We start from the raw sequence: 144,179 nt of genomic DNA, 5'->3' as shown, positions 1-144,179 counted from the left end.
CCTGCTGACGCTTGCCCACCGCTGTGCTGCCACGCCGCGTGACACCGACTGCTGGCGACGTGCTACTGACACATCTTGATTGCGAGACAGAGGTTGCGTTGGAGGAGGAGGAGGAGGAAGGTGCTTTAGTGGAGGAAGCATACACCGCCGCAGATACCATCACCGAGCTGTGGCCCGCAATTCTGGGGGTGGGTAGGACGTGAGCGGTCCCAGGCTCCGACTCTGTCCCAGCCTCCACTAAATTCACCCAATGTGCCGTCAGGGAGATATAGTGGCCCTGCCCGCCTGTGCTTGTCCACGTGTCCGTTGTTAAGTGGACCTTGGCAGTAACCGCATTGGTGAGGGCGCGTACAATGTTGCGGGAGACGTGGTCGTGCAGGCCTGGGACGGCACATCGGGAAAAGTAGTGGCGACTGGGAACCGAGTAGCGCAGAGCAGCCGCCGCCATCATGCTTTTGAAAGCCTCCGTTTCCACAAGCCTATACGGCAGCATCTCTAGGCTGATCAATTTTGCAATGTGCACGTTTAACGCTTGAGCGTGCGGGTGCGTGGCGTCGTACTTGCGCTTGCGCTCAAACTGTGGCACTAGCGACGTCTGGACGCTACGCTGAGAGACATTGCTGGATGGGGCCGAGGACAGCAGAGGTGAGGGTGTGGGTGCAGGCCAGGAGACGGTAGTGCCTGTGTCCTCAGAGGGGGGTTGGATCTCAGTGGCAGGTTGGGGCACAGGGGGAGAGGCAGTGGTGCAAACCGGAGGCGGTGAACGGGCATCGTCCCACCTTGTGGGGTGCTTGGCCATCATATGCCTGCGCATGCTGTTGGTGATGCCTCCCCAGCTGATCTTGGCGCGACAAAGGTTGCACACCACTGTTCGTCGGTCGTCAGGCGTCTCTGTGAAAAACTGCCACACCGTAGAGCACCTTGACCTGTGCAGGGTGGCATGGCGCGAGGGGGCGCTTTGGGAAACAGTTGGTGGATTATTCAGTCTGGCCCTGCCTCTACCCCTGGCCACCGCACTGGCTCGGCCTGTGCCCACACCCTCACTTGGCCCTCCGCGTCCTCGGCCGCGTCCACGTCCTCTAGGCCTACTTCTACCCCTCAGCATGCTGTATTACCAGTGATTTGATTTCACAGGCAGGAAAGAAATTGGCGCAAGCCTGCAGGCCAAATATAATTTTTTAACTTTTTTTAAAAAGGGAAAGGCCCACTGCCTCTAGTGAATGAATAATAAGTTTAATAACTGTGTTGCGGCCCTGCAAAAGTGTCACAGAACTTTACTGTTGCAGAGTTATTAACTGTGGCAGAGCAGGTATTTCCCAGCCAGGAAAGAAATTGGCGCAAGGCTGCACTCAACCGTAGCTGGTTGCGTCTGATTTTTTTACATTCTCCACGCAGCACACATGTACCCAGAGCCCTTAGGACTGACAGAGGCAGGGCAAATATGCTTTTTTCCCTTTTGTTAAAAAAGAAAAGGCCCACTGCGTCTATTCAATGACTAATATAACTGTGTTGCGGCCCTGCAAAAGTGTCACAGAACTTTACTGTTGCAGAGTTATTAACTGTGGCAGAGCAGGTATTTCCCAGGCAGGAAAGAAATTGGCGCAAGGCTGCACTCAACCGTAGCTGGTTGCGTCTGATTTTTTTAGGTTCTCCACGCAGCACACACGTACCCAGAGCCCTTAGGACTGACAGAGGCAGGGCAAATATACTTTTTTCCCTTTTGTTAAAAAAGAAAAGGCCCACTGCGTCTATTCAATGACTAATAACTGTGTTGTGGCCCTGCCTACACAATTCTGTGCCTGTAGTATCAATGCAGGGTGCAATGCTCTGCACCGCCGATTTTGAGAAAAAAAAAAAAAAGCAACACAGCTAACAGCAGCCTGCACAGTACTCCACACAGTTAAATGTGGCCCTAGAAAGGACCGTTGAGGTTCTTGAAGGCTACACTCACTCCTAACACTCTCCCTGCCTAAGCACCACTTCTGTCCCTAATACCGGGTGCAATGCTCTGCACTGCCGATTTTGAGAGAAAAAAAAAATTTCTCCACTGCTAACAGCAGCCTGCACACACGTAGATGTGGCCCTAAGAAGGACCGTTGGGGTTCTTGAAGCCTACACTCACTACAAACACTCTCCCTACAGCAACTCCAATAGAACAGCACTTTCCCTCAGCTAACTCACAAGACATCTGAGCCGAGCCGCGGGAGGGGCCGACTTTTATACTCGGGTGACATCTGATCGCCCCAGCCACTCACAGCAGGGGGGTGGTATAGGGCTTGAACGTCACAGGGGGAAGTTGTAATGCCTTCCCTGTCTTTCAATTGGCCAGAAAAGCGCGCTAACGTCTCAGAGAGGAAACTGAAAGTAACCGGAACACCGCGTGGTGCTCGTTACGAGTAACGAGCATCCCGAACACCCTGATATTCGCACGAATATCAAGCTCGGACGAGTACGTTCGCTCATCTCTATTCTTTACTGTAAAAGCAGTGAGACTGTGGAACTCTCTGCCTGAGGAGGTGGTGATGGCAAAATCCACAGAGGAGTTTAAGAGGGGACTTGGTGTCTTTCTAGAATGGAAGGATATTACAGGATATAAATTTTAGGTGATCAGTGGGTTGTTGATCCAGGTATACAGACAGGTAGGAACTATTAAGAGGTTGATCCAGGGATTAGTCTGACTGCCATTAGGGAGTTGGGAAGGAATTTTCCCCCCCAAAAGGGCTAATTGGCTTCTGCATCTTGAAGTTTTTTGCCTTCCTCTGGATCAACAGGGAGGTTAAACAGGCTGAACTAGACGGACATTGTCTTCATTCGGCCTTACATACTATGTTATGTTATTTCAGTCCTATTTCTTCAGAATGTAAGCTCTTGTGATCAGGTCTCTTATTTGAATTGATTAGTTTACTACTAAATGTATTATCGGATTTTGTCTGTACCCGCACCCTCTGATTTGTAAATTGCTATGAAATGGCATATTAAATATTCTGTAAATATTACACGTGAGAAATGTCTTGTATCGCTCTACCTGTGCTAGGATATTTGTAAACTCTTTATCTTTTTTTTCATATTTCTGATAAGGTCTGTCTTATTTTGTGTTCTCACCAGGAGATGGGAGATTACATTGTATTCTGCCGGCAGCCTGTGTGATAACAATGCAGCTGTGTAGAGAGCCCAGGCCACGTGCTGGGCTCTGCAAACAGCTCCCAGAGGCCCTTTAACATGAAGATAATAGACACTAATGCCCATTAACACTTTATCAACACTATGCAAAATGATCGCTAAAACTGTCAATCTTTAAACCATTTGAAAGTTTATCTTTGCGTGTAGATGGACCTTAAGAAGTGTCAGGAAGAACAAAAGGGGTGGTGGGTAGACAAAACCCTTTATTGGCCTACGCGTTTCTGAGCCAGACCAGCTCTTCCATCAGGCCACTAGTTGGCTGTAATACAACTACAAATTTAAACATATCCCACCTGTTGTTGATCCAGGAATTATTCTGATTAGCAGTATTGGAGTCAGGAAGAAGTTTTTTCCTTAACCCCTTCCTTACCACTCATACAGGTTTTTACTGGGTAGATGGGCTTTATTCTATAGGGCTGTTAAAACACACCAACCCTGTAGAGTAAAGCCCCGGGGTCTGTGCATGTCACAACTCCCTGCTAATGGCTGCAGCAGGTAGCTGATAGCCTGGAGATGTGATCGGGGGCTGCGATGAGTGACCCTCAGTCATGCAATCGATGTTATCCAATGCATAACAACGAACGCATAAGGGTAAATAAAAAGTGAAATAAAGTTAAAGTTTCAGCTCTCCTCCTGAATCGGATCCATGAGGGTAGCTGAAACTATTCACCTCCATCTTCTGTGATTTCCCACAGCGTTCTGGTCCTTCTAGGACCTGACACCGCCTTCTGTGCATGCACAGAAGGTCAGGGAGCCCAGGAAATTTAAAATCTCCCAGCTAGCATTAGTAGCCGAGAGCAGGGAGAAGTCACTGGGGGCTGTAAAAAGTTATAAAAGTCAACGTTTTGTCTCCCCTCACGAATCGTATCCATACCTACGGCCCCTGCAGACCTTACCCCTGCAAAACGGCAGACACATTTGCAAAAGCAGAGTATTGCCATGGAAAATTAAAATCTCCCTTCACCTGGCTACCAAACGTAGCAGAGACAAATTATTTTTATGGAGTCAATTTTTTTTTCTGCACAAGTATGCAATGGAACTTGGAATTTATTCAGTTGTGCCCTGAAATCCAATGCATGTGTCTCCTTGGGTCATATAAGTAGATTGGGGCTACAATGAGGGCTCACAGAAGTTCGAACTAGTGCTATCAAATTTGGAGTATGTCTCCAGAATTTTTTGTGCTTGAAATAAAGGAGACTGTCATAAAAGTGACATTTATGAGAAAAACTTAATTTTATTTAATTTTACACATGATAGATAGATAGATAGATAGATAGATAGATAGATAGATAGATAGATAGATAGATAGATAGATAGATAGATGTGTATATATATCATTTTATTTATTGATTTTTTTTTGCAAAACACTGGGGTCTGAATTCTCAGTACACACCTAGATAAATGGGCTAAGGGGTCCAGATTTCCAAATGGGGTCAATTGTGGGGGGTGTCCTATTGGTTTGGTACCTTGATGGCTCTACAAGTGAGCAATGGGGCCTGAATTTTTTTTAGTTGTGCACTGAAATTCAATTGGTGTTCCTTCCATTACATACCTAGCCATGTGTCCAGTAAGTAAATTGGGGATACAATGGACGTGTTTCTGAGCACAGGACAAACAGGTATCCAGTTTGGGGTTCAAATCCTTATTTTCATGTGCACTATAGAAAAAAACAAAAAAAAACTTGTCTTTAAAATGATGATTGCAAAAATAATGCAATTAAGAGGATTAAAAAAATCATAACTCCTGAAAAAAAACCTGTGGGCTCAAAATACTCAGCTGTCATTCAATGCTGAGCGCTGTCATTCAATGCTGAGCGCTTTGACCAATCAATCAGAGGCGGGGATTTTTCAATTCTCGGCCTAGAAGACAAGCAGAAGAGTGCTGAGGAGCTGCTAGAAGACGTGCCGGAGGTGACAGCGCTACTAAGGTGAAGTATTTTTTTTTCCCTACAGTTATGGATTATTTTTGGGGTAGGGCTTAAACTTCAAGCCTGCCCCCAAATTCTATCGGTTTATTTTTACGACCTAAATGAAGTACAATATATGGTGAAAAAACTCAGAATTACTTGAATATGCAAAACCTTTACTGAGTTAGTCAATGTTAGGGCTTATACACACCGGCGTATTTTTCCTCAGTCTTTTGTGAGCCAAAACCAGGAGTGGAATATACAAAGAGAAAGTATAATGGAGAGATTTGCATTTCTTCCATATTTTGGACCCGCTCCTGCTTTTGGCTCACAAAATACTGAGGAAAAATACACCCATGTGAATAAGCCCTTAAAGTGACACATGTTAGATTTCCAAAATTTGGCCTGGTCATTAAAGGGGTGGTCTCGCGAAACCAAGTGGGGTTATACACTTCCGTATGGCCATATTAATGCACTTTGTAATGTACATTGTGCATTAAATATGAGCCATACAGAAGTTATTCCACTTACCTGCTCCGTTGCTAGCGTCCTCGTCTCCATGGTTCCGTCTAAATTCGCTGGCAGCTTGCTTTTTTAGACGCGCTTGAGCAGTCCGGTCTTCTCCATTCAGCACGAACCGCTTCAGTGTGCTCCCCGCTACAGCTCTTCTGCGCATGCGCAGACGAGCTGTCACTGCTCGGGAGCGCGCTGCAGCGGCCATTCTGTACCATCCTCTGTTAGAGGAAGGTGCAGAAAGTGGAGCTGCCCAGCGGAGAAGCCCAGCCCAGCCCAGCCGCCCCGAGAAGCGTCTCAGGTAAGTGATGGGTTTGGGGGGGGGCTGCCGCTGCGCCGGGGGGGCTGTCGCTGCGCCGGGCTGCGCCTGCCGCTGTGATGGGGGAACTAGCGCTAGGCCGGGGGGGGGGCTGTCGCTGCGATGGGGGGGGCTGCCGCTGCGATGGGGGGGCTGTCGCTAGGCCGGGGGGGGGCTGCCGCTGCGATGGGGGGGCTGTCGCTGCGATGGGGGGGCTGTCGCTAGGCCGGGGGGGGCTGCCGCTGCGATGGGGGGGCTGTCGCTAGGCCGGGGGGGGGGGCTGCCGCTGCGATGGGGGGGCTGTCGCTAGGCCGGGGGGGGCTGTCGCTGCGATGGGGGGGCTGTCGCTAGGCCGGGGGGGGCTGCCGCTAGGCTCCGGAACCTAGCGCTGGGCTCCGGGGCCTTTACCTGGGCTGAGGGTCTAGCGCTGGGGAGCCGGGGGCTAGCGCCGGTTACCTGCTGCCTGGCGGTGGGCGTCTGGTCGGCGGCTGCGGGGCGTCTGGTCGGCGGCTGCGATGCGTCCGGTTGCCATGGAGACACAGCTGGCGGCGTCTCGGGAGCGCGCACGTCGGGCTGCAGCGAGCGACGGGGAAAGAGCCGGCGGCCATCTTGAGGAAACTTTTATAAGTTGCTGAAACGCTGGAACGGTAAGTACGAACCAGCTAGAAATGTCATTTACAGGGGGGCTTAGTTATGTATGCTTAATGGGGGGGACTGGGCAAAAAAAAAATTTAACTGCTTCCTCGAGACATCTCCTTTAAGGTGCAAACAGGCTTGGTCACTAAGGGGTTAAATGGGGGAAAATTGGCTTCTACCACGAATGGAGGAGTCTTGTTACTAAACTAAACTCAACTTAGTGGCATGAGATATCTAAAGAAAATGACACTGCTCGGTGGAGAAGCAGAATTTTTCATTTCTTCGCTAATGAACTGGGTATGCCTAAATATGGGAAACCGTATCGCTTTTGAGTCTCCATCTACTTCAAGCTCGCAGATCACACTGTTTGTTTAGGCTTTGGGAGAACAGGCGTCGGAGTGCACTGCACAACTCCCAAAAACAATTAATGTCGATGCAAGATCCTTGTGATCCTTAGGGGAACTTTGTTTGACATAGTTGATATAATTTATTTGCACATCTAATTCAAGGCCCATTTAGTCAGGACGAATGTCGGGCAAACTATGCCCCGCACTCGTCCCCACACATACTCGCCCCTATGCTGCTGCACAGGAGCTAGTATGGCTGGCTCATAGCAGGGAGGCTGGAGATTTATCTCCTTGCGCTCCCCCGCCCCTCTCCATTGACTTAACATAGCTGTTCAATACTGAACGGCTGCTATTTAACCCCTTAGTGACGGCCCCATCGGGATTTTACGTCCTGCCTAAGTGGGCTTTAATCCTAGAGGACCTAGAAATATGCATCCTCTTAGGATTAAAGCCCCTCAGGCTCTGGACGTGACAGCTGCATGCTGTCGGTGCCCGCAGGTAGCCGACAGCATGGAGCTGTCATCCCGGGCAGCGGGCAGTCTCCTCTATCCAATGGATAGCGCCGATCGCAATAAAGTAAAAAAAAAGTGAAAAAAGTTAGATATTCAGCTGCCCTGATGGATCGGATCCATCAGGGCAGCTGAAAGTATTCACCTGCCTTCCATGAAGCCTGCCGCGGTGAATGGGTCCTCCGGGACCTGGCGCCGCTCTTCTGCGCATGCGCGCCAGACGTATGACGTCATGCACATGCGCAGAAGGCCGGGAGCCCTGGCAAATTCAAAATCTCCTGGCTCCCGGCTCCTGAAGGTGTCCGGGAACCAGGAGATGTACCCGGGGACTGTGGCGAGCGAAAAAGTTAAAAAAAAGTTTAAAAAGTGTCAGTTTCACCTCCCCTCATGGATCGGATCCATGAGGGGAGGTGAAAATACTCACCTCAGGTCCTCCGCCGATGTCCCTGGTGTTCCGGGACCCGAAGTCCCCCTCTGTGCATGCGCGCCCGATGTCAATCATCGGGGGCGTGCACAGAGGGGCAGGAGCCCCGGGAAATTCAAAATCCCTCAGCTAATGGCTGTCATGCGTAGCCAGGAGCAGAGGGATGTCACTGGAGAGGTGATAAGTGTTATCCAATGGATAACAGTGATCATGTAAATAAAAAAAAGTGTAAAAAGTAAAAAAAAAAAAGTTTTAAAAAGTAAAAAAAGTTTAAAAAGCTTACGTTTTCATCTCCCCTCACGGATCATATCCGTGAGGGAGGATGAAATGACATACCTAAGGCCCGCGGATTTATCCGCAGTCCTTATCCCAGCTTCTGCGCATGCGCCCGTCGCCAAAAGGGCAGACGCATGCGCAAAAGCCGTGGCTTGCCAGGGTAATTTAAAAATCTCCCTGCTCCTGACTACAAAACTTAGCTGAGAGCCTGGAGATTTCACGGAGAGCCGCAGTGAGCGGTTCCTGATCACGTGTTCGCCGTTATCCAATGGATAATGGCGATCACGTAAAAGTAAAAAAAAGGTGAAGCTTCATCTCCCCTCACCGATGCGATTGGTGAGAGATGAAACTTTTTACCGGAGGCCTCTGTATTTGAACCCCGACGCGATCTTCCTCCGTGAACTTTCCCGGATTCTGCACATGCGGCCGCCGGCAAAACACCGGAGACATGCGCAGGAGTCGCAGAGCCCAGGAAATTTTAAATCTCCTTACTCCCAGCGACCAATGATCGCCGAGAGCCTGGAGCAGTGACCTTGTTGAGTGGTCACCGGTCATGTGATAAAAAGGTAGCGATCTACCTTAGGCCGGTCTCTCATTACCGGATAGGAATTACGGATTCTGCATGCATTTGATCCGTGGTTATACGCAGATCAATCGCATTGGATTACAGAATTCCGCTTACATTAGCGGGTCGGAATTGCATAATCCACTCGCAGAAAAGAGAACGCAGCAGGTTCTATTTTACTGCGGATATCCGCAACATAGAACCCATTGTGCTCTATCGTCGCGGATATACTCGCAGCTAATACGCAACTACATTGTGTACGGGCTGCGGGTACCCGCGTCATCGCTAACCGACGGTGCGGGAAATACAAACAAAATAAAGGTGTAATGCGCATGACCGCCTGTGTGAGCTGGCAGTTATGCGTAGTACAATATGCGGCCGTACGCAGGGCTCACAGCTGGGATCCGCTGCGGGCCTCCGCAAGCGGATTCCACATCCGGCCGTGTGAGCCCGGCGTTATTCAGACCGCTACCTGTAATACGTAATTTACAAGAAGCCGAAAAGGGTGCGGGGGGGGGGGGGGGGGGGGATTTTTTGAACGTGCTAATTTTTATTCTGTACATGTGAGCAATGAGGCCAGGAATTTATTCAGTTGTGTCCTGCAATCCAACATGCGTTCCCTCCATTACAGGCCTGGCCATGTTTCCTGTAAGTAGATTAGGGCCACAATGGATATGTTTCTGAACACAGGACAAACAGGGGTATCCATTTTGGGGTGAAGGTCTTCATTCATGTGTGTGCTGTACAAAAAAAGCTGTTTTTAAATTGACAAAATTGACAAAAAAATGAAAATTGTAATTTTTTTCCTTCTGCTTTGCTTAGATTCATTCAAATACTGTGGAGTCAAAATATGCAGTACACCCCTAGATGAATTTGTTAAGGGGTCTAGTTTTCAAAATGGGGTCATTTGTGGGGGTTCTTTATCGTTTTGGACGCTCAATGGCTCTACAAGTGGGCAATGGGGCCTGGAATTTATTCCGTTGTACCCTGAAATCCAACGGGTGCTCCCTCCATTATAGGCCTAGCCATGTGTCCTTTAAGTAGGTTAGGGCCACAAGGGGTATGATTCTGAACACGGGACAAACAGGGGTATCCATTTTGGGGTGAAAGTCTTCATTCATCTGTATGCTGTACAAAAAAAACTGTTTTTAAATTGATACAACTGCCAAGAAAATGAAAATACTGCTTTGCTTAGATTTATTCAACAATTGTATGGTAAAAATATACAGTACACCCCTAGATAAATTCTTTAAGGGGTCTAGTTTTCAAAATGGGATCATTTGTTGGGGTTCTCTGTCGTTTTGGCCGCTCAAGGGCTCTACAAGTGGGCAATGGCACCTAAATCACCTTCATGCTAAATTTATATTCTGAAAGCATCCAGACATAAGATTAGGGCCACAATGGGTATGTCTCTAAACACGAGACAAACAGGGGTATCCATTTTGGGGTGCAAGCCTTCATTCATGTGTGTGCTGTACAAAAAAAGCTGTTTTTAAAATGACAGAATTGCCAAGAAAACGAAAATCACAATTTTTTCCTTTTGCTTTGTTTGAATTCATTCAAAAACTGTGGGGTCAAAATGGGCAGTACACCCCTAGATAAATTTGTTAAGGGGTCTAGTTTTCAAAATGGGGTCATTTGTGGGGGTTCTCTTTGGTTTTGGCCGCTCAAGAGCTCTACAAAAGTGCTATGGGGCCTAAAACGCCTTCAAGGAAAATTTATGTTCTGAAAGACACTGACTACTCCTTTCGTTTTAGGCCCCGTTGTGCATCCAGACATAAGATTAGGGCCACAATGGGTATGTCTCTGAACACGGGACAAACAGGTGTATCCATGTTGGGGTGTAAATCCTCATTTTTATGGGCACTATAGGAAAAAAATATGTTTTTAAAATGACATATTTGCAAAAATATGAAATTTTATTTTTTCTCCTCTAAATTAAATTAATTCCTGAAAAAAAACTGTGGGGTCAAAATACTCCTGATCCCCTCAGTGAATACAGTAAGGGGTGTAGTTTTTAAAATGGGGTAATTTGGGGGGGGGTATCTATTATGCTGACACTCATGAGCCTTTGCAAACTTGGCTTGGTGCAGGAAAGCAAAGTGTTCCTCAAAATGCTGAAAAGTAATGTTAAATTTGTACGTCATCTAAATGGTTAAAAAAAAAAAAGTTTTTCAAATGTGCATTCAGAATAAAGTAAACAGATGGAAATATATATCCTATCAAAAATTTGTACAGTATGTTTGGACATATTTGAGATATTACAGTTGAAAATGTGAAAAAATGACAATTTTTTTCAAAATGTTTCCAATATTGGCACTTTTAATAAATATTCACAAATTATATCGGTCTATTTTTACAACTAAAATGAAGTACAACATGTGGCGAAAAAGCAATGTCAGAATCACTTGGATATGCAAAACCTTTACGGAGTTATGCTATGTTGAACGACGCCAAAATTTGGCTCCGTCACTAAAGCGCAAACAGGCTTCGTCACTAAGGGGTTACACTGAGTGATGAGCAATCGGCTCATTGCCCATCGTTTATGCAGCATAAAGGATGAACTCAACGCTTAGTGTAAATAACAGCCTTTAGTACAGAACAGCCGCTGTGTTATATCAATGAAGAGGGTAGGGGAGTGTGAGGAGAGAAATCTCCTGCAGCCGCCCCGCACCCCTACTGGCCGCTCTGTGAGTGAGCCAGCTCTACTTGTTCCTATGCAACAGCATGGGAGTGAGAACACACAGGGACGAGTGTCGGGGTTGTTTGTCCTGTCTAAATGGACCTTTAGAATGTTCCTGTTCATGAGAGTGAATGCTGCAGCTCGCCCTTGATAGTCTTTCAAAGGCTGTGGGCTTGCTGCTCCACACATTTCCTTATTCTCAGGCCTAGAATATTTTGGTGTTCAGCTAGCTGAGTGTCTTATAATGATTTCTATACACGTTTAGTTCACTTCCGTCACTATGGACACCATGCTGTGCGGCTTTTAAATGCGAGCCAGGCTAGCCCCTCTTTGTGGCTACTCTCACATTCCTGTTATACTGTTTTACATTTTATTAAGAGAGTTTATTTACTTAGTGCTACTGATAGGAAGTATTGGCACAGGTTCCAACTATTAATTTCCCAAAGAACCTGAAGTTCTTCTTTACCTCTCATGGAGGGCCTGACTTCCCTGGGTCGTCTCGCGATTGATTAGCATAATTCTTTACAGTTGTTATGTGTAGAATCTTGAGCCATAATGCCTGGGGTTTTAATTCTCCCCATTAACCATTAAAAAAAAGCTTCTATGGGTTATGAAGGACATAAACCTGATATTCAGGAATCCCATTTTACGCCACCGTCTCACCCTGCATACTTTAGCTCATGCTATCGACCCTATTATCATTCTATGTTTGGTACTAAGAGTATGGGAGTATCAATCTTTATATGTATTATATGAATTTACTGTCAACAAATCCATTACTGTTGATTTGGGTCGTTAATTCTACAGCAAGGACTGTGCAATGAAAAATTACGTATAGTAAATACCTACACCCCTACTAATACAGCCATTGCATTCTTCCTCTCCATCTACGATCTTCTTCTGGACTACACTAGATTACTGTGGTGTGGGGACTTCAACTATTCCCTAAGCCCTGCTATAGACTCCATCTCCTGAACCCCCCTGGCTGGCACTTGGGAGCCTTCCAGATGCAGACACTTGGGGGGAATGTAATTCTAGAAAAAGAGGCTACTCCTATAATTCCCCAGCCCATAGGCATCACTCCAGACTAGATTGGATTCTCACTAAAACTCTCTTCCTCTTCTGTCTTTCTCCAACCATATAGTTTGCGCTTGGTCAGACCATGACACAGTTCTGTCTATTTATTTCCTATTTATGCCTCACACCCAAATTCCATTTTCATGAGGCCTTACTTACCATTACACAACAAAAACTGGAAGAATATGTCCAATGTAATAGTTTGGACTTCACTTTAATGTCGACGGGCGGATTTGAATTGTGGAATGTATGCAGGCCACCCGCACGGAAGATCTGCAATTCAAGTCGCCCATAGGGAAGCATGGGCATCCGTACCTCAATTAAAACATGCAGATGTGTTTCCCGGATTCAGCACGTGGAAAACAAATCGCAGCTTGCTCCATTTTAGTGCGGATTCTGTGCAGACGGCTTCCATTGAAGTCAATAAGCCATCCCATCTGTGCCAAGCTGCGGATTCCGCAGGAAAGCAGGAGTTTAAAAAGAAAAAACTGTACTGCACATGTGCGCTGGTACTTCTGCACACACCTGCAGTACAGAAAAAAGAAGACCCAGACAGGTATGTACTGTCTCGGGCAGGGTCTGATTCTGATGCGAGCGCCCACATGCGGAATCCGAGCCGCCCATGGACATGAGTCCTAACAGACATTCGTTGGTTTGCATATAAATATGATCTGGGGAAATTTTATTTCCTAGGCTTCATGACTTAAAGAGTGAATGATCATCGTTCAGGATTTTAAGAGGCATAAAATCTCCAACCGCCTCGGCCTCTGCTGAGCGAACCAGCGATACTCGCTCTTCAGTGATAGCAGCCCAACAGTCGGTTGCCTGACATTCGTCCAGTGTAAATGGGCCTTTAGAGAAAAACAGTCTATTAATGCGATTAATTAAATCCAGCTTAATACGGGTAACCTCTCCTCAAATCGTGACAAAATAGAACTCATTTCATCAGTACTATCAAAGATTATATTATAGCATATTAGCATTTTATAGGGCATACTCTATGCAGGCGCTGGCTGGCTGCATAATAGGAACACAATAACAAGTAGCCGTCCTTAATAAATCTGAAGTTACATTGCATATCAGAATTTGGTTCCTGAAGAATTGTAGTATACAAGAAAACTTGTTGAACCCTGAATAGAATCTATATATTTTGAAATATCGCTTATGGGATTAGAATAGTTGATTGATCTATTGATCCATTTTGAAGAATAAATATCTAGAACTGCTATAATCTAGGCAAAGGATGTCTACTATAAGGCTGGGTTCACACGGGACGGATTTCCAGCGGAATTCTTGCAGATTGGCCGCACCGAAAATCCACGAGAATGCCACTGGAAAACCACAGCTGTGGGGTTTGGAGCGGCTTCACCGCCTGTATTTCCACTGCGGCCATCTCTCCTCATAGAGAGGAGAAAGGTCGCTGTGGGAAAAAAATGGACATGCTGTGTCTTTAATTTCCACACCTCATGGCCGTTTCCACACGGATTGGCCACAGCGTGTGGATGAGATTTTTGTGAAATCTCATCCACTTTGCTGGCTAATCCTGGAATTAGGAGCCGCATACAGACAATCTGCACGGAAGTTCCGCTGCAAATGTGTCCCGTGTGAACCCAGTCTAAAGGCCCATTTACACTGGATGATTATCACTAAAACTTCGCTCATCGGAGATCATTTTAGTGATAATCGGTGGGTGTAAATGGGCGCGGGACACCCGTATTTTGGGCTCTTTTTGCTGATTGTTAAAATCAAGTGAGCTTAATTTTAGGGATCAGTGTTATCAGTCGTTCTCCACGAGGGGGGTGGGGGTGGGGAATGTGAGCACAGTTTATAGCCTTGGGCTATTAGCTGCATTCAGTGAAGGCTTCATTAACATACATAATTGGCATTTAAGTAGCTGAGAAGCTACTTGGATACCAATTATTTTTTATGCAAAATAATCGCTCAAAGCTGTCACTCAAAGGGCGATCTTTGAGCAATTATCTGCTCTTATCTGCTCGTGTAAATGGGCCTTTAGACTCCCAACTAACATTGAGTACCAGGGTAGATTGGTATCTCTCTAATTGCATTGGAGGAGGGGTTATCTAGTCTGTAATCCCACCTCACCTCCATGAGGGAGATTATGCACTAAGAGCAAGACCGCACACTACACATACCATCGGGATGTTTGAGGTAGATCCCAATGGGTTTTTCTTGTAATGTTTATCATATTGTATAGGTATCCTCCAAGGGCAAGACTATGCTAGCCAACTAATTACTTGGACCATTGGTGATACCAGCTTTATATGTGTGTGTGTCAGTCTAAGGGTGACTACTAAACATGAGCGAGTATACTCGCTAAAGCACTACTCGTTCGAGTAATGTGCCTTAGATGAGTATCTCCCTGCTCGTCCTTAAAGATTCGGGGGCCGCCGCGGGGCGGTGAGCTGCGGGGGAGAGCGGGGAGGAACGGAGGGGAGATCTCTCTCTCCCGCCCGCTCTCCCCTGCTCCCCGCCGCGACTCACCTGTCAGCCGCGGCGGTCCCCGAATCTTTAAGGACGAGCAGGGAGATACTCGTCTAAAGCACATTACTCAAACGAGTAGTGCTTTAGTGAGTATACTCGCTCATCCTTAGTAGTCACCCTTAGACTGACACACACCTCCTATCCTCTTCTGCAAACTATGCTCCTTTTTGGCTCTGCCTTTCTCTGCATGTTACGGGTGGTGGTATTGCACTACAGATGTGGGCTGCATTCCCACGAACGTATATCGGCTCGGTTTTCACGCCGAGCCGAAATACGTCGTCCTCATCTGCAGGGGGGGAAGGATGGAAGAGCCAGGAGCAGGAAGTGAGCTCCCGCCCCCTCTCTGCCTCCTCTCTGCCCCTCTGCACTATTTTCAATGGGGAGAGGCGGGACGGTGGGTGTGGCTAATTCGGGAACTTAGCCCCACCCACACCCCGTCCCCTTTCGTTGCAAATAGTGCTGAGGGGTGGAGAGGAGGCAGAGAGGGGGCAGGAGCTCAGTTCCTGCTCCTGGCTCTTCCATCCTCCCCCCCTGCACACGAGGACAACGTATATCGGCTCGGCGTGAAAACCGAGCCGATATACGTTCGTGGGAATGCAGCCTTAGGATATGATGTAGCAGACAGGGTTACAAAACGTGCAATATTTGTTTGAAAACATAGGAAAATCTACAGTAAACAGTTAAAGTGCTTGTTTGTTATTTAACATTTAACGCATTTCTGTTTCTAAGGCCTCATGTCCACAGCCGGGTCGGATTCCAACTGCGAAATCTCACGATAGTGGATACATGGGAATACGGACACATCAGATGATTTTTCTTTGCTTTATTCTTTCATTATGCTCGTACAATCAGGTACATGATACAAACAAGAACGCGTTTCGGCGCAATGCCTTGTTCACCTCAATCTATGTTGTATAACTTCCTGATTTATAGGTTAAAAACAATTATATCTAATTACAAACTACCTGATTCATTAACTCCTTCATCACATTTGGTTCGTTACTAGTTCTCTTCCCTCAGAACATGTTACTTAAAGGGGTTGTCCCGCGCCGAAACGGGTTTTTTTTTTTTTCAATGGCCCCCCCGTTCGGCGCGAGACAAACCCGATGCAGGGATAAAAAAAAACCAAACAGATAGTACTTACCCGAATCTCCGCGGTCCGGCGTCTTCATACTTACCTTGTGAAGATGGCCGCCGGGATCTTCACCCTCGGTGGACCGCAGGGCTTCTGTGCGGTCCATTGCCGATTCCAGCCTCCTGATTGGCTGGAATCAGCACGTGACGGGGCGGAGCTACGAGGAGCCGCTCTCAGGCACGAGCGGCCCCATTCAGAAAAGAAGAAGACCGGACTGCGCAAGCGCATCTAATCTGGCGATTAGACGCTGAAAATTAGACGGCACCATGGAGACGAGAACGCTAGCAATGGAACAGGTAAGTGAATAACTTCTGATAACTTCTGTATGGCTCATAATTAATGCACAATGTACATTACAAAGTGCATTAATATGGCCATACAGAAGTGTATAGACCCACTTTATTTCGCGGGACAACCCCTTTAACCCTTACTAGATAATTGATCTATATAGATCATTATATATTAATCATAAGACCCTTGCGGCACTTATAAATCTTTCATTAATATATTATTATTTTACACCAAAAATCCTATATGATATAGTATATATTCATCAATAGTTTATACCTAAAACCATCTCACAAGATTTCACTGTATTTTCCATATTAAAACTTTCATAATACATAAGTGTGGTTCTTACACTCACATTGTATGTTATGATTTCCTTACAACCAACTTTTATCTGAAAAATCCATTAATTATTAGATTTTTTTGGATTTCTGCTTATCGCATAAAATCAACAGAAAATAAGTGTCTACTTATGAACTAAGATATGGAGATGGTTTCAGAGAAGATTCTGAGAATTTTCACTTTCATGCGATTTCTATGCGATTGTAATGCGATTATATTGCGGCAAGCAGCAAATTAAATAAAAAACAAATGTCTATTGATAAATTGAGACATGCAGATTGTTGCAAGGAAAATTCTGAGGATTTCCATTACAGTTAACCCTTATGCGTTTTCTATGCGATTATAATGTGATTATATTGCGATAAGCAGAAATCCAAAAAATCAAATAATCAATGGATTTTTCAGATAAAACTTGGTTGTAAGAAAATCATAACATACAATGTGAGTGTAAGAACCACACTTATGTATTATGAAAGTTTTAATATGGAAAATACAGTGAAATCTTGTGAGATGGTTTTAGGTATAAACTATTGATGAATATATACTATATTATGTAGGATTTTTGGTGTAAAATAATAATATATTAATGGAAGATTTATAAGTGCCGCAAGGGTCTTATGATTAATATATAATGATCTATATAGATCAATTATCTAGTAAGGCTGCATTCCCACGAACGTATATCGGCTCGGTTTTCACGCCGAGCCGATATACATTGTCCTCATGTACAGGGGGGGCGGAGGATGGAAGAGCCAGGAGCAGGAACTGAGCTCCCGCCCCCTCTCTGCCTCCTCTCCGCCCCTCTGCACTATTTGCAATGAAAGGAGGCAGGATGGGGTGTGGCTAAGTTTGCTGAATCAGCCCCCCCCCCCCCCCGTTCCACCTCTCCTCATTGCAAATAATGCAGAGGGGCGGAGAGGAGGCAGAGAGAGGGCAGGAGCTCAGTTCCTGCTCCTGGCTCTTCCATCCTCCCCCCCCCCCCCTGCAGATGAGGACAATGTATATCGGCTCGGCGTGAAAACCGAGCTGATATATGTTCGTCTGAATGCAGCCTAAGGGTTAAGTAACATGTTCTGAGGGAAGAGAACTAGTAACGAACCAAATGTGATGAAGGAGTTAATGAATCAGGCAGTTTGTAATTAGAGATAATTGTTTTTAACCTATAAATCAGGAAGTTATACAACATAGATTGAGGTGAGCAAGGCATTGCGCCGAAACGCGTTCTTGTTTGTATCATGTACCTGATTGTACGAGCATAAGGAAAGAATAAAGCAAAGAAAAATCATCTGATGTGTCCGTATTCCCATGTATCCACTATCATTTGAACAAGCCATAGGACCGAATGGCAGAACGGATGTCAGTATGATTTTCTCTGCATGCACAGACTACAAGCACTGCAAGCAGCTAAGAAGGTGAGACAACTTCTTATTATGTGAAATCTCACAGCAGAATCAGACCTGGCGCCCCAGAGACACTTACTCACCTGCCCGGATCTGCTGCGAATGTCTCAACCAGCGACCTGGCGCGCATGCGCAGTGCAGAGCCGGATGCACGCTCGGGGGTGATGCAGATTCTCACAATACTTCCGCAGTGCTCACAGCGTAAGTATCGTGGAACGGATAGCTTCCATTGACTACAATAGAAGCCGTCTGTCCAATTTTCTGCAAAAAGAGAACATGCTGTGATTCTACTCGAGAGCAGAAAATCACAGTTGATTTCTGCTCATGGGCAGGGGAGAACCGTTTAACATGGCATATCTATGGACGGACATTGCTGCGAATGCCACAACGATAATCCGTCTGTGGGCATTCATCCCAAAACTGACTACACCTACATAAATCTTGAAATTATTAGTACTTTACACACTAAGAGATTACAGCAAAATCTTAGACACATAATGTTACAAGGCAGGACAGAAAACAATAGTAAAGTTCCTTCACAGATCACGCAGCCTGCTCCTTTTAGGGGTAACACTTTTTTTGCAAGGAATATTGTGCAGTTGAAACAAAGCATTCAATCCTCCAAAGATTTGTCACCATCATGACGTTTCATGTCGTTGCAGCCCTACCGTAGTTCAAATCCTGCACATCAATCCTTTTAGTTATTCATCTACATGCCTAACGATGCACACACCTACAGTGAAATTGAGACCAGCCTCACTTACGTATGTTGTGCAGCATTACTAAGTTTGACTGACTCAGGCTAATGCAGAGTCAGGAGCTTTTCTCTCCCACGGTGCCCCAGAGCTCTTGTTGCTGTTCCGACTCCTTCTCCCACTGGTCTCCTGATCGCTCAGCGGTTCGTTGCAGATCTTTTTCTGATTGCTCTCTCTCTGACAGCGCCCGTAGCAGGAAGATATGGATTCCTCTATGTGGCACACACACAATATGCTCCAAGCCATTCCTTGTCCCACAGTCTGCAATTAGGTCCCATGTTGCACTTTCACTGTGCAGAAAACAATTCTCTCCACAGACTGTTGCGCTTCTCAGAACCAGCAGCACTTACAGCTCACTCTATGCCTCTGCACTTCATATCTCAGCAGCATCTCAGTTCCTTACAAGTGTCTCCAAGGCTCTGTCGTTGTGGTGCAGCAGGAAATCTTTTTACAGGGCGGGAGCTGGCACCAAGAAAGTTTGGAGCTCGTCATCCTAGGACGGTGGGCTTCACCTCAGCACTGCAAGCGCTGTGCTCTCCAGTCACAGGCTGGAGCGGGAGGGGTCGTGGCCCCTTTAAGAGGAAGCCCGGCATGACGCGTGGGGCCAGATAGCCGTAGTCAGGAAGGGGTTAATATTGTGAGGAGGTGTGGGTAGAAATTGCTGGAAGATAGGTGGAAAGGGTCAGGATAAGTGGAAAGTTTAGTGGGAGGGGGGTTATATAAAGTGGGGGGGCTTCGTGGGTGGTCACCTTTGAGAGGAGATAGCAGAGAGTAGAGAGTAAAAAACTAACCTGATAAAATGAAGAATGTGGAGAAGATGCTGGAGGAGCTTAGGACAGCGGCAAGCCAGTATGGTCCAGACTGGTTGCAGGCTCAGGTGGCAGGAGTGCTGGGTAGCGGAGCAGCAGCGGCAGCAGCAGCGGAGGCAGCGGGACCAAGTGAGCCGGAGTGGAGGTCACGTCGGGCAAGACCGCCTGAGAGGCTTATTGAGGAGGACAGCGCTCCCAGGGCTCGCCGGCGGCTCCGGAGTCCCTCAGGGGACCCTCGCAGTTCTGTTTCCCTCCCCAAGCCTCCGGGCAGGGAGGCGCGGCTGCGGAGGAGTCTGTTACAGCGGCCGGTGAGCACGGCGCGCAGGACCACTCATTCCCGTCGGGGGGCGGGGCCTGTGGCGTCGGACATCATGCAGCATAGTTCCAGGACGGATGTCTCCCCTGGTGATGTACCGGCCGGGGGAGCATCCTGCAGCAGTTCGGAGAGAGCAGGGACGGCTGTGAGAGCCGGAGGCAGCGGCAGGGAGAGGAGGAGAGTCAACACGGTGGCCCCTGTTGGTGAAGTGCCGGCCAGGGGGCGGACTGGGTCCAGCAACAGCCGACGACAGATCCAGGAGGAATCCGCTGGGACTGGCGCAGGCAGGCTTCGGTCAGTCGTGTTCGTTCCGCAGCGGGATGAAAGAGACCAGGAGCAGGACGATTCGGATGGGACCAGTAGCGACGCGGATGTCCAGGACCTCGCAGGGCCGGCTGGTGGGGACACAGCCTCCACGCAGCCAGGTGAGCATGGCTCATTGTCTTGTTCGCCTAATGATGCATTTGTGGGTCGGTTAAGGAGAGCAAGTGTTAATGTGGGGGAGGATAGTGTTTTAAGGGGGGTATTTGGGGGTGAGTTAAGGGAACTAATCGGTAATGTTAGGGAATTGTTACAGAGGTGTGAAGGGGGCATGGGGGCGGGGGTTGGGGCCCCGTCCCCGGTTGCGTCGTGGGTGCCACAGGTCGTTAGAAATGAAGTGGGGGTCGAGGGTAGCTCTGTGGTTACAGAGGGCTCAGGTAGCGTGCGGAATACTGGGGTTACTGTAGCGGTTCAGACTGAAAAGGACGGCGAGGCTATTCGTCTCGACGATAAGGCTCGGGGGGAGGTGTATGTTTGTTTTGAAGGTCCTTTGGGGGCGCACCTGAAAAAAGAGGTTAGGGAAAAAATATGGAGGGACGAGTACGTTGAGATTTTTTCCTTGTTGCCTCTGGAAAGGTTTAATTTGGAGAAGGGGAAGCGGACTGAGACTAAAAAAGACGAAGAGGAGAAGAAGCGTTGGCGGCTTATTCCTCAGACATTTGCAAATTGGCTACAAGCCTTTGCAATATTAGCGGGGGTGATTGGGGAGAAGGCGCCAGAGAATTGTTCGGCGCTTTTTTGTTATTTGGACTCCATCGGGGAGGCGTATAGGACTTATGGTGGTCAGGCATGGTTGAGGTATGACGAGCAGTTTCGTCAGCGTAAAGCGGTGCATCCCAGTATCCGTTGGGATCATAAAGATATTGGGTTATGGCTGAAGGTTATGGTGCCAACGCCTTTCGGGCAGTCCTTTCCCGGGGCCGCCGGCTCATCCGGCTCAGCTAGTGGAGGAAGTTCGGCAGGAAGCGCAGGGACGCTGGGGCAAAGGAAGGCAGGGTTTTGCTGGCAATATAATGAAGGCCAGTGCAAGTTTGGGGCAAGTTGTCGCTTCAAACATAATTGCTCCATTTGCAGTGGGTCGTCCCATGGGGCATCCAAGTGTTTTTGACGAGGTAAGGGAAAGAGTGGGGGTACTGAAGGGAAAAGGGAGGACGCCGGTGAAAGTTCTCGAGATGGCCCCCTTTCTAAGTAGATATCCAGACACGGAAAAGGGGCGTTTGTTATTTCTGGGGTTTTCGGAAGGCTTTCGGATACCGGAGCCGGAGCATCGGGTCCCCCCTTCCGTTAGGAATCTGCGCTCAGCTAGGGAATTCCCATCGGTGGTAAGGGAGAAGTTGTTGAAAGAGGTTGCTTTGGGGCGCATGGCAGGGCCGTTTGCTACTCCGCCGGTCCCTAATTTAGTGGTTTCCCCGTTGGGAGTGGTCCCAAAAAGGGAACCGGGTAAGTTTCGGTTGATTCACCATCTTTCGTACCCGAGAGGTGAGTCGGTTAATGATGGAATAGCGCCAGAGTTGTGTTCAGTGGTTTACACGTCGTTTGACGCGTCTGTTAGGTGGGTTCAGAGATGTGGACAGGGGGCGTTGTTAGCCAAGACGGACGTGGAAAAAGCATTCCGATTGTTACCGGTTCACCCAGAGAGCATTCACCTGTTGGGATGCATTTGGGAAGGTGAATATTTTGTTGACCAATGTTTGCCAATGGGCTGTTCTATTTCATGCGCTTATTTTGAAGCATTTAGTTCCTTTTTGGAGTGGGTGGTTAGGGACGTGTCCGGAGTGCAATCTATTTTGCATTATCTGGACGATTTTTTGTGTGTGGGTCCGGCGGGTTCCAGAGTTTTTAAGTTACTGTTGTCCACGGTGCAATGGGTCGCCAATAAGTTTGGGGTACCATTGGCATCGGAGAAGACTGAAGGTCCGGTGACCTGTCTGAGTTTCTTAGGAATTGTTATAGATACGGTCAGAATGGAATGCCGGTTGCCCGAGGACAAGTTGATTGCGTTGCGGCATGATTTGGGGAAGGCGAGTCAGGCAAAGAAGATTACCCTGCGCGACTTACAGTCGTTATTGGGAAAGTTGAATTTTGTCTGCAGAATCATGCCAATGGGTCGGGTTTTTTGTCGAAAAATGGTGGGAGCAACTGCTGGGGTAAAAGCAGGTCATCACTTTATACGTGTTACCGCCGAGATACGGGCAGATTTAGCAGTTTGGGTATCCTTTTTGGACCGGTACAACGGTCGGTCTTTGTTCATTGACCAGGAGGTCGATAATTTCGATTGGGAACTGTTTACAGACGCAGCAGGGGTGACAGGTATGGGAGCTTATTTTAAGGGACAATGGTGCACTGCTCCTTGGCCCGAGGTATGGCAGCAGAGTGGAGCAGTAAAAAAATCTAGTTTTGTTAGAATTGTTCCCTATTGTGGTCGCAGTCTCCATATGGGGAGAAAGTTTCAGGAACAGGAAGGTGCGCTTCCATTGTGACAACATGGGAGTAGTACAAACGATTAATGGGGTAACAGCTCGATCTCCGCCTGTGGTGAATTTGCTGCGGTATCTGGTGTTGTCATGCTTGTCGTTGAACGCGTGGATTGTGGCTGTTCACATCCCCGGGACGGATAATGGTTTAGCTGATGCACTTTCTCGTTTCCAGTGGGAGCGGTTTCGGGCGTTGGCACCGGAGGCAGAGGAGGAGGGCCGGATTTGTCCTCCGGAATTATGGAACGTGCCAGACGTGCTGCGCAACGTCTGATTGAGAGGTCATTGGCACAGGGTACGTGGAAGGCGTATGAGTTGGCCTGGGGACAATGGTGGCAGTGGGTAACCGGTCTGGGGGGAATGGATTCAGAGAGTGTCAACGTGGAAGCTTTGTTGTCCTTTTTAGGGAACGCAATGGAAATGGGTTGGTCTGTGTCGAAGGTGGACCGTTTTATCGCTGGTTTGGTTTTTGGTTTGAAGCTTCGGGGGTTGAAAGACTTTACCAAGAGTTTTTTGGTGCGTCAAGCCCTACGGGGTTTTCGCAAGAGTCATTCGGTAAAAGATAGGAGGCGTCCAGTCACATTTTCAATTTTGGAGAGTATAGGGTTGGTTTGGAGGGAAGTTTGTGGAGATGGCTTTGAAGAGGCTTTGTTTCGTTGCGTTTTTACACTAGTTTTTTTATGGAGCTTTTAGGTTAGGGGAAATGGTGTCACCCAACAGGGCGGTAAGAGGGGGTTTGGAGTTTGGGGATGTGTCTTCGGGCGAGGGGGCTCTGGAAATTGTGCTCAGGAAGTCGAAGACGGATCAGTTTGGGAGAGGAAAAAGCGTCCTTTTGGGTCGAGTGCCGGGGGCCAGGTTATGTCCAGTACAGTGTTTTGAGGTGTATAGAAAGTTGAGTACGGATAAGCCTGGCCCGCTGTTTATTCATGCAGATGGGTCCTTTTTGTAAAGATTTCAGTTTAACGCCGTTTTTAAGAAAGTCATGTTGAAGTTGAGTTTAGAGGGCAGGTATTCTTCCCATTCGTTCAGGATTGCAGCTGCAACGGAGGCGGCAAGTAGGGGTTTGGGGTCTGACAGGGTAAAGAAGATAGGTAGATGGAACTCGAGACAGTTCAAGCTTTACGTTCGACCAGAGTTAGTTGAGTGATTAATTTATATATTTAAAAAAATAAAAATAAAAATGTTCTGTTATATAATTAAGTAAAGTGGGGGCGGGGGTTTAAAATGGGGAATGATACGTGATTTCTACCCTTTATAGGTCAGGAGCTACCGGCTCTGGTTTGGCTGCTTGGACACTCATGTGTACTGGGCAGCGGAGCGTGTCAAGGTCCGACCAAACGGAAGGCAGTTGGGCTTTAGGAGGGAGGTAGCAGTTCTCCGTTGGTTGGGAATTAGGGGCATGAAATGGTGCCAAGTGCTGAAGGAGGTGGAGAGGTTTGGGCGCGTTGACAGGAGTCCGGATATACTGGTATTACACGTGGGGGGCAATGATCTGGGAAGTCGCCCTGCTCGGGAATTAAGGCGGGATATTCAGTGTGATTTCCTGCGACTTAGAAAATTGTACCCAAACATGATTATCGTTTGGTCTGAAATTATCCCACGTAAGCAGTGGCGATTTGCCAGATCATTGTTAGTCATTAACAGGGCTAAGGTAAAAATAAATAGGCACATCTCTGCATTTATAGCACGGAACGGGGGGGTCTGCGTGAGACACACAGAGTTAGAAAAGGGGGTTGGAGAGTATTGGGCAGGCGACGGAGTACACTTGAATGATGTGGGCATTGATATTTGGGCAGTGGGGGTACAAGAGGGGATCGAAAGGGCTTTGAGTTTGTTGGGGGCGGCGCAGGCTGAGGTTTAAGCCGTTCTGGCTGTGGCGGGTGGGGGGGTCCTTGGAGTCGGTGGAAATTGTGTAGGGGGGGAGTTGGGTTTGCACGGTCCCATCTGTTAAGACTCCCTCCTGTGTAATCAGTATAGTATCTGGTGCAGGGACTTGGCTGGTGGTGGGGGGCAGTAGACCTTCCGCCGGCTGTAAGCCCCAAGTGTGGTAGCCACCTAAGGGCGGCTTGCGTTGCCCCTGAGCCTATCTCCGGCTGTGGGGCAGCGTTTATCAGTTTGATTGTGGTAGCACCAGATTGTGTGACTCCAAGGACTCCCCCCTCGTTATTTTTGGTAATCATTGTAGAGTTTTGTTAATAAAGGCTGCTGTGGCCAATATTATCCAAATAAAAGGTGTTTGTCCTTTTTGGGGAATTGGGGAAGGGTACAGAAAGAGGGCATTCTGGCCTCCAGGCGTCAAGTCACGGGCTGGAGCGGGAGGGGTCGTGGCCCCTTTAAGAGGAAGCCCGGCATGACGCGTGGGGCCAGATAGCCGTAGTCAGCAAGGGGTTAATATTGTGAGGAGGTGTAGGTAGAAATTGCTGGAAGATAGGTGGAAAGGGTCAGGATAGGTGGAAAGTTTAGTGGGAGGGGGGGTTATATAAAGTGGGGGGCTTCGTGGGTGGTCACCTTTGAGAGGAGATAGCAGAGAGTCCCGCCCGCCCATATGGTATTGGTGGGTAGGGGTTAGTAATAGGTTCATTTGTCATGGCAGTGTTGGGTGGGGGGTCCTTGGAGTCGGTGGAAATTGTGTAGGGGGGAGGGGGGGAGTTGGGTGGGCACTGTCCCATCCGTTAAGACTCCCTCCTGTGTAATCAGTATAGTATCTGGTGCGGGGACTTGGCTGGTGGTGGGGGGCAGTAGACCCTCCGCCGGCTGTAAGCCCCAAGTGTGGTAGCCACCTAAGGGCGGCTTGCGTTGCCCCTGAGCTTGTCTCCGGCTGTGGGGTAGCGTTTATCAGTTTGATTGTGGTAGCACCAGATTGTGTGACTCCAAGGACTCCCCCCTCATTATTTTTGGTAATCATTGTAGAGTTTTGTTAATAAAGGCTGCTGTGGCCAATATTATCCAAATAAAAGGTGTTTGTCCTTTTTGGGGAATTGGGGAAGGGTACAGAAAGAGGGCATTCTGGCCTCCAGGCGTCATGGTATTTCATGAGGCTGTCATGAACTTGATTATGGTGCATGGCTCTCTCTCCCTCACTCCACTTCCCTGTCCGACAGGGGGAAGAGACTAATGGGGCCAGAGCGGTCGCTACAGTATAGGCCCTCTTATGCATAATGATTATTGCTAAAACAGGCACACGACTGAACGAATTGACAATATTTTTGCATAAAATTACACATACAGATAATGGCTTTTAATCATCTCCATTTCCCTCATTAGCTAAAGTGGACTCGTATCGCTCACTGTCGGCCGTTTGAATGAATTATGAGTAGAGATGAGCGAACGTACTCGGATAGGCACTACTCGTCCGAGTAATGTGCCTTATCCGAGTACCGCTGTACTCGTGCAGAAAGATTCGGGACGCGCTGCGGAGCGGGGAGCTGCAGGGGAGAGCGGGGAGGAACGGAGGGGAGATCTTTCTCTCCTTCTCTCCCGGCCGCTCTGCCCCGCTCCCCGCTGCGACTCACCTGTCAGCAGCGGAGCGTCCCGAATCTTTCTGCACGAGTACAGCGGTACTCGGATAAGGCACATTACTCGGACGAGTAGTGCCTATCCGAGTACGTTTGCTCATATCTAATTATGAGCAATAATCATTGCATGTAAAAGGACTTTAAAGGGAGAGGGCGACACTTGTCTCCCCCTCTTACATGCACATGATTTTCTGACTCTGGACAGAGCCAAGACATTGTCATTAAACTAGCAATCTAATAGGTAATCAACAAATTAAAAAAATACAGCGCAAGATGTTATACAGCCGAGCGCTCCATGCCAGGTATGGAGAACAGAGCTGGACCGCTCTGTTCTTCCTACTCAGCTGACAATAGTATCAGCTTTATCCCGCTGTGAATCCCTGATAATGCTCATCGTTGTCAAGCTGAAAGACAACAATGAGCGACGGCTTAACAAAAACTGCATGATGTAAGTGTAGTTACACACAACGATTATCGCTCAAAAGGCGGCTTTTGAGCGAATTTTGAGCGATAATCATTGTGTCTAAACGGGCCTTTACAGTATGCACCTTACATAGTTCTGACAGTATATACACTCGACTGTATACAGACCCAAAGGTGTACTCTTTATTCAGCCATGACAGCATATAATCTATGTATTTCAGACAGTATACATCCTATACTATGTATACCCTTTGCCAAAAAAAGTCAAGCCCGTAGAAGCAGTTGTCTTTTTGCTGCCAACCTCGGCGTTACATCTCAGGCAGATATACAAATGATTAGAGTTGTGGTGTGATTAGATGAACGGTCTTGTCACCTGAGACCCTAAAAGTGGTTGGCCTATAAAAAGGCTCTCAGAGGCTACTTGTGTGTAGTGGACCTCTTTTTCCTCTTGTGTAGAGCTTGGTGACCACTAGACACCTTTATGACACAATGGAAGTGATTTTGCTCATGAGTTTGAGAGGAGCACATTATTGGAATGCGATTAGCTGAATGGTCATATCAATAAATTGCCCACGACCTGGCCCGATCTGACCAGACTGGTCGGAGGTGTTGGGGCCAGTGGATGCATGGGGTAATGCATACAAGGCAACAGGGCTCAGGATGCCATCAACAGACCACCAGGAGAGAGGTTTGTCTGATCATCCGACAAGCATGAGCCGCTCCAACTGTGTTGTCCTCCATCCAGAGACAGGTGGCACTATCGCTACAGGCCTATGTGTCTCTGAGAACCATTTCCAGACGCTTGGTTGAAGGACATTTGGTCTTATGACGCCCATTACGTGTTCTGCCTTTAACACCCACTCACGTCGCCTCTATTTGCAGTGATGTTATGGATGACAAAACTGGACTGCTACAGAGTGAAACCAGGTTGACTTCAGTGACAAATCCAGGTTTAGCTTGGGCACTGATGACAGCCTTGTTTGTGTCTGGAGACCTTGGGGTGAGCAACTCAATGCTGCCTTTGCTGTGAAGCGGCGCACTGCCCACACTACTGGTGTGATGGTCTGGGGGGGCCATAGCATACGACAGCCGGTCCCTCTAGTAGTGGTACGAGGGACAATGACAGCTCAGCGATATGTTCAGGACATCCTGCAGCCACATGTGTTCCTCTTCCAAGAGGCTTCTAGCAGGATAATGCTCGGCTGCACACACAAGGGGCTCACAGGAATGTCTCCAAAACATTGTCACACTTCTGTGGCTGCCCTATCGCCACATTTATCATCAATAGAACATGTATGGTACCATCTGGGATGCCAGCTTTGAAAGCCTATGAGTTTGCATGATGTAGAGGCTCCGTTACAGCAAATGTGGACCGATGTGCGGCAGGATACCACAGAGAACCTGCATGCCTCTATGCCTGCCTGTATCACATCTTGTATCTAAGCTAGAGGTGATATAACAGGGTACTAGAGCCTCCATGCCCACCCGTATCACATCTTGTATCCAAGCTAGAGGCAGTAGAATGGGATACTAGAGCCTCCATGCCTGCCTGTATCACATCTTGTATCCAAGTTAGAGGCAGCCCAACAGGGTCCTAGAGCCTCCACGCCCACCCGTATCACATCTTACATCCAAACTAGAGGTGGCCAACAGGGTTCTAGAGCCTCCATGCCCAACCGTATCACATCTTGCATCCAAGCTAGAGGCAGTACAACAGGGTCCTAGAGCCCCCCTTCAAAGGTTTAGTTTTCTGCAATAAATTATCCTTTTTGCTCTGATATTATAATCACTTACTTACACATAGAAAGTTTCATTAGATTCCAATAACTCCTGCTCGGTGCTTGATTTTTTTTTACAATGAGTATATGTTCTTAGCAGTAAGCAACTGACGGTGTATACTCTACACATATATTATGCATTTCTGACAATATTTATTTTATATAGCCCTGACAGTGCACAATCTATATACAGTAGCCCTGACAATATACACTCTATCCAGCCCTGACTGTATACAATCTATACCATATACTTCTGACAAGCACTCTTATATAGATCTGACCTTATATCCTCTCAATAGTCCAGACGGTTTTAACCCTACATACTCCTGATAATATACACTCTACATACTATAGTCCTCACTGTATACACTCTAAACTATACACTCCTGACTGTAAGCAGTATAGACTGTATACTAAAGGCAATGACTATATTTTTCTACTTTACAGTAGTTACATCAGGCAGGTACAGAACTTACACCATTTACATCGGCCTTTCCCCCAAACACTACTAACTTAATGCTTTCACAAACAGTGTATATGATTTCTTCATCACACCCCAAAATGAGGACAGATCCCAGCTGCAGTCCCTAAAGTGCATAAATACACACTGCGAACCCAAAAATAATGCAGTCTCCAAAATATATACAGACCCCATAAAAATATAAACCTCAAATCCTAAAATAAGTACAGTCTCTAAAATATATACAGACATCAAAACAAAACAACAGTCTCCAACATAGTTTCAGTATATTGGTAAAAATGGTAAAAGGTTGATGATTGGTCTCTTATCCAGCCCCTAATTGTATTGTTCATTTTCCTTCTTCTTTTCTGTCTGGCCCAGACCTCCATGACAACTTCTTTCAGCCATGATTTCTTTTAATAGAGTTTGCTGTCCAGATATCTTTGGCTGCTTAGGTTTTATGTAAATACAGATTCAGATCAGACCCCAAAATAAATACAGAGCCAAGACCTTGAAATAAATAGATAACAAACCAGACCCCTGAAAAAATACCAGACCCCCAAATAAATACAAACCCCAGACCAAATACCATGAACAAATAAAGACTCAGTTTCCATCACGTTTACAGTATTCCTCTTTTCCTTTGCTCCATGGAGTTGTTATAACTCTCACCTCTCTTTTCAGGGTCTCTTCTCTCAGAACAGAGTCCAATTTCTGGCAAAAGATCCTCAAGCATTTGGAAAGTCTGGAGGCTTCAGATAATGCAGAGCAAAGCAGCTGAGTATCCATCTGTATGATATTATAGTCACAAGCTGTGCAGAATGATGAGGGTGATGATACTGGAAGCAGCTGAACGCAATGTTCTAATGAGATGCTTACCCAAGCAAAGCAAAAAAAGCCACGCAAGAGAGGGGTCAAGGAAGCTGAAACCATCTCTTGTAAAGTGTATCTGAGTTTTCAACAAGTTTTCTAAAATATACCAAGTTTTCTGTACGCTCTCATTTGCTGCTGTTTGCATCCTGTTTCATGTTTTTAAGTTCTGATTTTCAGGCTGTCTTCCCCATTTTTGTGTTGTCCTGCTACTTATGATGCACTTGCAGGCAGGGGGCATGTCATAAGCCTACCATTCTGCCAGTAGTCCACTGTCCTATACTTCATTTCCCTCACTTCCCATGATGCATTGTGCTATTTCGGGACCAATCAGAAAGGAGGCAGTTTCTTAATGCCCTCTCCTTTTCTTTCTCAGGATTATTGTATGAGTCAGGAATTCCAAGACATTTTAGCAAAATGGTTGGTAAACCCAAAATTATGTGCAAACACACCTGCTGTAATAGCTGGAGAGGCACGGAATGTGGAGATTGCAGACACTATGTAAACAGATGTTATCCTGTGAGTGCACGGGATCAGTCTGTGAAGATAGCCCCTTGTCCACAGCTAGGAAAACATCACAGCATACCAGTAATTACAGAAGCTCAATACCTAACAACAGGTAGTGGATTGCAGAGGAGTTGGAAGGGAGGCTCCTAGTGGCAGAGACTTTAAACCTGATTTACTGTGGTAATTTTTTTTTTAACAAACGTATATTACACAATTGATGAGATACTCAGGCTATTGGATAAGCATACATTAGCTGAAAAGTTAGTGCCCCTTTAAGACAATATGGGTACAGTGGGTACAATATGTAATGGTTACACTTGTAGGGGGATTCTGGTTATTATGTTATATAGTTATCTATAGGTGACTCTTGTAAATCTTCTCTATTGTCTTCTCCACCCAGAATGTATCCTGTTGGTTGTGGCTCCTGGTTCTTCACTTGTTCTGTTAAGCCAGACTATATCAGGGATTCCAGTCCAGGAGAGAAAGGGTGCAGTTGATGGTCCAGTGCATGTAAGTACCCCAAACCCGCTGTCTGCAGTCACAGGTTTGTATGCATGGGGACATTGCATGTGGACATTGTGGCTGGTCCAGCATCAGGTCAAATTGGATGAGGGTTCCCCAAAAATCATGGGTAACTTCACCACTGTTTTCTGTGAACTGACAGAAGGCCACCGCATGCCCTGCTGTGTGGTTAGAGCTCCCTAAACTAATGGGCTATAGTGTGACAGTTACTGTGGTAGATGGGTTGCACTCTGATATCCAGCATCTTCCTTACCAGACCTATTGACAATAATACTACAATACATTAGAACAAATCATTTGAGGAATAAGTGAGACCTTGGTGGTAGCGGATGAGTCACAGGGAAGCAGGTACGGAGCAGCATGATGAAGAATATGTCCGTCGCCCCATCACGTCTTCATCAGCCTCATCAGTTATCTCTCATGGTGAAGGAGCTGATAGGTTTCTGGTGTCTGTTCAGGATTCAGTGATAGAACCCTAACCCTTATATCACCTCACACATGTTCTGTAAACCTCCTCTATAAGAGAACCTCTAATACAGTGTTTCCCAACCTTTTCAGCCTTGGGGCACCCCTGGGAAAATAAAAATTACCACTGGGCACCCTTAGCAAAAAAGGAGTGTGGTCAGGTGGCATAGCTAGGTTTGTAGCTTATCACAATGTATGATTTTACCTTCGTTCTTCCAGTAGCCCCTATAGTAATAGCTCCCCCTCTCAGTAGCCCCAGTAGTAATAATGCCCCTTCTTATGCCCACATCAGGAATAATGCTCCATCTTATTACCCAATCATTAAAAATGCTCTGTCGTATTGTTTTCATAATTAAAAATGCTCCCTTTGTTCCCCCTGTCAGTTATAATGATTCCCCTTATTGTCCTGTTAATAATAATGCTGCCTATTGCAGCACACCATCAGTAAACCCCTCTCCCCTTGTTACTTCCATCAGTAATAATGGTCCCCCTTGTTGCCCGTGTCAGTTATAATGATGCCCCCTTCTTGTCCCCATCAGAAATAGTTCTCCCTCGATCCCTCATATGCTGTATAATTAATATATATTCACCTCCTTTACTGTCTAAGCTGCTCTGCTTCGGCGGTCCTTCCTTACACTTCAGTCATTTCCGACTTCCAGGTTGTATGGTCACACGGGACTGCTGTGTCCAGTTGGTGACAGTAGTCACATACCACAAAGCACATGACAATGCAGCCGGTAGTCAGGCAGGACTGGATCGGGAAAAAGCAAAGGAGGTAAGTATTCTGTTTTCTTTTACTTTATAGCCTCACCCGGCCACTTCCCGGTGGACTGAGTGGCCAATCTGCCCATGGTGTCACCGCACCCCTGGCAGGTTCTTACACGGCACACCAGGTTGGGAATCACTGCTCCAATGTCTAGACACCACTTTTGTTTTCTCAGTAGTGAAGGCTGTTGGCCCCTGTGAGAAGAGCTCCTGAACTTGTGCCCTTATGAGTTCTCTTCATGCCTTGGGTTCCGACAGTATGTACCACACAAGTGGTTGATGTGCACAAGGGCTCTTTTTCCATGGGTTTTTATACGAGGCTCCAACAAGCTTTTGACTGTGCTGAACAGGCATCAAGAAGTGTCATCTCCACTTACAAAATACAAGGGACTATATCTGGAGCTTGTAGGGTTTTCCACACATTGTCCACCAGATAATGGATGACAGTGGGCTGTATCTGTAGGAAATAATTATGGCCTCTCAGTATCTCTGAATCCCGACTGTCCATCTTTTCCCTCAGGTTCCAGCTCTGGCTTCATGTCTATGCGAGGAGGTAACTGCAGGAAGATGGGCCCTCAAGGATCCTCCAGTGAAGGGCCCCACTTATTCTTCTAATATCTTTGTCCGTTTGAACAATTTAAGCAACAGAGAAAATATCCACACCAAATCTGGGTGTAACCAAGTTAGTAGTCGTACCTCAGTTATGGAGAGTCCATCTACTGTGTCTACTCTCTGGAGTTCATTTTATATCTGCCCATTCAAGCAGCTACAGTGATCGATCGAGGCTCAGCTGTGAAAAGTGGTAATAGTGGCAAGCCGTTCGGCATAGTCGATCTGTGACAAATCGGTGATAAAGGCGGGATCTGTCGGGCTGATCTCTCATGTAACGACCTTTTTGTATATCCTATGTGTAGGGTGCTAGTCTTTTTAAAAATAAATCTGCAATTTATTAGTCGAGCCTTGTGTGTCTTAAAATGAACCATAAACTCCAAAGATTGTGTTCATAACTTATAGTCTGGGTTCCAGCTTACCTGTGATATAAAAGTTGGTGGTGGCACCGAGTGTATGTGTTCGGCATTATAGAGCGCTGGAGTGCGTTAGGCCGGATCAGGGTGTGATTTGTGCATTTGGTCGTCATATGGCAGGACCCCGTGAAAGCTGTTTACAAATCCACCTGTAGTCTGGTGACTCCACACTCACAATCTTTCTACAGTGATCGATCGAGGCTCAGCCGTGACACGTAGTCATAGCGACAAATTGGTGATAGAGGTGAGATCTGTCACTGCAGTTCATCTGTGTGAGGAACTGTAGACAAGTCCCAGTCAGAGTCTACCTGAGGGCCTCCATCCCGACCCATAGTCTGCTCTTCTATGGGGTCATCTACCTCTGGCTCGGAGTCCACAATGAGCTGGTGCTGGGCATCGTCCTCCCCAGCAACTCATTCATCTGCCCCTTTAGCTTAGCGGTCGCCTGGCTCCTAGTTGCCATCTACATGGTTGCTTGCCAAATAAAAAAGAGGATAGAAAAAAAAAGGAAGGGGGGATTGTCTGAGGGTACACACAGTATAGCCTTACTCCCAAACAAAAAATAATTATATATTAAGTCAAAGCCTTGTAAAAGTTTTGAGGCGATCTTCGCAAAGAGTCCGCTAACTTTTTTGTTGTAGAGGATTAATTGCATGAACGTTTTAAATATCCCACTGCTGCCACCAATTTGTCATGGAATGGAGAGGGGGAACCCCCAACAGATCCTGCCAGCTCTATCACCGATTTGTCAGAGATTGACTATTCCAAGCGCCTCCCCGTTATGACCACGTGTCACGGCTGAGCCTCGATCGATCACTCTAGCGAATTGTGAGTGTGGAGTCACCAGACTACAGTTGGATTTGTAAACAGCTTTCACAGGGCCTTGCCATATGAAGACCAAAAGCACAAATAACCCCCTGATTCAGCCTAATGCACTCCAGGGCTCTACAATGCCACGCACATACACACGGCGCCACCACCAACTTTTATATCACAGGTAAGCTGGGGAATTGTGAACACAATCTTTGGAGTTTATGGTTCCTAGACCCCCTACAGTCTGGCTTCCGACCTCAACACTCGACAGAAACTGCCCTTACTAGGGTATTCAATGACCTACTGACAGCCAAATCGAGGGGCGATTACTCCCTACTGATCCTCCTCGACCTTTCTGCAGCGTTTGACACTGTTGACCACAAATTCCTTCTCAGTATGCTTCGCTCCATCGGCCTAAAGGACACTGCTCTCTCCTGGTTCTCCTCCTACCGATCTGACCACTCTTTCAGCATCTCCTTTGCTGGCCCTACCTCCCCTACTCTTCCCCTTGCTGTTGGGGTCCCCCAGGGCTCTGTCCTCGGCCCCCTTCTTTTCTCTATCTACACAGCCCTTATTGGACAAACCATCAGGAGATTTGGCCTCCAATACCACCTCTATGCTGATGACAACCAGCTATACACCTCTGCCCGTGACATCTCTGCACCTTTACTCCAAAACATCACCAACTGTCTGTCCGCTGTCTCTAACACTATGTCCTCTCTCTACCTAAAACTAAACCTCTCTAAAACTGACCTGCTGGTATTTCCACCCTCCACTAACCGACCTCATTCTGACATCTCCATCTCAGTGTGTGGCGCCACCATAACTCCTAGACAACATGCCTGCTGCCTTGGGGTCATATTTGACTCTGATCTCTCTTTTACCCCCTACATCCAATCTCTGGCCCGAACATGTCAGCTGCACCTCAAGAACATCGCAAGAATCCGCTCTTTTCTCACTGTGGAGACGTTAAAAACGCTTATTGTCGCCCTCATCCACTCCCGGCTCGATTATTGCACCTCGTTGCTGATCGGCCTCCCCTGCACCACTCTACCCTCTCCCATCCATCCTGAATGCAGCAGCCAGGCTCATCTTCCTGTCCGGCCGCTACTCGGACGCCTCTGCCCTGTGCCAGTTACTGCACTGGCTGCCCGTTAAATACAGAATTCAATTTAAACTCATTACCTTCATCCACAAAGCGCTCCATAGCACCGCCCCCCTATATCGCCTCCCTCATCTCAATCCATCAACCAGCCCGGACTCTCCGCTCTGCTAACGAAACCAGACTGAGCGCCCCTTTAATTCGAACTTCTCATTCCCGCCTCCAAGACTTCTGCAGAGCAGCACCGGTCCTCTGGAACGCACTACCAAAGGCTACCCGAGCAATCCAGGACTCGCAGAACTTCAGGCGTGCTCTAAAAACGCACCTCTTCAGGGAGGCATACCGAATTCCCTAAACAAATCCCTCTGTACGCCACCTGATAACATGCTCCCTGACCTACTGACTGCAATGCTTGCTAGCCACCATTAACCGCCCCTGCAGTCATACTGTTTCTGCCGTCACACGGCTAAATGTCTGACCATTGTCTATATGTATAGAATCCCTCACTGTCCACCTCGCCATACTGTGCACATCTCCAGCCCCCCATACCGTGCACATCTCCAGTCCACCATACCGTGCACATCTCCAGCCCCTTTACCTTCTGTATCACCCCATTACTTGTAGTATGTAAGCTCGTTGGAGCAGGACCCCCACCCCTATTGTTTCCATCAGCTGATTACTATGTAACCGCGGTTCTGTAATGTTTGTATTTTGTCTTTCTGTATTCCCCCTGTCTATGTAAGCGCTGCGGAATATGTTGGTGCTATACAAATAAAGTTTATTATTATTATTATGGTTCGTTTTAAAATGCACAAAGCTGGGGGCGTGGTCTGGATGGCAGTGCAGTGGGATGCACGAGGCTGGGGGCGTGGTCTGGAGGGCAGTGCAGCGGGAGGCACGAGGCTGGGGGCGTGGTCTGGATGGCAGTGCAGCGGGAGGCACGAGGCTGGGGGCGTGGTCTGGATGGCAGTGCAGCGGGAGGCACGAGGCTGGGGGCGTGGTCTGGATGGCAATGCAGCGGGACACACGAGGCTGCAGCTTTATGCAAAAAGGAGAATAAGGGGCATTTCCCCCATAAGTGGCACCCCTACACCCTCACAGTGCACACCAGGGTGCTCGCTGGTGTCAATATTGCAGGTATAACCACTTTCTGGGGCTTCAGTGATGCCAGGAAAATCGCAGCCTAATTACAGTCCTGAAGCCGCGGCCTCAATTTATAAGCTGCCACCGACTACACTCCCACATCAGCGTGGGTCCAGCTGGAAGGCGGCAGCAGATGTCCCCGGAGGTTGGCAGGAGTCAGCAGCAAACTGCAGAGAGGGTCTCTGGACTCCCATCACGGAGTTCAGAGCGCTGGAGCCCACCCGCAGCCAGAGCTCTCTCCTCCACCCCCACCCCTCCCCCGCTGAATGCCAGACTACACTGAGGAACCTCTGCTCAGGAGGCTGATCGGTTCTTACTGATCCACGGGAGGGGACATCCAGGTGTCCTTAAGGTGGTGAGTAGAGCATCCGGGAGTGAGCAGGGAAACCGAAACTCTGAACGGGCGCTGTAACATCAGTGCAGAACTTTTAGCTGCCGGCTATATGTCAAGCACTCTGCCCCCATCTAGTGGCCATATCTGGTATTGCAAACACTATATATTTACCTTAAAGGGGTTGTCCGGCCATAAACATTAGGTCTCATTACTTCTGTTTGCCCAATACAATGCACTTTGTAATATACATTGTGCATTGTAAATTAGGCAAACAGAAGTTATTCACTTACCTTTTGGACTGCCCCCCCCTGTGTTGCTCCTCGGTTGCCATGGGTTCCGACAAGTCTCTTCTCCTCTTCTTGTCGGAACGACGGAGACACGCTTCTCCAGCACAGCTCTGCGCATGTGCAGAAGAACTTCAGCCGCTGGGAAGCTCAGTTCTGCCTGCAGGGGAGGCGTGGCTGCTGGCTCTTCATCTCCAAGGTAAGAATGAGTGGAGGGGCGGGCTCTCGCGGGGGGGGGGGGGGGAGAGGGAGAGATGGATGGATGGATGGATGTGTGCAAGGGAAGGGTTGCAGTGATGTGTGTGTGTGTGTGCAGGGACCCGGCTGACAGAAGTCGGGGGGGGTCATTGTGAGAGGGGTCGCTGTGGGAGGGGCACTATGAGGGCATGTGTGTGTGGGGAAATGTTTTGTTTTACTTTAGCAGGGTGGGGGGGCAGTAGGTAGCTTTGCAGTGGGGGGCTGCAGGAGAGTTCTCTCGGCTCTCCCCCGCCCCTTTCCATTCACTATACACTGTGCTGCTGTTTACACTCATGGTAGGATTTTATCGTGAACCATGAGAGTATAACAGTCTCCCCTGGCCACACCCCCTCTGATTATAGTATGCAGCAGGGGATGGGGCCTGGGCGGGGAGAGACTGTAGATCAGTTCAATAGAGGTGGGCGTGTCGTGGGCGGGGCTAGGACATGAGCTGAGGGAAATCCTGCCTTTTCATGTCTCTTACTACCATCGAGAGCGCGCACACAGAAGAGGGAGAGCGCAGAGCATTGTGGGAAGGCAGCACAGAGGCGCCATCTTTGAAAGCTGCAGTGAAGATCAGATTCTAAGGTAAGAAACTGACATTGCAGCTGATCTGCCTGCGGTCTGACCCCTGTATGCTGTGTGTTACTATCCTTACTGAAAGGAAAGCAGCAGCATTATAAAAAATTTTACCCTGTGTGGCCGGACAACCCCTTTAATGCTATTGAAAGTAATTGAAATACATTTAAAGCTATATAACCTGCTATTCTTCTCTTATATTAAAGAACCGTATGCATATAAAAATTACCCAACCAATAAAAAAGCCAACAAGTTCACCACTGACCTAGTTCCTTGCACCTTTGTGGCTAGGTGCGGACAACCTAGCAGCCTACCTGAGAACATGGAACCTAAGTGAGGTTGCACCCACACCAAGCGCCTTGATGAGGATACTTTTATAAAGAGACCCTCTCTTCATTTAAACATTTTTTTTCCTTCACCCTTTTAGTCTGAACAACACAACGTATTAATTATGAGTCCACCTCAGCTTAAAACAGGAAAACAGAGGCAAAGCGCTGACGCAACAGCTAAATGGTCCACTAAAACACAACCTGCTTTAGCCCATCAGGACAATTCTTCATGTTCATCTGTTGGGGATGCTTCCCCTACCCTCGACTCAACTCCAGCGAGCCCTAACTGCTGGAAGCAACAAATGCTCCCCAATCAGAATCCCTTCTTTCTCAAATACAAACCTTGTTACAGAGAGAGTTGTCCAAAACATCTGCAGACATCACCACTAAACTGACTAAAGAAATCTGTGATCTAGGGCAACACACATCGGACTTGGAAGAATGTATGGACAATGCTACCACAGTGTTAGAGTCCCACGAGAACGAAGTGGAACAACTTCATAAAGAAGTACAATTCCTTCATGACAAGCTGGAGGGTGCGGGAAAAAAGGGCTGCAGAGACAATATACGAATACAGGGCCTCCCAGAATATATTAGGACCTGCAGGGAACCGTGACTGCCCTTTTTCAAGAGCTATGTCCTGAAATTCCAACCAAAAGGCTGGAAATGGATAGAGTCCATAGGGCCCTATACGCCCGTAAACCAGGGGACCCTCTAGAGACATAATACTTAAGTTACATTTTCACCGCAACTGCTCCAGGTGGCGCGATCCTCTCCTAACATCAGGTTCCAGGGTCATGTGTACCAGCTGTTTCCTGACCTGGCTCTGTCAACCCTGGTCAAGAGAAGAGCTCTAAACCCGTAAGTGGAGGTTCTGCAACAAAAGCACATTCAATACCGTTGGGGCTTCCCCTTTAAGCTTGCCTTTAAATATCGGGACAAGGTGCACACAGTATTTTCTCTTAAAGGGGCTCGTAGCGGTTTTGAGAGCCTCCAACTATAGCAGAAGACTCTTCAGCAACATACCCCAACCCCATTGCTGACTTCCAGTCCTGCAACTGGATCTGCCACCGATAAAAGCCCTTAAATTCTAAAGACTGCTCCTATACTACAGCTTGACTGTCTAAATGAAATATTCTGAAATGTTCAGATTGTATTCCAATGTTTGTGCCTTCCCTCCCTCCCCGCCCCCCTTTTCTTCTTTCTTCCTCCCTCCCTCTCCTCTCTTTCTTCCTTCTGGGATTTTTCATTCATTGAGATCTTCCCAAGGTAACCAAACTACAGGACTCCTTGTTCTCCCAACATAGTTGTAGGTTGTATATTTTCTGTCGTTGCCTAATGGATGTAATATCTTAATTCAAGTTTTACAATTACTGTTGTGGCTTAATTGCTAACATTCCATTGGATAACCTGTGGTACTCAGTCCTATTACTGCCCCCGGATATCTTCCACCTATTAGCTAATCTTTTTTGTTTTTGCATTTATTTTACCTCACTTTCCCTTTCTCCTTGGGTCTCTCTCTGCTCTAACATAAATCTTGCAGAGCGATCCTCACTGGCGCTGTTGTGGTTTGTTGCCCACTAAATATATGGCTGTCATGACAACCAGAATGGCTTCAGACACTAGTGGATCCGTCTGATCACCAGCTGCCTCTCTAGTGAAACTTGTTTCACACACATTCACACTTTTTCTCTTCAGCTCTTTGAGACCCTTGACTACACTGGGTTTTCTCCACCCCTTTTCTACCAAATTGCAAATAAGGGAATAGTTTTTTGCAGCGATCCGGAGGGAACCTGCGACACACATAGAAGGAAGGAGGAGGATGAAGAAGGCGGAACTGACAGCTCAACCTGCAAGAAATGAAGGAGAAGCCGCTCCCGGAATATACAATGTACTGAAAAACTGTTAAACAATTCTAAGTGGAGTAAAATGAAAATAAAAACGCCATTTCGCCATCTTTCGGTGCGTCTTGTTTCTACGGCGCACAAAGTGCAACAAAAATGACCTGATAACTTTATTCTAGGGGTCAGTACGATTACTACCATACCAAACTTGTATAGTTTTTTTTCTTGCTGTACTAATATTTTTTTTTTCAAAGACATTTAATTTTTTAAAATTATTTTCTGCCACCATCTTCTGCGTGCAATAACTTTTTTATTTTTCCATCGACGTAGTTGTGCGAAGGCTCATTGTTTACGTTGGTACCATTTTGGAATACATACAACTTTTTGATCGCTTTTTATTACATTTTTTCTGGGAGACAGGGTAACTAAAAAAGTGCATTTCTGGCTTTTTTTTTTTTTCCGGACGATTTTCACCCTGCGGGGTAAATAAGGCATTACTTTGATAGATCAGACTTTCATGGATGCAGCGATACCAAATATGTATTTTTGTTTTATGATTTACATTTTTTTTATTATAGATATGGCAAAAAGGGGGTCATTTAAACTTTTATTACTTTTTTGCTAATTGTAAAATAAAAAAAAATTAAAAAAAAAAACTTTATTGATCTGACTTTTACTTTTTTCTTTAGACCCCCTAGGGGACCACAACTAGCGATGCTTTGATCGGTCCAGTAATCTGACAGGCAGCCTATCAAGCCACCCCATGGGGATGGCTTAATAGGCAGTCTGCTAAGTCAGCCCTGAGGCCTTACGGGACCCCTAAACAACGTTTCGGGGATTTAAATGCCACTGTCAGAATTGACAGCGGCATTTAAAGGGTTAATAGCTACAATCACTAATAAACAGCTGGCGCCCGCGCTGTATGAAGAGAGAGGTCACCCCACGATCTCTCTTCATACGTACCCAGAGACTCCATGATGTAAATGTATATCATATAGCAGGAAGGGGTTAAACTAGACGATTATCATTCAGTTTCGCTCGTTAGAAGGGTAACGGTTCGGTGTAAACGCAGCATAAGGCGGTCCTGACACGCTGCAGCGCAGTAAAGACTGCAAGCTCTGCGGGAGACAAACTCTACAGCTAGCGAGGCGGACAGCGGTGCTAGTCCATCCACTCTGCAGCTGTTGACACTCACGGACAGGGTACCTACCTCCTAGGTGCACCCTCCTCCTAACGTGCTGATTCTGAGCTGCCAGCAGGGAGAGCGAGGGAATATCCGTTTACAAACTCGCCCTCTCTGTCCTCCACCTTCCTTGTCTGCAGGGAGATGTCTTGTTTGCACTGCACATGGGGGAATGGAACAATGCCTCTACAGCGCCACCTAGTGGAAGGCAGAATTCATTGTCTCACATTTTAACAAGCCTTGTAACAATAACTGGGAATATGAGCCAAAGCCGGAGTCTCCAGCAGGTGAAGACCACCATGTACAGACAGCTGTGTCTGGGGGCTTGCCCCTTATCAGTATTCGGCAGGGTTCTGGCTGGACTAGTGAGGGGCCTATAGATGGGGGTCGGGAAGGGTATCGTTACTCCTCAGGGAGAGCATCTAGAAGCGGTGAGGAGACTTATAAGGCCGTCCATGCTCCTCTGACTCCTTGGAGGCACACATGTCAAACACAAGGCCCGCGGGGCGAACCCAGCCCACCACCTCATTTACTGCCGGCCGTGCAGCAGACCTGAAAGGCATTCCCCTCCCCCAGCCTGCAGCAGCGGTTCGCCATAGTCTGTGACCACTGATTTTTCCACCTGAGGTGTGAGGAGACTTATAAGGCCGCCCATGCTCCTCTGACTCCTTGGGGCACACATGTCAAACACAAGGCCCGCGGGGCGAATCCAGCCCACCACCTCACTTACTGCCGGCCGTGCAGCAGACCTGAAAGGCATGCCCCTCCCCCAGCCTGCAGCAGTGGGTCGCCATAGTCTGTGACCACTGATTTTTCCACCTCAGAGTCTGAGGTGTCAGTGGCAATTTGGGGGCTGGCTGTTACTACTGGGGCCACCAATATAGGGAAAACTTTCTAATGGGGCCATTATAGGGATCATTATTACTACCAGGGCCACTAATAGGGACCATATTAATACTGTAGCCACAATGGGAGACCTCCTTACTACTGCGGGCACTATTACAATGCAGTCTTACAACTAATCAGTCTTTTGAAGGCAGCCATAAGGCTGATGTGGCCCTCAGTTAAAGTGAATTTGACACCCCTGACCTAAGGTTTAGAGCCCCTCTGAGGGGCTTCTTATGGTTCCCACAGGTACAAGAGCCATAAGGTCCATTATGGGAATCCTTCTTTAATCTATTTATCCGCTACTTTAGGCTGAGATATCGGCAGCGGTCCGCTCCCCGGGAGCCCAATGTGACCCGCTGAATCCTACTCAAGTCACTTTCCATGAGACCCCCATTACTCCCAGCGCGGGCCATGTGGGACAACGGGGGGGCCAGGGATCTCATCAATGAAGCAGGGGTTAATAGATGAACTGCCCCGGTATACATTGGGGGGTAATAGATGAACTGCCCCGGTATACACTGGGGGGTAATAGATGAATTGCCCCGGTATACACTGGAGGGTAATAGATGAACTGCCCCGGTATACACTGGAGGGTAATAGATGAATTGCCCCGGTATACACTGGGGGGGTAATTGCCCCCCAGGAAGATGCTTAACAGCCCCAGGAGTGACAGCCGGCAGCTCTGTTATGGTGGAGATAGAAGACGGCAGTCAGCAGGGGAGGCAAAGACTGAGAAGTCACAGACATTACAGGACAGCGGGCGGGTGGAGGAATACTACAAGGGGGAGATACAGATGGATGTGTGTCATATGATGACTTAATAAACATTTGTTCTTGCTCAGTTACTGATATTTACACTCCACCTCTTGTATTCTGTTTGTTCTCAGACTCCACAATCCTCTCTATAATCTTATTCACAACTAACAACAGTGGAGCCGGAGATCCCGGGGCTGAGTTTAGTTCTCCATAAATGTTAATGTGTCCATCACTGACTGTGACATCCTGGTGTGCCTGCATACTGAAGTGTCTCCTCCGTGATGCCGGTGGTGCTCGGTAAGTGTCGGCTCTCCCATCTCCCGGCATGTCAGCGGCGCTCCCCCACCTCCCGGTTCTCTCGTTGAGGCTCTTCCAGCTGACATATCGGGACCTGCTGATACCTGCAGACCCTCCTCACCAAGTGCTCTGATAACGAGGGCGGCGGGACACAACAGCCCAGCAGTGCCGGAGGGGGCGTCCTGCTCCTGGCCGTGCGGAGGGATTGTCCCGTTCATATGCAGTACACGGGACACTCACCTGTCTGCGGCTCCGGGAACCCAACTAAGCTGCTCCGGCTGCCCTGTCCTCCTCTTCAGCTGCGGGTGCCACATGAAATCAGGTGATCGCTACGGCCAACCGCAGGACACTCCAGGCATCCTGGCACACTGCCCTTCACCTCCGCTGCCTATTTTGATGCCAAGCGCTAAAAACACAACGATTATGGGGGATTTCATCTCCAATTTTCGTGAACCATCACTTTATCTCTCCTGGCCACACGGGGGCTTCTGATTTGTGCGGCACATTGTAGCTAATATTGGTAACATCTTTGGGTACATCTAGTGTATTGTATAACGTCTATTAAAATGATTGGTAGGCGGGGAGAAAAAACATTGATTCTGCCATAGTTTGTTTTTTATTTATTTATTTTTTTTACAGCATTCACTGCATAGAATAAATTATATGATGATTTTTTTTTTCTGCAAAACTTGGCATGCTGTTATATACATCATATATATACATATATATACATATACACACACATCTATATAAACCGTATCTATTAGTCGTTTTATTTATTTATTTTTTCCCATTAAGGGCTCATGCCCATGGCCGTGACGGGTCCCGCAAGTGGAATACCGCACCATCACGGCGCCCCCCCCAAAGACCCCATACTCACCTGCGGATCCACTGTGTGAGTCCTGCATGACGTGGCCAGCAGCGGGTGGGGTGCGTATTCACGCTATACTTCCGCTATGCTACTACAATGCAATTTCCGCGGCAGATAGAACATGCAGCGGGTTATTTCATGCTACAGAATTCCGCGTTGGAATTCTGCAGCGTGAACATTCCGCTATTAGGATCAATAGAACCAGATAGCTGCGGGGTAACGCCACATTACACACAGCAGAAGTCCGTCCGTGGGCATTAGCCCTGAACTTGGGAAGGCAAATTTGCTAAACTTGGCATACTGTTATACACATATATATATATTAGTCTTTTTTTTACACTAAACTTGGGGCAGGCAAATAGCAATAACAGTAACTCGGGAAATGATTCTGTTTGTATCCTTTGTGCTTCTGTTTAACGGATCCGTTTGATGCTTCTGTCCATGTACAGCTGTAAGAAAAAGCTACATTTCAAACAAACAAACCGACGGATATCTGACTGATGGAAATGGAAGCTAAGTCTGGTTTATTTGACGCGTTTGCTCCGGTTTGCATCAGTAACGCCGTTTACATGAAAGATTCTATAATTATCGTTCAGATAAAAGCTCAAACGAACAAAACTGAACGATAATCATTTAGTGTAAACACGAGCCAACGACTAACAAGTATCGTGCGCTTCTTGTTAGTCACCCAGTTTCACCCGGCATAAAACCGGCGCCGGCTCGGGCTCTTATCATACCGCTTAAACACTCACATAGGAATGTGAATCACTGAATGATAAGCGCCCGACGACTGCAGGATTGTCAGTGAGAATAGTGCGGTCTATATGGGCTGCCTGAGAGCGAACAAGTTGGCGATGACATCATCCGCTCGTTCCGTCAGGTAAACCAGAATCATGAGATTCTCAGCCCATGTAAAAGGGCCATTAGGGTGGATTCCCCGCGCTACTTATGTCCAAGATACACAGAAAAAGATCCCAATCATTCAGATGGGTTTGCGCACGCATGGAGTTTTTTCTCCTGCACCCATACGAGTCCAAAAACTTGCTGCATGTCCTATTTTTGTGTGATTCTTGTTGAGGAATCGTTCATCATTTTCTATGGGAGCATTAAAAAACCCATCGCACTCAGTTTTCATGCATGCTATTATGGAAAGTGCATGAAAAAGGATCCAGGAAGCGAGTGGTTATCTTTTTTCTTTTTTTAACGTGCATTAAAAAAGGCGGCCAATCACACATGAAAATTGCAAATACATGTAGAACACACGAGCGTATATCGGCCAGCCGAGCGGTTTGCAATAGGAGTAGGCAGGACGGCGGTGGAGCTAAGCCCCTGTCCCTTGTCTTGTAGCCAGCAATAGGAGTGGGCGAGACAGAGAGGAGTTTAGCTCCGCCTTTTCATATTGCAAATGCCGGAGTGGAGGAGAGAGGCAAAGAGCCAGTGGGGGGGAGGGAATGGGGGTACTGCTCAGATGGAAGCATATATCAGCCGGCGATGTACACTCATGTAAATAAGCCCCAAAATAGCATGGAAAATGGTGAGTTTTTCACTTTACCCTCACCTGTGTCAATACAGTCTTAGGCTGCCTGTTTATGGTGCCTATTTTGCCATGATAAAACGCCGACCGACAATCGCCACCATCTGAAGCATTGGATTCTAGTGTCCTTGTTCAGATGGGCAATCTTTTTGGTGCGTAAAATCGAACGGCCAGAAAAGATAGCGCACACAGTGCATTCCGGACGGCTGCTTTAACTCTGACCGGAAAAGATAGGTCTGGACATATCTTTTGCCGGAATACGCCGATCAGTCACATAGATTCCTATGGGAGCCTATGAGAGCTGACGGAAAAGGGAGGCGGGAGAACGTTTAGCAGCGGCTCTGCTCGGCTCCCACTCTTTGTCCCTTACCGGCTGCCGACAAAGGGAGGGGGCGGGATGTGGTGGGAAATTAGCACACTAGCTCTGCTAAACTCCGTCCCCTCGCCCACCGGTATTCTGGGCTGTGGCATGTTAAAGCGGGAGATGCAGCCGCGACCAAGGTTGGACTACCTCTTGTTCATGCGACTTTCGGCAACGCGGGCAGCCGAAGATTGCAGCACCCGTGTGAAGGAGCAGTGTTTTGTGAGATAAAACCAGAGATCGTTCCAAAATCCTGAAGACGAGTAAATCTTATTATTATACTTTCTCTCCACTCCTGGTTTTGGCTCACAAAATACTGATGCAAAATAAACCCATCTGAATAAGCCCCAGGATGGATTCACACGGGTGAGTGCAAGTCACATCACAGAGGACACGGACACCAAGGGCTCCTTCCCAAAAGTGTGGTTTTAGCATACTATAGGCATGTAAAAACGCTTACAGCCGTGTAATAGGGACCTCAGGTGTTACTTTTGGGGTTTTCTTTGCGTTCTCCTGGCAGCGGTGTGAGATCTATGCCGCTTCATCTAACAGGTAATATAGGACCCCATCATTCTTCCACTTCTTGATCAGAGTGCGGACACAAACAGTTGGCATTTTCACATTTTTGGATCCTTTTACTGATTTATAAAGTTGAACTAGTTTTGCTCCTTGGATTCTTTTTGGCATTATTTTGCTTTAACCAAGGTTTAGTAATGAGCAAACTGAGTGCAGCCTGGAGGAAATGTACAAGGATGTCTCCAGAGAGGAGGAACTCTACTTCATTGACTGATGTCTCCATATTTGTGTCTTCACAGATGTCCTCATCATCCAGATCCTGTCATCCGTCTCATCAGTCTATGTGCGGAGAGGATCAGACATCACTGACTGCAGCATGAAATGTCCCCATACAAGAGATGTCCTGCAGCTGGACAGAGAATGTGGAGCTGAAGAGACTAAACTACTGGAGTTGTGGTGTGATAATAGTTGGTCCCATAATCACTGGGACCCCAGACTCCACCTAAACATAAGCAGCGGGTGCTGGAGGCTGACAGATGCCAGGAAGGACGACTCCTGTCTGTATGTTCTCTGGCGTCACAACAGTTCGGGAGGCTTTTGGCGCTCTACAGCCATCACTGTACTAGGTAAGAGCTGGTGGATCACAGGGGACATTTCTCTATTGTCCTCTATGGGAAGACTGAATTCTGTCTTTCTGTAATAGAGGCCGATAACACAGGGTCAGTAGTCACTAGTGACTATATATGGGGAGGGGGCTGCAGATCACATGACTGATGGTCAGTATAAGGGGCAGATACTGGGGGTGTGATAATGACAGCAGAGCTAGCACTCTATACAGCCCCTAGATTCATGTCCATGCTGATGTCACATTACTGATGGTCACCGACCTTCTCCTGATACTTCCAGATCCAGTTTTCATCTCCAACATAACCAGTAACTCCAGCCGGCTCGGTCAGGACATTGCTGTGAGCGTCCAGTTCTCTGGAGAGGAGGCGGCTGTGACCTGGGAGGTGGACGGGGGGTCTCTCCCCCACAGATACCGGCTGACAGATGACAATAGGACCCTGATTATTCTGAGTGCCCAGAGAGAAGATGCCGGGAGGAGACTCCGTGTCCGGATCACAAACCCAATCAGTGAGGAGATCCGGGAATACCTGCTGGAGATTACAGGTAAGAGGGTATTACTGGGTATTATACTGACCTCACACCTTCTATACCCCATGTACTGGAGATTACAGGTAAGAGGGTATTACTGGGTATTATACTGACCTCACACCTTCTATACCCCATGTAGTGGAGATTACAGGCAAGAGGGTATTACTGGGTATTTTACTGAGCTCACACCTTCTATACCCCATGTAGTGGAGATTACAGGTAAGAGGGTATTAATGGGTATTATACTGACCTCACACCTTCTATACCCCATGTAGTGGATATTACAGGTTAGAGGGTATTACTGGGTATTATACCGATCTCACACCTTCTATACCCCATGTAGTGGAGATTACAGGTAAGAGGGTATTACTGGGGTATTACAGAGACCTCACACTTTCTATGCCCCGGGCACAGCAGTGTAGTTACAGTATTTTACCCAGTAATTAAACCATAAAGCTGCCTCTTCTCTCGCCCCCATCTGTAGCAGCGCTGTAGTTGTGTGTTTGTTCCCATCAAGTTGGCCATATACCTGAGGGACAGATATAAAGTAGCTCAGCTAGCCATTCTGTACATAACTGTCATCACTGCAGACAATCATTGGCTCCAGCGGTCACATCACACATATGGCCGGTCATTGCTGCTGTAGTGAAACCAAAGACTACAGAAGTCCAGATGCAGCAGATGTTACCTCCTCTGTGATAACTGGTTGTGGAAAGTTATCTGAAGCCATTAAAAAGCTATTGTTCTCTTATCACACAAAAGCCTTTGTGATGTAATTAAAGGGTAACAAACTGCTGTACAAGAAATTATCATAACAGATTGATGGCCCATTTACAAGTAAAGGTTGATTTATACACAAAGATTTTCACTCAAAAATCACTCAAAGCCGACTGAGCGATAATCATCGTGTTTTCGTGAAGCTGTCGCTCATCCTTGTCTTTCAGCATGCTGAAAGAGAAAGATCAGCCTTGTCAGAAATTCACAGCGGGATACAGCTGATACTATTGTCTCATCTGTATCCCGCTCCCTGAACACAGGCGGGGTATGAAGAACAGAGCGGTCCAGCTGCATTCTTTATTTCCCGCTCAGCTGTATGAAAGCCAGGCGCTCCGAGCAGAGAACAGCTGGATGCAGAAGACAAGCAACCCCGCTTGTCTTCTGCATCCCCCGCTCGGAGCACAAAGTGATCGCTCAACGTTTGAGCGACCACCTTGCGCTGTAAAGGCAGACAACGATTATCGCTAAAAAGTCGCTCAAAAGACATCTTTTGAGCTATAATTGTTGTGTCTAAACCAGCCTTAATAATATTGCCCAAAGTTTGTTCAAACAAACAGATCTGCGTGATAATCGTTTAGTGTAAATGTAAAAAAAATAAAAATAAAAAAATTAAAATAAAAATTGCTCCCTATTAATTCACGGTTGTTTATCGCTGACATTCAGTCAGCCAAAAAACTATCGCTGGCTTCTTGTTACGTGTAAACGCTCCCCGCTTTACATTTTATGTGAAGCCAGTGAGAACCCAACAATTTTTTTCAGTCTAAACGCTCTGCACCAGCGCTGATGACCTTAGCGGTGATGTCAGCGGGTTATTTACAGGGGTGACCTGAGGGGCGCAGATGCTTGATAGGTCGTCCTAGTGATGATCCTTCCTGTGCTTTTACACAGCAACGCTTATTATTGGTGAATGGAGGTGGAATCGGTTGTTCCAGCCCGGCCGCCCGCCTCCATTCACAGTAAACGGGCGTCGTTCATAGATGAATGACTTGCTGTCTTTACGGGTCGATCTGTCCAGTTTTTATGCAGAAGCTGAACGATGAAATAATTTGTTGTTCTTTGTTCAGTTCCGTGTGCCTATAGACTGAACGATGATCATTCAGATCCTCGCTGATCACAGGAAACTGAAGGATTTCTTGGCCCGTGTAAAAGGGCCCCAAGTCATCTTAGACTCTGCTACATCTGTCCCAGCACTGGGGTCTCGTTTTGCTGCCCCTCGTTGATGCTGCCGGCGCGACGCTCGTTGCGTTTGTTGACCTGAATATAAATTTGGTTTGCAGTTTTCAGTTTAGTGACAGTCTGGTCCCGCTCGCTCCTCGCTCCTCGCTCCGGGCCCAAGACGGCAAGCACAGTAATCCACCATTATTATATATTATAAAGTGCCATTAATTCCCGGTGCTGTATGTATGAGAACAGGGGGTTAATACATTACATATGATAAACAGGCACAGTGTACATGATACAGCGGGAGAGGATGCTGCCCCGAGGGCTTACAGCCTACAAGATGGGGGGAAGGAGATGGCCGGGGAGGGTAGAAGCTGCTCATGTTCTGGTGGAGAAATCTTGGTGCCCATTTAGACAGAAGAATGTTGGGCAAACGATACCCGACACTCGCCCCCGCATACTCTCGCTCCCAGGCTGTTGCACAGGAGCTAGAAGCACTGGCTCACTCACAGAGCGGCCGGCAGGAAGGCTGCAGGAGATTTCTCTCCTTGCACTCCCCTGCCCCTCTCCATTCACTTAACATAGCAGCCGTTCAGTATTGAACGGCTGCTATTTACACTGAGCGATCAGTGATGAGCTCATCGTCTATCGTTGATGCAGCGCAAATGATGGACGATGAGCTGAACAATGAGTGTTCAGTGTAAATGGCAGCCGTTCAGTACTGAACGTACGCTATGTTAAGTGAATGGAGAGGGGCGGGGGAGAGAAATCTCCAGCCACCCCGCTGTGAGCCAATGATACTAGCTCCTGTGCAGCAGTAGAAGAGCGAGTATGGGCGGGGACGAGTGTCAGGCATCGTTTGCCCAGCATTCGTCCTGTCTAAATGGGCATTTGGAGACAGTTGTGCGATGAACAGATTAGAGGAGAGTAGAGAAGGAGATCTTACAAGGACCTGTTATATAATGTAGTATCCCAGAGCATAGACTGGTTCATCGTACATTATTATATGGATATTATAGCACACCTATATGCATTATATAATCACCCAGACTATAAACTGATACATTTTTAGATTATTAAATGGATATTATATACACTGTTTAATATATTACTTTATCCCAGACTATAGCCTGGCACACTGGATATTATATCACCCACAGGCATATACATTGTATTATGACACCACCTATATGACTAATACACTGTATTATCGGATAGCATATATGTATATACCTGTGGGTATACTGGTGTATTTCTCCAGGTCGCACCCTCTCTGATTTGTGTCATTTATGTTCTGCAGGTCCTCTGTCTCTCACGTTACGACTCTCCCTTGTTACTGCTGCTCTGGCTGTAGTGATTCTTCTCTCCGCTGGGATCTTTCTTGTAAGTCCGTTTTGGGGATTTTATCTCCTACATATAAATATAAGATTATTATACGACAGAAAACTCCAAGGGAGACATAATCTACAAGATCTGTAATCTGTTCTGTTATTAGTGTTGTAGGAGGAAGAACATGGCAGCGTCCAAGGATGGAGAGATGAAGCAGATGAATGGTCACTGAGAAGAGAACGGAGATCCTCCCAGAGCCGATCAATCAGGTGCCGTTATATTCAGTGTTGTACTTTACAAGTGTTGAGCAGCAGGCGAAGTACATCTGTAAAACCACTACAGGAAATGTACATGCAGGATTACAAAAAGTTAGGTCTAACATTGCTCTATGTCCACCATCAGGGCTATGAGCACTTTGTTATTTTCATCTTGAGCTGGGCAAAAGAGGGTATGGGGGGTCTTATAGCAATGGCTTAACTCAAATAGTAGCTATAGAGCGCTTTACCTCTAGAGTGGGTGCTAGCACTCTTGCGAGCAGCATATGTACGCTATATGCAATTCGGCTCCTGATGACTACACCCCCTAGGAGTCTCTCTGTGGGTTATTGCTCCAACTGTTTGTGGGACATTAAGGCGTCACTTTCCCGCATTGTTTGCAAGCATATCCAGGGGCTACTGCCCTGTCAAAAAGATCTACGACGAGCGACATAGCTCAAATTTTTTGTGTCGCTTAAGAACCCCAGAGACATATATAAATTTTTTCTGATTGAGCAGGGGATACAAAACCCTGGTGAATCCACCCAATAGCCCTCCATAATCCTGGGCACAGCCTGACACTTATGCACCCATGTGCTTGTGTTATACAATACTGGGCTGACATAGTATACTCCCTCTATGGTATATATTAACCCTCTACCCTATATCCTCCCCTATGGTATGGTCAGTTTATCCTAACTAAGCTGCATGCTTATATCACTGACCACACCATCTGCCTCTCGTGGGGAGCACTTTATGCTTCTTTTGGTGCATTCCTGAAATACTCACTTCCTGATGATCCGTGGCATTCACGGGGAAACGCGTCAAAGAATTTATTCTATAAAAGGGAATGAAACCCTAATTCACATCTAAAGTAAATAGGAGAATCAATCCTATAAAGGGAACCAAACCCGAACTTACATTTAGTGTAATAACAAATAGGACCCTTGTACATCTTTATTTACGAGGTCTTACACGCTCCCGCTAATTCCAGTACCACACTATTACGAGGGGGCTTTGTGAATTCCCCACTGTCACCTTGACAAATATTCTTGGTACATAATAGGCTACTGACATCCACATTGAGCCTATTAATTTAGGGAGGGCTATTTACACTATTTGGCCACTGGGGGCATTAGTGCACGGCCCCACAGTAACCTTGTTTGGAGTATATGTGAGTTGGTCGCCAATATTACAATCTAATTTGGCCACCAACCCATCTAGCATGCTACCCGCTGTTGGTTTTGTTTTTGTTCTATGTCAGGTGTGCCCTAGAGTGGTATATGTATTTTAGCATTCTATAATAAAATTATTTATTTTAATCAGTCTAAACTGTGAAGGGCCCTAACATTGACTTGCAGGATTGCTGTCTTCCAATAGGTGGCGCTGCAGAGGCATTGTTGCATCTTTCTATTTGCATAAATTTCCCAGCAGAGCATGGGTGGCCTTATAAGCCTCCTCACTAGGTGCTCTATCTAAAAAGAAACCGTACCCTTCCTAACCCAAAGGAATGTGGATGGAATGATGGACCTGCAGGGGTTAATCTAGTGGAAATGTAACTATAAAGGCCCATTTAAACGCAATGATTATCGCTCAAAAGATGTATTTTGAGCAATAATCGTTGTGTCCTTTTACAGTGCAAGGCGATCGCTCATAGGTTGAGCGATCACCTTGCGCTCCGAGCGGGGGATGCAGAAGACAAGCGGGGCCACTTGTCTTGTGCATCCAGTTGTTACCTGCTCAGAGCACCCGGCTGTTATACAGCGGAGCGCTCCAAGCGGGGAATGCAGAAGAGAAGTGGGGCCGCTTGTCTTCTGCATTCAGCCGTTCTCTGCTCGGAGCGCCAAGCTGTTATACAGCTGATCAGAGTATGAAGAACACAGCTGGACCGCTGTGTTCTTCATATCCTGCCTATGTTCAGGGAGCAGGATACAGCTGAAACAATAGTATCAGCTGTATCCCGCTCTGAATCTCTGATAAGGCTGATCGTTGTCTTTCAGCATGCTGAAGCGATGAGCGATGGCTTAACAAAAACTGCAGGATGTCAGTGCAGTTAGACACAACGATTATCGCACAAAAGACGGATTTTGAGTGATAATCGTATCTAAATGGGCCTTAACAGGACTGATCTCCATCGCTCTGTACAGCAGTCAGGCTCCTAATCCACTGCTGTGATAAGTAAGTGACCCCTCTGCCTGTAGCTACTGACCTCAGAATATACTGTATGACCGTCATACTGATGATATAACTGTTTCCTTCCAGATCTTCCTGATGTTATCAGAAAATGTCTGCACTCCCAGAGTTCCCATGAGATGAATGATTCGGGTATCTCTGGAGTATGAATGGCTCCATCCTGTGGATACATCGTTCATCCGGGATGAATATATACAAGTATAATGTGCAGAAAAACTGTTACGAACATTTTTAAGAGGGGAAAAATGGAAAAAAATGCCACTGCGCCATTTTTGGTGGGTTTACTTTTTATAGCTTCCCAGTACAGTAAGAATGACATATGAGACATACTTGGGTATAAGACTGTCGGTGAGGGCTTCTGCCTTCTTTGACCTTAATTTAGCTCCCCTCCTGAAATGGGCTGAGGAAATGGCGACACGATGGGCCTCTCTCCCGCTCACTCTGGTGGGCAGGGTCAATTTAATAAAGATGAAGCTGCTACCAAAAATTTTGTACGTACTACATAACTCCCCTGTCCTGGTCCCAATCAGATTCTTCGCTACGCTTCGTGGGATTGTACTGCGTATCCTGTGGAGAGGCTCCACCCCCAGGATTAAATTAGAGACCCTGTGCCTCCCGGTGAGCTGGGGAGGATTAGCCTTACCCCATTTTTACTATTAATACCTGGCCAGCCAGCTGGTGTATGCTGGGTGGTGGCTGACCTCATCAGATTACAATCCGGTGGTTGGACTGGAGCGCAGGGTGGCGGACCCCACCCTGGGATTGAGGGGTCTGCTGATGCGCGGCCACTCCTCTTCTAGTGCCCCCTTACCTGTCCCCATGTTTAATTGCCGATGTTTAATTGACAATGGGACCATCATACACATGTTTTGGGACTGCGGTGTCATGCGAGACTACTGGAGGGACGTCCTCATATTTATGGAGTCTCACCTGGGGGCCCCGAGGATCATGCACCCTGGGGTGTGCCTCTTTGGGCTTATTGGAGACCTATCAGTGGCATCGGCAACCCGCACCTTATATAAACTACTATTTTTCTATGCTAAAAAGGTGATTTTGTTGAATTGGAAGCACCCTGGTAGGCCGACCAGAAACGCATGGATCCAGGTGGTGAACTCTGTGCTTCCAATGTACAAACTGACTTATATGGCGAGAGGATGTCCTGAGAAGTTTGACAAAATTTTGGGGGGGCTGGGTGAACTGTCATGCAACGGCAGCCGAAATGCCTGTCTAGATACTAGGAAGGGATAAAATAAGGTACACCCGCCTGAACCGATCTACTGTTCAGCCTAATCCTTTTTTTTTATCTTTAAGGGCTCATGTCCACGGGCAAAATGAGATTTAAAATCCGCAGCGGATCTCCCGCGCGCGGATCCGCACCCCATAGGGATGCATTGACCACCCGCGGGTAGATAAATACCCGCGGATGGTCAATAAAAAGGAATTTTAAAAATCTGGAGCATGAAAAAAAACGTGCCATGCTCCATTTTAGTGCGGATCACGCTCCGGATGGCCCCCATAGACCTCTATGGGTGTGGGAGATCCGCTGCGGATTGTAAATACTAATTTATCGGGTGCATGAGATCCGCTGCGGATTTAACCCCTTCCCGCTCCAGGACGTACCGGTACGTCCTCGGAGCATGGTACTTACCGCAACAGGACATACCGGTACGTCCTGGGGATAGTGCGAGATCACATAAGATCCCGCGCTATCCTGCAGCGGGAGCCGGCTGTCAGTCACGGCCGGCGTCCCGCTGCAACAGCGGGGGGGCCCCCCCCGCTGTTAACCCCTTCCCTGCCGCGATCTAAGTAGATCGCGACAGGGAAAGAGTTGACAGAGAGATCGCGCTCCCTCGGTGTCTCCGGCCGGCTCTCGCGATGTCATCGCGAGAGCCCGGCCTGTCGCCATGGCAACAGGACGCCAGACACTGGCGTCCTGTATTGCCTGTGCCTATAATCGCTGTATAGGCGATAAGGCATGGGAGAGCAGTAGCTCTGCCATGCCTTATGACAGCGATCATAGGCATAGTGCTGCAAGTCCCTCAGAGGGACTCGAATAGTGTAAAAGAAAAGAAAAGAAAAATGTAAAAAAAAAATGTAAAAAAACACCTTTTTTTATGCTTTTTCTAATATTAGCATAAAAAAAGGGGAAAAAAATTAAAACCCCACATATTGGGTATTGACACGTCCGTAACGACGTGTACAAAAAGTTGAACACGCTTTTTATTTTGTACGACAAAAAGCGTAAAAAAAACACGCTTAAAAACAGAGGCAAAATGCTAATTTTTAGCATTTTGCCTCCCAAAAAATGCTATAAAAGTGATCAAAAAAGCCGTACATTCCCCAAAATGGTACCAATAAAAACTACAGCTCATTTCACAAAAAATAAGCCCACATAGAGCTCCGTATTTAGAAAAATAAAAAAGTTACAGGACTTTGAATGCAGCTTTTTTTTCACGCGCAGATGCAAAAATGCCATCCGCGTGCATACACGCGTGAAAAAAAACGCATCCGCGTGTCATCCGCATGCAATAAAATACAATAAAATACTATTTTAAGCTCATCCGCACTGCATCCGCGGCCCAAATCCGCGTTACAAATCCGGAGCAGATTTGATTTTCCCCGTGGACATGAGGCCTAAGGGCTCATGTCCACGGGCAAAATGTGATTTAAAATCCGCAGCGGATCTCCCGCGCGCGGATCCGCACCCCATAGGGATGCATTGACCACCCGCGGGTACATAAATACCCGCGGATCGTCAATAAAAGGCATTTAAAAAAAAATGGAGCATGAAAAAATCTGGACCATGCTCCATTTTCATGCGGGTCTCCCGCGGGGACGGCTCCCGCGGGCTTCTATTGAAGCCTATGGAAGCCGTCCGGATCCGCGGGAGACCTAAAATAGGAATTTAAAGCATTTACTCACCCGCAGCGGGCCGCGAAGCTCTGCTCTTCCTCACGGCCGCATCTCCCTTGCTTCGGCTCGGCGGATGTGCCCGGCGCATGCGCGCGACACGTCGACGACGTGCCGGCGACGTGCCGCCGGCGTCAGGAATTCATCCGCCGGCCGAAAATGAAGATCCGGCCGTGAGGAACAGCTGACCTTCGCCGCCCGCTACGGAAAGGTAAATGCTTTTAAATTTCTATTTTCAGCGCTCATGTCCGCGGGGCAGGAGGGACCCGCTGCAGATTCTACATGGAGAATCTGCAGCGGATCTGATTTTCCCCGTGGACATGAGGCCTAAGAGTCACGCAGGTTTGTTGCTTAAGGGATTAAGGGGGGAGGGTTAAAATTCTTTCTGGGAGGGGGGGGGGGCGTGTTCTCTCTAATCTTTCTTATGTCCCTTTGTTTATTTTGACCTGGGGGGTCAGGGGTCCTCCCGTTCTCTTTTTCTTCTCCTTCTTTCTCTCCTGGTATTTGGGGACTCCGAGGCTTGGAGCCCTAACCTGGTTTGGGTTTGTTTTATTATGAGTAGTTGATAAATAAATGTGAAAATTAACAGCCAAATACTATGTCTTATGAGAAATGCACACGAATATGCGAGACACTCAGTGTTTTTACTTTTGTCCTCTTTTTCTCTCAATTCTCATATATACTGTGATGTATCAACAAGATGTGCACCTTTTTTGGTGTCCGCTGTTTTTTTATATGTACCTATTTTGGCTTAATAAACGTTCCTTTAAATAAAAAAAAAGAATGACACGAGCGTTCTATGGGGCAGCGCAATTACGGTGATAAATGTATCTAAATTTTTAATGTTGTTTAATTTTTAAAATGTAAATACATTTTTTTTTTCAAGAAAAACACATTTGCTGTTGCCATTTTCTGAGACTCGTAACTTTTAATTCTTTTTGTTGATTACCATTATAGGGTACATACACCTTTTTGATCACTTTTTATACAAATAATATCACAATTCTGGCCCTTTCCTTTTTATGGCCTTCACTGTGTGGGATAAATATTGTAACATTTTAATAGTTTGGACTTTTATGTACACAGCGATACCAAATATGTGAGGTTTTTAAATTGTTTAACCCCTTCCCTCCCCATGATGTAAGGATACGTCATGGGAGCGTGGTACACAAAATGACATACCCTTGCGTCATAGGGATAGCGCAAGATCATGACAGATCTCGCGGTATCCGGCAGCAGGAGTCGGCCGTCACTAGTAGCCGGCCTCCCGCTGCAACAGTGGAGTTAAATTTAAAAAAAAACGCCATTCCGCCATCTTTCAGTGCATCTTGTTTCTACGGTGCACAAACTGCATCAAAAATGCTAACTTTATTCTATGGGTCAGTACGATTACAACGATACCAAATGTGTATAGTTTGGTTTTTTTTTCAGTAGTGCTTTTATTTATTTTTTTTCAAAGACGGTTTTTTGTTTTTTTTAATTATTTTTTGCCGCCATCTTCTGCGCGCAATAACTTTTTTTATTTTTTTAGCTGCCTTAGTGGTGCGGGGGCTCTTTTTTTGCAAGATGTCCTGTAGTTTACGTTGGTACCGTTTTGGAATACGTATGTCTTTTTGATCGCTTTTTATTGCATTTTTTTCTCTGTCGCAGCAGGAGGCCGGCTACTAGTGACAGCCGTCTCCCGCTGGGGGATAGCGCGAGATCTGCTATGATCTCGCGCTATCCCCATGACGTAAGAGTACGTCATTTTGCGGGAAGGGGTTAATGGCTTATTTACACGGGCAAGAATACTGCACCAGTTCTATGCGTTTGTGCGCCGCACTGAACCCGTGTGATGTATTAACCCATCGTTTCGAATGAGTTAATTTTCACAGGTTTTTTCCTCTTGCAGAATGTTCTATTTTTCCACAAGCTTGCAGAAAATTTGCCCATTATTTGCTATAAACGGGGTAAAAATTGCATCGCACTCATCTGAAACTAGTATGTATCTGTGAGCTTCATGCAAATGAGATATTATTTTTATTTCTATCCAATTAAAACGTGATTTTTCTCACAAAAGTGCATCTCAAATGCATACTAAATATAAGACACTGACAAGACAATGGCACGAGACAGACATGTAACATCATGGAGGGGCCCCACTGACCCTGGGCCACTATACCTCCCCCTTCCTTGTCTGCAGGGAGATGTCTTGTCTGCACTCCACATGGGAAGATACAACAACACCTCTACAGCGCCACCTATGTGAAGGCAGAATTTCTGCAAGTCAATGTCTGACCTTTTAAAAAGCCTTGTAACAATAACTGGGAGTATGAGCCAAAGCCGGAGTCCCCAGAAGGCGAAGACCACCATGTACAAACAGCTGTGTTGGGGGTATTGCCCCTCATCAGTGTGCGGCAGGGTTCTGGCTCGGCTAGTGAGAGGCCTATAGACGAGGGAAGGGTATAATTACTCCCCAGGGAGAGCATCTAGAAGGTGTGAGAAGACTTCTAAGGAGTCAGAGGAGCATAGACGGTTTTATAGCACATGTCAAACACAAGGCCCGCTGCGCAAACCCAGACCACCACCTCATTGTATGTGGCCCACCGGCCATGCAGCGAGCCTGAGAGGCATTCCCCTCCCCCAGCCTGCAGCAGCGGTCCGGCAGTGTAGAGTCTGTAACCGCTGATCTCTCCCCTTCAGAATCTGAGATGTCAGCGGCCGCAGACTCAGCAGCCGCTGCCACCGCCGGGCTAGCTGTAGGCCCGATGAGTGGAATGTCTGTAGGGATGCTGCTCGACCAGAAACCAATAGGGGGGGTCGCTATTACTACTGCAACTACTATGGGGGGCACTTACTGTGGTAAATATAGGGAACACTTACTAGTGGGGCCCCCAGTAAAGAGGAAACTTACTACTGGGGCCACTATTACTACTGCAGCACTATGGGGGTCACTATCACTACTAGAAATACTATGGGGGTTACTTATTACTACTGGGGCCAATATTACTATTGGGGTCACTATCGGGGGGCACTACTATTATTGGGGACACTTACTACTGGGCCACTATTACTACTGTGGCACTATGGGGGTCACTATTACATATAGTCTTACAATTATAATTGGTGCTTTGCAGATAACCATAAGGCCGCCTGCACACGGGCGGAAATCCCGCGGCGGTATTTCCCGCGGGATTTCCGCCGCTGAAAGTTTGCATAGGAGTGCATTACAATACGCACTCCTATGCAGACAGCCGCAATTTGGCCGCGCGAAATCTCGCGCGGCAAACAAACCGCGGCATGTCCTATTTTTGTGCGGGGCTCGCACTCACCCGGCCGCCGGCTACGGTCTGCGCATGTGCCGGCTGCGCGGCAGCCGGCACATGAAAGAGCCGGGGCCGCCAGGCGCGGGTGAGTACGCGTTCGTCACTGCAGGCTCTCGGGTCGGGTCCCGCGGCGAGAATTCTCGCCGCCAGATCCGACCCGCTCGTCTGCAGGCGGCCTAAGGCTGATATGGCCCTTGGTAAAAAAGAGTTTGACTCCCCTGACCTAAGGGGTTAGAGCCCCTCCAAGAAAGCTTCTTCTGGTTCCCCTAGGTACAAGTGCCATCAAGTGCCACCATATTGGAATGGTTAAAAGTCAGTTTCGGGAATCCTCATTGAATCTTTTTTGTATAGCGCAAACTGATTCCACAGCGCTACTCATTTTACTGAGCTCGGAAGGATGGAAGGCTGAGTCAACCTTGAGCGGCTACCTGACCCAATTGGAGATTGAACTTGCAACCTTCAGGTCATGAGTGAGAGCTTAGGACTGCATTTCTGTTGCCCTAACACTCTGCTTTATGGCTGAGATATCGGTAGCGGTCCGCTCTCCGGTACTCCAATGTGACCTGCTGAATTCTACAGATCAGAAGTCACTTTCTTTGAGACCCCCATTACTACCAGCGTGGGCCATGTGGGACAACGGGGGACCAGATCAGAAATCTCATCAATGAAGCAGGGGGTAATATATGGACTGCCCCGGTATACACTGGGGGGGTAATAGATGAACTGCCCCAGTATACACTGGGGGGTAATAGATGAACTGCCCCGGTATACACTGGGGGGTAATAGATGAACTGCCCCGGTATACACTGGGGGGGTAATAGATGAACTGCCCCGGTATACACTGGGGGGGTAATAGATGAACTGCCCCAGTATACACTGGGGGGTAATAGATGAACTGCCCCGGTATACACTGGGGGGTAATAGATGAACTGCCCCGGTATACACTGGGGGGGGGGGGGGGGAAATAGATGAACTGCCCCAGTATACACTGGGGGGATAGATGAACTGCCCCGGTATACACTGGGGGGATAGATGAACTGCCCTGGTATACACTGAGGGGTAGTAGATGAACTGCCCCGGTATACACTGGGGAGTAGATGAACTGCCCCGGTATACACTGGGGGGATAGATGAACTGCCCCGGTATACACTGGGGGGATAGATGAACTGCCCCGGTATACACTGGGGGGATAGATGAACTGCCCCGGTATACACTGGGGGGTAATAGATGAACTGCCCCGGTATACACTGAGGGGTAATAGATGAACTGCCCCGGTATACACTGGGGGGTAATAGATGAACTGCCCCGGTTTACACTGGGGGGGTAGATGAACTGCCCCGGTATACACTGGGGGGATAGATGAACTGCCCCGGTATACACTGGGGGGATAGATGAACTGCCCCGGTATACACTGAGGGGTAATAGATGAACTGCCCCGGTATACACTGAGGGGTAATAGATGAACTGCCCCGGTATACACTGGGGGGTAATAGATGAACTGCACCGGTATACACTGGGGGGGGGAATAGATGAACTGCCCTGGTATACACTGGGGGGGTAATAGATGAACTGTCCCGGTATACACTGAGGGGGTAATAGATGAACTGCCCCGGTATACACTGGGGGGGGAATAGATGAACTGCCCTGGTATACACTGGGGGGGGAATAGATGAACTGCCCTGGTATACACTGGGGGTAATAGATGAACTGCCCCGGTATACCCTGGGGGGGGAATAGATGAACTGCCCTGGTATACACTGGGGGGTAATAGATGAACTGCCCCAGTATACACTGGGGGGGGGAATAGATGAACTGCCCCGGTATACACGGGGGGTAATAAATGAACTGCCCCAGTATACACTGGGGGGGGGGAAAAGATGAACTGCCCCGGTATACACTGGGGGGATAGATGAACTGCCCTGGTATACACTGAGGGGTAATAGATGAACTGCCCCGGTATACACTGGGGGGTAGATGAACTGCCCCGGTATACACTGGGGGGATAGATGAACTGCCCCGGTATACACTGGGGGGATAGATGAACTGCCCCGGTATACACTGGGGGGTAATAGATGAACTGCCCCGGTATACACTGAGGGGTAATAGATGAACTGCCCCGGTATACACTGGGGGGTAATAGATGAACTGCCCCGGTTTACACTGGGGGGGTAGATGAACTGCCCCGGTATACACTGGGGGAATAGATGAACTGCCCCGGTATACACTGGGGGGATAGATGAACTGCCCTGGTATACACTGAGGGGTAATAGATGAACTGCCCCGGTATACACTGGGGGGATAGATGAACTGCCCCGGTATACACTGGGGGGATAGATGAACTGCCCCGGTATACACTGGGGGGATAGATGAACTGCCCCGGTATACACTGGGGGGTAATAGATGAACTGCCCCGGTATACACTGAGGGGTAATAGATGAACTGCCCCGGTATACACTGGGGGGTAATAGATGAACTGCCCCGGTTTACACTGGGGGGGTAGATGAACTGCCCCGGTATACACTGGGGGGGTAGATGAACTGCCCCGGTATACACTGGGGGGATAGATGAACTGCCCCGGTATACACTGAGGGGTAATAGATGAACTGCCCCGGTATACACTGGGGGGTAATAGATGAACTGCCCCGGTATACACTGGGGGGGGAATAGATGAACTGCCCTGGTATACACTGGGGGGGTAATAGATGAACTGTCCCGGTATACACTGAGGGGGTAATAGATGAACTGCCCCGGTATACACTGGGGGGGGAATAGATGAACTGCCCTGGTATACACTGGGGGGGGAATAGATGAACTGCCCTGGTATACACTGGGGGTAATAGATGAACTGCCCCGGTATACCCTGGGGGGGGAATAGATGAACTGCCCTGGTATACACTGGGGGGTAATAGATGAACTGCCCCAGTATACACTGGGGGGGGGGAATAGATGAACTGCCCCGGTATACACTGGAGGGTAATAGATGAACTGTCCTGGTATACACTGGGGGGTAATAGATGAACTGCCCCGGTATACACGGGGGGTAATAGATGAACTGCCCCAGTATACACTGGGGGGGGGGGGGATAGATGAACTGCCCCGGTATACACTGAGGGGGGGCGGGGGTAATAGATGGACTGCCCCGGTATACACTGGGGGTAATAGAGCTGAGATTCTTGTATGAATATAAACCCCATGTGGTGCGATGCGGGGAAAAAAATTGCAGCATGCCCTATCTTTGAGTGTGCCCTCGCACTGCCCAATGTTTTGGGCCAATGGCAGCATCGCACAGCGTGGTAGGTACTTCCCTGAATTGATTGATGCAAAAACGCCTCAAATCCGCGAGGAAATCGCATGTTGGCGAGCGTGATATTGAGCTTATATCACAGCCTGATATCACACTAGTCCGTGTGAAATTAACCTAACGAGTCAGAGGCTAAAAATCCTACAAATGAGAGAGAAGAGAGAGCAGTGTGAGATAGTTCTGTCACCCGCTGACTCCTGCACCGATGATTACTGAACTCTGTTGTTGCCTCCTCGGTCACTGGTTGTATATCCTGCCTGCAGCTCCTGTATCCTCCCTGTTTGTTCTCAGACAACCCTCTCTATAATGTTATGCAAAACACCCAGCCCCGGAGCCGCTGACTCCCCAGTTTAACAGTATCCCCTGACAGCCGTGTTCTCGCTCCTCCCCTAACCCGTCAGTCCCGGTGTAGGTACGGACCTGTCTTCTCGGTGATGCCGGCGGTCCTCGGTAAGTGTCCGATCTCCCGTCATGTGATCAGTTCTCTACGGTATCTCCTAGCTCTACAAACCGGTATACACTGGGGGGATAGATGAACTGCCCCGGTATACACTGAGGGGTAATAGATGAACTGCCCCGGTATACACTGGGGGGATAGATGAACTGCCCCGGTATACACTGGGGGGATAGATGAACTGCCCCGGTATACACTGGGGGGATAGATGAACTGCCCCGGTATACACTGGGGGGTAATAGATGAACTGCCCCGGTATACACTGAGGGGTAATAGATGAACTGCCCCGGTATACACTGGGGGGTAATAGATGAACTGCCCCGGTTTACACTGGGGGGGTAGATGAACTGCCCCGGTATACACTGGGGGGGTAGATGAACTGCCCCGGTATACACTGGGGGGATAGATGAACTGCCCCGGTATACACTGAGGGGTAATAGATGAACTGCCCCGGTATACACTGGGGGGTAATAGATGAACTGCCCCGGTATACACTGGGGGGGGAATAGATGAACTGCCCTGGTATACACTGGGGGGGTAATAGATGAACTGTCCCGGTATACACTGAGGGGGTAATAGATGAACTGCCCCGGTATACACTGGGGGGGGAATAGATGAACTGCCCTGGTATACACTGGGGGGGGAATAGATGAACTGCCCTGGTATACACTGGGGGTAATAGATGAACTGCCCCGGTATACCCTGGGGGGGGAATAGATGAACTGCCCTGGTATACACTGGGGGGTAATAGATGAACTGCCCCAGTATACACTGGGGGGGGGGAATAGATGAACTGCCCCGGTATACACTGGAGGGTAATAGATGAACTGTCCTGGTATACACTGGGGGGTAATAGATGAACTGCCCCGGTATACACGGGGGGTAATAGATGAACTGCCCCAGTATACACTGGGGGGGGGGGGGATAGATGAACTGCCCCGGTATACACTGAGGGGGGGGGGGGGGGTAATAGATGGACTGCCCCGGTATACACTGGGGGTAATAGAGCTGAGATTCTTGTATGAATATAAACCCCATGTGGTGCGATGCGGGGAAAAAAATTGCAGCATGCCCTATCTTTGAGTGTGCCCTCGCACTGCCCAATGTTTTGGGCCAATGGCAGCATCGCACAGCGTGGTAGGTACTTCCCTGAATTGATTGATGCAAAAACGCCTCAAATCCGCGAGGAAATCGCATGTTGGCGAGCGTGATATTGAGCTTATATCACAGCCTGATATCACACTAGTCCGTGTGAAATTAACCTAACGAGTCAGAGGCTAAAAATCCTACAAATGAGAGAGAAGAGAGAGCAGTGTGAGATAGTTCTGTCACCCGCTGACTCCTGCACCGATGATTACTGAACTCTGTTGTTGCCTCCTCGGTCACTGGTTGTATATCCTGCCTGCAGCTCCTGTATCCTCCCTGTTTGTTCTCAGACAACCCTCTCTATAATGTTATGCAAAACACCCAGCCCCGGAGCCGCTGACTCCCCAGTTTAACAGTATCCCCTGACAGCCGTGTTCTCGCTCCTCCCCTAACCCGTCAGTCCCGGTGTAGGTACGGACCTGTCTTCTCGGTGATGCCGGCGGTCCTCGGTAAGTGTCCGATCTCCCGTCATGTGATCAGTTCTCTACGGTATCTCCTAGCTCTACAAACCGGCAGATCATCGTTGGTAATCGCTCACTTCTCCTTCAGGGTTTCACATTGTTTAACCCCTTAAGCACCGGCCCTTTTTTCATTTTCGCTTGTTTTTTCTTTTCTCCTTCAAAAAAAACTCCTTCTCTTCTCCACCCACGTAGGTGTTTTCTGCGGGACGAGTTGTGTTTCTCACTGGTACGATATACGGCACCGTATAATACACTGAAAAATGCTTAATAATCCTAAGTACAGTGAGGGGGCCTCACACTTATGATTTTTTTTAGTGCGATTGTCAGTGGACTTTCTAAGGTTAAAGGGGTTGTCCCGCGCCGAAACAGGTTTTTTTCTTTTTCAACCCCCCCCCCCCCCGTTCGGCGCGAGACAACCCCGATGGAGGGGTTAAAAAAGAACACCGGACAGCGCTTACCTGAATCCCCGCACTCCGGTGACTTCTTACTTACCCGGTGAAGATGGCCGCCGGCATCTTCTCCCTCGGTGGACCGCAGGGCTTCTGTGCGGTCCATTGCCGATTCCAGCCTCCTGATTGGCTGGAATCGGCACGTGACGGGGCGGAGCTACACGGAGCCCCATTGAGAAGATAAGAAGACCCGGACTGCGCAAGCGCGTCTAATTTGGCCATTAGACAGCGAAAATTAGACGGCAACCATGGAGACGAGGACGCTAGCAACGGAACAGGTAAGTGAAAAACTTTTGATAACTTCTGTATGGCTCATAATTAATGCACAATGTACATTACAAAGTGCATTAATATGGCCATACAGAAGTGTATAGACCCACTTGCTGCCGCGGGACAACCCCTTTAAAAACGCACAAAAATCGCAAAACACAAACTGGTGATGCATTTGTAACATCAGAAAATCCCACTGATAATTGTGCTAAAAGAAACCGCAGCGTTAAAAACCGTAAGTGTGTAGGAGCCCCAGGAGGGACACCAGCAGCTCTCCAATGGCGGCAGTCAGCAGGCAGGCGAGGACTGAGAAGTCACAGATTACAGGACAGCAGGCGGAGGAATACTGCAAGGAGGAGAAGTGTGAGACAGTTCTGAGTCATCCGCTGACATCCGGCACCGATGACTAGTAAATACTTGTCCTTGTTCCCTGTTTGTTCTACAGTTCCCATATTTATACTCTCTCTGTTCTCCCCCTCCGGCCAAACCTCTCTGTAATGTTATTTACAACCAGCAACCCGGAGCCGGAGGTACCAGTCTTACCAGTTCCTCCTTATAGGGCGTGTCCTCGGGCTACTCCTCCCCTTATAGGGCGTGTTCTCGGGCTAGTCCTGCCCTAATAGGGCGTGCACTTGGTGTGTTGACGTGTGACATGTGTGTGACTCAGTATACTGAACCGTCTCCTCCGTGATGTCGGCGGAGCTCCCCCATCTCACATATCGGGACCTGCTGATCCCTGCAGACCCTCCTCACCAAGTGCTCTGATAACGGCAGCACAATGTAGTCAGTACCGGAGGGGGCGTCCTGCTCGTGCCGTGCGGAGGGATTCTCCCATTCATATACAGTACACGGGACAAGCCTGCAGTACACGGGACAAGCCTGCAGGTGGCGCTGTTCCCAGAACATTCTACTGTCCCGGTCCTCCGTGCAGCGCTGTACCGGCTCTCCCACCCCCCATGTCTATAGGACTGACGGCCCGGTTACAAGTAATGATCGGCACACAAAAATCGTGTGATAATCGTTACATGTAAACGTGAGGCCGTCCTGCAGGATTCGGTTGGCTTCTGTTTGTCGCTGACTAGTATAAACCCCACGGCCGGTTCTCTCTTTTCTCGCTGCGTCTAAACGCTCCGTGTAATAACATAGAATGTGAAGCGCTGAGCGAGACGTTATTCCCCGTTTACACGGGACGACTGCCGGCTGAACAATCTGTGCGGGTGACGTCTCCGCTAGCTGTCCGCGATCACACAGAGCGTTTAGACCGGCAGATCACCGCTGAGTATCGCTCACTTCTCACTCAGTGTGAAACGCTGAGCAGGGAGCGTTTAGACGCAGCGAGAAGCGAGCGAAGCGCTATTGTATTTATGTGGGCTAAAAGTGAGCAGCAGACGAGGCCGGCCACACTAACGGGGCGGATTCTGCCTGCAGATATCTCCAGCGGGAGAGCCTCTGATCATTGATGGAAAGTAATTGCGGTAGATCACGGATGCGATCACGTTTTCACGCGGATCTATGCACAATGTATCGTCCGCACAGAAAAAAGCTCTCCCCTCCGGCCGCCATTCTGGGTTTTCTATCGATTTTCTTGCGAGTTGCGAGCGTTTCCGTTGCTCATACACGATGTGACTGCATACGGGTGACAGAACCCTCGCATCCAGCGACTTCAATGGAGGCCATCCGCGCAGAATCCGCACTAAAACAGAGCTGCGACTTTTCTTCTGCTCATCGAATACGCAATTCATACCCGTGAGCGTGATCAAAGATGGATGCCTCTCAATGCTCGCGTTTTACCACGGACGGCGATCGCTGATTCTGCAATTAAAATTTATATGAGACCCCCGGCCCCCCAACAGTAAACAAACAGTAAACGATGGCTCTGCATTTAGACATGGCGATTATTGGACATTTTCGCTCATGAATTTTGCGCAATATTCGTCCCGTGTAAATTGAGCATTAGCTTTCCTCAGCGGTGATCTGCCTGTCTAAACGCTCTGCACGAACATCTAGCGGTGACGTCACCCGCTCATTCAGACGACAGTCGTCAGGTGTAAATACGGCATCACAATACGGGTACAATCAAGGTGGGGGGGGGGTGCGGGGAACTACCCTGTTTCCCTGAAAATAAGACATAGCATCATTTTCCAGAATTTTTGAGGATGCAAAATGATTTTTCAGGCTTTTTGATGATGTTTGAAATATAAGCCCTACTCCAAAATTAAGCCCTGCTAACAGTTAATTAAAAAAGTCAATTTAAATAGTGTCCAGGCAGCTATTTTGAACAAAAATTAATATGACACTGTCTTATTTTCGGGGAAACACGGTAGGGGAGCTAATGGCCCTTCTGGACAAGCAGCTTCATGTTTGAACGAGGAGTGATGTCACCGCTGGCCGTACGCACTCCAGCAGAATGTGCAGACCGGCGAATCATCGGAATCCATCACTTCTCATCCAGTGTCTCCACCAGCGGATCTGTCGGGGGGCTCATAACTCATTTATCTCTCCACCAGTGGATCTGTCGGGGGGGCTGATAACTCATGTATTTCTCCACCAGCGGATCTGTCGGGGGGCTCCTAACTCATGTATTTCTCCACCAGCGGATCTGTCGGGGGGCTCATAACTCATTTATCTCTCCACCAGCGGATCTGTCGGGGGGCTCATAACTCATTTATCTCTTCACCATCGGATCTGTTAGGGGGCTCATAACTCATTTATTTCTCCACCAGCGGATCTGTCGGGGGGCTCATAACTCATTTATTTCTCCACCAGCGGATATGTGTGTGGGGGGGGGGGGGGGCTCATAATTCATTTATTTCTCCACCAGCGGATCTGTCGGGTGGCTCATAACTCATTTATTTCTCCACCGGCGGATCTGTCGGGGGGCTCATAACTCATTTATTTCTCCACCAGCGGATCTGTCGGGGGGCTCATAACTCATTTACTTCTCCACCAGTGGATCTGTCAGGGGGCTCATAACTCATTTACTTCTCCACCAGCGGATCTGTCGGGGGGCTCATAACTCATTTATTTCTCCACCAGCGGATCTGTCGGGGGGGCTCATAACTCATTTATTGCTCCACCAGCGGATCTGTCGGGGGGCTCATAACTCATTTATCTCTTCACCAGCGGATCTGTTGGGGGGCTCATAACTCATTTATTTCTCCACCAGCGGATCTGTCGGGTGGCTCATAACTCATTTATTTCTCCACCAGCGGATCTGTCGGGGGGCTCATAACTCATTTACCTCTCCAACAGCGGATCTGTCGGGGGGCTCATAACTCATTTATTTCTCCACCAGCGGATCTGTCGGGGGGGCTCATAACTCATTTATTGCTCCACCAGCGGATCTGTCGGGGGGCTCATAACTCATTTATCTCTTCACCAGCGGATCTGTTGGGGGGCTCATAACTCATTTATTTCTCCACCAGCGGATCTGTCGGGTGGCTCATAACTCATTTATTTCTCCACCAGCGGATCTGTCGGGGGGCTCATAACTCATTTATTGCTCCACCAGCGGATCTGTCGGGGGGCTCATAACTCATTTATTTCTCCACCAGCGGATCTGTCGGGGGGCTCATAACTCATTTATTGCTCCACCAGCGGATCGGTCGGGGGGCTCATAACTGACTATGTGGACCCTTGACCAAAAAAAATTTTTATAATAAAATATAACTTTTATTAAAGAAATTACTAAAAGGAAGAACATACACACATAAATCTAGATCCAGGAAAACCCATGGAACCGATAAAAATGTATTGATACCACTGTCCATAAACAGTAATAGACCGGTCAGTCTGAGTATCGTTATGACTCAGCCATTTAGTGTATTCGGTCTCTTTGCAGAATCTGACAGGATTATCAGAATCTATTGTATACACGTCAACCTAATCAGGAGATGAAAAAGTGACATAAGTCCGACAGTTGGATGTTACAGAACGTGACCCAAAATCCAGAGAACAGGTTCGGTGATGTATACGTCGTTCACATCGAGAAAATAAGCTATGCCGGACCACTAAAAATTGTAAGCGTAACCCAACGCGTTTCTCCCACAACGTGGGTTCATCAGGGGTTTCAATACGCAAAAAATGGTACTTTACTGGTTTAATGACTCCCAGTCAGAAATCGGATAGTGGTACAAAAATAAAAAATTGATGAAGCCTCAAAATGTCCACTATTGTCAAATAAATGACACACTGGATATAGAGGGATCAATCAGAGTAGAACTGTCATTTCTATTGGTGACAATTATATTACTAGATAGATTATTGTCGCCATATAAGATAAATGAACTGACAGGACTACGAAAACCCTACTACTACAATGGTAGAAATAAGAGTAGGGTATAGGTAAGAAAAATTTCTACCCTTTATGTGAGAGAAAGTTATAATTTCTCAGGGATAATAGTCCCGAGTACAGAAAGATAGAATAATTTTAGCCGTTAAGTCAAAGAGTATCCCGAGGGCAAAATTTTAGCAATCGGGTCCCTGGATAATCAGATGGCATATTCACAGCAGCCCAGAATAGCCGCCTTTTGGATAGCCATCTGATAAATTTTCGCTCTAGACCTACAAGGAAAATTCCTAAGACCTATAATAGTCCCTCAATAGAGTGGAAAGAGGATTCAAAGACCTATATTAGTCCCTCAATAAGGTGGTCACTAAGTCAGAGCCTTAATAAGCAAAACTGAAATCAAACAAATAAACAAAACGGCGGCATGTCAGCCCTGGTGGTGGACTGACAGCATACTGAACTCACAGCTCCCTGAGCTTTAAATAGGAATCCTGTAGCTCCACCTTTAATGGGGGAGTCTAGGTGTAAGCCAATCATCATTATACAGGGGCGTACCTATGTCAGTTGTTGCTATGGAGATCAAAGTGCTGTCGTTTTGTTTAAGACGCACTCATGTCCAAAATCCATATCCTCACCATGTATAAATGGTAACAGTGCCCACCTGATGTTTAGCGCTCACAGAATATAAATCCCTGGTTGCCCTGATCGTCTGGGGAGAGTAGCGTTCCTGTAGTGATCATGGAGATGTAAAGGACCTACAGAGATACAGAGATCACATGACCCGCCCCTCCGGCAGTCAGCTGAGCAGGAGGGGGCGGTGCCAAGGGTCCTGTTCTCAAGTCCTGTTTTCAGCAGAGAGAAGAATAGAATAAAGGTGATATACTGATTGCAGTGACATTTCTGCCCAGCCTTATGGATAAAAGTAAACAGTGCAAAAGACAGTGGCATAATTAGCCACATTTAGTAGTAGTAGTTCAGATTATACAGATCGATAGATCCTCTACCATGACATGTCATGCTGATGGTGATGTGACACGTTAAGGGGCGTGTCCAAGACGCCGAGAGCTAGAAGTGAACAAAGGTATTAAATAAATTAACTTAAGCAATGTGAGTTTACATAAGCCCAATATTTCAATTGGGACACACACTAAAAAGTGTCAATATGAAAATGCACTGTTTCTTATAATAAATCTGCTGTTGTCACATGATGTTTTTGTATATAATATGCGTACTTATATTGATGACCATAAAATGCAGACGCTACGTGCAGGAAGATAAATCAGCAACCAGGTTACATAGAGCAAGTGGCGAGCAGAGTATGTTACTGTGGAACAGAAGGCCACAGTGATAACTACATGATACAAATAGCTTGATGCTCAATACAAAGGTGAGGGGTTAATTAAATTACACAGGCACAACCACAGGGCAGAGATAATCCTAACCTTGGTAACCTAAGATGAAGTAACAGAGTCATGGAATCGTTTATTCTTCCGATATATGATAGCTTTGTTAGTACTGCACATCTAGCACTTTGGCACGCATCGATGCCCCAGTTAAATAAAGCAGTTAAAGGAGAGTTGCTCATTAAGTCCATCCGGGGAGACCGAGCGCAAACGAAAAATCCAACTTGCTTCTTTTTGCAAGAGGAGTCTGTTGGTGTCGCCCCGGCGTCCGTCCGGACGTATACACTCGATACCTTGAAAGTGAACCTGGGTTTCGTCCCCTCCATGTACATCCCATATATGTGTGGCTAGAGGTGTTGCTTCGTTCCGTCTGATATTTCCTATGTGGGCAAGTACGCGACGGCGAAATTGTTGGGCCGTCTTGCCCACATAGTTCAGAGGACACGAGCAGGTGGCTAAGTAGACCACGTTCTTAGACCGGCAATTAATAAATTCACGGTTATGGAATTCCTTAGCGGTAGCCGCACTTCGAAAGACAGAACTTTTTTGAATAAAGGGACATGCTACACATCCAGAGCACCGGAATGTCCCCTTTAGATGGTGTCTTCCGAGCCACATACTGGTCGGTATTTCCGGTTTGAGATAGCTCCTGACAAGACGATCTCGCAAGTTGCGACCCCTCCTAAAAGTGATAAGGGGGGACGCAGGTAATAGATCACACACATCCTCATCGTCCTTCAGGATATCCCAGAAACTACCCAAAATCCTTCTGACTACAGAGGCTCCCGTGTCATACGTACCAATAATTCTGGTCAGGTTGCTGTTATCCCTTTTACGTGATTGCAAAAGGTCACTTCGGTTCAAGCTGGCTGCATGGTCATAGGCCTCAGTGACTATCGTCTCTGGATAGCCTCTTTGTAAAAACCTCGATGATAATTTGTTGCCTTCCGCAACATATTCATTTTCTGAGGAACAATTTCGGCGTATACGCATGAATTGGCCTTTTGGGATCCCTTTGCGCAGGGAATAGGGATGGTAACTGTCCCAGGTCAATAATGAGTTTGTTGCTGTAGCCTTACGAAATGTTGTAGTACTCAGAGTACCGTTTTCTTGTTTGTTAATTCTCAAATCGAGGAAGGTGATTGTGTGCTCATCACATTCAGCTGTGAATCGTAGGTTGAGATTATTGGTGTTTAATTTCTCAACAAATGTACCGAAGTTTTCTTTAGTGCCGGACCAGAAAATGAGAATGTCGTCTATGTACCTAGACCATAGAACGACATTGTTGGTAAACAGGAGGTTTTCCTCCGTGAAGACGTGCCTTTCCTCCCACCAGCCCAGGAGCAGATTAGCATACGACGGGGCACAGGGCGTCCCCATCGCGGTGCCCCTGAGCTGGTGGAAGAAGGCCCCCTGGAAGAGGAAATAGTTGTGGGAGAGGATGAACCCTAAAAGTTCCTGAACGAACTTATTATGATCACGGTATTGAGAGCCCTTTTGATTCAGATAATATTCAGTGGCTCTCAAACCCAAGTCATGGGGTATGGAGCTATAGAGGCTCTCAACATCCATAGACGCCAGGATTACATCTGAATCCAGATGAATACCTTCAATCTGGCGCAGCAAATCAGGGGTATCCTCAACATGTGATGGTAGAGAGGTAACGAATGGCCTAAGTATCTGGTCCACATACGTACTTGCATTTTGGCTTAGATTAGATACACCCGAAACAATCGGTCGCCCCTTGATGGGTGACAGTCCCTTGTGCACCTTTGGTAAGGTATAAAATGTAGCAACTCTTGCGTGCTTCGGCACAATATATTCAAATTCTTTGGGACTAATCAATTTCGATGACAATGCCTTCTCTGCGATAGATAATAATTCGCGAGAATATTTAATTGTCGGGTCAGATGCAAGTTTCTCATATGTGGCTGTATCATTCAACAGAGACATACAGATATTAACGTATTGGTCCCTGTTGAGGACTACCACGTTACCCCCCTTGTCAGATGGTTTTATGACAATCCCACTACAATCTTCCAGGGATTTCAATGCGCATATTTCTCCACGGGTCATATTATGGGAGCCTCTGTAGTCGTTGGGCTGGACATTTTTAATTTCCTTGAGGACAATCTTCTCAAAGGTGTCAAGAAGGGGACAGTGCAGGGAGGGGGGGTTAGATGAATTTTTGTTCTTCAACTGTGTAAATGGACCCTTCCCAGGGACACTATTCATATCGTTCTCCAGTTGTTGGAGATCTCTCAGTATGGGCATATCAGATGGAGATAGTCCAAATTCAGCTGCTTGTTTCTTATCCAATTGGACAAAATATTTTTTCCATCTGAGGCGGCGTATGAAGAGGGAGATGTCCTTCGTCCAGACGAACGGGTCAAATTGGTTCGTCGGGACGAAGGACAGCCCCCTCTCCAAAACGCCCACCTCCACAGGGGAAAGTTCCCTGTCTGAGAGATTAATCACTTGTAACTTATCGGGTGCAGGTTTTTCAGCTGTTATAGTCTGAGGATAGGCGTGAGTCAAACGACTCTTCTGTCTCGCAGAGGATAACGCGGCATAGGAGGACCTAAAAAAACTCTGGTCCACATTGGTATTGGGATGTCTAGTTTTGCCTCGACCTCTTTGTTGCGTCTTGTTTCTGCCTCTCCTTGAATATGTATTATACCTGCCTCGCGTTGGGTTGTCGTTATCTGAAGTTTCAAGGTCGGAAGAACTCATATCGGTATCCGAGTATGGTCTATCAATGTTGTAAGCCCGATTGTCCCTAAAATCTATGAGATCACGGTTAAACTGTCCATGCTTACGCTCTTTTTGGGAGGTATATTTTTCAACAATAGTCTGGAGAGCTTTCTCTTTAATAGAGAACTCTGGATCGGTGGAGAACTTCCTCACAGCCTCCAGGGATTCATCCAGACTTTGTTGGTTCTTAGGAAGAATCTGTTGTTCCTCATTGATAAGAAGCTGTATCAGTCTCAATGAGGATTCCGTCGATTCTTTCTCCCATTGAGCCAAAAAGTCACTATTTCTCAGTCTCAAAGGAGGTAAAATCGGGTTACGTAGACCCCTCGGAACGATTTTGTTCTCGAGATATCTTTTGAGACCTTGAACTTCCCACCACCCCCTAATACAATCCCGATATTGTCTTGTGAGTAATTTGAAGCAACCATGCATGTCAGTACTAGATGTGCTTGGGTGATATCCCTCTTGGGAGAATACGGCGTTAGCCTCAGATACCCAACTCTCAACATTGAGTTTATGAGATAAGAAGCCTGCCATAGCGAGAAAAGGCAATTTAACAGAGGCAGTGAAGTCCAACTAGTTTGGAAAGAACTGACTATGTGGACCCTTGACCAAAAAAAATTTTTATAATAAAATATAACTTTTATTAAAGAAATTACTAAAAGAAAGAACATACACACATAAATCTAGATCCAGGAAAACCCATGGAACCGATAAAAATGTATTGATACCACTGTCCATAAACAGTAATAGACCGGTCAGTCTGAGTATCGTTATGACTCAGCCATTTAGTGTATTCGGTCTCTTTGCAGAATCTGACAGGATTATCAGAATCTATTGTATACACGTCAACCTAATCAGGAGATGAAAAAGTGACATAAGTCCGACAGTTGGATGTTACAGAACGTGACCCAAAATCCAGAGAACAGGTTCGGTGATGTATACGTCGTTCACATCGAGAAAATAAGCTATGCCGGACCACTAAAAATTGTAAGCGTAACCCAACGCGTTTCTCCCACAACGTGGGTTCATCAGGGGTTTCAATACGCAAAAAATGGTACTTTACTGGTTTAATGACTCCCAGTCAGAAATCGGATAGTGGTACAAAAATAAAAAATTGATGAAGCCTCAAAATGTCCAGTATTGTCAAATAAATGACACACTGGATATAGAGGGATCAATCAGAGTAGAACTGTCATTTCTACTGGTGACAATTATATTACTAGATAGATTATTGTCGCCATATAAGATAAATGAACTGACAGGACTACGAAAACCCTACTACTACAATGGTAGAAATAAGAGTAGGGTATAGGTAAGAAAAATTTCTACCCTTTATGTGAGAGAAAGTTATAATTTCTCAGGGATAATAGTCCCGAGTACAGAAAGATAGAATAATTTTAGCCGTTAAGTCAAAGAGTATCCCGAGGGCAAAATTTTAGCAATCGGGTCCCTGGATAATCAGATGGCATATTCACAGCAGCCCAGAATAGCCGCCTTTTGGATAGCCATCTGATAAATTTTCGCTCTAGACCTACAAGGAAAATTCCTAAGACCTATAATAGTCCCTCAATAGAGTGGAAAGAGGATTCAAAGACCTATATTAGTCCCTCAATAAGGTGGTCACTAAGTCAGAGCCTTAATAAGCAAAACTGAAATCAAACAAATAAACAAAACGGCGGCATGTCAGCCCTGGTGGTGGACTGACAGCATACTGAACTCACAGCTCCCTGAGCTTTAAATAGGAATCCTGTAGCTCCACCTTTAATGGGGGAGTCTAGGTGTAAGCCAATCATCATTATACAGGGGCGTACCTGGACAGTTTAACCGTGATCTCATAGATTTTAGGGACAATCGGGCTTACAACATTGATAGACCATACTCGGATACCGATATGAGTTCTTCCGACCTTGAAACTTCAGATAACGACAACCCAACGCGAGGCAGGTATAATACATATTCAAGGAGAGGCAGAAACAAGACGCAACAAAGAGGTCGAGGCAAAACTAGACATCCCAATACCAATGTGGACCAGAGTTTTTTTAGGTCCTCCTATGCCGCGTTATCCTCTGCGAGACAGAAGAGTCGTTTGACTCACGCCTATCCTCAGACTATAACAGCTGAAAAACCTGCACCCGATAAGTTACAAGTGATTAATCTCTCAGACAGGGAACTTTCCCCTGTGGAGGTGGGCGTTTTGGAGAGGGGGCTGTCCTTCGTCCCGACGAACCAATTTGACCCGTTCGTCTGGACGAAGGACATCTCCCTCTTCATACGCCGCCTCAGATGGAAAAAATATTTTGTCCAATTGGATAAGAAACAAGCAGCTGAATTTGGACTATCTCCATCTGATATGCCCATACTGAGAGATCTCCAACAACTGGAGAACGATATGAATAGTGTCCCTGGGAAGGGTCCATTTACACAGTTGAAGAACAAAAATTCATCTAACCCCCCCTCCCTGCACTGTCCCCTTCTTGACACCTTTGAGAAGATTGTCCTCAAGGAAATTAAAAATGTCCAGCCCAACGACTACAGAGGCTCCCATAATATGACCCGTGGAGAAATATGCGCATTGAAATCCCTGGAAGATTGTAGTGGGATTGTCATAAAACCATCTGACAAGGGGGGTAACGTGGTAGTCCTCAACAGGGACCAATACGTTAATATCTGTATGTCTCTGTTGAATGATACAGCCACATATGAGAAACTTGCATCTGACCCGACAATTAAATATTCTCGCGAATTATTATCTATCGCAGAGAAGGCATTGTCATCGAAATTGATTAGTCCCAAAGAATTTGAATATATTGTGCCGAAGCACGCAAGAGTTGCTACATTTTATACCTTACCAAAGGTGCACAAGGGACTGTCACCCATCAAGGGGCGACCGATTGTTTCGGGTGTATCTAATCTAAGCCAAAATGCAAGTACGTATGTGGACCAGATACTTAGGCCATTCGTTACCTCTCTACCATCACATGTTGAGGATACCCCTGATTTGCTGCGCCAGATTGAAGGTATTCATCTGGATTCAGATGTAATCCTGGCGTCTATGGATGTTGAGAGCCTCTATAGCTCCATACCCCATGACTTGGGTTTGAGAGCCACTGAATATTATCTGAATCAAAAGGGCTCTCAATACCGTGATCATAATAAGTTCGTTCAGGAACTTTTAGGGTTCATCCTCTCCCACAACTATTTCCTCTTCCAGGGGGCCTTCTTCCACCAGCTCAGGGGCACCGCGATGGGGACGCCCTGTGCCCCGTCGTATGCTAATCTGCTCCTGGGCTGGTGGGAGGAAAGGCACGTCTTCACGGAGGAAAACCTCCTGTTTACCAACAATGTCGTTCTATGGTCTAGGTACATAGACGACATTCTCATTTTCTGGTCCGGCACTAAAGAAAACTTCGGTACATTTGTTGAGAAATTAAACACCAATAATCTCAACCTACGATTCACAGCTGAATGTGATGAGCACACAATCACCTTCCTCGATTTGAGAATTAACAAACAAGAAAACGGTACTCTGAGTACTACAACATTTCGTAAGGCTACAGCAACAAACTCATTATTGACCTGGGACAGTTACCATCCCTATTCCCTGCGCAAAGGGATCCCAAAAGGCCAATTCATGCGTATACGCCGAAATTGTTCCTCAGAAAATGAATATGTTGCGGAAGGCAACAAATTATCATCGAGGTTTTTACAAAGAGGCTATCCAGAGACGATAGTCACTGAGGCCTATGACCATGCAGCCAGCTTGAACCGAAGTGACCTTTTGCAATCACGTAAAAGGGATAACAGCAACCTGACCAGAATTATTGGTACGTATGACACGGGAGCCTCTGTAGTCAGAAGGATTTTGGGTAGTTTCTGGGATATCCTGAAGGACGATGAGGATGTGTGTGATCTATTACCTGCGTCCCCCCTTATCACTTTTAGGAGGGGTCGCAACTTGCGAGATCGTCTTGTCAGGAGCTATCTCAAACCGGAAATACCGACCAGTATGTGGCTCGGAAGACACCATCTAAAGGGGACATTCCGGTGCTCTGGATGTGTAGCATGTCCCTTTATTCAAAAAAGTTCTGTCTTTCGAAGTGCGGCTACCGCTAAGGAATTCCATAACCGTGAATTTATTAATTGCCGGTCTAAGAACGTGGTCTACTTAGCCACCTGCTCGTGTCCTCTGAACTATGTGGGCAAGACGGCCCAACAATTTCGCCGTCGCGTACTTGCCCACATAGGAAATATCAGACGGAACGAAGCAACACCTCTAGCCACACATATATGGGATGTACATGGAGGGGACGAAACCCAGGTTCACTTTCAAGGTATCGAGTGTATACGTCCGGACGGACGCCGGGGCGACACCAACAGACTCCTCTTGCAAAAAGAAGCAAGTTGGATTTTTCGTTTGCGCTCGGTCTCCCCGGATGGACTTAATGAGCAACTCTCCTTTAACTGCTTTATTTAACTGGGGCATCGATGCGTGCCAAAGTGCTAGATGTGCAGTACTAACAAAGCTATCATATATCGGAAGAATAAACGATTCCATGACTCTGTTACTTCATCTTAGGTTACCAAGGTTAGGATTATCTCTGCCCTGTGGTTGTGCCTGTGTAATTTAATTAACCCCTCACCTTTGTATTGAGCATCAAGCTATTTGTATCATGTAGTTATCACTGTGGCCTTCTGTTCCACAGTAACATACTCTGCTCGCCACTTGCTCTATGTAACCTGGTTGCTGATTTATCTTCCTGCACGTAGCGTCTGCATTTTATGGTCATCAATATAAGTACGCATATTATATACAAAAACATCATGTGACAACAGCAGATTTATTATAAGAAACAGTGCATTTTCATATTGACACTTTTTAGTGTGTGTCCCAATTGAAATATTGGGCTTATGTAAACTCACATTGCTTAAGTTAATTTATTTAATACCTTTGTTCACTTCTAGCTCTCGGCGTCTTGGACACGCCCCTTAACGTGTCACATCACCATCAGCATGACATGTCATGGTAGAGGATCTATCGATCTGTATAATCTGAACTACTACTACTAAATGTGGCTAATTATGCCACTGTCTTTTGCACTGTTTACTTTTATCCATAAGGCTGGGCAGAAATGTCACTGCAATCAGTATATCACCTTTATTCTATTCTTCTCTCTGCTGAAAACAGGACTTGAGAACAGGACCCTTGGCACCGCCCCCTCCTGCTCAGCTGACTGCCGGAGGGGCGGGTCATGTGATCTCTGTATCTCTGTAGGTCCTTTACATCTCCATGATCACTACAGGAACGCTACTCTCCCCAGACGATCAGGGCAACCAGGGATTTATATTCTGTGAGCGCTAAACATCAGGTGGGCACTGTTACCATTTATACATGGTGAGGATATGGATTTTGGACATGAGTGCGTCTTAAACAAAACGACAGCACTTTGATCTCCATAGCAACAACTGACATAGGTACGCCCCTGTATAATGATGATTGGCTTACACCTAGACTCCCCCATTAAAGGTGGAGCTACAGGATTCCTATTTAAAGCTCAGGGAGCTGTGAGTTCAGTATGCTGTCAGTCCACCACCAGGGCTGACATGCCGCCGTTTTGTTTATTTGTTTGATTTCAGTTTTGCTTATTAAGGCTCTGACTTAGTGACCACCTTATTGAGGGACTAATATAGGTCTTTGAATCCTCTTTCCACTCTATTGAGGGACTATTATAGGTCTTAGGAATTTTCCTTGTAGGTCTAGAGCGAAAATTTATCAGATGGCTATCCAAAAGGCGGCTATTCTGGGCTGCTGTGAATATGCCATCTGATTATCCAGGGACCCGATTGCTAAAATTTTGCCCTCGGGATTCTCTTTGACTTAACGGCTAAAATTATTCTATCTTTCTGTACTCGGGACTATTATCCCTGAGAAATTATAACTTTCTCTCACATAAAGGGTAGAAATTTTTCTTACCTATACCCTACTCTTATTTCTACCATTGTAGTAGTAGGGTTTTCGTAGTCCTGTCAGTTCATTTATCTTATATGGCGACAATAATCTATCTAGTAATATAATTGTCACCAGTAGAAATGACAGTTCTACTCTGATTGATCCCTCTATATCCAGTGTGTCATTTATTTGACAATACTGGACATTTTGAGGCTTCATCAATTTTTTATTTTTGTACCACTATCCGATTTCTGACTGGGAGTCATTAAACCAGTAAAGTACCATTTTTTGCGTATTGAAACCCCTGATGAACCCACGTTGTGGGAGAAACGCGTTGGGTTACGCTTACAATTTTTAGTGGTCCGGCATAGCTTATTTTCTCGATGTGAACGACGTATACATCACCGAACCTGTTCTCTGGATTTTGGGTCACGTTCTGTAACATCCAACTGTCGGACTTATGTCACTTTTTCATCTCCTGATTAGGTTGACGTGTATACAATAGATTCTGATAATCCTGTCAGATTCTGCAAAGAGACCGAATACACTAAATGGCTGAGTCATAACGATACTCAGACTGACCGGTCTATTACTGTTTATGAACAGTGGTATCAATACATTTTTATCGGTTCCATGGGTTTTCCTGGATCTAGATTTATGTGTGTATGTTCTTCCTTTTAGTAATTTCTTTAATAAAAGTTATATTTTATTATAAAAATTTTTTTTTGGTCAAGGGTCCACATAGTCAGTTCTTTCCAAACTAGTTGGACTTCACTGCCTCTGTTAAATAGGGGGCTCATAACTCATTTATTTCTCCACCAGCGGATCTGTCGGGGGGCTCATAACTCAATTATTGCTCCACCGGCGGATCTGTCCGGGGGCTCATAACTCATGTATCTCTCCACCAGCGGATCTGTCGGGGGGCTCATTGTTTTGCAGGATGAGTTGTATTTTTCAGTGGAAAAATCCGCACAACTCCGCCATCTTTGTGGGGGTCTTGTTTCTACGGCGTACACACTGCAGCAGAAACGACATGATATGTTTATTCTGTGGGTCGGTACGATTACTACGATACCAAACTTGGAGGTTTTTTCTTTTTTGCTGTACTAACTTTAACCCTTTCCAATCCTCTGTCTGGCGTCTTCCTAAATTCTGATTGAAGCTTGTACAGCTCCAATGTCAGAAGACGTCCGATAGGGTATTCTTACCGTCTATTGCCAGCCACTCCGCTGTCGGAGGCTCTCTGGCACACACACTGGCTTTAGCCAGCAGATGGCACCGTTGTATAACAGCAAAAAGAGAAAGCCTTTTAGGAAACCCTGAATCCAAAATTGGATTGGAAAGGGTTAACCCCTTAAGGACGCAGCACTTTTTTGTCCCCATTTTCATTCCCCCCCTCCCCCTTTTAAAAAAATTGTAACTCCTTTATTTATTCATCAACATCGCAGTGTGAGGGCTTGTTTTTTGCAGGACGAGTTGTATTTCACAATGGTACAATTTGATGTACTGAAAAACTTTAAAAACAATTCTAAGTGGAGTAAAATGAAAAACACCCGACATTCCGCCATCTTTCGATGCGTCTTGTTTTTATGGCGCACAAACTGCAACAAAAATGACCTGATAACTTTATTCTATGGGTCAGTACGATTACTACGATACCAAAGTTGTATAGTATTTTTTTTGCTGGACTACTTGTATTTTTTTTCAAAAACATTTCGTTTTTTAAAATTCTTTTCTGCCGCCATCCTCTGCACACAATAACTTTTTTTTTTTTCCGTCGACATAGTTATGTGAGGTCTCATTTTTTGCGAGATATCCTGTAGTTTACGTTGGTACCATTTTGGAATACATAGGACTTTTTGGACGTTCACCGTGCGCGGTAAATAATGCGCTACTTTGATAGACTGGAGTTTTACAGACTCAGTGATACCAAATATGTATTTTTCTTTTATGATATAGATTTATTTTTAATAGATATTAACTTTTTTTTTTTTACAATTAGTAAAATGTTATTGATCTTATATTCACTTTTTCTTTTAGCCCCCTAGGGGACCACAACTAGCGATGCTTTGATCGCTCCTGCAGTATGATGTAATGCCATACGGGGACGACTTGATAGGCAGTCTGCTAATTCAGTCCTTGGGCCTTTCACAAGGTCCCCAGCTGCTATGACACCCACACGGCTCCCTGCAATCTCATTGCAGGAGGCCGTACAGGACTCCCAAACATCGTTCGGGGGATTTAAATGCCGCTGATTGCAGCTATTGCCTGCGGGTGTCATCTGTAATAAACAGCCAGCGCCCACGCTATATGAAGAGAGGTCGCCCGACGATCTCTCTTCATACATACCCCGATGCTGCAGGATGTAAATGTACGTCCTGGAGCGTTAAGGGGTTAAAACATAAAATATCTTTGGAAAAAATGAAATTCTTTTCTGCCACTATCTGCTGGCAGCCAAAACTCTTTTTTAATTTTTCTGCCAGCGTACCTGTGTTGGGGCTCATTTGTTGCTGAAGGGCTTGTAGTTATTATTTGTATTATTTTGAAATGCATGCGGCTTTTAGATTGACTGTTTTTTAATACACTTCTTTTCTTGGATTCTGACGATTGTGTATTTTTTTTTCATGCTGCGTTCACCGTGTGGCATAAATAAGGCATGACTTTTATAGATGCAACATTTATGGATGCAGCGTTAACAAATATGTTTTTTTTTAATATTTAGATTCTTTCATTATAAAAATGGCAAAAGTTTTTTTTTTAACTTTTATATTTTTATTAATGTAAAAATCAGTTTAAGAAAGGTTTCTTTTCTTTTTTTAGTCCCCAAACTGGACATGAACTTGCGATGGTTTCATCGCTCCTGCAGTATAATGTAATACCATAGTACTACATTAGTGGGAAACAAAGGGAAAATTAACCAGCGCTCCGGTGCTTCGGAAAAAGACAAATAATGCAGGGGTATATATCAAAAAATGAAGTTTGGATGGTTATAAGTATTACTTACTTCGCAGGGGTGCTAATGATTAAGCACCCCTGGATCCAAGGTAGCAGGCAGAATTCAGAAGGTGCATACAGAAATTCTTTTTATTACGACGCGTTTCGGCCGTAATATCGGCCTTTCTCAAGGGGAAGAGTAGAGCGTGCGCGCTCCGCTGTCGGGGAAGAGTAGAGCGTGCGCGCTCCGCTGTCGGGGAAGAGTAGAGCGTGCGCGCTCCGCTGTCGGGGAAGAGTAGAGCGTGCGCGCTCCGCTGTCGGGGAAGAGTAGGGCGTGCGCGCTCCGCTGCCGGGGAAGAGTGGGGCGTGCGCGCTCCGCTGTCGGGGAAGAGTGGGGCGTGCGCGCTCCGCTGTCGGGGAAGAGTGGGGCGTACGCGCTCCGCTGTCGGGGAAGAGTGGGGCGTACGCGCTCCGCTGTCGGGGAAGAGTGGGGCGTGCGCGCTCCGCTGTCAGGGAAGAGTGGGGCGCGCGCGCTCCGCTGTCGGGGAAGGGTGGGGCGCGCGTGCTCCGCTGTCGGGGAAGGGTGGGGCGTGCGCGCTCCGCTGTCGGGGAAGGGTGGGGCGTGCGCGCTCCGCTGTCGGGGAAGGGTGGGGCGCGCGCGCTCCGCTGTCGGGGAAGGGTGGGGCGTGCGCGCTCCGCGGTCGGGGAAGAGTGGGGCGTGCGCGCTCCGCGGTCGGGGAAGGGTGGGGCGTGCGCGCTCCGCGGTCGGCGAAGAGTGGGGCGTGCGCGCTCCGCGGTCGGGGAAGAGTGGGGCGTGCGCGCTCCGCGGTCGGGGAAGGGTGGGGCGTGCGCGCTCCGCGGTCGGGGAAGGGTGGGGCGTGCGCGCTCCGTGGTCATGGGTGAGTGGGGCGTGCGCGCTCCGCTGTCGGGGAGGAGTGGAGCATGCTCGCTCCGCAGTCGTGGATGAGTAGTGCATGCGCCATAGACTCACATATGAACTTGGTTTGATATAAGCTGATACATCACCTCAGATCTGCGCTGTTGGCGGCAGCAGCATAGTCAGGCCGCTCTCACACATGTGTTATCCAAACACTATGTTCAAAACCGTGGCATTTAACTATTCAAATGAATTCTCCTGCATTTGACAGCGGTTTATAACGCACCCATCATTGTAAAGGGTGATGAGGTGCGTTAAGTGCGAAATCACAGGAAAAGAGAGCAGACGGTGTTGCGTTCGAGCGCTCGTCTGCAAAGCCCCATTGAAATCGGCGGAGCCGTTGTACCACGTTTTAAAAGCCGCAGTAAAAAGCGGGCTGTGTGAGAGCGGCCTCAGGAATAAGGAATAACAGACAAGATGTGACAAGCCAAGATGGGAGTGTAGTCAGGAAGGGTAACCTGTGGTGTTTTGTTGACCTGAGGATACCCTGAGTTATGGCCCTTCTACACAAAACCATAACACAGTTACGAAATGTTTTTTGATTTGTTGCACAGAGTAATTAATACGTTTCTGTAAAATTAAAACCTGCTGATTTCACTGGTAAAACGGAATAATAGCGGCTCGTCTCATTTTCAAGTCATTTAACCCCTTAGTGACCAAGCATTTTTTTCTTTTTAAAAATATCGTAACTCCTTTATTGATCCATCGCCGTTGCTGTATGAGGGCTTGTTTTTTGCAGGACGAGTTATATTTTTTAATGGTACCATATAATATACTGAAAACATTTTTAAACATTCAAAAGTGGAGTAAAATGAAGAAAAAAAACATGAAATTCCGCCATCTTTTGCTGTGTTTTGTTTCTACAGCCCACAAACTGCAACAAAAATGACACGATAATTTTATTCTATGGGTCAGTACGATTAGTACGATACCAAACTTATATAGTTTGTTGTTTTTTGGGTTTTTTTGCTGTACTACTTTTATTTTTTTTTAAAGACATTTTTTTTCATTACTTTTTGCCGCCATCTTCTGCGCACAATACCTTTTTTATTTTTCTGTCCACATAGTTGTGCAAGGGCTCATTTCTTGCGGGACGTCCTGTCGTTTGCGTTAGGACCATTTTAGAATACGTACGACTTTGTGATCACTTTTTATTGCATTTTTTTCTTGGACACAGAATGACCAAAGAAAAAAAACGCATCTTTGGCGTTCTTAATTTTTTCTTCGGATGACGTTCATTCTGCGGGGTAAATAATGCATTACTTTGATAGATCGGACTTTTACGGACACAGCAATACCAAATACAAATGTTTGTTTTATGATTTTGATTCTTTTATTTAGTCTAACCCATGACTGCTGCTTCTTTCCATACAAGAAGCAGTTGGTTCTTTGGCAACAAGCAGTAAAAATCTGAAAGCAGATGATGTTTGGTGTTTTGAAAGCCTCAGTTCTGCGGTGTTGGTGCAGTGGTGTTTTCTGGCCCGTCTACCATGTAGTCCATTGTTTCAGTACATTGGACTGTGTCTCAGAGAAGCCGGCCTCTCAGGGAAAGTTACTTTTGGGGTTTTCTTTGCATTTTCCTGGCAGCAGTGTGAGATCTCTCTTGCTTTTTCTAACTGGTAATACAAGACCCCATCATTCTTCCACTTCTTGATTAGAGTGCGGACAGGACCAGTCGGCATTTTCACATTTTTGGATCCATTTATATGTATAAAGGTAAAAGCCATCATTGACTGATTCACTGACTCGCCACTAATTCTCTAACTTCCCGATGTCGTACAAACATGAAATTTGGCAGGAGCATTCTTTAGGTCCTAAATAGGAAAAGTAAAGAAGTCGCAACTTGATTATTCAATGCTAAGTGCAAAAGTATTGGCACCCCTATGTAATGTAACTTCCTGGTGTCGTACAAACATAGGTCTTAAATAAGAAAATTAAAGAGGTCACAGCTTGAAAATTACCTAATCTAATTCTCTAACTTCCCAGTGTTGTGCAAACCTCAAAATTTTGCAACATCCATTCTTTTAGGTCCTAAATGGGAAAAGTAAAGGGGTCACAACTCGATTATTCAATGCTAACTGCAAAAGTAACTGCACTCTTATTTAATGTAACTTAATGTTGTACATGCGTGAAATTTGGTGCAAGCATTCTTTAAGTCCTAAATGAGGAGGGTGGGAAAGGGTAGGACATTCTACAGAGGGACATCGGTACATGCAGCCGGAGGAGAATCTAATGCTCCTCTATATGTATACATATTTTATTGCTCAGTTACTCTAAAGTAATCAGGCAAAGCTGGGTATATCAGCTAGTTGATTTATAAAGTTGAACTACTTTTGCTCCTTGGACTCTTTTCGGCACTTAACCAAGGTTTAGTAAGAGCAAACGGAGTGCAGCCTGGAAGAAAAGCACAAGGGTTTCTCCAGAGCAAAGGAACTCTACTTCATTGACACTTGTCTCCATATTCGTGTCTTCACAGTTGTCCTCATCCTCCAGATCCTGTCATCCGTCTCCTCAGTCTATGTGCGGAGAGGATCAGACATCACTGACTGCAGCATGAAATGTCCTCATACAAGAGATGTCCTGCAGCTGGACAGAGAATGTGGAGCTGAAGAGACCAAACTACTGGAGTTGTGGTGTGATAATAGTTGGTCCAATAATCACTTTGGCCCCAGACTCCACCTAAACACAAGCAGCGGGTGCTGGAGGCTGGCAGATGCCAGGAAGGATGACTCCTGCCTGTATGTTCTCTGGCGTCACAACAGTTCGGGGGGCTTGCGGCGCTCTACAGCCATCACTGTACTAGGTAAGAACTGGTGGATCACAGGAGACATTTCTCTATTGTCCTTTATGGGCAATCTGAATTCTGTCCTGTAATAGAAGGCGATAACACAGGATCAGTAGTCACTGGTGACTGTATATGGGGAGGGGGCTGCAGATCACATGACTGATGGTCTGTATAGGGGGAATATACTGGGGTCTGATAATGACAGCAGAGCTAGCACTCTATACAGCACCTAGATTCATGTCCATGCTGATGTCACATTACTGATGGTCACCGACCTTCTCCTGATACTTCCAGATCCAGTTCTCATCTCCAACATAACCAGTAACTCCAGCCGGCTCGGTCAGGACATTGCTGTGAGCGTCCAGTTCTCTGGAGAGGAGGCGGCTGTGACCTGGGAGGTGGATGGGGGGTCTCTCCCCCACAGATACCAGCTGATAGATGATAGTAGGATGCTGATTATCCCGAGTGCCCAGAGAGAAGATGGAGGGAGGAGACTCCATGTCCGAATCACAAACCCAGTCAGTGAGGAAACATGGGAATACCTGCTGGGGATTACAGGTAAGAGGGTATTACTGGGTATTATACTGTCCTCAGACCTTCTATACCCCATGTAGTGGAGATTACAGGTAAGAGGGTGTTACTGGGTATTATACTGTCCTCACACCTTCTATACCCCATGTAGTGGAGATTACAGGTAAAAGGGTATTACTAGGTATTATACTGACCTCACACCTTCTATACCCCATGTACTGGAGATCACAGGTAAGAGGGAATTAATGGAGTATTATACAGACCTCACACCTTCTATACCCCATGTACTGGAGATTACCGATAAGAGGGTATTACTGGGTATTATACTGACCTCACACCTTCTATACCCCATGTACTGGAGATTACAGGTAAGAGGGAATTAGTGGAGTATTATACAGACCTCACACCTTCTATACCCCATGTAGTGGAGATTACAGGTAAGAGGGTATTACTGGGTATTATACTGACCTCACACCTTCTATACCACATGTACTGGAGATTACAGGTAAGAGGGTATTACTGGGTATTATACTGACCTCACACCTTCTATACCCCATGTACTAGAGATTACAGGTAAGAGGGTGTTACTGGGTATTATACTGACCTCACACCTTCTATACCCCATGTACTGGAGATTACAGGTAAGAGGGTATTACTGAGTATTTTACTGTTCTCACACCTTCTATACCCCATGTACTGGAGATCACAGGTAAGAGGGAATTAATGGAGTATTATACAGACCTCACACCTTCTATACCCCATGTACTGGAGATTACAGGTAAGGAGTATTACTGGGTATTATACTGACCTCACACCTTATATACCCCATATACTGGAGATTACAGGTAAGAGGGTATTACTGGCTATTATACTGACCTCTCGCCTTCTATACCCCATGTAGTGGAGATTATAGGTAAGAGGGTATTACTGGGTATTATACTGACCTCACACCTTCTATACCCCATGTACTGTAGATTGCAGGTAAGTGGATATTACTGGGTATTATACTGACCTCACACCTTCCATACCCCATGTAGTGGAGATTACAGGTAAGAGGGTATTACTGGGTATTTTACTGTCCTCACACTTTCCATACCCCATGTACTGGAGATTACAGGTAAGAGGGTATTACTGAGGTATTATACGGATCTCACACCTTCTATACCCCATGTACTGGAGATTACAGGTAAGAGGGTATTACTGGGTATCATACTGACCTCACACCTTCTATACCCCATGTAGTGGAGATTACAGGTAAAAGGGTATTACTGGGTATTATACTGACCTCACACCTTCTATACCCCATGTACTAGAGATTACAGGTAAGAGGGTATTACTGGGTATTATACTGACATCACACCTTCTACACCCCATGTAGTGGAGATTACAGGTATGGGAGTATTACTGGGTGTTCTAGAGACTTCTCACCTTCTATACCCCATGTACTGGAGAGTACAGGTAAGAGAGTATTACTGGGTATTATACTGACCTCACACCTTCTATACCCCATGAACAGGAGATTACAGGTAAGAGGGTATTACTGGGTATTATACTGACCTCACACCTTCTACACCCCATGTAGTGGAGATTACAGGTATGGGAGTATTACTGAGTGTTCTAAAGACTTCTCACCTTCTATACCCTAGGGGAAATACAAATGAATGCAAATACAGATGAAAAGATGATTAAATATGGATGCATCTGTATTTTAATTACTTTTTATAAACTTTACTGGGCATATTACAATTGTAAAATGGATTAAGTGCATACTGTGCACTGTAGTGTTTTGTTTTTTCCTTCAAATACGTGTATTTGATAAATAGATTTTCATTAGCTTCTTTTTACAATCTGCGCACTACAAACCAAATATGGATTTAAAATCTGCTCATCTGAAAGGGTTCATAGTATTCTGGCTTCTGTAATGTGTTGCTGGTTATAGCGTAAGTTTTGTGCGTTTAAATCCAGTATTCCTTGTATGCTTGTATTATCTTGTTCCTAGGCTACTTTGGTTTCTTATCAGTGAGGTTTTGCTCTTGTATTTCTAGTCCAGCTCTTGTTACTTAGAGCTTGGTCACACCTGCGCTATGGAGTTCATTCTCCTGTTCCATCATAGAGAAAACTTATTCCCTGGACAAAACAGATCTGTCCTATGACAGAATCAAATGGACCTCATTGGCTCTATTGTTGTCCGTTTGGCTTCCATTATGCCCTCCTGCATTTTACAAGTTATGCTATTTCATTCTGCATTTTAACAGAAATCTGCGATGGGGGTTCTAAACAGAACCTCCTACACAGGTGTAAATGAAGCTTTAGGCCCAATGCCCATGGACGGATTATGGCTGCGGAATTTGCGGCCAGACACTTGCTGCGAATCCCACAGCAATGTCTGCCCATAGCCATGCTGTGGTAAAAGATTCTCCCATGCCCACGAGCGGAAATCAACTGCAATTTTCCACTCGCGGGGGAGAGTCGCAGCATGTTCTATTCTGTTTGGAAAATCGCACAGATGGCTACCATTGCAGTCAATTGAAACCATCTGTCCTACGATATTCCGTACAGTGGGAGTATCGTGGTAAATCGCATCGCCTCCCAGTGCCGAAGCGTCCTGCACTGCGCATACGCACCGGCTTGCTGGCCGGGATGCTTGCGGCCTATCTGAAAAAGGTGATGGGATCTCTGGGCGGCGCCAGGTCTGATTCCGCTGCGATATTATGCTGTCGGAATCCGACCCGGCCGTGGGCATGAGCCCTTAGCCTGGTAATTTGCTGTTTGCTCTTCCCTGTTGGTAAATGTCTTTTTTCTACTTGTGTTCTTCTCCGTTTGGTTTTCTTGCCTCTGGGTCCTAGTTTCCTCTCATTGATTGTTAGGGTCAGTGTATCATGTAGAGTTTCCATTAGGATGTCTGGTGTTAGGGTCAGCACAAGAATAGATTAGGGTAAGACTCAGGGAATGATAGAGTTGGGGTACTTGTACATGGAAGACTGTTGGGGGCTTTAGTGTTTGCCAGCCATCCCGACAACTATCCCTCCTGTGTTTTCACATATCCATTCGCTGTGAACCTGCAGTCCCTCAAAGATGGCTGCCTGTTCACACTGAGCAAAGAGTTACACATTAGTCACTTTGTTTCAGTGAGCTGTAATGAATTGACTAGTGACTAATGAGTGATTTCTCACTTTGTACCCTGTTGGGTCCCGCTCTTACATGGGACGTCTGTCGGTCAAAATTGCTTATTTGAGCATTTTTTTACCTATAGCCGGCCTGCGTACACGTCCCCTTAGGGCTCATTCACAAGGGTGTAAATAGGCACCGTAATATGCAGTGAATAAAACCCATTGATTTCCATTTATTCACATCTGCGTGATTTTCAGTTTCATGACAGAATACGCCGCATGTCCTGTTTGGTCTGTATTACGGACTGAAATAGGCTATTGAAGTGAATGGAAATGTACAAGTGTGATGATACATGGTGTAGCAGTGCAGGGAAAACACCGCAGGCCACGACCAAACCGCTGAGCGTCGTCTTTTTATTCAGGCTTGCATAATGTAATAGAAAAACACTGGCATTCTACAGATAATGGAAATGATAAGGAAAGTCCTCTTTAAATCAACAGTCCAGCAAGATCAAACATTCAAGTCTCTGGTTTCACAGCCATGTTGCTAGGCAATGGCACGGATCGTCAATTGCGGATGGGCTGTGGGTCGGACAGCCTCCATTGACTTAAACAGAGGCCGTCCACACAGAGTCCGCTTGTGGAATATGCAATTCGCTTCTACGATTGTGAAGGAAAATTTTTAACCTAGCTTTCACTGCATGTGATTTGCTGCGGATCCTCTGTGTGGACGCCGACCACTGATTCCACTATAGGAATCTCTTCATGTGAGGCCGCCATAAGAGGGTATTATAGAGACTTCACACCTTCCATCCCCCATATACTACAGAGTAAGGTGAGAGGGGTATTACTGGGGTATTACAGAGACCTCACACCTTCCATCCCCCATATACTACAGAGTAAGGGAAGAGAGTATTACTGGGGTATTACAGAGACCTCACACCTTCCATCCCCCATATACTGCAGAGTAAGGTAAGAGGATATTACTGGGGTATTACAGAGACCTCACACCTTCCATCCCCCATATACTGCAGAGTAAGGTAAGAGGATATTACTGGGGTATTATAGAGACCTCACACCTTCCATTCCTCATATACTACAGAGTAAAGTAAGAGGGGTATTACTGGGGTATTACAGAGACCTCACACCTTCCATCCCCCATATACTGCAGAGTAAGGTAAGAGGGTATTACAGAGACCTCACACCTTCCATCCCCCATATACTGCAGAGTAAGGTTAGAGGGTATTACTGGGGTATTACAGAGACCTCACACCTTCCATCTCCCATATACTACAGAGTAAGGTAAGAGGGTATTACTGGGGTATTCTAGAGACATCACACCTTCCATCTTCCATATACTACAGAGTAAGGTACGGGGGTATTACTGGGATATTAAAGAGACCTCACACCATCCATCCCCATATACTACAGAGTAAGGTAAGAGGGGTATTACTGGGGTATTATAGAGACCTCACACCTTCCATCTCCCATATACTACAGAGTAAGGTAAGAGGGTATTACTGGGGTATTACAGAGACCTCACACCTTCCATCCCCATATACTGCAGAGTAAGGTTAGAGGGTATTACTGGGGTATTACAGAGACCTCACACCTTCCATCCTCCATATACTACAGAGTAAGGTGAGAGGGGTATTACTGGGGTATTACAGAGACCTCACACCTTCCATCCCCCATATACTACAGAGTAAGGTAAGAGGGTATTACTGGGGTATTACAGAGACCTCATACCTTCCATCCCCCATATACTACAGAGTAAGGTAAGGGGGTATTACTGGGGTATTACAGAGACCTCATACCTTCCATCCCCCATATACTACAGAGTAAGGTAAAAGTGTATTACTGGGTATTACAGAGACCTCACACCTTCCATCCCCCGTATACTACAGAGTAAGGTAAGAGAGGTATTACTGGGGTATTACAGAGACCTCACACCTTCCATCCCACATATACTGCAGAGTAAGGTAAGAGGGTATTCCTGGGGTATTACAGAGACCTCACACCTTCCACCCCCCATATACTACAGAGTAAGGTGAGAGGGTATTACTTGGGTATTACAGAGACCTCACACCTTCCACCCCCCATATACTACAGAGTAAGGTGAGAGGGGTATTACTGGGGTATTACAGAGATATTACCTCGTCTGATGTATCGTTCAGTTTTTAAGCATGCTTAAACTGAACCACTGCACAATTGTCATTCAGTTTCTGTATACCTTTACACGGTACAGGGTTTTGAAAGATTGATCATCCCGTGTAAAAGGGTCTTTAGGGTGATTATACAGAGGGGTGCAGATGCTCAGCAGATCGTCAGTGATTATTGTTCCCATGCTTTTATACAAGAATGATCATTCCTAATAAATGGAGGCAGAATGGGCTGTGGATGGTTCCAGCCCGCCTTCATTCATAGTAATCGGGTGTTGTTCATAAATTAATAACTTGCTGTTTACACGGGTCAATCTGTCCAGTTTTTATACATGCAGAAGTTGAATGATGAATGAGTTTATAGTTCAGCCTAAATGCATTCACAACTGAACGATGAATGATAATAGTAAAAGGGCCCCCAGTCATCTTAGACTCTGCTACATCTGTCGCAGCACTGGGGTCTCGTTCTGCTGCCCCTCGTTGATGCTGCAGGCGCGGCGCTCGTTGCATTTGTTGTCCTGAGTATAAATTTGGTTTGCAGTTTTCAGTTTAGTGACAGTCTGGTCCTGCCCGCTCCTCGCTCCGGGCCCAAGATGGCAAGCACAATAATCCACCAGTATTATATATTATACAGTGCCATGAATTCCTGGTGCTGTACATATGACAACAGGGGGTTAATACATTACATATGATAAACAGGGACAGTGTACATGATACAGTGGGAGAGGATGCTGCCAGGTGGGCATACAGCCTACAAGACGGATGAAGGAGACGGTTGGGGAGGGTAGAAGCTGCTCACATTATGGTGGCTGCAGGGTTACTGGATCTCGTAGACTGTTCTGAAGAGGAAGGTTTTCAGATTCTTCTTGAAGAGAGAGCCTGATGTGTTGAGGTAGCGAATTCCAGAGTATGGGGGAAGCATGGGAGAAATCCTGGAGACAATGGTGTGATGAACAGATTAGAGGAGAGCAGAGAAGGAGATCTTACAAGGACCTGTTATATATAATGTAGTATCCCGGAGCAAAGACTGGTACATCATACATTATTATATGGATATTATAGCACACCTATATGCATTATATAATCACCCAGACTATAAACTGATACATTTTATATTATTAAATGGATATTATATACACTGTTTAACACACAAACATTTAAGTACCGTATATACTCAAGTATTAGCCGACCCAAGTATAAGCCGAGTCAATAAGTTTTACCACAAAAAACTGGTAAAACGTATACTCGAGTGTATACTGTGTCCCCGGCGCAATGGTCTTCCCGGCGGTGCGGCAAGCTGCTTGAGAATTCTTGCTGCTGTCATCTCCCTGCTCGGCTTTGACTCCCCCGCTGTCAGCGCTGTGTAAGTAAGTGCTGTGATTGGATTGAGCGCCAGCCAATCACGGCCGGTGCTCAATAAACCGATGACAGCCATTCAGTGATGTCATTCACTAAATGGCTGTGAATGATCTAGCGCCAGCTGTGATTTCCTGGCGGTCGATCCAATCACAGCACTTACTTACACAGCGCTGACGGTGGGGGAATTCAAAGCTGAGCAGGGAGATGACAGCGGGAAGAATTCTCAAGCAGCTTGCTACACCGCCGGGGAGACAACCGTGCCAGGGACACAGATGCTGGCTGGGAGGCGAGTATTGCAGGTTTTTTTGTTTGCTTTTTTTTACCTCACTCGAGTATAAGCCGAGGGGGGCTTTATCAGCATAAAAATGTGCTGAAATACTCTGCTTATACTAGAGTATATACGGTATATTGCATTATCACAGATTATAGACTGGCACACTGGATATTATATCACCCACAGGCATATACACTGTATTATCAGATATCGTATATGTATATTCCTGTGGGTATACCGGTGTATTTCTCCAGGTTGCACCCTCTCTGATTTGTGTCATTTATGTTCCTGCAGGTCCTCGGAGTCTCACGTTACGACTTTCCCTTGTTGCTGCTGCTCTGGCTGTAGTGATACTTCTCTCCGCTGGGATCTTTCTTGTAAGTCCGTTTTGGGGGATTTTATCTCCTTTATATAAATATAAGATTATTATATGACAGAAAACTCCAAGGGAGACATAATCTACAAGATCTGTAATCTGTTCTGTTATTAGTGTTGTAAGAGGAAGAACATGGCAGCGTCCAAGGATGGAGAGATGAAGAAGATGGATGGTCACTCAGAAGAGGATGGAGATCCTCCAAGAGCCGATCAATCAGGTGCCGTTATATTCAGTGTTGTACTTTACAAGTGTTGAGCAGCAGGCGAAGTACATCTGTAAAACCACTACAGGAAATGTACATGCGGGATTAAAATAGTTGTAACATTGACTTGCAGAATTGCTGCCTTCCAATAGGTGGCACTGCAGAGGTATTGTTCCATCTTTCTATTTACATAAATTTCCCAGAGGAGCATGGGTGGCCCTATAAGCCTCCTCACTAGTTGCTCTCCCTAAGGAGAAACCATACCATTCATGACCCAAAGGAATGTGGATGGAATGATGGAGCTCCGGGGGTTAAACTACCGGGAAATGTCACTATAACAGGACTGACCTCCATTGTTCTGTACAGCTGTCAGGCTCCTAATCCACTGCTGTGATTAGTAAGTGACTCCTCTGCCTGCAGCCACTTACCCCAGAATATACTGTATGACAGTCATACTGATGATATAACTGCTTCCTTCTAGATTCTCCTGATGTGACCAGAGAACATCTGTACCCCCAGAGTTCCCTCCAGACCACTGTGGGCCAGAATTCCTATACAGTGGTCAAAAGTCCAAAAAAATCAAGTTTCCTAAATGGCGCTCATAACTGTGTGTTAATGAAGATGAGGGAACAGTCTGTTCCGACGGGTAGGGTCAGGTTCTTTTTCGCTCACCACTCGTCTGATGCAATCGTTTCAAGTCGCATCTTGTTCTTATATTTCTGATTGTGAATTTGTTTTTATTCTTCGTTTTGCCCGATCTCTGTGTAATACGGTTATTTATGTTTTATATAAGAAGTGATTACTGAGTTAATTAAGGGATGGATTTCAGAATTCTGTTGATTAGTTTGCTATTAAAATTGTGTTTTTAAAAAATAGGGGGTAAGTGGACCTAAATATAGGAGCTCTCCCAATATGGATACTTGTTTTTCCACCAGACCTACAAAATGAGTCTGGACGAGTCCGGCGTTATATTTTTTATTAAAATAACCATTCATATGTATAGAAAATGATACTGTCGTTTATTTTTGCTGATTCTTGCATAATACCGAGTTATAATGTACTTTCTCCGATAATGACGAGTGTTACAATGTACCAAATGCGTATCTGTCTGCACCGTGCAGCACTGAACATTAGGCATTGTATAATTTATCGTAATATATTTCCGTAAGATTATAACATAACAACTAGATCTGTAAGATTGTAACAAACTAATCGGATTCTTATTCGGCATCCCTGAATTAGTAAAACTACCAATTTTCACCATTAAATTCGTAAATTTCACTTTTGTCCAACTTTTAAGGTCTGCTGGCCCACTGTGCAGACAAATGATTCCGGGATCTCTGGAGTATGAATGGCTCCATCTTGTGGATACATCGTTCATACGAGATGTGTGTATATATATTATAACATATAGTGTAGTTATTAGCTACAGGATGGGTAGCTGTGAGCAGTTTTGGTCTTGTGGTGACATTTTCTGGCCGCACAGACCGGGTTACAACTTGTCTCTACACAAATTAAGATCGTTGATCTCAGTTTTTCAGCCTCTTGGCTTTATTTCCCAAATCTCTACACAATCTCCCCATCCAGTAATAATGCCCCCCATGGTGCCGCACACAGTATCCCCCTCCCTGCAGGCCTCATACAGTAAGTGCCAGCAGTCAGATGCTGATCTCCCGGCCCGTGAGCAGATATACCAGGAGATCGGCATCTGACCGCTGTGGCCTCTAGTTTGGCTTTAATACCATTTAATGTAAAGTATAATGTACAGAAAAACCTTTACAAAAATTTTAAGTGGGAAGAAAAGAACTGCGCCATTTTTGGTGGGTTTATTTTTTACATATTTCACAGCACAGTAAAAACGACACATGAGCTCCGTTCTATGGGGCAGCGCAATTACAGTGATATATTTATGTAGGTTTTTAAGGTTTTTCAATTTGTAAAATGTAAATACATTAAAAAAAACAAACAACATTTTCCGTTGCCATTTTCTGAGATCCATAACTTTTAAATTTTTTTGTCGATTACCATTATGGGGTGGTTGCATCTTTTTGATCACTTTTTATACAACTTTTTGTGGGGCAATTTTGTCTTTTTCATGGCCTCGCTGTGCGGGATAAATTAGTTTTTTTAATTGTTTAATATTTTTAATAAGAAAATGGGAAAGGAGTTTTTAAAATCATTTTATACAACCCGTTATATCTTTTCTCTGAACATGCGGCGATCTTTCTATCTCACAGCATCGCTGCTTAGTTCCGATGAAAGCCCCCATGTGATCGCTCCCTCACATTGTTCAGGTCCGCTCTGGGGGTTTTACTTTTTTAGTTTTCATTTAATTTATCCTGTAAATATTTGTATGAAATATCATTAGTTTACGGTAATGATTTGGGGCGACCCTGCTGAGCATCTCCTACAATAAGGAGAAACCTCCCGCTATTAGAACCACATCCCCCGTATTACATGGGGTAATAACTCCCTGCGAGGTGCGACTCCGGATGATCAGACCCCTGGGGACTGCGGAATATGTCAGATAGGAGATGATCCCATCCTGCCCAGAAGTACCCATCGCTTCATACCCCAATTGTTGGAGATGGGAGTTTAGCTTTGTTTTGTTTAATCTTTATTACCTCTCAGAGGTTCCACTCAAATATGGGAAATCACACTAAGTAACTTATGTTACCTTCAATTCCTGCGTTGGCATCCAGTCACTGTAATGCCAACGTTCCTTCTTCTGTGGTGGATCACCTGGATAGAATAAAGTAGTCCACACACAGAATATTTTCTGAATGAGAAGCGGGAACATTCGGTCCTGTCCGTTTCCCTAAACTCTTCATGTAGTAACAATAAAACTGTTCTTGCGCACAACAATTTGCATAGTGTTAAAGCAGTGAGGACTCCCAGGGCATTATGCATCCACAGTCCTAGTTATCAGTAGGATCTCTCTCCCAGCCAAACTTTCTCTCTACTAACAAACACTCACTTTTTCTTGCACACTTGCGGTTTCTCTCTCTCCAGTTATATACAGTTCTTGCGCTGTACACCCATGCGGTTCAGACATGTCCGAGCTTTCATACTCTCCAAGGGCAACTTCTAGGAGGGTTACTGGTATGGCTGGACTCTAGCAAGAACAGCAGACCATCTCTCTGCTCCACTGTCACTCGAGGACTGCACCAACTGACTAACTTTTTACACCTTTTACTCAACACATCACATCACGTGGACACAGACAAATAGACAGTTAGACAGATAGATACATTGTCCAGACAACACCAGACATGACCAGACATTGACCCTTTCACACCTACAAACTCCGATACACATAAATCTGATGCATTCCACATTTAAGACAGTAATGCAAGACAAACATAAAACATGTATTCTGAAGTGCTAGAGGGGCCCCCAAACTTTGGGCCACTACACTATATCATCCCTTTTGCCACTGCCCGGACCTCTAGGGCATACATGCTCGGTCAAAGTGCCAGAGTGGAACTAGCTTTTCTGCCCCCAGCCTATCCCTGCTATTCCTAGGTTAAGGCACCTCCCCCACTCAAAGGCACCTTAGCAATAAGGTTCCTAGTGATCCCATTGGAAATTTTCCTGATTTCTTCCTGCTATGCGGTTTTGACCCTTACCCTTATATCTAGCTTTCCAGAACTCTGCTTGTCCCGACCTCAGACCTTTTCTGACTACATCTTGCCTGATTAGTGCCTACCCTGATTTCCAGCCTGATTTACCATATTGCAAGAACTCTGCTCTGCCTGTTCTGACCTCGGCCTGTTATACTGACTATGTCCTTGCATTTTCTATTGGTACCATGCTCCGCTGCCTTTTAACCCCTCTGAGTCAGTGTAACGATAAAGTGACTTGGATATTTCCTGTAGCAAAGACCAGAAAAAGGGGGTTGAAGAGTGAAGAAGAGGGACTTCATACAGCAGCCTAAAGCTAAATCAGTCAGTGGAACAGTGGATCTATGCCCACTGCATTACACAAATCTGCTGCTTCTCTTCACGCATGCTAAAGTTTTGGTTGCCTGCAGCCACCACTGGGGGGAGCTCTCTGTATATGGATTTTTACAATACATACATACATATGTAGCAAATTCCAATCTTGGTACAAGAATTGTCTGCTTGTAGTCTGATATAGTAAGCAAATATATATAATACAAGGTGACTCTGCTTTCTCTACATAGGGGCTCCTACAGCTAGATGGTTTGTTGAATTCATTTGGGGATCTCCATCCATCATAAACAGTGCCTGCAAAAATAATGCAAAAATGAGTTTATATGAGTAACTAGAATGTGAAATTTCTTTAACATGACAATTTTTATGTAAATAATCAAGATGTTACTATAAGTCAACTCTGTTCCATGTACCGAAGAACCCCTCAATTAGCCAGTGGAAATGTATGACCAGCTACAACTACCCTTGTGATGTCCGCTGGGGCTTCCAAAGTCAGACCTGGGGCCTGAATCAGCTGAACGCTGTGCCAGCTTTATAATAGAAAAATGAGACAAGTCCTTTAACCTCTAGGGACCAGGCACTTTTTAGAGATTTTTCCATATGGTGATTTTACTGCCCTATTTTTTTTCTTCAGCTGCTAAAATTATTTTTGCTGCATTTTTTCCCTTGACATATAGGGCTGTATTTTTATTTATTTTTTCACTGACATTTTTTTGTTTTTAAGTCTTATTAGGGGTAAAAACTAAAAAAGTTTTTTTCTTTTAATTTATAGTTTATTTTTAAAATTACTATAATAATGCTAAAATAAAGTATGGGAATGATTTCCTCATTTTAATCATGTATAACCCCGTGCCAAAAATATATGTCAAGTATCTGCAACCGTGAGTAGGCCACTACCCCAGCTAACCAAGATATATGAAATACAGAAGCACTAATGCACAAACGGTGTGCTAACTTGAAAGATATGACAAAAAAGAAAAACAATATGCCAATGTAAAAAACACTCAATGAGCAATGGTGGGTGAAGAATGGGAGCAGAATCATAGAATGGTAGAGTTGGAAGGGACCTTTAGCGTCATCTGGTACAACCCCCTGCTCAGTGCAGGATTCACTAAATCAACCGAGACAGATTTTCGTCCAGCCTTTGTTTGAACACTTCCATTGAAGGAGAACTCCCCACCTCATGTGGCAACCTGTTCCACCCATTGATCCCCCTCACTATCAGAAAGTTTTTTCTAATATCTAATCTGTGTCTCCTCCCTTTCAGTTTCATCCTATTGCTTCTAGTCTTTCCTTGTACAAATGAGAACAGGGCTGATCCCTCTGCACTGTGACAGCCCTTCAGATATCTGTAGACCGTTATGTATTATCTCCTCTCAGCCTTCTTTTTTGCAAGCTGAGCATTCTCAGATCCTTTAACCGTTCCTCATAAGACATGATTTGCAGACCGCTCATCATCTTGGTAACTCTTCTCTGAGGTTGCTCTAGTTTGTCTATGTCTTTTTTTTTAAAGTGGGGTGCCCAGAACTGGACACAGTATTCCAGATGAGGTATGACTAAGGAAAACTAGAGGGGGATAATGACCTCACGTGATCTAGACTCTATGCTTCTCTTAATACAACTCAGAATTGTGTTTGCCTTTTTGGCTGCTACATCACATTGTTGACTCATGTTAAGTCAATGATCTATTAGTATACCCAAGTCTTTTTCACATGTGCTGCTGCTGAGCCCAATTCCTCCCATTCTGTATGTACTTTTATCATTTTTCTTGCCCAGATGTAGGGCTTTGCATTTTTCCTTGTTAAATACCATTCTGTTAGTTGCCGTCCACTGTGCAAGCTTGTCTAGATCTTTTTGAATACTCTCTCTCTCTTCCCTAGTGTTAGCTATCCTTCCTAGCTTTGTGTCATCAGCAAATTTATCAGTTTTCCATCAATTCCCTTCTCCAGATCATTTATAATAATGTTGAACAACACTGGGCCTCGGACAGAGCCTTGTGGTACCCCATTTGATATATTCTTCAACTTGGATGTGCAGCCATTTATGACCACTCTTTGAGTACGATCACTCAGCCAATTGTGACTCAACCTAACAGTTGCCGTGTCAATCCCATATTTGGTCATTTTTTCAATAAGTATGGTATGAGATACTTTGTCAAATGCTTTACTAAAGTCAAGATATACTATATCTACTGCATTTCCTTGATCTGCCCTGTCGGTAATTCTATCATAGAAGGAAATTAGATTAGTCTGGCATGACTTGTTTGTTACAAACCCATGCTGGCTCTGGTTAATTAATCCAATTTTATCCAAGTACTTGCATACATGCTGTTTAATCTGTTCAAAGATCTTTCCCAGTATAGAAGTCAGGCTCACAGGCCTGTAGTTTCCTGGATCCACCTTCTTCCCTTTTTTGAAGATAGGAACAACATTTGTTCTTTTCCAATCTTCTGGGGTATTCTCCTGTTCTCCAGGATTTTTCAAAGATTATGGCGAGTGGTTCAGCAATTACCTCTGCTGCTTCCTTTAGTATCCTAGGATGTAATTCATCTGGACCTTAAAACTTGAATTTATTTAAGTTAGTAGAAGGCAGTGACCAGCAGTTAAGTAAAAAAACTGAGCACACATGTGAGATGCAGCCCTTCCGGATGGTAGCGGCTACATGCACAGATACTGCAGGCTGCGGGTGACATCACCTAGCCTCACTACAGAAGCTGAAAAAAACAAAAAACTTCAACACGTATCGAGACCTAAACTTCAGGCTTTATTCAGATGAGTGTATATCCGTTCAGATGAGTGTATCCCCGTAAAAGCACCCGGCTGGCCAACATAGTGCATTTCGGACAGGGTACTTTTATGTCAGCCAGGAAAGATAGTTCAAGAATTATCTTCCTGGCTGAAATACAGCAGCTGCTCCCATAGATTCCTATGGGAGCCAATGGTAGCTCACAAAGAAGATAGGTGGGAGGGAGTTTAGCAGCATATCTGCTAAACTCCCACCCCCTTCCCTCCTTCTCTTTGGAGAGGGGTCATTTTTTTAACTTATTTTTGTAATTTTTGTTTTTTCTTACAATCAAAGTCCTCCATAATGACATATAAAACAATTCACATTGTTTTTTGTTTTTGTATTTCATACTTTTCCTCTGTAGCAAGGGCATCCGTAGGGGCAGTATCCATAAGGGTCACAGTTACAGAGGAAACCATCCCCCTGTACTGACAATAGTCACTAATAGAGTCTGCTAGGAATCTGCAGTTCTGCTGTAACAGGGAGTGTCACGAGAGAGGGTAAGGGACGATACCCCTCGATCCTGTCTCTGTCCCCGATTACTCACGCATTGACTATTCTGAGCACACTGGCCGCTACCAACCAGCACAGCAAAGCCTTGAACGATCGCTCTAGCAGTATTGCAAGAGTGGTGTTGTTAGAATACAGGCTGATTTGTACCCAGCTTTTCCAGGCTTCTATAAACATGCGAAGCTAAAGCTCAAATCACACCTGATCTATTCTAACACACTCCAGCGCTCTACAATGCCGTGTCCAATACACACTCTGCCACCAGCAGCTTGTTGCAATATCATCGGTAAGCTGGAACCCGGACTGCGAATTATGAGCACAATCTTCGGAGTTATTAGTTTTAAAGTGGACAAGGTTGACTTATACATTGCAAATTTATTCTAGAAATAGGCTAGTTATGCATAGTAATTAATATATATATATATATATATATATATATATATATATATATATATATATATATATATATATATATATACACACACACACACACACACGTACACACACACAAAGGATATACAAGAAAAAAGGTTGTTACATTGGAGCATAAGAAAATACATTATTAGTACACAACCAGACGGTATTTTAAAATAAAACAGGAATAAAATAACAGAAAGATACCAGATTTGGATATCGGTCCAATGTTCTGATTGGCGGAGTTCCTGGAAACAATGGGACAGTCCATATGCCACAGCATATCACCGTAGATTGACAATTTGGATAAAGAACTCACTCAGTTTTAAAGCCTCTGCACAAGCATACCCCGCCAGTCTTTTACTTAACCCCGCCTTGATGATATAAGTATATGCAGGGAAGATCTGCAGGAAAGCCTGATTTAATATTTTGGCCATATTTCCCCGGGAGGTGCTCCAATGGGGAAGATATGGCTGTCATGTTTATTATTGGGAATTCACACATCCATAGATACCAAGCATTACACGTAAACTATGCCCTGGTACGCAGAAATGCCATTCGGGGTGTTCTGGGCCTCGGGCCTCAATGCATGTGGATGCGTTTTATTCATCTGGCCTGCCGGATTCTGAAAATATATTTAATATCGGGCTAGGCTCTTCAGATGACCAAATAACAATTATTAAAAGATTCTCCTAATACAAACCTTGGCGCTGATTAGTCTGTGTGAACCAGCATAAAGGCCCCTTTCAGACACAACGATTTTCGCTCAAAATCGCTCAAAGCCGTCTTTTGAGCAATGATCGTTGTGTCTAACTGCACTGACATCGTACAGTTTTCGTTAAGCTGTCGCTGATCGCTGATCTTTCAGCATGCTGATACTATTGTTTCAGCTGTACCCCGCTCCCTGATGACAGGCGGGGTATGAAGAACAGAGCGGTCCAGCTGTGTTCTCCATACCCCGCCCAGAGCGCTCGGCTGTATGCTCAGCTGGATGCAGAAGACAAGCCGGGACTCCCCGCTTGTCTTCTGCATCCTCTGCTCGGAGTGCAAGGTGATCAAACAACGTTTGAGCAATCACCTTGCGCTTAAAAAAAACACAACGACTATCACTCAAAAATCGCTCAAAAGATTTTTTGAGCGATAATTTTTGTGTCTAAACCAGCCTTAAGTGACACAATTCCTTGGTAGGGGTCATTAGCATTTTCTTGTTGAGGCATTTTTACATGGGCCGATTATTGCTCAATGATCCCTCAAACGACAGTTTGAGGGACAGCTTTGAGCCATCATTTTGCATAAAAATTAATTGGCATGTAAGTAGCTACTCAACTACTTAAATACCAATTAAGTGTGCAAAACAAGCCTTCCCTGAATGCAGTTAATAGCCCCAGGCTATTACCTGTGCTCAGATCCTTTGTTCTCCATGGGGAAACAATGCTATCAGCTGAGAGCTGCCCCTGAGCCAATCAGAGGCAGCCCTCACTCACCCATTCATGAATTCATGAATGGATGTGAGTGAGGGCTGCCTCTGATTGGTCAGGCTGTGACCAATCACAGGCAGCTTATTCAGCAGGCGGGGATTTTAAATCCCCGGCAGCTGAATACTACTCACAGCTGTTCAGAGCAATTCAGGGAAACTGCAGCCTGCCGCGCTGAACTCCGTCTGCCGGGACCAGGTGAGTATATATATTTTTTTTATTGTTACACATTTCTGGATGAATTGCAGGGAAGGGCTTATATATTTAAGCCCTTCCCGACAATTCATCCCGCAATCGCCGGCAGCCCATTGCTTTCAATGGAGCCGGCTGTATTGCCGGCTCCATTGAATTCAATGGTCAGTGCTCGTTTAATCGAGACGAGTACCGCGTGGTGCTCGTCTCGAGTAACGAGCATCTCGAGCACCCTAATACTCGAACGAGCATCAAGCTCGGACGAGTATGCTCGCTCATCTCTAGTGCCGACCATACAGTAAATGTGCTGCACTCGGTTGCTCTGCAGCTCTCGCACACAATGTAGAAGACACAGGATGTGGAGGCTGTAGACAGTACCACATCCTGTCCACTGCAGCCCAGCGCTCCGGGGATCAGGAATTACTGAGACCCAAGAGATGAAGCATCTTCTACATGATCCCAATGGTAAAGGAAATGGAGAAGAGCCTGAAGATCCTCATCTTATACAGGGAGCTGGAGAATAGCTCATGATGTGATGTTGGTAGCAGAGCTCTACGTTCTCCTCTGTTTTGTGCTAGTATGGGGGTGGGGGATCTGTAGGCCGACAAGTGTGAAATACTCTGCATTTGTGGTTTTGTAGTGTTGAAAAGTTTAAATGTCAGGTTGCAGAGGAAGAGGATGTTTTTTAATGTCCTGTTCATTAAAGGGCCACTTTGGTGAAATTGTTTTTCATTCATTACCTAGCTATCCCCCAGTATATATAAGTGACCTAGTGTTATCTTGGGTAGTTATTCCTTTCTATCTGAAACTTCTTCCTCAGATGGTCATGTGATCTCAATTCTGACCTGCTCAGATCTGCTTGGGGTTATCTATTCAGTTTCTATTCAATTACTCAATGTCAGGGAGCTGGGGTTCAGGTAACTGGAAGTCCCTGAACTACCTGCAACCCCTGTCTCTACCTACTTGCCCCCCTAGGCTAGGCCATAGGGTGACAACTGGGCGACAGTCCCTAGACTTACTAGGGATGCGGGGCAGGAATCAGACTCACAGACAAATACAGGGAAACAAACAAAGGCAGGTCAGGCAATCTGGGTCGGCAACAAGAGAAGGCGAGGTACAAGGGGTCAGGCGAAGGCAAGGTCAGGTCTGAAGCAAGCGAGTCACAGCAGGGAGTCAAATACAAGGGAATGTGGGTGCAGCTGGAGACCAAACATACACTGGCAACATAAGACAGAAACTGAGCAGTTTAAATGCTGTCAGAACTCTCGCCCCAGCAGCTGATTGGGGCGGGGAGCCTGACAGCAGCAGGACCCAATCACCGGACGCTGGGAAAACAGCCCACAGCACCTGCTAAGGACAGGCAGAGACTCAGACATCAAGCAGCAAGTGCAGAGCAGAGCCCCAGACCTCAAGCAGCGAGTGCAAAACAAGCTTGTCCAGGTGTCATGGTAACAGAGATGCAGTGTGGGGCGGTAACCCGCCGCATGTCCAGCAACCCAGCTAACTAGGCGCACGCTCCCTGTGCATAAGAGCATGTGCCCGGAGCCAGTGTCCAGGACTGAAGCAGCCAGGACAGGTCACCAAAACAGGGGCTTCGGTGCACCGCAGCCCTGGTAATAGGACTGGTAGTTCCGACATGGAGACCCCCTGAGCCACCGGACCTGACACTCAATCTGTGTGATGCTGTTACATGATCCCAACCACAGAAACTGTCTAGAGGGAGCCACAGGTAATCCTGTCACAGCTACTGACGGCGAGCACACAGCTCCTGTCACACAGTTATAATAGAGGAGATCATAGTTAATCATACTTATGGTCTGTAGCTTATTTAGATGAATACAGAAGGTAATAATAATTACAGTCCTCATGCAGGCAAACATGGTACAACTTGTAGCCAATACTGAGCTGATGCATCATGGGATTGAATAAAAGTGAAAGCAACATTTTCACAAGCTGGTGCCTCAGACAGGTGGTTGCATTGCATCAGCATCAGACAGGAGGTTGCACTGCAGGGAAGTAGCTTGAATACTCAGAGGAGACCACCAGAGTGTGACAGGTAATCAGGTGAGCGGTGCAGAGATGGAGAAATGTATTTTCGTTGGAGTGGCCCTTTAAAATTCTAAACCCAATTTAGTTGTGATCACATCCCCGCACAACTTCTACTGCCCATACAATAGGTGCGTACAGTCTAAAATTAGTCATACTTTAAGGCCCATTTATACGCAATGTGGCACCATTCGATTGAATGATAATTTTAAGGTGAATTTAAAATCCATCATTCATCTGCTGAAGATAAAGCAGTTTGCTTAATCTGTCAGTAGACCACAGGCTGTTATCTCTGCGGGGATCCAGCTGATTATATTGTAGTCTGCCGCCACCCGTGACAAGAACATTGCAGCTGTGCAAAAAGATCGCTAAAACCTTCAACCTTTCGATTGTTTGAAAGATTTTTTTTGTGTGTAAATGGGCCTTTACAACCCCATAAAGAAGTCATTTATTAATGCAGCCATTTTCTCTTGTAGTGCTACTATAGAATATAGACAATTATGTAATTAAGAGCAAGGACTGAGACAGAAACTTGTCCACTCTTGTGTCTACACAGGTGTATTCTCCATCCTGATCCTATCATCACTCTCATTGGGGAGAGTCTATGTGCAGAGAGGATCAGACATTACTGTCTGCTACATGAAATGTCCTCATAACGATGGCATCCTGAAGCTGTACAAAGAATGTGGAGACCAACCACTGAATCTGATAACTCTGTGGTGTCATCGCCACATCATGGAGAATGAATACAAGCCCAGACTCCATCTGAACATACGTAGCGGATGCTGGACCCTAAGAGATGCCAGGAAGAACGACTCCTGTCTGTATAATGTTACGTTTTACAGGAGTCAAGAAATATCCCTGAACTATACAGAAGTCACTGTACTAGGTAAGAGCTGACGATAATGACAGCAGAGCTAGCACTCTATATAGATTCATGTCCGTGCTGATGGCACATTACTGATGGTCAGTATAGGGGGCAGGTACTAGGGTCTGATAATGACAGCAGAGCTAGCACTCTATACAGCACCTACACTCACATCCACGCTGATGTCACATTTAAAAAAATGATTTGAGAAAAAAATGGACTACTGTTAAGGCACCTCCCCCACTCAAAGGCACCTTAGCAATAAGGTTCCTAGTGATCCCATTGGAAATTTTCCTGATTTCTTCCTGCTATGCGGTTTTGACCCTTACCCTTATATCTAGCTTTCCAGAACTCTGCTTGTCCCGACCTCAGACCTTTTCTGACTACATCTTGCCTGATTAGTGCCTACCCTAATTTCCAGCCTGATTTACCATATTGCAAGAACTCTGCTCTGCCTGTTCTGACCTCGGCCTGTTATACTGACTATGTCCTTGCATTTTCTATTGGTACCATGCTCCGCTGCCTTTTAACCCCTCTGAGTCAGTGTAACGATAAAGTGACTTGGATATTTCCTGTAGCAAAGACCAGAAAAAGGGGGTTGAAGAGTGAAGAAGAGGGACTTCATACAGCAGCCTAAAGCTAAATCAGTCAGTGGAACAGTGGATCTATGCCCACTGCATTACACAAATCTACTGCTTCTCTTCACGCATGATAAAGTTTTGGTTGCCTGCAGCCACCACTGGGGGGAGCTCTCTGTATATGGATTTTTACCATACATACATATGTAGCAAATTCCAATCTTGGTACAAGAATTGTCTGCTTGTAGTCTGAGAGAGTAAGCAAATATATATAATACAAGGTGACTCTGCTTTCTCTACATAGGGGCTCCTACAGCTAGATGGTTTGTTGAATTCATTTGGGGATCTCCATCCATCACAAACAGTGCCTGCAAAAATAATGCAAAAATGAGTTTATATGAGTAACTAGAATGTGAAATTTCTTTAAGATGACAATTTTAATGTAAATAATCAAGATGTTACTATAAGTCAACTCTGTTCCATGTACCGAAGAACCCCTCAATTAGCCAGTGGAAATGTATGACCAGCTACAACTACCCTTGTGATGTCCGCTGGGGCTTCCAAAGTCAGACCTGGGGCCTGAATCAGCTGAACGCTGTGCCAGCTTTATAATAGAAAAATGAGACAAGTCCTTTAACCCCTAAGGACCAGACACTTTTTAGAGATTTTTCCATGTGGTGATTTTACTGCCCTATTTTTTTTCTTCAGCTGCTAAAATTATTTTTGCTGCATTTTTTTCCCTTGACATATAGGGCTGTATTTTTATTTATTATTTCACTGACATTTTTTTTGTTTTTAAGTCTTATTAGGGGTAAAAACTAAAAAAGTTTTTTTCTTTTAATTTATAGTTTATTTTTAAAATTACTATAATAATGCTAAAATAAAGTATGGGAATGATTTCCTCATTTTAATCATGTATAACCCCGTGCCAAAAATATATGTCAAGTATCTGCAACCGTGAGTAGGCCACTACCCCAGATAACCAAGATATATGAAATACATGAGCACTAATGCACAAACGGTGTGCTAACTTGAAAGATATGACAAAAAAGAAAAACAATATGCCAATGTAAAAAGCACTCAGCGAGCAATGGTGGGTGAAGAATGGGAGCAGAATCATAGAATGGTAGAGTTGGAAGGGACCTTTAGCGTCATCTGGTCCAACCCCCTGCTCAGTGCAGGATTCACTAAATCAACCAGCCTTTGTTTGAACACTTCCATTGAAGGAGAACTCCCCACCTCATGTGGCAACCTGTTCCACCCATTGATCCCCCTCACTGTCAGAAAGTTTTTTCTAATATCTAATCTGTGTCTCCTCCCTTTCAGTTTCATCCCATTGCTTCTAGTCTTTCCTTGTACAAATGAGAACAGGGCTGTTTCCTCTGCACTGTGACAGACCTTCAGATATCTGTAGACCGTTATGTATTATCTCCTCTCAGCCTTCTTTTTTGCAAGCTGAGCATTCTCAGATCCTTTAACCGTTCCTCATAAGACATGATTTGCAGACCGCTCATCATCTTGGTAACTCTTCTCTGAGGTTGCTCTAGTTTGTCTATGTCTTTTTTTAAAGTGGGGTGCCCAGAACTGGACACAGTATTCAAGATGAGGTATGACTAAGGAAAACTAGAGGGGGATAATGACCTCACGTGATCTAGACTCTATGCTTCTCTTAATACAACCCAGAATTGTGTTTGCCTTTTTGGCTGCTACATCACATTGTTGACTCATGTTCAGTCTATGATCTATTAGTATACCCAAGTCTTTCTCACATGTGCTGCTGCTGAGCCCAATTCCTCCCATTCTGTATGTACTTTTTTCATTTTTCTTGCCCAGATGTAGGGCTTTGCATTTTTCCTTGTTAAATACCATTCTGTTAGTTGCCGTCCACTGTGCAAGCTTGTCTAGATCTTTTTGAATATTCTCTCTCTCTTCCCTAGTGTTAGCTATCCTTCCTAGCTTTGTGTCGTCAGCAAATTTATCAGTTTTCCATCAATTCCCTTCTCCAGATCATTTATAATAATGTTGAACAACACTGGGCCTCGGACAGAGCCTTGTGGTACCCCATTTGATATATTCTTCAACTTGGATGTGCAGCCATTTATGACCACTCTGAGTACGATCACTCAGCCAATTGTGACTCAACCTAACAGTTGCCGTGTCAATCCCATATTTGGTCATTTTTTCAATAAGTATGGTATGAGATACTTTGTCAAATGCTTTACTAAAGTCAAGATATACTATATCTACTGTATTTCCTTGATCTGCCCTGTAGGTAATTCTATCATAGAAGGAAATTAGATTAGTCTGGCATGACTTGTTTGTTACAAACCCATGCTGGCTCTGGTTAATTAATCAAGTTTTATCCAAGTACTTGCATACATGCTGTTTAATCTGTTCAAAGATCTTTCCCAGTATAGAAGTCAGGCTCACAGGCCTGTAGTTTCCTGGATCCACCTTCTTCCCTTTTTTGAAGATAGGAACAACATTTTCTCATTTCCAATCTTCTGGGGTATTCTCCTGTTCTCCAGAATTTTTCAAAGATTATGGCAAGTGGTTCAGCAATTACCTCTGCTGCTTCCTTTAGTATCCTAGGATGTAATTCATCTGGACCTTAAGACTTGAATTTATTTAAGTTAGTAGAAGGCAGTGACCAGCAGTTAAGTAAAAAAACTGAGCACACATGTGAGATGCAACCCTTCCGGATGGTAGCGGCTACATGCACAGATACTGCAGGCTGCGGGTGACACCACCTAGCCTCACTACAGAAGCTGAAAAAAAACAAAAAACTTTAACACGTATCGAGACCTAAACTTCAGGCTTTATTCAGATGAGTGTAGATCCGTTCCTATGAGTGTATCCCCGTAAAAGCACCCGGCTGGCCAACATAGTGCATTTCGGACGGGGTACTTTTATGTCAGCCAGGAAAGATAGTTCAAGAATTATCTTCCTGGCTGAAATACAGCAGCTGCTCCCATAGATTCCTATGGGAGCCAATGGTAGCTCACAAAGAAGATAGGTGGGAGGGAGTTTAGCAGCATATCTGCTAAACTCCCACCCCCTTCCCTCCTTTTCTTTGGAGAGGGGTCATTTTTTTAACTTATTTTTGTAATTTTTGTTTTTTCTTACCATCAATGTCCTCCATAATGACATATAAAACAATTCACATTGTTTTTTGTTTTTGTATTTCATACATACAAAAACAGGCTGATTTGTACCCAGCTTTTCCAGGCTTCTATAAACATGCGAAGCTAAAGCTCAAATCACACCAGATCTATTCTAACACACTCCAGCGCTCTACAATGCCGCGTCCAATACACACTCTGCCACCAGCAGCTTGTTGCAATATCATCGGTAAGCTGGAACCCGGACTGTGAATTATGAGCACAATCTTCGGAGTTATTAGTTTTAAAGTGGACAAGGTTGACTTATACATTAAACGGGACTCCCCGCTTGTCTTCTGCATCCTCTGCTTGGAGTGCAAGGTGATCAAACAACGTTTGAGCAATCACCTTGCGCTTAAAAAAAACACAACGACTATCGCTCAAAAATCGCTCAAAAGATTTTTTGAGTGATAATTGTTGTGTCTAAACCAGCCTTAAGTGACACAATTCCTTGGTAGGGGTCATTAGCATTTTCTTGTTAAGGCTGGTTTACACGGGCCGATTATTGCTCAATGATCCCTCAAAGGACAGTTTGAGTGACAGCTTTGAGCTATCATTTTGCATAAAAAGTAATTGGCATGTAAGTAGCTACTCAGCTACTTAAATACCAATTAAGTGTGCAAAACAAGCCTTCCCTGAATGCAGTTAATGGCCCATGGTTATTATCTGCGCTCAGATCCTTTGTTCTCCATGGGGAAACAATGCTATCAGCACTCCCTCATGGAGAACTACTGATAAAAGTGAGTGACGATTTTATGTTTGACTGAATTTAATGATCAGCCAGCGGTGCACGAAAAGCAGACGATGGGCGCACATTTACATCGCCGATTAGCGATTTTTCAGCGATTATCGGCTGGTGTAAATTGTATTAGACTGGCTAATTTTATTGCCAATGGAACAAAGCATTTCCTGCACAACAAAAGACCTGGGCAGCTGTGATGGGGAGACTAGAACATTGACTTCATTCAGCTTTCCCAGGGTCCTGACAAATGCTAGCTAACTACATACAATGGCCGCCATACAGCCAGGCCCAACTGGGGCTAACATAAAATCGACGCTGAGACACAGCTAGGGCCTGGCACACACAATATGTCTGACAGCCTAAAGTCTCTACCTTACAGGAGGCACCCAGCAGTCAAGTGATCAACGGGTTGCATAGTGGAAGTAATACTTCCACTTTTACTCTTTAGTACATAGCACATAAACTGCAATTTAGCCTGTAAAGGGGAAGGCAATAGTGGTTGAAAACTCCTCAGCGAATTCCTCAGCGTTTCCGCATAAAAAAACTACATCAAAATCTGCACCATTAGTGCGGAAATACCCAAGAATCAGCGGCATATCTACACTGATTTTAACAGCTACAGCGCTCCTCCTTACCTTCCAATACATTGCGCCCCGTCATCCGCAGCCTCTAGTGAGCTCAGCACTAACCAGTAGCTGGCGGGTGCTCGGGCACATTAACAGCGCAAGCAATGCGAGGTGAGCGCTGTACACACAGATGATTTTCAAGTCAAAATCCGCCCCAATGGTGCAGATATTTGACCCTGTTTTGTATGCGGAAATTCTGCAGCATGTCCGCCCCGTGTGAACATCCCCTAACAGTAGCAAGAAGTAGTCCTGGGCTGGAAGTTGTGGATCCTCCATAGTTGGATGAGGATCACAGGGCTTCTGTCTAAGTGCATTATACTGTACAGGACCGCAGGACCGGACGGAGTGTATACAGCAGACGGCGGGGCTTTCTGTGACCACAGGTCTATATCCTGTTATTTGAAGAACAAGTGCAGCAGATGATAAGTAGAAGTAAGCCGACTGGGCAGAGGACAGGACCCTCACTGTGACTCCTCCGCCCTGACCCTTCACCACTGATGTCTTCCTGGATACTGCACACAGGTAATGAATGGATCAGGGAGAGAGTATCGTCATTCATGTGTGGAGGCTGTACGCTGCAGAGTCTTCCTGTCACAGCCATGAGTGTGTAGATACAGGCTTGGTACTGTGTATGGCAGATACAGGGGATACAGTCTGGTGCAGGGGCGTAACTATAGAGGGTGCAGGGGATGCGGTTGCACCTGGGCCCAGGAGCCTTATGGGGCCCATAAGGCCTCTCTTCTCCATATAGGGAGCCCAGTACTATGAATAAAGCATTATAGTTGGGGGCCCTGTTACAGATTTTGCATTGGGGCCCAGAAGCTTCAAGGTATGTCTCTGTGCAGCATGGTTTAGGTATGGGTACCGGTACAGATACAGATAGAGGGAGGGGGGGGGGGGCAGCTCACGCTTTGCATCAGGGCCCCTGAGCCTTTACTTACTCCCCTGGTCCGGTGTAGTGATAAGGTCAGGGCTGCAAGGGGAAAACTAGCTGTATGATGATCCGTAGCTGCAGAGCATGTAAGTATGTGGTCCTGGTGATGAGGGTTTAGCTTTACTTTTCACTCCACAGTTATAATGAGTTTTAGTAAAGTTACGCACAATGACAAATCTATCTAATATGAGACGCAGAAATAGTTTCAGGATAACAACACGTTTTCTTTTTTTAATCTTTTCATGTTCTGTTTTAAGGTATTTTGTTTAATGCATAAGATTTACCCCAAAATAAATCCTCTAATCCTTCTATTTATAGCAATGCCAAACATACTGTATGTACATCATGTATCGCGTGTCACTACAGCGCCAAAAACAAAGATCCTATCTCCCTTCTTAGCTTCGGCCTCCGGACATGGGAAGAGTCATCCAGGTACAGAAATACTTTAGTGAATGTGGCCAGGGGAGAAAAGGGCAAACCTTGGCGGACAAGAGAGATTATTGCATGTATTGGGTGACATATATTCCATCTGATAGGAACATATTGAAGCTTCTGATACACGTTCAAAATGCATTTGAACCTAAATACACCGATTTTAGGCACAGCGAGATGCGATTATTTCAGTTTTGATTATTTCTTCTCTCTGCCACAGTAAGATGAGATAGGAACATGTGGTGCCATCAGTCATCATGTAAGCTAATGTACATGTGGCACAGGGACCATGCCCTCAGCCCATTCATTTATATTGGGCACGTAGAAAGGGGTTGAGAACAGAAGTCTTGACACCAATGTTATCAAACCGCAGAGTAGACAACACTACTCTGTGTGTATGTGATGTTAATATATAATTTATTAATGGGTTTTTCGGGAAAATTTAAAAAACTGCATACAGGGTTAAAATGATGCCACGTTGAATACTCACCTGTCCCAGCAGCTGCCTATGCAGCGCTGCAGCCCCAATGTCTGCCATTCATTGTGCACAAGGCCGTTCAGTCACAGACTTCAGCAGTCGTGGAAGAATCACTGCTAACTCCTGTGATCGGCTGAGCTGTCATGTGTACGGTGTACGGCACGTTCACTCACATCTTCCGTGCCACGGGCACTGTGGCCGCAGCACTGGGTGAAGAGCCGTTGGGATAGGGGAGTATTTAATTTTTCAGCATTTTAACCCTGTATATAATTTAAGTATTTAATATTTGAAGGTGATTTAATCTCAGTATATACAACTTTCTAACATATTTTCGACTTCAATTCCCCACTGGTATGAAGATCTGTTTGTTGTCAGTGAATGAAAGCAACACAAAATTAAACCAGACTACTAATAGTCACTCACCAGCTAGACAACAGAACAGAGTATAATTCTGCAGCATCTTCACACAGTTTAACTCTCATTAGTAAATCCTAAACTCCGGACGACGACGTTCAGAATTCATTCTTAGTTCATTCTATCATATTTAAATAAAAAACACAATTTAGTACCAAATCATAAAATACAATTAAAAGATCTATAATAAGATAAAACACAGAGTCCTCGTAGAAACACATATAATACAATATAATGTGACACACTATAGGATTGTTGACAATATAGTGGAACCGCTATTTTTTATGACCAAGCCTGTTTGCGCCTTAATGACCAGGCCAAATTTTGAAAATCTGACATGTTGCTTTAACATAGAATAACTCTGTAAAGGTTTTGCATATCCAAGTAATTCTGACATTGTTTTTTCGCCACATGTTGTACATCATTTAGGTGGTAAAAGTAGACCGATAGAATTTGTATTTATTTACTAAAAGCGCCACAAATTGGGAACATTTTGAAAAAAGATAATAATTTTTTCACATTTTCAACTGCAATGTCAAATATGTGCCAACATACTGTACAAATGTTTGATGAGATATATATTTCTATCTGTTTACTTTATTCTGGAAGCACAATGGAAAAACGTTAGGCTTTTTAAAAAAACATTTAGGAGATATGCAAATTTAACATTATTAACATTTTGAAGAACATTTTGTTTTCCTATACCAAGCTAAGATTTCAAAGGCTCATAAGTGTCAGAATTATAGATACCCCCACAAATGACCCTATTTTGAAAAATACACATCTTAATGTATTCACTGAGGGGTGTCAGGTGTTTTGACCACACAGCATTTTTTTTAGGAGTTAATGTAATTTAGAGAAGAAAAAATTAAATTTCATATTTTTGTAACTATGTCATTTTAAATACATTTTTCTCTATAGTACACATGAGAATTTGCACCCCAAAATCGATAATTGTGTTTGTCCTCTGTTCAGAGACATACCCATTGTGGCCCTAATCTTATGTCTGTATGCCCAACGGGGCCCAAACCGAAATGAGTGTTTTAGGCCCCATTGTGCACTTGTAGAGCTGTTGAACTGCCAAAACAATAGAGAACCCCCACAAATGACCCCATATTGAAAACTAGACCCCTTAACAAATGCATCCAGTGTTGTACTGCAGATTATGACCCACGCAGTTTTTGAATGAATGAATGAATGAATCTAAGCAAAGCAGAAGAAAAAAAATTACGATTTTTATTTTTTGGCAATTGTGTCATTTTTAAAACAGCGGGTTTTTTTGTACAGCACACATATGAATGAAGACTTGCTAACCAAAATAGATACCCCTGTTTGTCCCGTGTTCAGAGACATACCCATTGCAGCCCCAATCTGCTTACAGGACACATGGCTAGGCCTATAATGCAGGGAACACCCTTTGGCTTTCAGGGCCCAAATGAATAAATTCCAGGCCCCATTGCTCACTTGTGCAGAAGAAAAATTGACTCCCTAAAAAGAATCTCCTCCCCCCGCCCTTTTTGTAATTCCCTAAATTTTAGATAAAAGATAATAATAATGTAAACTGTGTGGTTGGTCTCGAAACAGGGGTAATTACAGAGGTCTGGTTGGGGATGGGCACATGGGGCAATAAAATCGGGTACCCCTCCTCCTCCCATGCTTGCTGCCAACCCAACACTTTTTGGGGGGGTATTTCTTGAACTTAACCCTTTCCAATCCATTTATTTTTTCTCACCCATTCTCCCCAGCTCCAAATAAATTGGAGCTGGGAGAATGGGTGAGAAAAAATACATTTTCCCTGCACCCTCCTGATCTGACAGAGTTCAGGAGGGTGCAGGGAGGGACCTGCTTACCTGACCGGCGTCTTGTGCATTCTCCTTCTGCCTCCCGGCTCGGCGATCATGTGACCGCTGGGGTCAGGTGACACCTGGCGGACACATGATCGCCGGGTCGGGAGACAGAAGGAGAATGCACAAGACGCCGGTCAGGTAAGCAGGTCCTTGCACGGTGCAGGCTCCCGGCTCGGCGTTCATGTGACCGCCGGGGGTCAGGTAACACCGGCGGTCACATGATCGCCGGCCGGAATCTATGCATTGCATAGCGCTAATTGAGCGCTATGTAATGTGTAAAGCAGTGGGCAGAAAGGGTTAAAAACCCTTTCTGCCTTCTCCTCGGGGGTCCTCGATGACGACCAGTAAAGGAGTGCATCTGCACCCGATGTGCCTGACGATCGGGTGCAGATCCACTCCTGCACTGCAGTGTCGGGCCTGCCCCGACATCGGAGCTGTGGAGGAAAATGATGATGTCGGGGCAGGCCCGACATTGGACTGGAAAGGGTTAATAGCAGGGATGGGGTGATGAAATTGGGGCTATGTGAGGCTTCGTAAGCTTGCTAAGGTGCGGTTGTCTCAACCAGAAGGTGTTCAACAAGCTTCTCCTGGGTACGGCCACGTAATGTATTGCGCATAACTGAGTACTCACACAAAATGAGGAACCCGTCCCCATATTTTTTTTTGATTAGTATATTTACGCTAAAATAAAGTAACTAGAAATGTTAAAAGAAATTTTATTAGCCTTTTACCACCAATAAAACCAAAAAACGGGAAAAAAAAGTTAGTTAAAAAGATATAAAAAATTGCCCTATATGTCGCAGGGAAAAAAAACGCAGCAAAAATAATTTTGATAGCTAAAGGAAAAAAAATAAGGCAGTAAAACCGCCACATGGGTAAAATCCCTAAAAAGTATCTGGTCCTTAAGCTACAAAACAGCCTGGTCCTTAAGGGGTTAAAACCATATTTCTAATAACTTTTGTCATAAATCACAACTGGTGCCGACCATACAGTAAATGTGCTGCACTCGGTTGCTCTGCAGCTCTCGCACACAATGAAGAAGACACAGGATGTGGAGGCTGTAGACAGTACCACATCCTGTCCACTGCAGCCCAGCGCTCCGGGGATCAGGAACTACCGAGACCCAAGAGATGAAGCATCTTCTACATGATCCCAATGGTAAAGGAAATGGAGAAGAGCCTGAAGATCCTCATCTTATACAAGGAGCTGGAGAATAGCTCTCAATGTGGTGTTGGTAGCAGAGCTCTATGTTCTCCTCTGTTTTGTGCTAGTATGGGGGTGGGGGATCTGTAGGACCGACAAGTGTGAAATACTCTGCATTTGTGGTTTTGTAGTGTTGAAAAGTTTAAATGTCAGGTTGCAGAGGAAGAGGATGTTTTTTTTAATGTCCTGTTCATTAAAGGGCCACTTTGGTGAAATAGTTTTTCATTCATTAGCTAGCTATCCCCCAGTATATATAAGTGACCTAGTGTTATCTTGGGTAGTTATTCCTTTCTATCTGAAACGTTTTCCTCAGATGGTCATGTGATCTCAATTCTGACCTGTTCAGATCTGCTTGGGGTTATGTGTTCAGTTTCTATTCAATTACTCAATGTCAGGGAGCTGGGGTCCAGGTAACTGGAAGTCTCAACCCCTGTCTCTACCTACTTGCCCCCCTAGGCTAGGCCATAGGGTGACAACTGGGCGACAGTCCCTAGACTTACTAGGGATGCGGGGCAGGAATCAGGCTCACAGACAAATACAGGGAACAAACACAAAGGCAGGTCAGGCAATCTGGGTCGGCAACAAGAGAAGGCGAGGTACAAGGGGTCAGGCGAAGGCAAGGTCAGGTCCGAAGCAAGCGAGTCACAGCAGGGAGTCAAATACAAGGGAATGCGGGTATAGCTGGAGACCAAACATACACTGGCAACATAAGACAGAAACTGAGCAGTTCAAATGCTGTCAAAACTCTCGCCCCAGCAGCTGATTGGGGCGGGGAGCCTGACAGCAGCAGGACCCAATCACCGGACGCTGGGAAAACAGCCCCCAGCACCTGCTAAGGGCAGGCAAAGCCCCAGACCTCAGGCAGCGAGTGCAGAGCAGAGAACTAGACCTCAAGCAGCGAGTGCAGAACAAGCTTGTCCAGGTGTCATGGTAACGGGGATGCGGTGTGGGGCGGGAACCCACCGCGTGTCCAGCAATCCAGCTAACTAGGCGCACGCTCCCTGTGCACAGGAGCGCGCACCCGGAGCCGGTGTCCAGGACTAAAGCGGCCAGGACAGGTCACCAAAACAGGGACTCCGGTGCGCCGCAGCCCAGGTAGGAGGACTGGTAGTGCCGGCACGGAGACCCCCTGAGCCACCGGACCTGACACTCAATCTGTGTGATGCTGTTACATGATTCCTACCACAGAAACTGTCTAGAGGGAGCCACAGGTAATCCTGTCACAGCTACTGATGGCGAGCACACAGCTCCTGTCACACAGTTATAATAGAGGAGATCATAGCTAATCATACTTATGGTCTGTAGCTTAGATGAATACAGAAGGTAACAATAATTACAGTCCTTATGCAGGCAAACATGGTACAGCTTGTAGCCAATACTGAGCTGATGCATCATGGGATCGAATAAAAGTGAAAGCAACATTTTCACAAGCTGGTGCCTCAGACAGGTGGTTGCATTGCATCAGCATCAGTTAGATGGTTGCACTGCAGGCAAGTAGCTTGAATACTTAGAGGAGACCACCAGAGTGTGACAGGTAATCAGGTGAGCGGTGCAGAGATGGAGAAATCTATTTTCGTTGGAGTGGCCCTTTAAAATTCTAAACCCAATTTAGTTGTGATCACATCCCCGCACAACTTCTACTGCCCATACAATAGGTGCGTACAGTCCAAAATTAGTCAGACTTTAAGGCCCATTTATACGCAATAATTGTCGCTTAAAATATGTTCAAACCTGGGCATCCAGCACCATTCGATTGAATGATAATTTTAACCCCTTAACGACCAGCCCATAGTGTTTTTACGTCCTCCCGAAGTGGGCTTTATTCTCTGAGGACGTAAAAACATGTGTCCTGCAGAGAATAAAGCCCCTCGGGCTCTGGACGTGAAATTTAAAATCTCCTGGCTCCCAACTCCTGTAGGTAGCGCGATCGCCGTTATCCAATGGATAACGGCGATCGCGGAAAAGTGAAGAAAAAAGTAAAAAAAAGAAAAGCTTCACCTCCCCTCATGGATTAGACCCATGAGGTAAGGTGAAAATACTCACCCCCCATCCTCCATGCCCTCCCGGCGGTGTCAGGACCCTCCGCTGGCTTCTATGCATGCGCCGATGTGGCGCACATGCGCAGAAGGCCGGCGAGCCCGGCAAATTCAAAATCTCCCTGCACCCGGCTATCACAGATAGCCGAGTGCAGGGAGATATGATTGGGGGCCACTGTATGCGGTTTCCAGTCATATGATCACCGTTATCCATCGGAAAATGGTGATCATATAAAGTTAAAAAGTAAAATAAAAAAAAAAGTTAAAAGTTAAAAAAAGTTTAAAAAGTTAAAGTTTCATCTCCTGTTACGGATCGTATCCGTAAGGGGGAATGAAATTACGTACCCAAGGTCCCGGATTTGTTCCCTGGTGGGATGTTGATCCGTGGACCTTACCCCAGCTTCGACGCATGCGCCCGTCAGCATGATGGCGGACGCATGCGCAAAAGCGAAAGATTAACCAAGAAATTTTAAATCTCCCTGCTGCTGGCTACCAAAGGTAGCCAAGAGCCTGGAGATGTCACAGGAAGCCGCGGTATGCGGTTACTGGTCACGTCATGCAGTTCCAGGAGCAGCTTGCTGAGCGCCTCCTCTGTGAGACCGCTGCACCGCAGCAAGATTACAAAGCCTCACAGCGCCACTTTTTACACCCCATCCCCGCCGCTGAGGTCATGAAATACCCCCAAAAAAGCGAGAGAGGGGGGGGGGATACCCGGTTTTCTTGCCCCATGTGACCATCCCAACCAGCCTCCGTAATTACCCCTGTCTTCGGACATAAAACGCAGTTTATATTATTACTTTTATCTAATATTTAGGGAATGCCAAAAAATGAGGATGGCGGGGGGGTGGGGGTGGGGAGTATTTTTAGGAAGTCAATTTTTTTTCCGTATAAGTGGGCAATGGGGCCTGGAATTTATTCAGTTGTACCCTGAAATCCAGCGGGCATTCCCTCCATTATGGGCCTTGCCATTTGTCCTGTAAGTAGATTAGGGCCACAATGCGTATGTTTCTGAACACGGGACAAACGGGGGGATCCATTTTGGGGTGAACATCTTCATTCCTATGTACACTGTACAAAAAAAACCTGTTTTTAAATTGACACAATTGCCAAAAAAATGAAAATCATAATTTTTTCCTTCTGCTTGGCTTAGATTCATTCAAAAACTGTGAAGTCAAAAAAGTCATCGTACCCCTAGATAAATTCGTTAAGGGGTCAACTTTTCAAAATGGGGTCACTTGTGGGGGTTCTCCATCGTTTTGGTCACTCAATGGCTCTACAAGTAGGTAATGGGGACTAAATCTCCTTCAAGCAAAATTTCTGTTCCGAAAGCCACCAGTTGCTCCTTTCATTTTGGGCCCCATTGTGCATAAAGACGTAATAATAGGGCCACAATGGGTATGTTTCTGAGCACAGGACAAGCAGGGGTATCCATTCTGGGGTGCAAGTCTTTATTCATAAATGTGCTGTACAAAAAAAAAAAAAAAATCGCTTTTACAATGACAGAATTACCAAAAAAATGAAAATCGTTATTTTTTCCTTCTGCTTGGCTTAGATTCATTCAAAAACCATGAAGTCAAAAAAGACATCGTACCCCTAGATAAATGCGTTAAGTGGTCTAGTTTTCAAAATGGGGTTACTTGTGGGGGTTCTCCATCGTTTTGGTCACTGAATGGCTCTACAAGTGGGCAATAGGGCCTAAATCTCCTTCAAGCAAAATTTCTGTTCCAAAAGTCACCGGTTGCTCTTTTTATTTTGGGCCCCATTGTGCATCCAGACGTAAGATTAGGGCCACAATGGGTATGTTTCTGAGCAAAGGACAAACAGGGGTACCCATTTTGGGTTGCAATTGCAAGTCTTAATTCATTTATGTGCTCTACAAAAAAAACTGCTTTTAAAATGACAGAATTACCAAAAAAATGAAAATCGTAATTTTTTCCTTCTGCTTGACTTAGATTCATTTAAAAACTGTGAAGTCAAAAAAGTCATCGTACCCCTAGATAAATCCGTTAAGGGGTCTACTTTTCAAAATGGGGTCACTTGTGGGCGTTCTCCATCGTTTTGGTCACTCAATGACTCTACAAGTGTGCAATAGGGCCTAAATCTCCTTCAAGCAAAATTTCTGTTCCGAAAGCCGGTTGCTCCTTTCATTTTGGGCCCCATTGTGCATCCAGACATAATACTAGGGCCACAATGGGTATGTTTCTGAGCACGGGACAAACAGGGGTATCCATTCTGGGTGCAAATCCTCATTTTCATGTGTACTATAGAAAAAAGTCCTGTCTTTAAAATGACATATTTGCAAAAATATGAAATTTTAATTTTTCTCTTCTAAATTGCATTGACTCCTGAAAAAAAACCTGTTGGGTTAAAACACTCATGACACCCCTCAGTGAATACAATAAGGGGTATAGTTTTTAAAATGGGGTCACTTGTGGGGGTATCTATCATTTTAACTCCTACGAGCCTTTCCAATCTTGGCTTGGTGTAGGAAAACAAAGTGTTCCTCAAAATGCTGAAAAGTAATGTTAAATTTGTACATCTCCTAAATGGTTAAAAAAAACGAAAGTTTTTCCAATGCGTGCCCAAAATAAAGTAAACGGATGGAAATATATATCTTAGCAAAAATTTCTATATTATGTTTGCACATATTTGAGATATTGCAGTTGGAAATGTGAAAAAAATGACGATTTTTTCAAAATTTTCCCAATTTTGGCGCTTTTAATAAATAAACACAAATTCTATCGGCCTTTTTTTCCCGCCTAAATGAAGTACAACATGTGGCGAAAAAACAATGTCAGAATCGCTTGGATATGCAAAACCTATCTGGTGTTTTTCCATGTTAAAGTGACACATGTCAGATTTGCAAAATTTGGCCTGGCCATTAAGGCGCAAACAGGCTTGGTCACTAAGGCGTTAAGGTGAACTTAAAATTTATCATTCATCTGCTGAAGATAAAGCAGTTTACTTTATCTGTCAGTAGACAGCAGGCTGTTATCTCCGCAGGAATCCAGCAGATTACATTGTATTCTGCCGCCACCCGTGACAAGAACATTGCAGCTGTGCAAAGAGATCTCTCAAACTTTCAATCTTTCGATTGTTTGAAAGACTTTTCTTTTGTGTGTAGATGGGCCTTTACAACCCCATAAAGAAGTCATTTATTAATGCAGCCATTTTCTCTTGTAGTGCTACTATAGAATATAGACAATTATGTAATTAAGAGCAAGGACTGAGACAGAAACTTGTCCACTCTTGTGTCTACACAGGTGTATTCTCCATCTTGATCCTATCATCACTCTCATTGGGAAGAGTCTATGTGCGGAGAGGATCAGACATTACTGTCTGCTACATGAAATGTCCTCATAACGATGGCATCCTGAAGCTGTACAAAGAATGTGGAGACCAACCACTGAATTTGATAACTCTCTGGTGTCATCGCCACATCATGGAGAATGAATACAAGCCCAGACTCCATCTGAACATACGCAGCGGATGCTGGACCCTGAGAGATGCCAGGAAGAACGACTCCTGTCTGTATAATGTTACGTTTTACAGGAGTCAAGAAATATCCCTGAACTATACAGAAGTCACTGTACTAGGTAAGAGCTGACGATAATGACAGCAGAGCTAGCACTCTATATAGATTCATGTCCGTGCTGATGGCACATTACTGATGGTCAGTATAGGGGGGCAGGTACTGGGGTCTGATAATGACAGCAGAGCTAGCACTCTATACAGCACCTACACTCACATTCACGCTGATGTCACATTTGAAAAAATGATTTGAGAAAAAAAATGGACTACTGCACGAGTTGGATGGCACCCTGAGTGCAGAAGACTTTTTTCTCTAATCATTTTTTCTTTGTAATTGCCCTCCTAGGATGTTCCTAGGACAGAGCGCTGCCTCTACCAACAGCTACCGTCTCCCTGGCAACTTGGACCGGCGGTGTAGCAGCTAACCCCTCTTGGTTTCAAGAGGTGAGTCACCTCTTGAAACCACTCAATCTTCAATTTCCCTCCAACCATTGGCAGAGGTGCTGTCTTAACAACTTGTCTGATGTCACATTACTGATGGTCACCGACCTTCTCCTGATACTTCCAGATCCAGTTCTCATCTCCAATATATCCAGTAACTCCAGCAAGCTCGGTCAGGACATTGCTGTGAGTGTCCAGTTCTCTGGAGAGGAGGCGGCTGTGACCTGGGAGGTGGACGGGGGGTCTCTTCCCCACAGATACCGGCTGATAGATAACAATACGATGCTGATTATCCCGAGTGCCCAGAGAGAAGATGCCGGTAGGAGACTCCGTGTCCGGATCACCAACCCAGTCAGTGAGGAGACCCGGGAATACCTGCTGGAGATTACAGGTAAGATGGTATTACTGGGGTATTATACTGATCTTACAGGTAAGAGAGTATTTGTCATGTCACTGCCAGCACATCTTCACTACAGTTGGTTCTATCCTGCCTAGCTGGGGTTAATATCTCCTGTTCTGACTAGTTAAAGGGGTTTTCCATTGAAAAACTATTAATGACCTATCATCATGATAGGTCACCAATAGTTCATCTGCCTATCCTCAGCCGTACCTGCAGTTACAAGTGCCGGCCACTGCATGGGATGTCGCACGGAGACTTCCCCTCCAAATACACAGAGGTTAGAGCAGAAGCCTCCACACCAACCTCCCATGTAGTGTCTGGCACTTGTGACTACAGGCACGGCTCCCATTGATTTTAATGAGAGCCATGCCTGCAGTTACAAGTGCCTGCCAGTACACGGAGGTCGGCACAGAGGCCACCGCTCAGGCCCCTGTGTTCTTGTGGCGCTAACAGCATGATCGGTTGGGGTTCCGAGCAGTGGACACCGGTCGATCAACTATTGATGACCTATCCTGATGGGTCAACAATAATATTTTCAGGGAAAACCCCTTTAAGGTTAATTAGTCCTGCAGTTGTTAGCTGAAATTGTGGCTGGTGATTGACATCTCTCACAACCAATCAGCTTCTTCCCTTTCCCTATGTAATCCAGCTCTTCCTGGTTGGAAGTGCCGGTTATATTTCAGTATTCCTTGTCTAGTAAGCCCCCTCAGTTTAACTGTCTGTTGTCTGGCTCCTGTCTACAGGTTAGTTCCCTGTGTTCCTGTACCTCCTGTACTCCAAGCAGTAGCCCTTCTTATTAATCCATCAGCTTTTTGGACAGTTCTAATCAATAGCCATCAGCTCTTGATTAGACTTCCTACAAAAGCCTTGCTCTGCCACTGCACCAGAGTGATTAATTTGCTTCACAGCATGGTTTAATCTAGCTCCACATTGTCTGCTTCTCTGCTATTAGTGCAAGACCTCTTAATATTGACTTCCTCTCTGACTTCGTTACCCACCTCCTTCCCTTTTGCCTTTCATATTTGCCACAACAAGAAGGACTTATTTATAAAAAGTGAAACTTATCATTTCTGTTTTCAACTGAGTGGCTTCTCTGAGAGCATCTTTCCTTTCACTCTGGAGTCTTCCTGTTTCCTCTTCTAGCATTAGCCTTTGTCTCTTGGCCTCATCTACAATTAGACACAAGCTGGCAACATCCATTTTCAACTGTGTGTCATATCTCTTATTTGCAGCTTGACATGCCCTTTCTGCACACACCTTGGCCTTCAGAAGAACCACTACGCAAGCTCGCATTTGTATAAGTTTCTCTTCAACTCTGAGCAACTGTTCCTTTCTTTCTCATCTTGGACCTCAGGGTCCACACAGACTATAACTACTGTCATCATAAAAACAGTCTCTTTGTCTCTTTCTTTGCACTTTTACTATCTGTAATCCCAGGGGACAGTGGGTTGCTACAAGCAACTACCTCAGTTTCACAGGAAACTACACTGGCAACTCCTCTCTCTAGTTTGCCTTCACTGTCAATTCTACATATGGCCTCTACCACTGGAAGCACATTTGAGCTAATTCCCACATGGGCAGGGGCTGAACTCCCTGTAACAGCCTGTTCACACTGCATTCAGCTGTGCAGATGGAGAATACGTTTACAAATTCTAGACATTTGATACACAGAACAAAACATTTCAAAATCCTTCTCACATGAGGCTTCTATGTCAATAGAAATATTTTTCCGTAACACATTTTTATCAATACCTTTTTTTAGACATGTTTCCATTCGATGCTAATGCACCCTGTGCAGCTTTCACTGCACCATCCTGCAGAGAAAACATATCACATAACATTTCAATTACACTTTTATCAGTGCACTCTCTAGACACGTCTTTCCTAGATGCCAGTGCACCAGTTCTACAGTATCAACCTGAAAAGAAAACACATCCTACATCATGCAGCTCTTGTACCTACCTCTACAGCCTCCTCCTTCCTTGCAGGAGTGTGTCTTGAGATTTTATCTTCTCCAACCACATCCCTACAGCTGTCCCAGCTAATTTATCACACAAAATGCCTGATTTCATGCCCTCTGCAGGCCATCCTGTGTACTGCCCTTCTACAATTCCTTGTAGTGGAGATTGTAGGTAAAATGATATTACTGGGTATTATAGAGACCTCACACCTTCTATACCCCATGTCCTGAAGATGACAGGTAAATGGGTATTACTGCGTAATATGGATAACTCTCACTTTCTATGCACCATGTAGTGGAGGTTGCAGGTAAAGGGGTATTACTGGGTATTGTTGCAGGTAAAGGGGTATTACTGGGTATTGTTGCAGGTAAAGGGGTATTACTGGGTATTACAGAAACATCACACCTTCTGTACCCCATGTGTTGGAGATTACAGGTAAGAGGGTATTACTGGGTATTCTACTGACCTCACACCTTCTATACCCCATGTAGTGGAGATTACAGGTAAGATGGTATTACTGGGTATTATACTGACCTCACACCTTCTATACCCCATGTACTGGAGATTACAGGTAAAAGGGTATTACTAGGTATTATACTGACCTCACACCTTCTATAGCCCATATACTGGAGATCACAGATAAGAGGGTATTACTGAGGTATTATACAGGCTTCATCCATTTATATACTCTATATGCTGGTGCAGATGCGGCACCAAATCACAGTTTAAACAGCGCAGCATGCTACACTATGTCGTCTGAAAGAACTGGAGGCCAAATGGATCTCATGATTGTCATTGGGGTCAGTCTGGCACCTTTCGAGTCTAGCATGTGCTGGATCTGGTGTTCCTAGTATTTTTGCTATTTGACTTCTATAGCGGAAATTATACTATAAGACAAAAACAGATGTGAAATCAGACAAAAGATATTTATGGCATGGTAGAGCTTTCTTGCATCAAGGATGTGATGTACACATTGTGTTTATCTTCTTACAGTCCCTGGATCTCCTCATGAGATCTTCGTTAAGGCCATGGTTCCTGTTATTGCTATTAAGATCATTTTGCTCCTGTCTCTGGTAAGTAATAATTTTCCTCTTTTCCTGCATCCCTCTTGGTCTTTCCTCTACAGATATGTTCCTGGCTGTTGGGGTTACTCAGGGTTCAGTCCTCGGTTCTCTCCTCTTTTCCATCAGTACCTTTTCTACACTGCCGACACCTAATTATAAACCTCTGCCCATAAGATCACACCTGCACCGTATCTCCCATCTATCCCACTTATTGGCAGTTTGTCTCATGAAACTATATGTAAAGTTGGTGTGGCTTATTTACATTTGCATAAGACTAGGCGTTCTTGATATGTTAAGTTGATGTTCCTGTTTTGTTTTTTTTTCCATTTAAATGCATGTATTCTGTGCTGACAATCAATTTTGCAATAGGGCTTGATTAAAAATTCTGCACCATTTGCCTTTTGCTGCTTCTACTTATCACTGTATCTTGTAAACTGCAGACTGCGTATCAATAGGAGATCCACCAGTAGAGCCAGGTTTGAGTCTAACAAAATGAGCGCTACAGCAGGATTATGATCTAAAGCACACGTTCAAAAATACACAAGAATGGTTAAGATGGAAAAAATGGACTGTTTTAAAATGATAGCAATGAGTCCTGACCTCAATCCAATTGAAAATCTTTGGAGACAGTAGCCCACCAGGGAATTGATGGATCCCCCAGTGATCCTCCCTCCCCTGACTGCAGACCTCATTGAGTGACGACACCCTGGTAACTTCTATGAAGAAATAAATGACAGCAGTAACAGTTATCTTTTCAGAGGATGTATAGCAAACATAGTGGGGCACTTTAGGCCTCTGAGCTCTGAAAGCTTGTAAATATTTTTCTGATTGGTCAATAAAGCTATCACTACTATAACACTTTTATATTTTTTTATACGAGCGTTTAAAGTGAACGTTTGGTTTTGGGAAAGAATTCTGTTCTGGGACCGGATGTTGGAGGGGGAATATTGCTTGTAGATGATCTTCTCTGCAGGCTCTATGTTCCCCCAGTTCTGGGTGCCGTTTTGGGTGGTCAAGATATCTGCCACAATCCTTAGACTACCTAATCACACATAGTGCATTGGTAGTATTAGGACTACTAATACACTATTCGTGCTCTGTGATTGCCCAGTGCTGGCCAGTCACAAAGAAGGCATAGTGTAGTTCAAAACTGGAAGTGGTCATCTTGGCCGCCAGAAAACCGCATCCTGAAGCAGCAGAACAGATTAACGGCCAAGAAGATTATCTACAGGTAATATATACCTTCACCCTCGTGTCTCAGGACAAGGACAAAATTCTGTCCCAAAACCGGAGGATTGTTGGACAAATACTACTGATGTCCTGTCCTCAGAATAGGCGATCAACAGTTGATCTGCTGGAGTCCACCACTTGGTATCCCCATTAGTCAGCTGTTCTGGCACCTGTTGTCAGCACCACAGCACACGGTACAGAGTGGAAGCAAATGGCGCGGTCCCCTGTGTAGTGGCCAGAGTTGGTTTTTCAGGTGCAGCTCTCATTGATTTCAATTCTGCCCCTACTCTGTATGTGAAAGACCTAAAAGGTTTTCCAGGCAGCATCTGCCAGGATACACCAGGTCAGAGTCTAAGCGCTGCTCCAACCCCTGTTTAGTGGCCGGTGCTCATAATTGCAGGCATAGTGATTTAACATGCATTCTGTAGACAATCTTTTCCGCACATGAACAAACTCTTTACCGGGCTTTTCCAGAATTATATTGATGACTTTTCCTTAGGAAAGTGAAACCCCGTAATCAGCTTTTTGAAGGGGCTGCAGCACTTAGACAAGGACTGTAGCCTCTTCTTTGTACACCAGACACAGTGCCATATAATTTGTAGTGGTGGTCCCTGGTATTGCTGCTAAATTCTACTCACTTAAATGAGACTGCAGTCAGTACAGAAGCCATGTGGTTAATGAATGTGATGTCACAGGTCAGAAATGAGGCCGCCGCTCTCACCTGAATACCGCGGGCTCTTCAAACAGATGATCGGCCATGGTATTGGACACCCACCAATTTGATATTGATGGCCTATCCTGAAGATATTTACCAAGGAAATTGCAAAAGGCAAGAAATAGCCTAATGGTTATACCCTCCCAAACACAGAACAATGAACATGTATAGTTTATTAACATTTAGGCACTCAAAGAAAGACAAAAACACTTTCAAATAAAGGAATAGGTGGCTGAACAAGATCTTGACTAGGTCCATAAAATAACTAAGTGTATATTAGCTAGGCAGGCTGTAAGGGCAGTAATCTTTAGCCACTAATATATCAACACAGCATGCAGTGTTCAGGGAAACGACCCGACTGCAGGCAACCAATATTGGGATGCACAGGGTGTCAATCAACAGAGGCGCCACAGAAAACAGCCAAAATATAAGCATCCAATGAATTGCTATATATAACTTAATCACAGTAGTGACAAAAGCTGGAAATGCCAGAGAAATCTCTGTATATTCACATAGCATGTGAGCTGCTATGTAACAGTGTTGTGCTGCTATGTTATCCAGCGAACTGCTATGCTCTCATTGATTTCAGTTGGAGTAAAGCCATCTCTCAGAGTTCCTGTTCTGACCCTGGTGACAACTTCCAGCCCTACTGCACTGACAGCGGACTGGAGGATCAACTGATCACTGGGGATCCTCAGTGGTAGATCCCCAATGATCAACTATTGATGACCTATCCTGTGGATAGGTTATCAATAGTATCAGCCCAGAAAACCTATTTAAAGGGATTGTCTGGTTACTGGACAATCCCTTTTCATTTGGACTCTATAACCCCTCCATGGCTGCCAGATTCGGCATTGCGGCCCCGGGGTTTCTTGTGATAGATCACAGGAAATCACATGGCCGCTGCTGGCAATGAGAGGCTGCAGCATCACATTCTTGAACTCCTGGTATTATGATGCTCAGCAGTGGTCACCTGATTTTCTGTGACCTCATCTGTCACAGGAGTCCCCAGGACAGCAGCAGGCTGCCGCCCTGGATCCCAGCAGCCGAGGAGGGGTTATTATATCTCTTTTTATTATTTTCACACAGGGGATGTGGTCCCCTGTAACTAGACAACCTCTTTAACATATGCATCCATATATGAGGCAAAGTTCTGTCTAACAAGCACTGCTTGATGCATTGGAAAAAACTCAATCTAATGAATTGCATCCCTATTGTGGGAATGCAGTACAAAGAAGGGCCTGTAGAGGGCTGCAGACAGGACTTCTGGTACTGTAGTACTGCCTATGGGTGTGGCAGGAAGCTACATAAAAGTCTTAGTTCCTGACACACTCAGAAGAGAAGAGAAAGATGGGGGAAGTGACAGTGCAGCAGAGTTGAGGTGCTGCAGGCTGGAGGTCCAAGGTGGACCAGCAAAGCCCTCAAGTTTGACAGTGAGGACAACCCTAAACTTATACCCTAGAGTGAAGGCCTTGAGTCCGACAGGGATGACAACCGTGGATGCACACCCAGATGGGGTGCAATATGGACTGTGATATGCTGTGCATGTTTGCTATGCTGTGATCTGAAAATAAATGCTGGCAGGCACCAGATTTAAAAGAGCTGCAAGTCTCCTGAGCGTTTTCCGCATGTGTGGTGTCCATTTCCTGACAGAGGTCGGTGATTTACGGCTAGTGACCCCTACTTGAATACGCAAAAAAAAAAGCCAGAAGTGTGTGGGGTCACCTCACCAGCAGTGCCTCCGACATAACAGGGAGAAATAAGATCCAGCGGAAGCTCTGTCCTCGGATAGCCGACGGCAAGCGGACAAATTCCGTAGGAGAAAAGCAAATGTAGAGGGGAGCTTCTACAATTAAAAATGAATTGTTTATTAATTAAAAAGCATACAGCTCACAGGTTTACGCTGAACGCGTTTCAGCTGCAGTAGCCTTTGTCAACAGCCACCCCCACTTGCCACACTATTTAAAGGGGTCTTCCAGCTTTAAAAGTAGCTCATTGGTGGGGGTCTGCCCTTGGATACAACGCCTCAAAGTAACTTCATGTTAATTCTGTTTCAGTTTTACATTTGTGTGAAGAAGTGAAGTCAAAGCTGCCGAGTAAAAGTAGTGCGATAATTGAAGAGGACTTGAAGGCAGAAAATCCAACTGCAGTGGATCCTCCAGCCTAGTTGTGTTTACTAAGAAAGCTTGGTCTTTTAATGGTGTAAATATGTCTTTAATAAGAGCTGCAGCCACAAAACATGATTGTCTGTGATTTATGGAAATAGGGAAGTTCAAGATTACTGCAGTATTTCTGAGTTCTGCTCTACAGTTTTCTCAATACATGTACTCTCTGAAATAATGTTCTGTATCTTCTGGTCACTGAGGAGCTGTCCTTCCATGTATGCAGGTAATGTGCCTGCAGGGAGAAGAACCTTATATCTGTACAGGGTTATCAGGTTCAATTTTAACCCCTTAGGGACATTGCCATATTTTGGGCATAAGGACAGAACGATTTTTGGGGGATTTTCATCTCCACTTTTCAAAAGCATTAACTTTTTCACTTTTCCATCGACACAGTTGTATGGTGGCTTGTTTTTCATGTGGCAAACTGTAGTTTTTATTGGTGCCATTTTTGGGTACATAGACTATATTATAAAACTTTGTGATTTTTTTTATGATAGCAGTGCAGCGTCCCATATGGTGACCCTGGACACATGGCATACGCTGAGGAGCTGGGAGGGCAAGATGCTGGCTAGTCATGGCGGCACTTACCACGCTGCCTCCCGGAGGGACACACGCAGCCAGGGCAAGGGCAGTGCTGGGCCTTTTCTCGGATACCCCTCGGATAGGGATGCCCAATAGATGGTAGAACAGGGAAAGAGTTTGTCATGGGTGATGCCACCATTCCGGTACACATCAGAATGAACTCTGGCAGAGAATAAAATGAGCCTCAGACAGATATGAAGTACCTCAGGTCCCTGGAGATGGTCAGGGCCTGGAATAAACTTTATTTGGCAATCTTCAACAGTATAAGGCACAATTTAGAGCAATGACAGTGCAGGAAATTAACAGACTTGAACAGTAGAACCTCCACCCGCTGATCCAGACTTCAGAACACCCGGGTGTGAAAGACAAAATGGGTGTGCCTCTATGCAGTGATCCACTAGTTCGGGATGGCTGCGTAGGAAATTACCACATAGACAGTACCTCTGCACTGAGCCTTGACAAGCACTCACTCATGGTTACTCTCACGCTGCTTAGGTGGGGCTCACTCCTTTCTTCTCACATGCGCATCCAAGCTGGGAAAAACTCTCCTCCTCTTCCATGCTTCCCTACAAGAGGGCTAAAGATACTGTCATGTAGCTAGACCTCTCGACTACGACTCCAGAAGACATGGACTCTCTTCCTGTTTTCAAACACTCACTTTTATAACTTCTCTTATGCTACGTGACAGGACATAAATTAATACATTTACAGACTGTCTTCAGGCTTTGCAAACACTTAACCTCTCACTTCCTGCAGCTGTGCAATACACATAACAGAATGAAAAGACAGTCTTGCACAGAGCATCTACATAAGACATACAGGAAAGCATGTACTGGGCGACTACAGCAGGGAGAGAAAACACATCAGTTCTGCCATTGTTTTTTTTACAGTGTTAAGATGCAGCAAAAATGATACAATACATTTTTTTCTTCGTGTCTGTACAATTATAAAAATACCAAATAATTTTTATTTAGATTTTTCCACTTTTCCACAATAAAATCCCTTTTTTTTAAATTATATTTTTTCTAAATATCTGCATTCAAAGTCCTAAAACGTTTTATTTATTTTACCATGGACGGAACTCTGTGAGGGCTTGTTTTTTGCGTGACAAGTTCTAGTTTTTATGGGTATCATTTTGAAGTACATGCGGTTTTTATATCACTTTTATTGCATTGTTTGGGAGGCAAAATGAAAAAAAAACAACCTAAAAACTGAGTCAAAATGCTTATTTTAACGCTTTTTGCCATGAAGGATAAAAAAGTGCGTTCAGTTTGTTGTTCAAGTTGTTACTGATATGAGGATACCAAATATGTGGGATTTTAATTTTATTTAATACTAAAAGGGGAAAAAGAACAAAAAAGGTTTTTTTTTACATTTTCTTTGTTTTACACTATTAATCTTTTTTTACACTTTTTATGTCCCTGTGTGCAGATAAGGGTAAATTGAATGTCACCAATCAAAGGAGATATTATCTTTGGTCACTGAAGGTTCACGTCCGCTTTGTGCGTGCAATAACTGAAAACCAAAATTTAAACTCTGTCAATGTTCACACTACCAGGAAGCCCCTGCCATACAAGGAAAAATAAACAAAGGAGGAAAACCTTTTCTAAGGGGAACTAGAAGTGGACACCCCCTGCCTACTTGTGGATGACCCACCATAGTAAGGACACATCCACCCTTGTGCCTGTGCCACTCACTAACCCTGATACATGCCAAAGGAAAAACCACCATAAGGGTAAACCAAAACCTCAAAGAATAAATCCCAGTAATTGATCTCAGTACTTATCTGAAGAACCACTAAAAGAACCATGGAAACCAGATTCAGAGATGTCCTCACTCCACAGCAGAAGTAAACTGCACTGAAATTGAGCAGCACAGAACCCAGGCCAGGAGGGAATTAAAAACCCTCACTAATTGCCCCCAAGTGTACACCAATAGCTGACACACCCATCAGAGTCCAAGAAGACCGAATGCACAGTCAAGCTCAAACTGACACAACAGTACTTCCCCTACAAAAAGGAGCCTCTGGACCCTTAAGCCCCGGTCTACCTGAGTTATGTGTATGATAGCTTTTTTGAGACAGTGCACATTGACATCCGCGATCGGGACCCACGTCCTTTCCTCCGGATCATATCCAAGCCAATGAACCAAATACTGTAATGTGTTCATCATATGGCAGCAGTCTATAATGTGATTGATCTCAAATTGAAGATCTCCATCCACTTTGCCCAGGGCAGGAGGGACAAACCAACCTCAAGATCAATATATTGTTTAAGTAGAGACTTGCAAAAACACATTAGTTATCCTCAAGGAGTCCAGAAGCTCCAACCTAAAAGAAACTGCATTGATCTTCTCAATGATTTCGTATAGTCCTATAAATCATGGGCCTAGTTTCAAGGACTGTTGTTTAAATTTAATATTCCTGGTAGATAGCCAGACTCTGTCTCTCACAAAGAAATCAACCCCCACCGAATGCCTGCTATTAGCTACCCACTTAAAATTACTTATGGCCCTCTAGAGATTTCACTGTACCTCCAAATCGTCTCAAGGTTAGGCCTCATTCCATGGGCCCGCACAGTTTCCCTGTGCAGAATCATGCAGCAGATTCCACCTGGCCCGCAGACATGAGACCAGAAAATACATTATACTCACCTGTCTGGATGCTGCGGGCCTCTCCTCTGTGCAGACCGGCTCTTCCTTCTTCTGCACGGCGGATACGCTCGGGACGCTGACAGCATGCGCCGTGACGGCTTTTTTTTTTAACTCCTGCTTTTGAGCGGCATGGATGCAGTGACAGCTGTGTCTGTACCACAGATCTGGATGGCTTCCATTGGCATCAATGGAAGCCGCGGAAGCCGTCCGTGTGGGAAAACTGCACAAAAATGGAGCACACTGTGGTTGTTTTCCCGCGTGTGCGATCCGCATGCTGGGAGAAAATGACATCTGCAGGTATTTATTATCTAAGGGTGCCCAATGATACCCTATGGGAGATCTGTGCGGTTTTTAAAATTCCATTTTTGCCATGCACATGAGGCCTTAGAGAAAAATTAGCTTCCTCTCGTATCTGCAAATGTGCATTAGTAAACAAGATTCCTGTAGATTCCAAAGACCTATTGTTCATTGCGCATTCAGCCAAAGGCAAACATTTGGATCGCACTGTACTGGAGGGAGAGAGAATTTCCCATATTACCCCAATGGAGAGATAGGGTGTCACAGATCTTCCATTGTGAGGAATTTACTGCCTCGGAGTCAGATACAAGAGCTAATTTTTTGAAATTGTGGTTGCCATTCTTAAAACATATAAAGAAACAAAACTAATAAATGCTAGGCAACTTATGTATAAGTGTAATTTTTAACTTGTTTCACTCATGACTTTATTTGTATAAGTACTCACACTAACCAAATACCCCTTTTCTTCACTGTTTTCTTCTAAAGTTTTGGAAATTATTATGTATTTAGTAATAAGTGGCGAAGCACACTGTTATATAGAAAATCCCACTGCATAGCTATGGATATGTATGGAATCATAACGATTTCTTCAACTGCTCTGATAAGAACCTACGGGTCCAACAGCTTCGTTGTTCCCTGGATCAGGTGTTCACTGATCCATTTTTGTATGTTTACTTTCAATAAAAAAAGAGATATGGTTTCAAAAAAAATATCTTAATTACTTACTGTGAGATATTTATACCTTACAGGAATAATAGAGTTAGGAATAGGAAAAAAACAATGTGGTTCATCAAGGTGATGAGGAGAAAACAAATCTTATAAATCGTTTTTTCTTCAGTTTATTCACAGAGCAAAAGGAAATGTTAGATGAAATGCAAACGGATAAAGTAAACTCTCCACTAATTGTCACCAGTTAAATCCAGGTAAATGTGCTGAGCCACCTTAAAAAGATTAAAACAGACAAATTGATGGGTACTGATTGTGGTGTAGAGACTTCAGGCTGTCAGACATCTTAGTGTGTTTCTCAGCATTCATTTAATATTAGCTTATTCAGTATGGTGCGACTACCTTCAGCCCACATGGTTTTGCAACACTGCTGTGTAACTTGTGGGTGGAAGGGATACATTCTTTTCAGCATCTAGGAAAAGCTAAATGATATATTACAATGTTCTAGTCTCCTTTCCTCCATCGTATATGACAAGCCTTTGATGTGCATAAAAGCATTGGCCATAAACTGGCTAATGACAAGGAGATGATAAAGTGACCTCTGTAATGTGAAATTGACATCCTGGATGGTTCACGCAGACATCCTGGTACCAGACTCACATCAGAAGGGAATCTTTTAATAAAGGATATTTGGGCGTGTGAAGGTCTTATCCCAATATGAATTATATTTTCAGAATCAGGCTAGCCAGCCAAACGAAACGCATCTAGACGCATTAGGGTTTAAGGCCCCAAACACCCAGAACCGCATATCTGGAAAAATGTGGATTTGAGCTGAGCTATGTATAGACTCAATATGTAGGTAAAATCATAACTAAAAATATGCCAGGCCTATGTTCCCGATCAGATATCCTCATGTGGAGATATGACTGAAACTAGGCAATTATGATTTTTCAGAATTCCTAAAAATCCTACCCTCCCTTCTCTGTGTGACCCCAGAGGGGGAGGGGAGAAGGAGTGTTCTAAAGGACCCCACAGGTCCAAATTGTCGATCCACGAAGCTATACTATGGTATATGGGCCGCCCCTTCATTTCTAGGAACTCTGCCACCAAGAACCTTTGGGCCATGTATCCCAAAATCTGGTAACTTTCTGTTGTTGTATTCCTGTTTATTTTTTAAAAACTGCTGAGTGTATATTCATACTGTATTCCTTATTCTCCCATGTAACAACTTTTTTTGTATATCTTTGTACATATTATATATTTTGGCACTGCTAGACCTTTTCTAGAAAAAATCTATACTTTATCAGTCAAGCCTTGTCAGTTTTAAAAACAAACCATATACTCCGAAGACTGTATTCAAAATTCATAATTCTGGTTCCAGTTTACCAAAAAGAAATTGGTGGTGGCAGTGTTTATTTGTATGAGTATTATAGAGCTCTGGAGTGCGTTAGAAAGGATCAAGTGGATGATTTCAGCTTTCTCTTTGCATGCGTGCAAAAGGTCAGGAAAGCTGGGTACAAATCAGCCTGTATTCTAACTACTTCAAGTTTGCAATACTGCTAGAGTGATCAAGAACAGGAGGTGGGATCGATAGGTATTGTCCTTTCTCTTCTCTCCTCCTCGCCTGTATGTAACACTAATGGCATACGCCCCTGGGTTCTAAGGGAATTAAGTAATGTGATAGGCAAATAGTTTTTTTATATTTAAGGACTCAATAGGGAGGGTGTCTATTCCACTGGATTAGCACATATTCAATATTGTGCCAATATGGAAAAAGGGGTTGAAAAGTGATCCCGGAAACTATAGGCCGGTAAGTCTTACTTCTATTGTGGGTAAAATGTTTGAAGGGTTCTAAGAGATGCCATCCTAGTTTTCCTCAAGGAAAATATCTGTATAACTCCAAATCAGCATGGGATTATGAGGGGTCACTCCTGTCAAACCAATCTAATCAGTTTCTATAAGGAGGTAAGTTCTAGACTGGACCAGGAAGAGTCACTGGATCTTGTACAGTGGGTGGACAAAAATACAGAAACACCGTAAAAAAAAAAAGCATGCCTTACATTGCATGGGATTATAAATCATAAATTAATAAGACATATAGAGACCATTTTTAAGTGGAGATAATATGACAGAAATGAACATCTCCCCAAGCAACAAGTTTCCATTGGTCAGGGGTTTGAGCCACTCAGCTGCTGTTACCAACTGGCTCCCAAAACCACCCAGAGCAGGGCAAGAGGTGAGGTAAATGCAAACTTGTCAGGAAAGCCTTCAGTCAAGCAGGGGTCAAGAGGGCAGCTTAGTGCTAATGATTAAAATCCCATGCATTTTATATGGAATTTCCATATTTTTGTCCACTCCCTGTGTATGTTGACTTTTCCAAAACTTTGATACTGTACCACACAAAAGGTTGGTCTATACAATAATAATGCTTGGTCTGGGCGAGAATGTGTGTATAATTAACTGTCTCAAAGACAGAAAGCAGAGGGTGGTTATTAATGGTGCATACCCTGATTGGGTCATCGTTACTAGTGGGGTACCACCGTGGCAATATTGGGCCCCATTCTTTTTAATATATTTATTAATGACCTGGTAGAACAATTGCACAGTAAGATTTGAAGATTACACAAAACTATGTAAAGTAATAAACACAACTAATGGAATGTGGTTGCAAATAAATTGGTGGATTGAGCATAAAAGTGGCAAATGAAGTTTAATACTGATAGATGTAAGGTTATACACATGGGCAAGGGAAATACATGTCACCATTACACACTAAGGCCTTAGTCACACGGGCGTTTTTTCGCGCGATTTGCGCATCGCATGACTGATGCGCATGCGCAAATCGCGTGACCGGCGCCGAAAAATCGCCCGAAAATCTGTTCCTAGCCGCGTTTCATTAAAAAACGGGCTGGAGCTGTGCAGCGCATTGCATTCAATGGAGCCGGCAATACAGCCGGCTCCATTGAAAGCAATGCGCTGCGGGCGAGTGTAGGATGAATTGTCGGGAAGGGCTTAAATATATAAGCCCTTCCCTGCAATTCATCCAGAAAAGTGTTAAAATAAAAAAAATATATGTACTCACCTGCTCCCGGCAGCCAGAGATCCGCACGGCCGTCCTGCAGTGGGTGTGAAGGAGGTGTGAGTCAGACTTGCCTCTGATTGGCTCAGGCTGAGCCAATCAGGGGCAAGTCTGAGTCACACCTCCTTCACACCCACTGCAGGCCGGCCACGGGGATTTCCAGCTGCCGGGAGCAGGTGAGTACATATATTTTTTTTATTTTAACACTTTTCTGGATGAATTGCAGGGAAGGGCTTATATATTTAAGCCCTTCCCGACAATTCATCCAGCGCTGTCCGGCAGCCCATTGCTTTCAATGGAGCTGGCTGTATTGCCGGCTCCATTGAATTCAATGGGCAAACATCATTCTTCTCTGCCACAGCTGTTACAGCTGTGGCAGAGAAGAATGATCTCTCTTCTATATGTTCTCAATCGGGTCGGCGCTGCTGACGCCGGCCCCATTGAGCGCATATAGAGAAGAGAACAGGAATTGCAGATCGCAGATAGGTGCGATCTGCGATTTCTGTTCTATAATTTATCGGACGAGCGCATAAAAAGCGCTCATGTGTCCGATACCATTGCAAAGCAATGGTTTTATAAAATCGCCGGACGCATGCGCAAATCGCGGCTAAAAATGCCCGTCTGACTAAGGCCTAAATGGGAAACCACTGGGCAGAACTGACTTGAAAAAGGACTTGGGAATGTTAATTAACTTTAAACTCAACTGGAGCAATCGGTGTCAGGCAGCTGCTGCCAAGGCAAATAGGATCATGAGATGCGCTAAAAGAAGTCTAAGGGCATACGACAAGAACATTGTGGGCAGTTTTGGACACCGGTACTCAAGAAGAACATATCAGAGTTTGAGCGGATACAAAGGCAAGCAACTAAAGTAATAAACAGAATGGGCGGAATGCAATACCCAGAGAGATTATCAAAACTAGGGTTATTCGCTGAGGGCGACCTAATAACTATGTATAAATATATCAGGGGACAATACAGAGATCTCTCCCATCATCTATTTTACACAGAACTGTTACTGTTACAAGGGGGCATCCTCTGCATCCAGAGGAAAGAAGGTTTCATCACCAACATAGAAGGGGATTCTTTACTGTAAGAGCATTAAGACTATGGAACTCTCTGCCTGAGCACTCCGAGAACACAGCAGGAGTATGCAGAATACAGCGCTCAGCTGGATACCAGCTGTTCGCTCCGAGAACACAGCAGTTCCCAGAGTGCCTAAATGTGATGGCAATTCGATAAAATTTGAGTGATAATCGCTGTATCTAAACTCGCGGCCATCATGCACTGTTCGTGCACGATTTGCTCACCGTTGTCTTTCAGCTAGGACCACGCGCTGATTTCTCAGTGGGATACTGCTGATACTATTGTGTCAGCTGGTATCACTCTCAGAAAACACAGCAGGAGTATGAAGAAGACTTTGAGCGAATCTTGAGCGATAATCGTTGTGTCTAAATGGGCCTTTACTCATTGTTCTTTCTTTTTGCTTTCCTCTGGATCAACATTGGGCATCGGAGGGTGGGGGGTAAGTTATAGAATGATCTAGACGGACATATATCTTTTTTTATAAGCTTAACATATTATGTTGTTGTTCACTATATTATATGTTATCAAGGCTGGGTGTGTTTTACTATTTTATCTATCCTCTTATCTTCTTATGATAGATTATGCCCGTGGGGAAGTCGCTTGGAACAGGGCTGGTGACATAAGTAGGTAAAGTTCTTTAGGGGGATGTTTTCCAGCAAGATTATCTCAATGGTATCTAGTATTAATAGCCGGATTACTGGTTTTTTTTTGCATGGGCTATAGGCAAATAGGCCTTGTATTTGCCCTGTGCAATATGAGTATAAGGTCATTTTTAATACTAGCAGAAAGGTTATTAGATAGATATATATTACTATTTTCTCCGTGTATATATAGGCTAGTATAGGAGAAGTTTGAGGAGTTTTTTTTTATGATTCTTAAAGCCTCTGTGGATGAGGATAACATCTGAGGATCTGGGGGCAGGGGACTCAGGATACACAACCTGTGGTGGAGTCGGCTTAGAAGGGGCAGCGTTGAACACATGCATCTAGAATGGAGTTTCTCCTGGCAGGTCTTCCATTTAGCAACTCCACTCTAGACCCTTCACAACTGAGCTGACTAAAAAGGGGTTGCAGTTGGTGGGATCTACTGGAGCAACTCCATTCTAGTCATTTCAGTAGTCAAATGTATACTGTGGAACCTGTCAAGAGCATCTCCAGGAACCTGTCATCAGAACTTACTAATGTGAGCCAAGACCATTCCAGCAAGAATGACAGTTCTCTGTTTTGCAAAGTGATTTCTATTTGCGTATTAATGAAATCAAACCTTATTATTTGGAGTTTAAAATATTCCTGTGCCACATGTAATGAGACAGAGCGGTCCGGTGGGCATGCCGAACCATGTCTTCTAGCAGTCTATTCAACAGATCTATCCTGTTCATTCCACTGCTAACAAGTGTAACCCTGTTTGGGGGAGGGTATATGTAGTGACTCTTCCCAATAAGCCCTGACGCTAACTTCTATGGCATATGAAGACCTGGCACCTTCACAAATTGGAAGAATGGGTGTAATAGAGAGCTTTCTCTAGTCAATACCTTCACTCAGGACAGAGCCTTAGACTAACTAGGGTCTCTTCCTGAGAATTACCTATGCATTTATGCAAATGGATTCATGAATATATATTTGTGAATCCAATTTATTCAATATAAATGAGTATACAGAGATAACCATACTTTATAAAACAGTAGTTAAAGATACAATCGATGCATATATATGCTACAATGAATGATATAGTACTTAATAAGTAGTTCCAAATAGTCCTGGTTGAGGGTGCCTACCCACTGGCGTTTTTTTTTCCCTGCGAAATTCGCAGCATTTTTTTTCTCCTGGGGTCTATGGGACTTGTAATGTTAAAATCGCGATCGCGCAAAATCACAATTTACGATTTTGCGCGATCGCGATTTTAACATTACAAGTCCCATAGCCCCCTGCAGAAAAAAAATGCTGCGAATTTCGCAGGGGAAAAAAAACGCCAGTGGGTAGGCACCCTAAATGGTGATTATATACCTGGGTATATGCATATACAGGTGTGCATGGAGTCCCATGCACGATACCTTGTACGTCAACAGGATGAAGAGTCACGATGCAGGGGCCCCTGTAGCTGGTAGCAGATCCAGGTTTCCACTGCAGGATTAACCGCACTCCAAAGCAGGTCAGGAGAGAGAAAAGGGTGAGAAGGATGAGGAGCTTCTGTATCTGACGATCACAACACAGAAAGTGGGATGATGAAGGCAAACCTAACTACGCTGTACTATTTCCTTTTCTCTATCTATTCTATCAGTGTGACCGGACCTCTAATCTCCCTATGGGCCATCGGTCACCTAACCGGACACTGTTCCTAAACTGAACACCAGTCCCTGTCTATAACTATCTAGTATAATGATCAAACTGTGGCTATTACATATCCACAGATGATCAATTAGAGCTGCTTAGGAATTAGCAACCAACAAACAACAATGCATGAAGCCTAAAGGAATCAAGCGGTAATGCAACAGTGATGCAACAGAATTGGTATCACCAGCTCTGCACAGGAAGACTGAAAGTAAATAAACAGTACAGTAGCTGTTTCTTCACTGTAGATTAGATTCAGCCCAGTTAGTGTGCTGATAGCTGTTACCTACTTGATCCCAGCTAAGGTAAAGTTACTCACTGGTATGTAGAGGGAAAATCTGACTAGCAGCCCGCAGCAGCTCCGCTCTAGATTCCCATGTGCTGTGGAATTCAATGTCTCAATAACCCCTCCCCTCCTTTTATAACAACTCCTATTTACATATAAGAGGTTTCCTCGTCACCCTCCAGGGACTCAGGACAGAACCAACTTATCCAGATTCGATGGCGTGTTGGGCAAATCCACTACACATACTTTCAAACTAATATAACAGCGATTTCCTGCGCAAGCATAGGAGAATTATTAGGCATCTACTGGAATACTTAAAGGGGTTGTCCCGTGAAAGCAAGTGGGGTTAAGCACTTCTGTATGGCCATATTAATGCACTTTGTAATATACATCGTGCATTAAATATGAGCCATACAGAAGTTATTCACTTACCTGTTCTGTTGCTAGCGTCCCCGTCTCCATGGCTCCGTCTAATTTCAGCGTCTAATCTCCTGATTAGACGCGCTTGCGCAGAAGGGTCTTCTCCCGTCTCTTCGCTCCGGCACGAGCCGGCATTCTGGCTCCGCCCCCTTGTACGCGGCATCGCGTAGCTCCGCCCCGTCACATGTGCCGATTCCAGCCTCCTGATTGGCTGGAATCGGCAGATGTGACGGGGGCGGAGCCACGCGATGACGCATACAAGGGGGCGGAGCCAGAACGCCGCTGCTGCCGGAGCGAAGAGATGGGAGAAGACTCTCCTGCGTAAGCACGTCTAATCAGGAGATTAGACGCTGAAATTAGACGGAGCCATGGAGACAGGGACGCCAGCGCAGGGAAGGTAAGTGAATAACTTCTGTATGGCACATATTTAATGCACGATGTATATTACAAAGTGCATTAATATGGCCATACAGAAGTATATAACCCCACTTGCTTTCACGGGACAACCCCTTTAACTACCCTTGAGGTACGGCTCAGAATGAGCAGACACCCCGGGAACTGCTGAATATGATGATGACCCCAGACACTATTGGCAACTTTATACCCAAATTGTATTAGATGAAGTTTTATTTTATTTTTTTATCTTTAACACCTATCAGATGTTCCACTCCAAAAAATTTTATTTTCATTGTAGGGAACTGCTGCATCCCAGGGCATAGAAACTGATCATAGTGGACTTGCCCAACACCCCCTGGGCTTAGATGGAGTTAGTTCAGTCCTTGCCCCTGCCCCATGGCATAAAAAAGAAGCTGCCTGCAGATCCAGAGGGGTGCCCTAGAGGGAGCTGCTCTTTTACTCTGATTATTAATTACTAGAGATGAGCGAACCTACTCGGCCACGCCCCTTTTTTGCCCGAGCACCGCGATTTTTGAGTACTTCCGTACTCGGGCGAAAAGATTCGGGGGGCTCCGTGGGTGAGTGGGGGGTTGCAGCGGGGAGTGGGGGGGGGGAGAGGGAGAGAGAGAGGGCTCCCCCCTGTTCCCCGCTGCTACCCCCCGATCCACCACGCCTCCCCCCGCCCCCCGGCGCACCCCGAATCTTTTCACCCGAGTACGGAAGTACTCGAAAATCGCGGTGCTCGATCAAGTAATTACTCGAAACGAGTATACTCGCTCATCTCTATTAATTACCTAGAGAAGGCATGTACACTTTCTAATGTTTATAGCTAGAGAGAGAGAATAGTTAGATCAGGCAGGGGTGTAGCTATTGGGGCTGCAGGGGTAGCAGTTAGAGATGAGCGAGCACCAAAATGCTCGGGTGCTCGTTACTCGGGTCGAAATTTCCGCAATGCTCGAGGGTTCGTTTCGAATAACGAACCCCATTGAAGTCAATGGGCGACCCGAGCATTTTTGTATATCGCCGATGCTCGCTAAGGTTTCCATTTGTGAAAATCTGGGCAATTCAAGAAAGTGATGGGAAGGACACAGCAACGGAGAGGGCAGGCGAGGGGCTACATGTTGGGCTGCATCTCAAGTTCCCAGGTCCCACTATTAAGCCACAATAGCGGCAAGAGTGCCCACCCCCCCCCCCCTCCCAACAAGTTTTACTTCTGAAAAGCCCTCATTAGCAATGCATACCTTAGCTCAGCACCACACTACCTCCAACAAAACACAATCATTGCCTGCATGACAATCCGCTTCCACTTCTCCTGGGTTACATGCTGCCCAACCCCCCCCCCCCCCCCCCGCACGACCCAGTGTCCACAGCGCACACCAAATTGTCCCTGCGCAGCCTTCAGCTGCCCTCATGCCACACCACCCTCATGTCTATTTATAAGTGCATCTGCCATGAGGAGGAACCGCAGGCACACACTGCAGAGGGTTGGCACGGCTAGGCAGCGACCCTCTTTAAAAGGGGCAGGGCGATAGCCCACAATGCTGTACAGAAGCAATGAGAAATAGAATTCTGTGCCACCGCCATCAGGAGCTGCACACGTGGGCATAGCAATGGGGAACCTATGTGCCACACACTATTCATTCTGTCAAGATGTCTGCATGCCCCAGTCAGAACGCGTTTTTTTATAAATAGTCCCAGGCAGGTACAACTCCGCAATGGGAATTCCGTGTGGACCCACAGCATGGGTGGCTCCCTGGGACCCACCGGCGGTACATAAATATATCCCATTGCAGTGCCCATC

General features: G+C 45.6%; 2 protein-coding genes and 1 long non-coding RNA gene across 8 annotated transcripts; 2 read left to right on the top strand and 1 right to left on the bottom strand.

The window, feature by feature from the left end:
- The first annotated feature begins 46,533 nt into the window (after positions 1-46,533).
- LOC136625238 (uncharacterized) lies at positions 46,534-50,842 on the top strand. Its single transcript, XM_066599284.1, has 4 exons — positions 46,534-46,783; positions 47,064-47,327; positions 50,551-50,633; positions 50,746-50,842. The coding sequence occupies exons 1-4, from the start codon at positions 46,534-46,536 to the stop codon at positions 50,809-50,811; spliced, it is 663 nt and encodes a 220-aa protein (XP_066455381.1). The 3' UTR covers positions 50,812-50,842.
- LOC136625241 (uncharacterized) lies at positions 47,236-54,358 on the bottom strand. Of its 2 annotated transcripts, none has more exons than XR_010792522.1 (3): positions 53,043-54,358; positions 50,484-50,660; positions 47,236-47,314 (listed from the first exon to the last, which is right to left on the bottom strand). It is a non-coding gene; the product is annotated as an uncharacterized lncRNA (long non-coding RNA). The 2 variants fall into 2 exon arrangements; XR_010792523.1 differs by lacking the exon at positions 47,236-47,314 and adding an exon at positions 48,675-49,484.
- A 10,101-nt stretch (positions 54,359-64,459) lies between these two features.
- On the top strand, positions 64,460-136,077 carry LOC136625232 (uncharacterized). 5 transcript variants are annotated; one of them, XM_066599271.1, is made up of 12 exons: positions 64,460-64,591; positions 86,065-86,391; positions 86,668-86,931; positions 94,104-94,186; positions 94,300-94,402; positions 94,869-95,033; positions 106,321-106,653; positions 112,992-113,105; positions 122,347-122,679; positions 123,183-123,446; positions 126,410-126,489; positions 130,483-136,076. In XM_066599271.1, exons 1-12 carry the CDS (start codon positions 64,576-64,578, stop codon positions 130,504-130,506), a joined length of 2,106 nt encoding a protein of 701 aa, XP_066455368.1. In that variant the 5' UTR covers positions 64,460-64,575; the 3' UTR covers positions 130,507-136,076. The 5 variants fall into 5 exon arrangements, with proteins under 5 accessions (XP_066455368.1, XP_066455370.1, XP_066455369.1 ...); XM_066599273.1 differs by lacking the exon at positions 94,869-95,033 and having other exon boundaries at positions 130,483-136,077; XM_066599272.1 differs by lacking the exon at positions 112,992-113,105.
- The last annotated feature ends 8,102 nt before the right edge of the window (positions 136,078-144,179 follow it).

The sequence above is a fragment of the Eleutherodactylus coqui genome, chromosome 4 (genome assembly GCF_035609145.1).
Source record: "Eleutherodactylus coqui strain aEleCoq1 chromosome 4, aEleCoq1.hap1, whole genome shotgun sequence".
In the NCBI taxonomy this organism is placed as follows: Eukaryota; Metazoa; Chordata; class Amphibia; order Anura; family Eleutherodactylidae; genus Eleutherodactylus; species Eleutherodactylus coqui.
This window is presented reverse-complemented; position numbering and strand designations above follow the sequence as displayed.

Coding starts and splice junctions, on each gene's coding strand:
- LOC136625232 (XM_066599271.1), top strand. Junction 86,392..86,667: donor TACAGCCATCACTGTACTAG/GTAAGAACTGGT, acceptor TGATACTTCCAG/ATCCAGTTCTCATCTCCAAC. Junction 122,680..123,182: donor TACAGAAGTCACTGTACTAG/GTAAGAGCTGAC, acceptor TGATACTTCCAG/ATCCAGTTCTCATCTCCAAT.
- LOC136625238 (XM_066599284.1), top strand. CDS start 46,534: ATGAAATGTCCCCATACAAGAGATGTCCTGCAGCTGGACAGAGAATGT. Junction 47,328..50,550: donor ATACCTGCTGGAGATTACAG/GTAAGAGGGTAT, acceptor TATGTTCTGCAG/GTCCTCTGTCTCTCACGTTA. Junction 50,634..50,745: donor TCTCCGCTGGGATCTTTCTT/GTAAGTCCGTTT, acceptor TTCTGTTATTAG/TGTTGTAGGAGGAAGAACAT.